The following is a 144,179-nucleotide window of genomic DNA, read 5'->3' on the forward strand; positions in this document are numbered from 1 at the left end:
TTCTATAAGTACAAAATTACAAACTAAAAATTTTACATGAATTTCGATTATTATAAGGCGCATATTAGTTTCATAATGGTGCAGCGCTTCCACTGTATTTATTTGCTGAATGTCTCAAGAACATATTGAACAAATTGTCTTAGACTTGAAATATTAAAAAATTGTCTATCCTTTAGACGGTTAAAATTATACTTTTCTTAAGAGATTTGAAGGTTTCAAAATAAATGTATATGTGGAACTACCCAGAGCTTTTACTTGTTAAAGTAACATGACTATTGTATTCTACATGATTGTATATATATATATATATATATATATATATATATATATATATATATATATATATTTCTTGAAAGAAATGTCGTATTGTTTTGACATTTTGCAATAACCTTCCACAAAGACTGTTACGCGGTGCATGGTGTAGCAAAATGTTATTTTTTATTTTAAGTTGTGTATAGGGCATTATTTAAATTCTTGTGTGAGTAAAATATTAATAGTGTTTAACTAAATCACAGGTATGAAGTTCTTCGGCCATATATTTTTTTTCGAAAAATACTGTTCATATAATTATGATTGCGAAAATTTAGACACTAATTTGTTTGGAGATGATTAAAAAAATATTGTTTTGAAATGATTATGGTGACAAAATTACACACAGATAATACACAAATTACACACAAAATGAAATACATCATTTACTGATGAACCAATTACAAATCAATCGCAATAACAAAACTCATTTCTATGGTCCAATAGTAATAGTTTAACCTTATAAGTAATAAAGTAAAAGATTTAACTTCAACTTAATAGATAGCTATTGTAAAATAACTAGCAATTTTAATAAAGAGACCATGGTAATATGTGTTTCTTGTGATGTATTATACAAAATAGAAAATGTTTTAAACGTATAGTTAAGAAAGATTAATGTATTAACAACTATTACATATATAAAATAACTACCGTTGCTGTTAAAACCGATTATTAATACGAATGAATTAATTATATCTCTTATCAAAAATTATCTGAAGTTTGATTTCTAATGAGTTAAATTAAATAATCAATTAGAAATCTGTTTTTTTTATTTTACAATTTAATTGCATGCCCTAATGCATAGGAATTTTGAAATATGCATGAAATATAATAAATAGAATTTATTACACGAATTAAACGCAGAGCCATCTGAAAATATAATTAAATACATTACAAACATTTAAGTTTTGTGTCCGATGATTATTGGTTCTGGCATCAATAATGTAGTATACAAATTCTTTCCAAATAAAAAAAATCCTAATAACTACTTGAATTGTATAAGAATATTTATAATTAAGAAAAAATACTATTACATATAACTTTTTTTAAATTTATTTGTCGTCATAATCTGTACCTGTTAACCCACAAAACATATTACACACCTATTTAATTGTTATGATAGTCAGCAAGAACATAAATGGTCTTAAGTTAGATTATTTTTAAAGATATGATGACAGCTTGAATGGTTTTAGTAGAAACCATTTTGAATCTGATTGAATATAAAGCACACTGATATCCCCTGAGCTTCTAAAATATAAAGCAAACCGTAGGAGAGCTCATACACTCTTCAAGGATTCAATAAAGCCCTAGCAATAACCGCATTGTAACTGTTAGATTTCCCTTCCATACTGCTTCGTTGTTATATTCATCTCACAGTTCAAGTATTACGAATATATAACGTTACTTAGATATTCAGTTCGATACAGCATTACTCTGTTTGAATTACCTTTAAAAATGTTTTACTGACCATAGCGGTGTTTTTATTTTACTCAGCGTACAAATCTTATTTTTATCTATATTTTCTTGTTCTGAGTGATGTGTGTGTTCCGGTGGTTATCTTCTGCTTTCAAAGGTCAGGTTTAATTGAGAGTCCTATATCTATCTGTCCGTTTTTAACCATCCTTTAGTGCTATTGTGAACCGACTTTGACACATGTTAAGACTGTGTTATTGTTTCACAAATTATGTTGCGTTCTTTTCTACAGACAACGTTAATATTTCTTGTTTCGAATCCACTTCTGATGTCCAGGTTATCAGCTAAACAAATTTTTAGGTGTCTAATATCAAAATAGACAAGCTCCTGCTTTCTTCAAATCCATTAGAATACTCTTAACTTTATAAACTATGAGCGTGGCTGCTGCTTCGATGGTTACCGTTGAGCGATTCCGTCGTTGGAAGCTGCCCACCTGCCTGGCCAATGATGGTGATTTAGAAGTAAACGTTAAGGTGTTATTCCTGAATTTAAGGGTTAGAGAGGGCATCTTAGTCTTAACTTTGCCTAGAGAGACATTAATTTAATTGGCTTTAAACCTCATTATTTTACATTAATCCTGTTTTCTTCTTAGTCCTCATTCGGTTTGATAGGTAATATGCTGTAACATAATGAGTTCTGTCTTACTATATTAATCCATTTTATTTTTGTAAATCCTGTTACCATAAATTACTTTTAAAATAAAAGTAAATTATAATTATTTACTCACAACCGTTTAATATCCACAAAAATAATTAAAATTTAGGACACTTAAATGTGACGTTATAAATTCTTCAATAAATATTTGTAAATATTGCAAAACAATGCAGAAGCAATATATTTCTTAAAAGGAAAAGACTTTCTTAGCTAATAAGTTTCTCAGCACCAGTCAAAAACAGGATATCCTAAAACTTTGAACTACTTTTTGTTGTTTTCTTCTCTGGAACTTCTTGCATAAAAAAATCAGTGCCTTTATATCACAAACACATTTTTAGATGTGAAATATTGTTGCCTAGATATTGTATCTTGTTCGTTTAAATAACACTGCCATGTATAATGTTATAAAAGACTACGTGTGACATTATATATATTATATATATATATATATATATATATATATATATATATATATATATTAAGTAGAAAAATTATGTCTCTATAAGTACGCTGTCGAAATAAATATCACACAAAGAATTACAATCAATTAATTGACTGCTGATAACGAAATCACCAAAACTTTTATTGCACTGACCGTCATTGTTCTCTAATAACATATAGTAAAATTTCTATCTATATATATATATATATATATATATATATATATATATATATATATATATATTGTCGTTAAACTTTATTATTAAGGTCTTCAGTTAGACAAAATCAAACTATATCATATAACCGAGGAGGTTACTCATTTTTTTCAACATTCGCTTATATGCTTTAATAAGAATTTAATCAGATCACGCACAATACTCTGCAAGTATTTACAGTTCAATCATTAATGAGAAAAACTTGAAAAATTTACTTTTACTTAATTTTAATACTATAGTTCTCTAGATGCAAGGAAACTACGTGTCAGATCCATTGACAGTCAGCTACATTAGACGTAAAAACTGACAGAATGACAGGCACTACGCAACCTGCGGTTGTCACTGATATTTTTTGACGTCACTTGCTGTGCCCATACTCCCTTAGCAATATGAAGACGTATCTGTGAAATTATTTATGGTTTAGATTGTTGTTGGAATAAATGATATAAAACAATACTAAGATCGCAAGAGTAAAACTTGTGTATTTTAATTACTTTCTAAAGAGATGAAAAATAGAATAATAATTCCTTCACTGCAATGTCATTTGGGAGATGACAAAGTTAAATGAAACGAAACTTCAGGTGGCTGATGACATAATAATTATATTACTTTTTAAGGAATTAACATATGCAGAACAAATTGTATTACTATTTTACAATGTTAATTATTTTGTCTAAGGAATCTCTCTCTTTTTTCACAAACATATTTCCTATTCTCCTTTCATATAGATCGTTATACCCTATGTATTATTGCACAAATTATAAGTACTCTTGTTTTATACAGTATTGACTATAGAGTTCTACTCCACATAAGTACACTAATAAGTACATTTTAGTGAATATATAATATAAATTATTTAGTGAATATCCTAAAAACACACGCCCAAACCATAAGGTCAAAGTGCTTCTATTTCTAAAAGCAGTAAATGGTTCAGTGATTTGAAGTAGAGTTTATTTCGACAGTGAATGACGTAGCTAATTCATAATATTTATGGAAATTAATCGTCAATCCGCAATTTCAATATTAAATTGTAAGATGACTTGAACTTTCAATGAATGTGAAGATTATTTCTGATCCACTAACTTTTACTCTACATTAACTTATCCTAAACTCCACCTGAACAACTTTGGCAGAGTACAATTTAGAGGAACAGCAGTGTCCAACTTTGGACATTCGTTTTGTTAACATACTTCAACAATCTTGGCTCCTCACTGAAAACGCAGTATTTCATACCAAAGGAATAAACTATAAAAAATATATGTATTGTTGTCTATATTTCTAAAACTATTTTAACAAACGTTTAATTTTATAATATATTAATTCTGATTCAAAATATAAATGTTAAAAATTTAAAAGAATATGGAAAATATTAAAGATGTGGACAGTTTTTAGAGTCACTATTTTTTACATTACGTTCTTTTTTACTACCAGATCCCCCATCGTAGAATATTGAACAAAATTTGGATACCGTATCCTCTGTAGTTCTGGTAATTATATTTTACACATAGTAAATACATATAACTACTGTAGACTCGTAATATTAAATCACTGTTGAAGTAAATAGGGAGTTACGTAAATACACCCAAATAAAACTAAACATTTCATTTCTCTGTATAGCTATAACGAAACGAACATTTATCCTTTACCATATTGAATCAGGGAAAGCATACTCAAATTCAGTTTTTATTAAAAAAAATTTATTGCGGCTTATACGTTTCATTAATAGTGTTCTAGCCTCAATTCATGTAATTGTTAACATTCTTTAGGTAAAGTATATCTGCCTATTGTCATCTGAATCAATTACTACCCATTTAATCTAGATTGGAAGTCGTTATTTGTTTAGTTTAGTTTGTATACAAACCGAGTGTGATTGACATTTTAATGAGTCACACAAACAATGCAACACAGTATTCGTATTTATTAATTTTGGACAAAGAACTGCGTGTTTGACATTCTGTACCTTCGAAGTTATTAAAGTCGCTTTATTGTGCATTAAAACAAAGGTAAGAATAATCTGTAATAGATACGTAAACTGACATTTTACAATTCAGGAAAAACTGTTTTTATCTACTTAAATTTTTACGTAACTTACTAAGATAATGGTTTCTTGTTATTGGCAGCGGAAGATATTTTGAAATTGAATATTAAACAGTTAATACGATGATGAATTATATATTAACTATACGATGAAGATAAATACAAAATTACTTATTACGTTATTATAAACTATTTGTTGTATTTTATATTTTTTTGTTTTATTTCATAAAGTTTTGCAATCTTGTGGTTTCTGTTATTTTAATGGAGGAAATTATAAATAATTTTTTTAATTTTGACAATATACTGAAAAATATTTATACAAATATCAAAAATATTATTGTAAAAAGTTTTCATTGACGTTTTTGTAACTCTATTGAAATAAAGTAGATAAAGTTGTCTTTTCTATGAGTGTACAATAAATGAATATAACCTAGTTTAGTTCGTTTCAATATTTTTGAGTACATGATAACAAACTGATTTGTATTGTCTATTTAAAAACAATTATAAAAAATAGAGAAATAATTGTAGCTAAAGTGTAAATAATTTATTAATTGTATGTTGTCTGATTTAAACAAAGATATTTTATATTTTTTTGATCTCTTTGTTTAAAATAATCTATTTAATTCATATTTTACATAGTTCTGTACATATTTTAACATATTTATTGAGTAATATGTACGTTTTGAAAGAATAAATATTACAACCACTGGTTGGAAATATAGCATGCCACTGGTTTATAGTAAACAGTAAATAATGATACAATTTACTATTTTTCGACTTTAAGTATGACACCCTTAATTCGAACTTGAAAATAAATACTTATATTGAGAAATCATTGATGAATATTCATTTTATTATTTGGTTTTATTTGGGAATAGATCATCCATAAGATAATCAAGATTTGAACTGTTACATTTAAATTGTAAAGAAACCTTATTAAAGGGTATATAAATTTAAAAAAGGCAGTTAATACTTACCAATCAATTTCGAATTAGTTTTATTGGAATATAAACATTTACCAAACTACTTTAAAGAGAAGCATTTTGAAATAAAATTGACATTATATTAATTTTGTAGAGGTTCATTTAAAGTGGTCTGAATTGGCAAAGACGGAGTTATAGAGCGCATATAATATGCTAAAGAGACAGTATTTTATAATTTTAAAACTAGCACATCGGCCAAAAAGAGTTACTCAAGTTTAGAAACATATTGCAATAGCGGACGTAGAGAGACAAGATTAATGAGCAAACTACTGATAAATGACAAAGGTAAGGAGCAAAGTAAGTGAACAACTTTAATAAGTTACTTTTCTGAAAAATTAAAACATACGGTATTATAAATTATGTCAATTAAACGTGATAACAAAATTCGGCTTAAAGAATAAATGGAAATTTTTCAAATTATAGAAGAAAACTCAAAAGAAATATTACTAAGAAAGGTCAAAATTAACAGTATAAGAAAAGGCCTTCATATGGATCGATGCCAACTCACCGATGTCGTTCTCGCCAAAGGCCGAGCATAAAGGGCGGTACGTCTAGCTCGGATATTCAGAGGTTGACCAATGTCCATAGGCAGTAGTCAACACTGCTTGCATTCCATAAAAGTCACTAGCATCAGGAATGGATCACTCTGTCTTGATGAGAGAGAAATTGAGACCACTCCCAGAATATATCCTATCGAGGATCACCAAAGACACACTACTATTGGGTTTTTTAAATTTGGAATATAGTCTAAGCCCGCTATATTCAGAGAAACCGCTCTCAGACCAGGTCATTTAGTAGTCCACTCCAACGGCAGGCTGCTATAACGTTTTACAAAGCGTCAAAGGGTCCCACACTTTGTTGGGCGAGTGACCGCTTACACTAGGTCGTGAAAAGAACAAGTCCTTCGGCACACTGCTGGAGTTTGCTTTCCCGATCTAGCGTCAGGGATCAAAGTACAAATTAGGCTAGGTTATTCACTATTTAACACCGTGCACACTATTGCAAAGTAAACTATTCTAAATAATAAATTAAACCTTACACTAATAAAACATGGTAGTTCATGTTTACATTGGTGTATACACTTAGACAATGCAGCCAAAATACTAATGGGTCTCGTAGAAAAGCTGTTGAGGTCATGATTGGAGGTCGGATTAAGGCAAACTTGTAGAGTTCTGGGAAAATACCAGTTATTACGGATTGATTGAAACTTAATGGTATTGATGGAATGAATAGAAAAAAGAACGTTTAGACCAGCCGGATATATTTATGTATAAACTGTTAGAAGATGTTGTATTAATGATGCAACTAAGAGCCTACAGAACATCAACTGCATGGCTGGTATGAATTAATCGCAAGATTTGCATGCTCCATTGAATACTGACTATGAAAATAAGTAATGTAATTTTTCTAAGCCATATAACTGTTTATTATGACGTTGAAGTAATACATTAATTTAAATCTCTCAAAGGAACTTGGACAAAGACTGGGGATGGCTGTTTTCCAATTCACATTTTTTACATAACGCAAAAGAGCCGCAGAAATGTCTGATTTCTCTAAGTGTATCGTCAATTTGTAAAATGGTCATTTTGCAGAAGTTACACATAGTAGTCAGTTGACTGTTATCATTGTTTGGTGTTTTCATAAGTAGGTCAGAATGCACGTGAACCAAGATTATTGAACTATTGAACATACCTTGTTTATTGATACGTGATATATTCGGCCCTCAGTAAGCTGATATATTTGATATTATATTATTATATTAATAACATAGCATAAACCATTGGACAATTACCGGATTGCAGAATAGTCGCCTAATCGTCTAATACCATTATTGTATTATCGGTCATACTAGTTCACATTACTAGCCTTTTAACTATCAATCTGGGATCAGTACTCTAAATGTATTACATTAGCATATACGTTTTCATATAATAACAATAATCGATCAATTTATTTTTAATTTAATACTGAAGCATTAACTTCAGATACAAGGAAAAGGACGTTTACTTATTCTCCCATATACTTAGAAGCATGGATATATGTGAAAGGAAGTATTTGTATTAACAAGGGTATAAGATTGGATAAATAAGTTAATGAAGTACATTAGAATTAACTGTTAGTTATAATTAATTATTTATAATAGTAAGACGTAAATAAATTACTTCTCTTTTATTATTATAAAATAGCTTACTGTTTTTATTTTTAGTTAATGCTCATTGTTTAGAGTAAGAGTTTTAGTTTAGACAACAAATCGTTTTTTATATAACTTTAAATAATTTTAGTTTAAATTTAGACTCAGTTCCTACCTCACATGTGAGTTCACCACATAACCCTTTCTGTCCAGAAAAATTCCTAAATAGTTGATTTAATTACGTAACATCTAATTGAAATAAAATAAATGGGTTTTCTTTACATTTTAATAGCTAAACATTGTTTATATACCAACCAGTCCTGTAATCAATGTAATGTCAAAGATAATTTTAGAATTTATAAAAGAGATATCTCTTTTAAAAGCATATGCTATGGTTATGTGTTATCACAAAAACTGGGTGATAATAAATGTAATTAGTTTTTGACTCAGCCATTTCATGTGTACCTATTTCTTCTTACTTTTGGTATTTTGTTGTGTTTTTATTGAGCCACCAAGATTAATTAATAATATACTTGACTCAAATAACCTTTATATTTATCCTTTATAAAAGTCTCAAAAGTTTTAAAATTTACTTTACATTTGACAATATTAAAAAGCGATTTATAACGACTTGAATTGTAGATAATAATGAGAAATCCAGCACGATATAAAATATTTTTGATTAGTAAGCTCCGAGTGAATATTCAGTACAATTTGTTACTAAATTGTTAACTATTAAACATTATCTGGTTTGTCTAAAATAAAAATCACAGTTCTAAATAAAAATAATGGATTTATTTAAAACTAGCAAATTAATAAGTTCAACGTTTCAGAACTTTCATCACTCTATTTTTCACAAAGAATTTACAAACCGTTTATTAAATTTAAAAGTTCCTTTGGCAATAAATAAAAATATGAATCAAATATATCAAACTAAAACATCAGAGCTCTCTTCTCAAATAAAATAATAAAGTTTTCAAATAAAAATCAAATACCGCTTGGAAATAACTTAAATAAAAACGTTCACTTCTAAGTTCACTCAAAATTCTAAATACAAATTTAAACTTCTCTTTCCAGTAGTAAACCTTAACTTTCAAGTCTCTGCAATTCAGATTACAACTCTCTCAAACAATTATTAAAGTTCAATTTATTACCAATTAACAATTCACAATAAAACAGTTCCAATTAAATATTAATAAATTACTAAATTTACAAATCTCAATTAAAGTTGTTAACAATCTATTTTAATTCAATTATCTTCCAAATATGAACCAAATGTAATTTTATGATTCTATTGTGCTCTATTGTTCATCGAGAATTAATTATTCAGATTGCACTGTAGTTTCTATAAATTTAATTTTTTCCTATAAAAAAGACCACAATATTAATTTAATATCAGATCTGGAAGACTATTACAATATTACATACAATAAATTTAGTGATTACCAGAAAATCCCTTGTGGAAAAAATTTTGAAACACGGCGCACTGTAATCAACTTAATTACGAAAAAATACCAAAAAAGGTTGAAAATTACGAGATGGCGCTTATATACTTCCCATTCCAATCAATTTCTGATAGACATCCGCGGTGTTCTCTCATTGGTCCAGCTATATCCAACAACGAGAACAATACAACAAGACAAGTTCTGATCAATTCAAGGCAGTGAACCACCTTCCTAACAATTTAAAACTACCAGTAGTAACTTGCCAAATGATGACATATTCGTTTTTACCCTTACTTCTCACAATCTAATTTCTAATTAATTCCCAATATTTCGTTCCCAAAATCTTCATTTCATTTAAGTTTTAATAAAAAAAAAACCAATGTAGCTTTAAAAACGCTACACGATTGTATAAGGATTTATTTATGCAATCGCTTGAAATGTGTGTAGGTTTTAGACACGGTCGATTCCCTTTGTATCCGTTTACTTTAGCTTTTATTATTTCTCAGTTGATTATTCTGCCACATTAATTATTTACAAATTTTACTCAGAACAATATCTGTAGTTTCTTATGCAGCTATCCCATTACATTATTACATAAATGAAGTCCTTTCTTTGATATTAATTAACTATAAATCGATAACCACTAGCGTAGATCTTGGAATCCCATTACATTGATGAAGATTAAACCGTGAAAAGTAACCATGCATATTACGTAAATCATTTAAGCATTTATTCACTACCGTTTATAAATTAAACTATAGTTATTTTGATATGACTTAGATATTAAGAAGACAGAGTAAAATCTTTTTGAAAAGTTCTAATTAGTTCAAGCGGCAACAGGTAAAGTTAGTGTCAGATCGGACATTGACTTCCGTTTTGTGATATGCTTTAAACTTATTGTGTCAAAAGTTGATTTGTACTTGAAAAGTCTACGGATATTTGTTATTAACACCAGCTAGTGGAAATATTATATTTCTGGTGTGTTTTATCTGAATTTTACAATTCTTCCAATAATACTGACTGAAAAATGTATCAAAATATTGGTGATTGTTTGGATATAATTATTCTGAAATGCTATACAAACAAAGTTAGAAGAAGAATAAATTTATAACAGCAATTTAACTAAACAGATGTTGCTTAACATTTTTTTGAACCATAACAAAATTTACTTTATAATTTGTAACTATTTCAACGATAGCGAACAGAATGAAATGTGTACTTAGATTTGCATAATCACAAACTATTAGATGGTCACAATAGGCGTTGGTTATAAAAAATGTCTGTAAATCTGATAATGTGGCATGTAAAAATTCATTACGTTGTGGAATGTGGTGAAATGTATTGCCTCACATTTTGTTATTCAATAGCTTTTGTTTTATGTATATATAAATTTCGAAAAATATACTAAGAACTTCTGTAGCTGATAGTATACATAATTTAAAACAAAAAACCATGGATTTAGAATCCTACAATGTATAAGCAAGCACTACCACTTTAAAGGTAGGATTGCACAAGCCGGGATAGGTAAAATTATAGCCTTTTAATAAGCATAATTTCTTATATATATATGTATATATATATATATATATATATATATATATATATATATATATATATATATATCTCAATCAGTATACATAAGTAGCAGTTCACGTTGTATTACGCAGCCTGCCGGATCGATGGTTAAACATTCCTGTATAAAAAACAATTTATAAATCAAAACTTCTTAAATAAACAGTTTAAATTGGACAGAGTTGTAAAGTTAAACCATTTTCGTATCCCCTTCAACACGCACACACGTTCACGCACACACGTATACACACATACACACACACACACACACACAATATATATAAATATATATATATATATATATAGAAGATTAAATATATTATGTATGTAAATAAATTTATCAAAATAATTTACACTAAATGTACAGTTCGAGGACTGCATACGTGGCCTAGAGTGTGTATTGATAGGCTTGAGATGTAGCGAAGTAGAGTTGTGCGCTGCGTCCCAAAATCATTTCCTATGACTTATCGACGACATCCTTCTTTCTTGGAATCCTAATGATGAAACGAACTCATCTCACTTAAGGTTATGTAGCTAAAAGGATGTAGGGTGTGTGATGCTAAGAATTATGCATCATATCTACGTCTCAAGCTAAAGCACTCTGAGAAGACAAGTACCAAGTATGGCCGCAGAGTGGTCAGTAAAGTGCGTGCACGTGGACAAAATCGAAAAGGACTTTGCAGCCGCACAACCAAAGATGAACAATATTTTAGATACATGCATTGTACCAGGTGGATACGGTTCGGATAAATACAGCAGTGACAGTGGCTCAGAAGAGAAGAAGCATTTGTGTGGGATTAAAAAACCCCAATGAAAAAAAAACCTTTATTGTACCAGTTGGATATGTTGCGGATAAAGACAGCAGTGACAGTGGCTCAGAAGAGAAGAAGCATTTGTTTAGTCTTCTGTAACGTGTTATTTAAAACAACTTATCTGTTGATACTAATCGGCAATTCGAGATCATGAGTTTAAAAGGATCTTAAACCTTCTTTTCAGCGTCTATCACGTAAATGCACGTACAAATATTTTTTTTATTAATGTCTTCTTTCTTGTCAGATATTTATGTTATCATAAATAGATCTGTCAAACTATATTAAAAGTCGGCCAAACTTTTAGAAATAGCAGATTTCCGTGTTTTTGTCAGTGACTTGGAGTAAGGCGTACTCTTTGCAGTGTCAATTACCTCGTGTCGTATGTGTCTGAACGCTAATAGTGTGTATGAAATAAAAAGAGAAAATTTCCATGTGGAATGTCAAAGATTCTACACATGTTACGGTACATTTACGTCCACAATAATAGTAAAACGTATCTTAACTGTTTTTATAATATTTAATTAATTATAAAGTAACAGATGGTTGTTTTTAAACTGTATGAATACTTACATAAAGTAAAATATTTACTGCGTTTATAATGTTACTGCGTTAATTATTTCTTTTTAAATAGGAAGACATTAAAACTGTACGCAATACAGCGGTATATATTTTTCAAATTTCAAATTTTATTAAATAATAATAATAAACTTTTTGATAGTTCGCTACTATGAATTTATCCTAGCTTAATTACTGTAAGAATAACTTTTTGTATCTGTGAAAATAAGATAATAATGAAGTCTTAATACTAGGAATTGGAATAATTAAAATGTTCGTAATTTATAACAGAATGATATTGTTTAGTTACAACCAATACACAGCATGCTTTGAGATAAGGACAATCCTGCTCAATTTTCTTTTAAGTAGGCACGAAGCACTACAGAAGAGGTTTGGTACAACCTCTTGCATAACAACGGCAGTAAATTTTAAAAGTTTTATATACATTTTCGATTTTTTTAGAGAAAGCCTTGTACTATGTTAGTACTATGAAAGTGTTGTGATACTGATAATTGTTAACCCAAAAGTAATTAACGTAAAATATTTTAAATAAAAGTTTTAATATCCTTTCATATACACAATGAAAATATTGTTACATAAATATAATACAGTAATATATAAATTATAAACTTTGATGATCAAAATGTTTATGGGTTAAGCTTGTCGTATATGTGTATTCTTCGTATGATATCAATTAAATTATAGATCGACCATAGACAAAAAAATGTATTTTATATATAATTTTTAATTCTTAATTTTGCAATACATTCTTTTTATACATCGTAATATCGCACAGTGACATTTTAAGTAAATTATACGCTCATATGTTAAGTTTAAACATCAATAACAAGAAACATTACGTATAGAAATACCATTGTACATGTAGTTCACCAAAACAAAAGTTTTTATATTGATCTTCCACATTTTTTGTTTCAACTCTATGATCAATACCCATATGTTATTAACTCAGATATATAGACTCAGTTTATTTAAAAGTTTACTTATTTTGATGTTTCATCGTTGACATAATGGGTATCCGTAATAATAATTTTAAAATATTCACCAACGATCAGCTAAACCCTAAGGAGTGACGTACAGTATCACGAAACGTAGTAGTGTAAGAATATATAAATAACCAATGAAAATTTCAAGTTTATTGTAGAATTTTCAAGATATTGTTCGGAGAGACAGAAATGTGATATTTACAAATCTCAAACATGTTGGCTAACTCAGCCTAGTAAATTAAATATTTTTCTACTGACAAATAGTATTTCAAGAATTAATTAATAAATTTACTTAATTATTAATTACTAAAAAGATTTCTTTTTCGTTAAATAAATCAACACAAAGTAAGTTATTGCTGGTTTATTCTGATGGATTTAAGTTAAGAATTATGGAAATGAAATGCAAAGAAACTTGGGCTTTAATTAATTAGTACGAAGCCAGACAAGACCAAACCAAACCCTGTAATCTTATTAACAAGCACACCTGCCCGGTAAGATAATTCACTTGATCAAGATGGGCTCGGTGCAAAGTAACGAATATTATTTCATTATTGCCTTAATTTTCTGTTTTGTATTTTGATTTTGTTATCATTATCGATCATTAAAGGCAGAGTTAAAAATAATTTCGAAAAGAAACATTTTATACGGTTTGAGTATTTGCTATACCTTATATATTTTTTTAAAGTTTATTTGTAAACATGAATCTAAAAATAAATTTTTATACATTTTATGAACAATGTAAGGTATTATTGAATTAAGTTTATTTATTCTGATTTAACTACGTGTTATAGTAGGTTACATATGTATAATTATAAAAATTTTGAAATCAAATGTAATGTATATTTTAAATTATATTATATTTTTGAAAACATACTTACAATATGACGGTTTTCATCCATATTTAAAGATGTTGCATTTATTAGTAAAGTACATGTTTTTGCTTTCAAATTCATGTTCGCTATATTATACTATTTCCACGGTCAGTTTAGGGATTATATTAGTAACTACGTATGTATGTAGTATCGTATACCTCATCAATGACAAAGCTTCTTTCCTAGAATTATAGTCACAGAGTAAACGACTTGTTGAATCACGCTAATGTACAATCCCTCCTTTCTAGTATGCCGTCCCACAATGTCTAAGGTCACCAAATTCAATACTCGGCATGTACACTTTCACATGATAAATAATTTAGTTCACTTTCTTGCCAAAACGTTGAAATAAGATGTGTTGAATATTACTTTTGTTATGTTTTCTCTCTAAATATATACAAACAGAAAGTAGTTTTTAAATTAACATATGGTCATGCTGTCATAATAAAATTTTTAACATAGTCAGTTATAAAAGACATCCTATTTTAATTAATATTTCACTTTAGAGACCAAGATTGAACCTAACGCTACTTCAAAGACAAATGGGGTATAGCACGGAGTGGTTATCGAAATAATAATAGGCATATATTCATCCCAGGGACAGTTAGAAACAAGTATCATTTTACTACAATCGGTTGCATAGTTTACTCGTGAAACAAAACAAACAAAGGCACTTTCATATTTATAATACTGTTAGGATATAAGTATCATTCTAGGAAAAATCAGTTATGAATCCACAGTAAATTACCTACAAATCAGATAGTTATATTTATAAATTTAAAGGTAATTTTAAATTTTGTACGGTAAAATTATATTAATACATTCATCCTTTGGTGTTACCTGCCTAGTACATGAAAATATTTGTCATTTTATAGCAATTATATGAAACAAAACTTATGGAACAAAATTGTGAAATTATGCTGTAGCGGGGTATCTCAATAAAGATTTAATTTGTACAATTTTAATACTTGATAACACTTCTACGAAGAAAAGAAATTTGTTTAATAGTGTATATTAAGGATACTATTCGGCTGAGTCTTATTGAAACCTATAATTTAAACTACTATAATTAATTTTTGTCTGCCAGGAGAGGGTGGAAAATGTATTTTCTGTATGATTGTATGAATGGTTAAAAATTGACATTTTTCTGCAGGACATTTCAAGAATTAAATAAATAACAGTTTTCAAAAAATTCTAGCAACCTCGGAGTAGCCTGTTACGATACGTAGTGTGATGTACCTTTATTTTACACAAAAAACATAAGTTCGATAATGTTGCATGGCCATGGGATTTAGTTAAGCATTAGAGAATTTTTTGATATTGATATTATGAGAAACCATGACGGAAATGATAACGTCATATAATAAATAGTTGTGTAAACAAATTGAATATATGAATATGGCATTTAACTTGATACCGATACCACATAATGATATAATTTCGTAAACTATAGTTTTAAAAAATGTGATATGAACAAATTATTTACCACAAAATTGTCATGATGCCACACTCTTCTACTTTGTATGTATAATTTGCTCCATAGTGCATTTTAAAACATCTTTGTTATTATTTCAATATGATCCAATTGATTATTTGATTTTTCTTATTAATTCACAACATTTATGTATAGCATATTTTATACTGCGATGATAAATATAATTATATACATGATATAAGAGATAGTTTATAAAGATAAATTTATATCTAGATTAAATCATTGTTATCAAGGATCAAAGCAGTGTCTCAACTTTTTCAAGTAGCGGAGAATTGAAAAGCTATGAGCACAACTTATAAGATGAAAGTGTCAGTATACTTGGTAATCGTGTCATAATAATTTTATTATTTTTACGAATTTTTAAATTGTCCTAGAAAATTGTTATATTTTTCTCTTAGTTTAAACAATACTTGGGCCTTATTAGACATATTAAATAAAGAAAGACGGAATAGTCCAGCCGTTCTTGAGATTAGCTCTTAGCAACATGTTTAGAGATTGCCATTTATTCATACGACTAGCTATTACCCGTGGCTTCGCCCTGAATTTCGAAGTAAATACACGTGTGAATTATCTTCTGGTACTAGTATTCTCACCAACAGTTGATTAAAATTAACAGGCCATTTAAATTAATAACATGTATTTGCTGTAATGCAACTTTAGAGAACAAAATGAGGGTTTTGCAAATTTAGATACCATTGGAGCGTAGGCTGAAGAGATGTTTTAAACAAGAATAGTCCTATATTTTTATCAGGTATCTTAAGAATTTCAATGTAAAATTCTAGTAAAATCGGTTGAATAGTAAAAATATTTCTAGTTCTGTAGTATAGTTTACCATGTTGTCTAAATAAATAAAACGTGTGTAAAAACGTAACCTGAATAGCTTTCTTCTGTTAAAAAGCGTCTATTTTAGACCATTAAAATCCACTTCTAGCATAACTTATTTACAGTTTAAGATATTGGTTTGCCTTTCGGCTTTTGTAATATTCTTTCAGTCTAAAATATTTTTAGCGCTGTATTGTAGTTTGCCTTATTGTCTCCATGAATAAAATATGCATACATATTTAGGACCAAGAAGTATAAAATGTAAAAAAAACATATATTCCTGATACCAGGTGGAAATCCTTACTAAGTTTATGCAACATTTCAAAATAATTATATATATATATATATATATATATATATATATAATTAATTAATAATTATATATAACATGATATATATATATATATATATATATATATATATATATATCATGTTATGCGAAATAGAAGGAGAGCTTTTTTAGAAAATAAATTTCTGCGAAAGAATGTCTCGCTGAGACGTGTTAGTGTACATTCCGCTGTTTCTTTTCAATCGACTGTAAAATATCATATCAAAATGTCCAGGAAGCCAACAAGATTTGATTAGCTTAAGTGCAAAGCTTTGTTTATTATGAGGAGTTTTATTATAATTTCCTGATAACATTGAATTAAATAATTTACATTGCCTTAGATGTTTTGATTCTTCATTAGCGCAATGTGGAATAGGAGTTATAAGGTAACTTTGTCTCCGTTATCTGCAGTTTACCAACAACCTTGTTATTTGTTAAAATTAATATTTTAACAAATGTGTGAGCCTCTGTCACAAGATTCATCTAAAACATGAAAGAAGGTGTAAAAGTTAAGCTGTTTAATAACGGTAAAAAGTAATTTTGAAACATAAATACTATCGTTGTTTTCTATATTAGATATAAAGTGTTCGGGAAATATTGTCCAGTCCTTATTAAATTCAAAACACCAAATACCGAAGAGCGAAGCCATCTCATTGAAAGCATTTATAATGGAGCAATATAATATTTTTCAAACACGAGTAAGACTATGAGTTACATATCATTTCACTATCCAATGTTATGAAAATCTAAAGTTAATACAATTTTGACTGGTTCAGTTTGAAGTTTTTGCAAGTAAATTATTTACATATAAGTCTCAAAAACCTAATGTAATAAAAAAATTTTAACTTCTGTATTCTGATATTCACTTTCTGTCTAAGATATTTAAAATTGAATAATAATAGTTTATACTTTTGTCCCAATGAAGAATATACATAATACTTCCTAATACAAAGTTACTGCACTCAAAAATAGTCAGTTTCGGCGTTAAAATTAACTTTTGGTCTTACAAACACACACACACACACACACACACACACACAATATATATATATATTATTCTTATATATATATATATAACTATATATATATATAACTTCCAGTCCACGTAGCTCCTGAACCATAAAGGATATTGAAAAACTCTCAAAAGCAAAAATGTCTTATTTTGTAGATTAAAATCTAAAAACAACATAAAATACAGGGTGTTCCGTAAAAGATTTTAAAGTTGGCCGCCATATTGGAATATGGCGGCCATTTTCAAAAAATTTGAAAGTGTATCCCTGAGCGAAACTTAAAATTGAGCAAGTTCCAAATTTAAAGTGTGGTGCTAAGTCCTGTAATTAAAAAGTTAGCTACTGGATCACTTTAAAAACTTACCCGGTATAATCCATGTATCATATTAATTATAATTGTATGAAATCTGTAGCTGGCTTATTTATTTTTTCATTGCTTAATAACCCAAAATTATTTAGATACATCATTAACTTAACATGTTTGAATTGATTCATCAAAAGTATTCTCTTTTGTGGGTTTGGTCAAACAATATCCTTCATCTTATTTTAATTTAATTGGACACTTATAATATCATTTTATTGTAAAGCAGGTACACAGTATTCTAAAGCATTGCTTTTAAATTTACATAATTCATTAGCTACTTCCCCATACGCGTTTGTATAAGCTAAGGAACTATGACAGCTTTTAGTAACTAAATAAATATAGAAGAGTTTAATTATACTAACAGAGCGTACGCGAATGGAACCTAATCAATAACAGAATAAAGCTGGAGGATTAGCCGACGCTATTAATAGAAGCGTTAATCTTGAATAATGACTGAGAGTAAGAGATTTCCTCTAAATACGCTGCTCTTACCGGTCGATGTGCAGGTAAAAGTATGAGTTTATGTTCTCAACGTGTTGTAAAATTAACTAATAATATCGTTGATTAAACACATGTATGAAATACTCAGAGAATGGAAAACTCATAACTCTCTGTCTGTCGTTTTGTCTATCTGCACGATATCTTTGAAACCTACTGACTAGTAGACGTGACGTCACATATTGTTAAGTAACATTGAATTTTATGGTATGCACCACTAACTCAATTGCATTGAAAAACCTAACTTACGAGAAAGATTTGAGCGTATCATGTGCTATAATATTACAGTAAATAAAATATGTCCGCAGCTTTTAATTTAGCTCAAAATTTAATGTCCGCATAGTAATTTCGTATTTACAGTTATATTAAAAGGCCGAAAATGGAAGTGATTTTGACGGTAATTTTTTTACATTTCTCCTGTTTCGTTGTTTGTCTCTATAGCCATCAATATAACAACTCGAGAATGAATTCAGCTGTAGATTTGAAATTTTGCAAGCAATCTCAGTGACTTATTACGCTACACATGGTCTGTCATACTCTTATCTCGTTTATTACAGTTCCAGAGACGAATCGTCTAGTTATAATATTACTATAATATAATAATAATGTTGTCTTTATGTTCATCAAGCGTTTCTCAGTTACATACAGAACAACTGCTTTTCAGAACAACTATCGTCACATACAACATACACATGAAAATAAAATAAAAATAAATAAAGAAAATCTATACATTAAGCAAATTCTGCCTCATCTTATTCTTAAATGTAGCTATTGAAGCTAAATAATAAATATGATAAATATCCTTTATTTATGTGAAACATTAGGAAATACTGGACTTAAGGACGACTGTACTAGAAGGCATTGGGATTGTATCATAAGAAGAATAACATTAAAACTTGTGCACTTTTATGACCTTACTTTCAGTATTACATTTATGGGAGACGTCTCGTTTTTAAGATATAATTCATACTTACTTAAATGATTTTCAGTTTTTAGACGATTTATAAGTTTTTTTAAAGATACATTAAACCCTTTACAGTTCGTTATTACTTAATATATATATATATAATATATATATATATATATAATATTTAAAAACACAAAATCGTTACAACTAAAACTGGTTTAAATGTGTCTTTAACAGGGGAATAAATATAGACGTCAAGAGTTACTAGTTTGTTTATATACAAATGTTATCATAACATGTTTGTTAACTGATTATTATTGAGTGCATTGAAACGTTTTACTACACAGGATCTACTACGCTTACTGAGCTGCTTTGGATTCTAATAAATCTACACATTGAGCTATTCATTCTTTAGAAAATAAAAAAAAACATTTTAACGCAGTAAAATTAAACACCGACTGCTTAGTAAGTACTTTAAAGGACAGTTTGATAAAAATGGTACCGTAACAATATTCCGTTTATCAAAGATTATTTGTTATAAAACTTACTTATTAAATAGTTCTGAATTAAGACAGAAGTTACAAAATACAACATAAAAATAACAGAAGGCATACATCGGTTTCTTTATAGACAGTTTTGAGTACAATATGCTAAATAAAACACATGAAAGATTAAATATAGTATTTTAAATTGGAATGGAAATTATGGTTAAGCCTTGCTTGGTCACAAATATCAGTTAAACACATAATCCATATTATTGATAATGCTCTTAAATCTCATTACCTTATAGGAAATATTTTTTTACTATCAATACTTATATGTACAGCCTTAAACTTAAATTGAACAGTAACAATCACTTTCGCCCTTTGAGCCTTATATTTAAAATTATTATTTTGTTTTTCGGCGTTAAACTTGCGAAAACGTAGTAATTTAAATAGTTATTGGATAGAATGTAAATGTGTACTGATAAACTCTAAATTAATATCAGAGGAATAAATGGGAATTCAAAACAACAAAATCGTAATTTAAATTTGTGTTTTTTGGGGAAATAATATGTGGAATAATAACTTAAAGTGAAAAATATGCTACTTGGAAAGGATATGCCCAGAAAATATATGGATTAAGTGTAGTGAAACTTGTATAAGATAGTCTTTTGAAGAAATACATTTGGGAGTCTTTGAGTTTAAGAGTAGTTAAAATTGACACTTATTGATTTTATATAACCACATCAGCTCAGCACCTGTTTATGTCAAATATTAGGGATAAATCTGGATATGGCTTGGTGATATATTTGTACATTTTCCACTGTCCCATACCGTTATGAACCCATAACGAGTTTTGTAGGCTCGAAAACCTATATTTCTTTAAAAGAAAACTGCAAACTTGCATGATAGTCTGTTTTGTTTTAATTCATTTGTAAATACAGTGTTTGATTTGACTTAAACATAACAAACACGGAACTACTATCATGTCATAAATTTACAATAAAAATATAATTTATTATTTTACTCAGTGAGGTCGTCTTAGTGTATATGGAAGGAAGAAAATGTCGTCCTCTAAGTAGGTGTTTGTTTTTATTATAGAAACTAATTAACTGGGTATAGTTGTATGATCACTAAAATCATGTTAAAGCTATTTCATTGCTAGAAACGTGTTATAAATTGTATAAAAATTATGGTTATTCTGCTACGCTTCTATAAAATACAGGAACAATAAAAAATATAATTGTATTTAAATTGACAAAATATATTTTTTTTATTTAATGACTGAAGCTTTTAAGTTTTTATTAGGGAAGTACCGTTGTTAAAGAATACTAACAGTATCATATTCCATAAATAGTTATAATGAATTCAATAATCTATAATTTCTAAATGAGCATTAAGTGTACTAATTGGAATTACACTGTACTGCACTTCAGCACATAATAATGGGAACGCACGTCCATGATACGTGTAACTATTTCAGTATCGCAATCATCACTGAAATTAATGGTGACAGGATATACGATTGTTTCAAGAAGCAGTAATCAACTAAATGCACTGTGGATTCGTCGGCACTTATACACATAGTAATGCCAGTCTGGCGACAGCGGAGCGCGTCAGTTTTTACATAAGTAAAAACGGCGTTGTCCTATTTACACTTAATACTAAAGCGACAGCAAATGTAGTGCGAATCTCTTAAAAAGTCTTGGGTTTTTTTAATTAAAATATATAATAAAAGAGGGTAGGTTTTTTTACTTTTAGTAATGTGTAGGGATCTGCTGAAATCATACTTTCAGCTCTTACTATACATGAAGCGATGCTTTTGAGGATTCTTTTATAACTTACAACTACAATTGCAATATGGATTTTTTATTGAACTTCCATTTAAACAAAAAAGCCTGTATACTGGGAAACATAAATGTCAGTTTTTTTAAGATGATTTGTTAAATATACAGTTTTAATTTAGTTTAAATAGTTTATATATTTAATACATTTTACTGTGAATGATAAATTATAGTTTTTAATATTCTGAATATAATTCAAGTAATATGACTCAAATGTATAATTATAGTTCTTATTGCATCATTGAGTAGAAGTATGTACAAATTTAAATATTTTAATACCCTATTACAAAAACAAATCACTAATACAAAAGGTAAACTGCATCTGTATACATAAATAAATAAGTCTTTACGAAATGAATTTGAGAGCGTTGAGCTCCAAAAAGTGTATATATATATATATATATATATATATATATATATATATATATATATATATATATATATATATATATATACATTTAATTTCGTATTACATATTCAGTAATATATTTCGCTCAAGATATTTAGTTGAATTATTTTGTTATCAATCAGGTTATACAATGCAACAGATCGAAAGAGTTCAAGATTCTAAAATATTTATAATATTATATCTATGTTAATTACTCAAAATACTTAATTTTTTAATAACTAGTGAGTGTTAAACCCAATTAAATTATAATAAATAACATTAAAAGGAACGGTAAGATAATATAAAATAATACGTACTACCAAAGAAAATGAAAAAGTGATATAAAGGAGTAAGACTAAAGAAGGTCTGGGTAATTGGTCTCTTGTTGTACGCCAATACAGGGACTGTCATCTCTGGCAGCTCCTTTGTTAGGATAATGTCCTTTGTCTTACATTAAGTCATCATTGCTTTACATTACCTCGTTATCTAGCGAGGAATTGAGTTTAATTGACTTATTATCTTATTAAATTTCTCTTATTATTAAGTAAGAAATTATACGATATTTATATATAGAAGTTTTATATGTTATACAAATAATTAGATAAAAATAATCATAGAAAATCTCTAAGAAAAATTAGATTTTTTTATTAATTTAGTTATGCTTGCATACTTATTTTTGTTTGCTTAATAGTAAAATACTGAACTTTTATTTTTTGAAATGTTCATTACGTCATATAATTTAGGTAAGTCGTAAATAAAAAGTTAGGCCTGCCTCTTGATCCATTGCTCTTATTCTAATTGTAGGCTATTTACAGTATGGTCATATTTTATAAAATAAAGAAAGAATTTGCGAAACACCTTCGTGTAATGGAAGTTGAAAACATATCTCATAACAACCTACGCTACAATAATATATAAAGAAATAACTTATGTCACATATAGCAGGTTGATACCAGAAATTAGTCCAACATTTAATATATTTAGATATTAGAAACCTTATTTCAAATAGAACAGATTGTTTACAATGTGTACTGTATCTACATCAGCAGTAACAACATGCGTTTGGTTGTGCATTATACATTCCCCAAAGAAGGTGTTTATGCCTTTATCCTGCTGATCAATACACACAACATTTTCGGGATTGTACTTTAACATGATATCAGCCAAAATCTAATGATTATAGCTTACATATTTGAAAAGAACCTTTCCTTAAGATTGAGTTCGAGATAATAATTTAGTTTATTTCCAACATGTACAGATAAAAATTATAAATTCATATAGGCAAGTCCTTTTGTTAACTAAACATTTTGACATATAGTAGACCTTTTGTTAACCAGTAATAAATAAAAATGTTTTGAGGTACCTAGTGTACCAAACACTATCGATGTGGTGTAGTACTTAAAATAAGTAACTCAACTACTAGAATCTTAAGTGGGAGAGACAGAAGATATACGAGTTAGATAATAACTAAGAATAATAAACTCAATATGTGATCATTACTGTTAAATACAATGCAAACACTTGTAACTATTTTACGATTGCAAACTTAACACGTGGTGTAGAGAAGCCAGGAATTATTAACGGTGTTATGACGAGAAGAAGCAGTAATCAACTAAAAGCACTGTGGCTGCGACTATAAATGTGCAAAGAGTAATGAAAGCCTGTGACAACAGCGGCGCGCCTCTCTGCCACTTACAGTCACAACTCCCATTGTCTCGCTTACTCTCTATGCTACCACGGCGGGAATTGCTGATATCTCATGAAGTCGGTGTTTGCTAACTGAAACAGTATTATGTCAGTAAAATATTTTAAATCTTATACGGATAGTTACAAATATTCTGAAAGCATCGCTGTGGTGCACTAACACAGTGAAGAAACCAACGGTACAAACAATAGTTATTTACAAATAACTGGATTTATAATATTGATTTATTTATTCCACATCGTGGGTTCCTTCTTTCAAACACTTACAATACCACTTAGTCATTGACAGTATAAATAAGACAAAATAGTTCTACACATATTAATTTAAAATTCTTATTGCTGTCATAATGAAGAAAATTTTAGTAATTTACCGTGTGAAAAAGCGTTAAAGATGTATTACATATGCGTAATAATTCTGGGTGAAACTATATGTTACATAAATTTAATAATTTAAATATTTAGTGTAAAGGGTGTAGAGGCCAATAATTTATTAATATAAATCCTAATCATAATTTTTTTAAATATCATAGGACCAAATACTAAGCATGTTATTTTCAAACTTGTCCAATAATATCCTAAGGTAATCATAGAAATAATAAAGTAAGATAATAACTAAGTAGGTACAGAACTACTTCAGTATCAGTATTATAAATTTTAGGTAATAATGGGTGGTGTAAAATGTTATTACTTCTTTATATCAGTACAAAAGTATAAACTCAACATTTTGCATGAATTTCAATTATTATATAAGCACATATTAGTTTCATAATGGTACAGCGCTTCCACTGTATTTATTTGCTGAATTTCTCACGAACATATTGAACAAATTGCTTTAGACTTTAAATCTTAAAAAATTGTCTATCCTGTAGACGGGTTATATTATACTTTTCTTAAGAAACGTGAAAGTTGCAAAATAAATCTATATGTAGAACTACCCACAGTTTTTGACTTATTAAAGTTACATGACTATTGTATTTTACATTATTGTACGTATATATATATATCTCTTAACAAAATTAGCGTATTTTTTGACATTTTGCAATAAAATTGTCACTAAAGACTGTCACGCGGCGCATGGTGTGGCGAATTGTTATTTTTTATTTTAAGTTGTGTATAGGGCATTATTTAAATTTTTGCGTAAATAAAATATAAATAGTTTTTAAATAAATTACAGGTATGAAGTTCTTCGGCGTTATATTTTTTTCGAAAAATACTGTTCATATAATTATGATGCTTGTTATTGCGAAAATTTAGACACTAATTTGTTTGGAGATGATAAAAAAAATATTGTTTTGAAATAATCATGGAGACAAATTACACACAGATTATACACAAATTACACACAAAATAAAATACACCATTTACTGATCAACCAATGACAAAACAATCACAATAACAAAACTCATTAATATGGTCCAATAGTAATAGTTTAACCTTATAAGTAATAAAGTAAAAGATATAACTTCAACTTAATAGATAGCAATTGTAAAATAACTAGCAATTTTAATAAAGAGAATTTTAATAATATGTGTTTCTTGTAATTTCTTACACAAAATAGAAAATGTTTTATACGTATATTTAAGAAAAATAATTTATTAACAACTATTACATACAAAAAATAACTACCGTCGCTGTTGAAACCGATTATTGATACGAATGAAGTAATTATATTATTATAAAAAATATCTGAAGTTTGATTTCTAATGAGTTGAATTAAATAACCAATTAAAAATCTGTTTTAATTTTTTTCAATTTAATTGCATGCCCTAATGCATAGGAATTTAGAAATATGCATGAAATAACATAAATAGCATTTATTACACGAATTAAACACAGAGCCATCTCAAAATATAATTAAATACATTACAAACAAGTTTTGTGTCCGATGATTATTGGTTCTGGCATCAATAATGTAGTATACAAAGTATTTCAAAATAAAAAAAAATCTAAATAACTACTGGAATTGTATAAGAATATTGATAATTAAAAAATATATCATATATATATATAACTTTTTTTTAAATTTATATGTCGCCATAATCCGTATATGTAAACCCACATAACACATTACACACTTATTTGATTGTACTCACAGTCAACAAGATCATATGGTCTTAATTTAGATTATTTTTTAAAGGTATGATGACAGCTTGAATGGTTTTAGTAGAAACTATTTTGAATCTGATTGAATATAAAGCACACTGATATCACCTGAGCTGTACAATATAAAGCAAACTGTAGGTCAGCTCATTCACTCTTCAAGGATTCAATAAAGCCCTAGCAATATTCGCATTGTAACTGTTAGATTTCCCTTCCATACTGCTTCGTTGTTATATTCATCTCACAGTTCAAGTATTACGAATATATAACGTTACTTAGATATTCAGTTCAATACAGCATTACTCTGTTTGAATTACCTTTAAAAATGTTTTTCTGACCATAGCGGTGTTTTTATTTTACTCAGCGTACAAATCTTATTTTGTCTCTGTTTTCTTGTTTTGAGTGATGTATGTGTTCCGGTGATTATGTTCTGTTTTCAAAGGTCAAGTTTAATTGAGAGTCCTAAATATATCTGTCAATTTCTACCTATCCTTTAGTGCTATTGTGAACAGGCTTTGACACATGTTAAGACAGTGTTATTGTTTGACGAATTGTGTTGCGTTATTTTCTACAGACAACGTTAATATTTCCTCTTTTGAATCCACTTCTGATGCCCAGGTTATCTGCTAAACTAATTTATAGGTGCCTAATATCAGAATAGACAAGCTCCTGCTGTCTGCAAATCCATTAGAATACCCTTAACTTTATAAACTATGAGCGTGGCTGCTGCTTGGATGGGTTACCGTTGAGCGATCCCGTCATTGGAGGCTGCTCTCCTGCCTGGCCAATGGTGGTGATTTAGAAGTAAACGTTAAGGTGTTAGTCCTGAATTTAAGGGTTAGAGAGGGCTTTTTAGTCCTAAATTTGCCTAGTAAGATAAGACATTACTTCAGTTTGATAGGTAACATGCTGTAACATAATGAGTACTGTCTTGCTATATTAATCCATTTTATTTTTGTAATTCCTGTTACCATAAATTACTTTTAAAATGAAAATAAATTTGAATTTTTTACTCATAACCCTTTAATATCCACAAAAATAGTTAAAATTTAGGACAAATAAATGTGGCGTTATAAATTCTTGTATAAATATTTAACAATGCAGTAACTCTACTTCAAACAGCAATATATTTATTAAAATGAAAAGACTTTCTTAGCTAATAGTTTTCTCAGCATCAGTCAAAAACAGGATATCCTAAAACTTTGAACCACTTTTTGTAGTTTTCTTCTCTGGAACTTCTCGCATAAAAAATCAGTGCCTTTATATCACAAACACATTTTTAGATGTGTAATATTGTTGCCTAGATATTGTATCTTGTTCGTTTAAATACCACTGCCATGTATAATGTTATAAAAGACTCCGTGTGACATTTTATATTTATTTAGTAGTAAAAATTATGTCACTATAAGTACGCTGTCGAAATAAACATCACGCAAATAATCACAATCAATTATTGACTGCTGATAACGAAATCACCAAAACTTTTATTGCACAGACCGTCATTGTTCACTAATAACATATAGTGAAATTTTATCTATATATATATATATATATATATATATATATATATATATATATATATATATATATATACATTATTGTCGTTAAACTTTATTACTAAGGTCGAGAGTTAGTCAAAATCAAACTATATTATATACCGGAGGAGGTTAGTAATTTGTTTTCAACATTTGCTTAAATTCTTGAGAATTCAATCAGATCACGAACAATACTATGCGAGTATTTACAGTTCAATCATTCATGAGAAAAGTTAGTAAACATAATAATGCATACTAACTTTTTTTTTTTATAGTTAAACACATATTAAATTAACATTTCGTTGAAATTTACTTTAACCTAATTTAAATACTACAGTTCTCTAGATGCAAGGAAAGAACGTGTCAGATCCATTGACAGTCAGCTACATTAGACGTAAAACTGACAGAATGACAGGCACTATGGAACCTGCGGTTGTCACTGTCATTTCTGACGTCACTTGCGGAGCCCATACTCCCTTAGCAATATGAAGTCGTATCTGTGAAATTATTTATGGTTTAGATTGTTGTTGGGATAAATGCTATAAAACGATACTAAGATCGCAAGAGTAAAACTTGTGTATTTTAAAATAGTTTTTAAAGAGAGGAAAATGGAATAATAATTCTTTCAATGCAATGCCATTTGGGAGATGACAAAGTTAAATGAAATCAAACTTCAGGTGGTTGATGACATAATAATTATATTACATTTAAGGAATTAACATATGCAGAACAAATTGTGTTACTATTTTACAATGTTAATTAATTTGTCTAAGGAATTTCTCTCTTTTTTCACAAACATATTTCCTACTTTCCCCTTTTATAGATCGTTATATCCTATGTATTATTGCACAAATTATAAGTACTCTTGTTTTATACAGTATTGACTATAGAGTTCTACTCCACATAAGTACAGTAAGAAGTACATATTAGTGAATATATAATATAAAAAATATAATATAATATATAAAATATAATATGTGACTGTATAGAAAAATTTAATTATATTTAATGTAATGCACTATGACATATATTATTGACCAGCGTATTATGACGAGTTACATGTTAATTGTAACCAATTTTGATATTTGTGTTATACACATTGCATTATAGAAATGACCTCATAGATGAGTGGCGAGTACTATTACAGATATGGAATGAAAATTTAATATCAATACCTATCAGACAACGAAGGAAAATTTTATTTACACTATAACCAATAAATACTTTCAGATAGTTTGTTGACTTTTGTAATAATAAGAACTCCATAACGAAATTATATGGCATAATTAATTGTATATGTAATTAAAAGTACCCCCATAAAAGATCGGTCTAGCTTGATAAGTACCTAATTAAATACTATCTTCTAAATCCTTGATTGCCTAGTCAAAATATGTAATACTTAATTATTACGTTATTTAAACTCCACTTTATTTGTAAAAGAACAGTTAACTGTTTTTATACATTATAGTTTTTGTTATATAATACGTAATATATATATATATAATTATATATATATTACGTAATTATATATATATATATATATAATTATATATAATATATATATAAATATATATAATTCTAATCAACCATATTGGTTATGCAATATTTTACATTATTATTTTGTTTTAATCCCAATGGTTTTATAGATTATTTAAGAATTTTTTTTTATAAAAATATAGAAGGGATAAGATACAGAACAAAAAAAAACTTAAGACAGCCATTCTGTTTTAGTTTTATAATCGTTATTAGGGATTTCATGTTATATTTGTCGCTAGAGCTTTCAAGTTCCGCAGAGATTAAGAGGAAAACAAAAAATATAATGTATAAAAACAGTTAACTGTTCTTTTACAAATAAAGTGGAGTTTAAATTACGTAATAATTAAGTAATACATATTTTGACTAGGCAATCAAGGATTTAGAAGATAGTATTTAATTAGGTAGTTATCAAGCTAGACCGATCTTTTATGGGGGTACTTTTAATTACATATACAATTAATTATGCCATATAATTTCGTTATGGAGTTCTTATTATTACAAAAGTCAACAAACTATCTGAAAGTATTTATTGGTTATAGTGTAAATATAATTTTCCTTCGTTGTCTGATAGGTATTGATATTAAATTTTCATTCCATATCTGTAATAGTACTCGCCACTCATCTATGAGGTCATTTCTATAATGCAATGTGTATAACACAAATATCAAAATTGGTTACAATTAACATGTACCTAACTCGTCACAATACGCTGGTCAATAATATATGTCATAGTGCGTTCTCAAAATGCGTTTGTCTGTGATTTGTGTGAAGGTGTTGACCCCTTATGTGAGAATTAGGAAATGAGAAACAGACAAGATAATGAGCTTTTTCATGGCTGAATTGGTAAGCAACTGCTATACAAGCCCTAACGGTTGTGAAGTGTTTGTTAGTATTTTCTCTGGGAAAAGGTTAGAAGTAGAAAAGTATGTCAAAAGTTTTTGTTATTTATACATTTATTTTAATGGCCTGTGACTGTGGTATAAATGATTTATTTTATAAAATTGAAGGAAATTGTGAACTTAAATATGTAGATTAACGAGGTATGTTAGAATTTTTATAATTTGTAAAGGTTCCGAAAGTGCATATAACCTCCTGTTAACTCAAAGCTGTTTTTGTACACACAAATTTCCGAGATTTAAAAATATTTTTGATCCTAAAAATAAGGTTATATGACTTAATTGATAGAGATATATTCTAATGACTATTCCTTAGCTAAACAACATTTACAATTACTCTTGCCTAGGTGATGATGCCGGATAATCTAGTATAACTTAGATAAAGTCATGTGCAATAATTAAAAACGGTAATTCAGATACAAGCAGGTTACTACTCAAGAAAGTAACCTTTAGTATGTGGTAAGTAAATACCGAAAATTACAATCTAGTAGGAATAAAAGTAAACTATTATAATAAAGTAGGAAGAATAAGTACCAACATATCGTCAGCGGAGTCATGTTTAGAATAAATTTTACTTAGCTTAAAATACTCCAAACTGGAAAAGGACATACATATTTCCAAATAGAGATTTAAGAACATCCTACTCATGGGTCCATAAGCGAGACTCTGAAAATACAACGGCTTAAAACATGCCTAACCAAGTCAGCGAACTTCAGTGCAGAAGTATAGTTAAGACAGGAACAAATATCGTTGTTATGACGAGAAGAAGCAGTAATCAGCTAAAAGCACTGTGGCTCCGACTGTAAATGTGCAGAGAGTAATGAAAGTCTGGTGACAGCAGCGGCGCGCCTCTCTGCCACTTGAAGTAACAACTCCCATTTTCCTACTTACACTAAACACTGACACGGCGAGAATTTTCTCTAAGTGCTGCTCTTTAGAGAAATCAGTATTTTTTATTTTAAAATACACTATGCAATCCAAGTATTTTAACATGTTCATTAATAGAGACGTTTAGGCTTATGGCATTTGCATTGATACTTTGATTTATGTAAACTACTGAATTTGATTTATACAAGCAGAAAAAACTTTGATATTATATTGTCTTTAAAAACTAAAGAAATCCACAAGACTATTTTATTGTGGATTGTCAAGAACGTTTCATTACACATTACTATGTTACTTTAAATTGGTACAGTTCCTAGTAAAAAAAAAATTAAAAAGGAGTTATAGATAGGTGTGGATGACTCAAAAAATGAGACCGTGGACCCGTTTACTACGCCTACTTTGATGGTGGTCCACCACAGTTTTTACACGCCGACTGCTTGGACTTTCATAAGGACAGACTAAACATTTGTGCGGTGGTCCAACTAATTCTATCCATCCGTCGTGTCGTCGAAAGCATGGTAGAGCCCATGGTGAGCTAGTTAATGGGAACATCCAGCCAAAATGCAATGTCCCCTTGAAACTCCCAAAAATATTTCTGTATATAACGTGGGCTGAGGAATAACGTTTATACTTTTTACTATGGGAACCACCTTTTCCTATGGAAAGGCAATTTATAGAAGCGCGTGTGGTTTATTCTTAGATGATGCATTTAATGTAAATGCAAAACATTCACCCGATTATCAAGTATAAAAATATTACTCCTATACTAAAAACTGCTAAATACACAGCTTACTAGACAAAATTGAGTTATTCATAATCAATCAATCTGGAAACTGGCAGACTGGAACAGGATTTAAAACATTTAAAAAATTTTGTTTACAAATTTTTGCTTCTAATATATGTTTATATATATATATATATATATATATATATATATATATATATATATATATATATATAAAGTAACACTAAAATTGGATTTTGCCCATAATATTTAAAGAATATTAAAAGTTAACCATAAAATACTTTAATTTTTTGTTTTCATTTTGTATATTAACTTTTCTATGTCATAGAAATAGAAATATAAAATCTGATAGAATATCTTTTATGACTTAGGTAATAAAACTAAACATTTTCATCAAAATAAACTATCGATATGGATTAAATTGGAGTTGAAACCTTTAGACGGAATACGTTTTGTTTCTAGCTTCTTAATGTTCTAGATAGTTAAAATTTTACATAAATATGCCTTATATTTTCAACAGATAAATACACTATTTATCATTATGAAAGTCGACCATCCATAACCGTTGTAATGGAATTTAAACCTGTAAAAGAACTATATGTATGTTTGTCGACTTTCTGGTGTTCAACTACTATGACACTTGAAATACACTTGCATTATGGGCGCTCCCCGTAATTAAGAGTAAGTAATATAATTAAGTTAGAGAATAATGATAATAATCTAAATTTGATATACTGATGTATTTCATTCATTGCAGTATTTCCCTGTTAAAAAATATAAAGATTTTACTTAAAAGAAAGTTTTTGTTGTAATGGTACTGATTATAGATAAGGGCCGTATACTGATTTGGCGGTTTTTAGGCGCCTCGTGGCAGAGTATAGATAAATTTTCGTTGAAGGGTTTTGTGAGTGTCACTTCCTTTGACACATGCAACGTGTTTGATGTGCACTGTTGCAAAACGTGTGTTTATTAGCTAACCTTAATGTCATTTACCACATTTGTACAAAGGACCTTAATGGTACCAGTGATAGTATTGAGGTAACGGAAGCTGTCGAGATTTTTTTAACTTGACTAACCTAGGAAGTTGAAACGTTAAATATATTGGTGATAACGAAAGTAACGGTTTTAAAAAGATTACTCATCATAAGCATTATGAGTATGATTGTAATGTTGAGAAATTCGATTGTGTCAATCACGTTACAAAGTCTGTGTAAACGGCTTGAAGATTTCAACTCCATAAAAACCTATGAGGTTGAAACAGCCTGACATACATTGAAGGTCATAAAATTACAAGAATATTATGGTTTGGCTATAAAAATAGGAAGTAATAATTAGAAACAGGCTAAAAGGGATGCGTGGTCTAATATTTCCATAAAATATCAAGTAATGAAAATCCAAACCACAATATACGCATCCCTGGATCTGCCATATGTTGTAGTTACAATATGGTTACATATAACCATAATTCCAACCGTAACTTTTCAACGAAATCCGTCCAGGCGTAAGCGAGAACAATCATTTTAAATTTACGATTGCACAAACCTGGAGCGCCCAAAATGTCACAGTTGAGAGGTATCAGTTGTTTCAGGCTCCTAGCTTAAGCAAGCGTATTTTTTAAGTGTGGCTGCTTATGCATAGACGGATTTCGTTGGAATAGCTACTTTTGGATTGCTAAAAAAATTAGAAAATAGCATTTTGTAAAATTTGTATAACCAGCATAAAACAGCCGATGACCATCAAAAGACAAATTGATTGCTGTTTTTGGCTTGTGCAAGCCTACCTTTAAAAGTCTTGTGCTCGTTTATGCATTCACGGATTTGGATGAAAAGTACTGTAGCAATTGTAATGGAATTATAACAATAGTTAATGTCTAGTTAATTTTACTATTATAATGTTTCTTTTATTTACGTTTCAAACAGGCTCCATTTATTAAACAAAAAAAACATGTTTTTCAAAATCTCGTCATTATTTAAAACTATATTCCAAATTTATTTATTTTTATTATACTAGTTTTAGATACAATACATTTTTATAGATTATACACAATGATGGCGATAGGCTACAAGGCATTTATCGACCTAAATTTTAAATGAAATATTTTGTTTGAAATTATGAATACTATCAGCCACAAATGTTTTAGACCCTTTGGTAAACATTCTGTATTCATTAAATTTGTATAAATTACAATAGCCTAATTTAATTTCAATAAATATTTAATCACAAAAGTATTAGCTCTATCGAGACTCGAACCCAAATCTGTCTTCCGCCGAGTGCGTACGCTACCATTTCACCGCATAAAATTACTTTAAACAATTTATTTATTTTGTTTTTGGCCTCATCTGCCACTTATTTGTTTAAATAACGAAAGTAACGTATGATCGGAAGACAGATAGCTGTATAACGACTTTTATTTACAATCATTAAAATTGTATAAATGGCATTAACAATTTAATTTTAACTATTATTTAATCACAAAAAGCAATAGCTCCGTCAGGACTAGAACCCGGATCTTCCACTTGGCAGGAGAGTGAGCTACCACTACATTATTTCATATGTAACAACAGGTATGAACATTTGAAAACCACTAAGCAAATAACAAGAATTTAAATGCTTTGTTAGGATTTAAAATGAAAAGTATTTAAATTTTCAAAAATATGCGATTTCAGTGATTTATTGAATTGTTTGTAGAATTTAATCTAACAAAGTTGGGCATATAAGCTTTTAATAATTGTGTTACAAAACGGTCGGGAATGGTTAAGTTAAAAGTAGAAATCGAGCTTTTATAAAATTAGCATAATGAAAGATTAACTTTTAAACATGGAAGACTGCAGTATGAGCAATAGAGAAAGAATAATTGAACTACTGTAGGAAATCTCTGTTGAAGGTGCTTGGTAATTACTCTAGTTTTATACGCTATTACATGGTCTACTATCTTTGTCAGTTCCTTTGTAAAGATAATGTCCTTTGTATTGTATTACATCATCTTTGCTGTTCTCATGATATTGTGATTGAGCGAATAAATATGTTTATTCAATATTGTCTTATTATTAAATCTGATCTTCAACAATACTTGAATATTAAAATTTTTGGTAGCGATTTATTTATCTGAGAAACTTTGAAAAGAAAATCTCAAAGAAAAGCAAATTATATATAAGAGCTCACAACAATACGTTTGAGAATCCTTGTATTGTAAGTTATAACAAGATTTACGTTATCATATTTTTAACGGTAATCTCAAGTTCGTATTGATAGTTATTGTTAATATATTTATGCAACAGATGTACTAGTATATCATAGTGGGGTGAGGTACATCAATCGTTTATGTAGAAGTGATATTACCTAATAACAATTTATCGGTGCTTGTCTCTTACGTTTATGGCAGTTAATTTTATTAGGTTTACTTTAGCAAGGACCATTCTTTAATAACAACCTCGTGACGACCAAATCTAATAATAATAATATTTTGAAATATGGCTCAAGACCACAAGAGTTACCTACTCCTGCAACTGATCCATGATGGAACATACGTGTCTGAAGAAGTTTGATCCGTTTATGACGAGCTCTATTTATATTGCCATAACAATGCATCTGCTTAAAGTCGAGGATTGGCCAGACTACAAGAAAGAGAAAGAGATTTTTTGTTAAAGTAAAAGAGGTAAAGGTAAAGTATAATGCACGCAATGAAGATTAAAGGAAGATCACATATTTATGGTGAACCAGATAATATTTACCGGTAGCCTTACGGGGATAACGGAAATGGAGTAGAACTATAAAAACAGGATTGTAGAAAATAGACCAAGTTAAAATATTTGCTGGAATTCCCCGACGTAGAAGAATGGGAATTAGGAAATAATTTTTGTAAAAAGATAGATTTCTCGAGTAAACTCAATAGAATCGTAAAAGAGAAACGGAGTATAAACATTTTGTTGGAGAGTTTAAAGAAAAATATTAGGCTATAACTATTTAAAAGCTGATTCTTATGGCATTATCTATCAATGAAAACACATTCATGCATGTCAAATGCTTAGGTGCTACTTTTTAAATGACACTTTCATTAAAGGCTACTAATTAAAAAATTCTCGTTGCATTTGTTTCTACCCAAAATCAACCTATTATGATTCCTCTGTTACTCCTAAGTAATTTTTAGAGACGCTACGTATTAACCACAGCTACATTTAATTTTAAACTTGTAAGGAAATACAGTCCTTGCAGCAGAAGTATAATTATATTGTATCCATACATAATTTAAATCTTCATATAACAAACAATTGTTTAATTCATGCAAGAAGGCTTACAATTAATATAGATGTATTAACTAAAAGTAGGTTTATTATCAGATACATGTGTATTAGTATGTCCTTGTAATTTTATGTTATAATGATATACCTAATTCTATTACCATTTAAACTTATTTATAGATAAACCTAATTGAAAAATAACCAATAAACTACCTCAGATAATTGTATTAATATATAAAAAATAACTTCTCTTGGACATCTCAACTCTTGAATCGGATGAGACGCTGGAATGTAGCGTTACACTGCATGTAAAAAAATGACAGCCAAAATGAAAAGTTTTACATACAGCTTCTAGTAAACCGTACGTGGAACACGTAAGACTTTTGAAAAATGTGTACAGTAGTATTTTCTCCAGGCGTAAAGATGAGACGTTTTATTTTAATACAACTCAATAGACAAACAGACACAATTGAGTCACTAGGAATAGCACTAAACATTTTTTGTAGCATAAGTCCACGACTCATCAGTTACCATGACTACTAACAAAGTGAGAATTTCTTTTATCAAAATGTTTGGGAGTTCAAGGGTTTGACACTAGTTACTCATACTTTTGTCTAAACCTCTGGAATTTTGTTTGAAATTGTGAGTTTCTCCTTAAGACCACAAATAATTTATACTATATAAATTATTGTTGTGCATTGTACACTATAATAATTATCCGAAATGTTTGTATGTATAGCCTCGTGTAATGTTTTTTTACATTTAAATACTTGGTTATTAACATATTTAACGTTTCAGGTAATAATTCTAATTTAAATGTCAGAGCCTATTTTTAGGACTTTCATGTTAGTTCTAAACATCCTAGGACATTTTTTCTTAATTTTTTAAATTCAACTCTCTTTCATTAACAAAATAACACAATTGCCTAAGTTATAATATACCATGTGGAAGTCCTTGCTGTTACACAAATTTTATGATAAACACTATCAATGATTTTTTGTTGTGTTAATTTACATATGAACATTGTTCTTCCATTTTTAATAATTAAAATAACTTCATTGTTTAGAGGATAATATATCCTGTGGTATTCCGGTTTTACACAAGATTCATGATACAAATTACCAATGTTTTTTTGTGTGTGTTAATGTACACATCACCATTCGTATGCCATTTTAAAATTATTCAAGTACAATATAGAAAATGCAGCAATTAACATCCTTGTTATGGGTACGTTATATAAAACACTTGAGACTCACTTGCTTATAAAACAATGAATCTGAAAATTATGAGGTATAAAATCCATCATCCGTCATTGTTTATTAGCAGAGACCTATCTAATTTTAGCCTAATTCTGCTCGTTATCAAGAGCAACAGGTTCTTCGATGGTCTTATGAAATAGAATAAGGATAAAAGCCAGTACTTTACAAAGTCAACTTAAAAAAATTTCGATCATAGAACAAATAGAATCTGCGCTATCGTTAACTAAATGGCGTAGACAGCCTTAGCCCCTTTAGCTAATTTATTCGATAATGAAATATAAAAAAAACGCCGATTAATCATGGATATAGTGCAAGATAAAAGTACTTATTTCATGAACCCGTTTTATCACACTGTAACAACCAAGAACCTGAGTGGCTTTAAGCAAATACGTCAATCTTTTAGGCTGCAGCAGATTTGTAATAACGTATATTAACCTAGTTACCCACAAGTATCTCTGTTGTTATTAATAGTAATAAATAGGGCTCCTATTCTCTAGCTGACACTACCTCAATGCAACAAGACCATAGATGCTTAGATCTTTCATTATAAATCGTAAATGAAAATATACGATATTATCAACTATCTCAATTGATATTACACAGATTGATATTTTTGTACCTTAAATTGACAACTGTTTTTTTGTGTTGCATGAAATTGCGTACAAAATGTTTATATTTTTAGTTGGGTAATAAATTGGAAAACTATCGAACTTCATTTTATTAGGTTTATAGGCTTCCGTTAATAAATTCACTAATATGTACTTCTTACTGTACATATATGGAGTGGAACTATATAGTCAATACTGTATAAAATAGGATTACTTATAATGTGTGCAATAATACATTGGATCTAACGAGCTGGAAGAAGGAAAAGTAGGAAATATGTTTGTGGAAAAAGAGAGAGATTCCTTAGACAAACTCAGTAAAATTGTAATATAGTAACACAATTTGTTCTGCATATGTTAATTCCTTAAAAATTAATATAACTATTATTATGTGAAACCCACCTGAAGTTTGGTTTCATTTAACTTTGTCATCTCTCAAATAACATTGCAGTGAAGGAATTATTATTCTATTTTCCTCTCTTTAAAAAACTATTAAAATACACAAGTTTTACTCTTGCGATCTTAGTATTGTTTTATAGCATTTATCCCAAAAACAATCTAAATCATAAATAATTTCACAGATACGACTTCATATTGCTAAGGGAGTATGTGCACAGCAAGTGACGTCAGAAATGTCAGTGACAAACACAGATTCCGTAGTGCCTGTCATTCTGTCAGTTTTACGTCTAATGTAACTGGCTGTCTATGGATCTTACACGTTCTTTCCTTACATCTAGAGAACTGTAGTATTTAAATTAGGTTAAAGTAAATTTAAACTAAATGTTAATTTAATATGTGTTTGAGTAATGTTTACAAATTTCTTTCATGAATGATTGAACTGTAAATACTCGCATAGTATTGTTCGTGATATGATTGAATTCGTATATCTCTTAAGCATATTAAAGTATTTAAGCGAATGTTCAAAAAAATATGACTAACCTTCTTGGTTGTATAATTTAGTTGGATTTTGACTAACTGTAGACCTTAATAATCAATAATTTTAACGACAAAATTTTAATATAATTTAATATAATTATGTATATACATAGAGAATGAGAGAGCCTATTGTTAACGTGTTATAATACAATTGTAATTAATTATTTCAGTGAAAGATTTCATACCATGATAATAATATGTGCTTTTCCCTAAACATTTTATTATATTTTGTGGATTTAAAATAAAAAAACTATTGATAAGTAAAATCACCAAAATGTTTTATTTATGTTGGAGCTGTGTTTAATTGCCATCTTATACAATCTATTTTAAATAGTATTGCTGATTTCCCTGATATGTATTGTTGTTATATTGATTATTGGTATTGACTTAGTTTATATTTATTTTAAATATATTTAATATATTTTTGTTGGTGTTATATTATCTTAGTTTATACTTATTTGTTATGTATAGAATTAATTTTAAATTCAATTTTTTAAGCTTTATTAATGCATCCTAATCTGTATACTATACCGAACGTATATATTAGCATGTACGTTTGTATGTAATGGCATTGCTGTTTAAATATAAATCAAAAATAATTATATAAAATAAACTATTATTTCTTTGCACAATAAAACATTATTGTCGTACCACCCACTTTTTATATATATATATATATATATATATATATATATATATATATATATATATATATATAAAATAAAATAGTAAATACTTACTTAAACCATAAATTTTATGTTTAGTAACATATTAAATATGTACCTACTAATATAAATAAAATATGTGTCATATATAACTGTCTTCAATAAATGTAAGTATTTTAAACCATAAGTTGAAAAGTGGTGAAACTACTATGTTATTTGAGGATTGCTCTTAAAGGGAATATACCAAACTATCTCTATAAAGTGTGTACACTATGTAAATATACAATGGGGAGGATTATATATTGAGTGAGTTATTAGTAACCATTTTTAATTTGATACGGCAATCTACTTAAACAACATACTTGCCCTGTTAACATCATGTAGCTCTTTTGTTAGATTCTTGGAAATTTAGTAACTAGTTCCATTCATTTTACGTATGGTAGATATAGAATTATTATGTAAGTATATCGGCACCTTTTCTATTGGTTAGTGCACGAGCCAATGCTTGGTTATATGTATTTAGCATGAATGCGTCTGATGAGGTTTAAGATCAAATAAGGGACGTTTTCAAAGTACTTCTAATTGTGGAATCTGACCGATTTAATTTATATAGTATTTTATCGTAAGGGAGTAAGTAGTTATTTCTCCTCTCAAAAATCTCTGACAGTATATATTGTTTACATATACGTAACTCACTTTAAATTCGTAATAATAATACCACAAAATATCAGAAATAGATAATATCCAAAAATATACTAATGCAACTAAATAATTATTGAAACATGTAGATATTGTATTTTTAGTATAAATCATGTACCATTTGAGCTACTATGCACTATAAACATATTATATCCTTTATAAATAACGATAAATTCCTAACAATAAATATCCTTTATGGTTTGTTAAAGCTTCTGGATCAATGTTAAAATAGCATAACATTTATATTTATTTGGTCACAGAGCTCCTTATCTTACAGCAGTTTCGTTACAACAATAGTAAAATCTTCACAGAAACATTTAAGTTTTCCTATGATTACGGAAACATGTTAGGATTCCTTGGTATCACCAAACATACGATGACTGTCTTGCAGGGCGGCTGACACAGATGAGGTTTTGGTACTGAATTTTGAGCGGAGACATTGACTTTAAATTTAACGTTATGAGAAACCCTAACTAATTGTTACCGAGCACGAAGCTTTGTATATTTCAAGAAAGCATTGTTAGATTTGTTTAGGCTTATAGTTGTGCATAAAACGAAATTGTAATTTTATCTCAATATATTAAGCTAAGGTTAATATTACAAGAAGAATACGTTAAAGTAAGAAAATCTGTACAATTATACCTTTATCCATCCAAAAAATTATATATTTAAAATAACTCTTCTATTATTAAGCGTAGAAATATAAAACTTAGAGATAATGTACAGTTTTCAATGTTATATGTTATATATGCATTATATTAATTTTTCACTTTAAAAGTTTAATAAATATAAAGGCATACGTTTTGTTAAATTTAATATATATGACTATTAATTTACAGGTTTTTGTGTTGAAATAGTTGATGACATACATAACAACTCCGAATCGTCCAAATGTAACCTGCTTTCCGGCTATTATTCTCTAACGTGTCAAGAGGAATCTAAAATCGAAGAATTACAAAAAAGACGAATTTTATTTAAATTATCCCAATAAGACGATCCCTTACAAAAATTTAACGTCATATAATGAGAGGTAATGAATAACGATAGAAGTTTTTGCTAGCCTTTACAAAGTATTTCAACACACTTTTTCTTCATATTACCTTTTCAATATTTTAACGCTATGACTGCGTTTACAGAATTCTTATTTCTACTTATTCAGCCAGAATTCCATAAAAAAATTTTTGTTTTTATTGGTGTTATAAAGCAAATTTTTAAAACGCCCAATTGTAAGTAATTTTTCTAAGAAATAAAATCGTATTTGGTCACTAATGATCTACAGAGTAAGGTCAACAAGGAAGTTACCCTTCACATTCAAGGCACGTTTTAGCAGTAACGGCAAAGTTGGCAGAGTAACGTTCTTATCTGTAGGGATTAACAGCTTGTAGGCTAAGTGCTCTCAAAATTATATAAAGACTGCAGTTCTCTGACCGCGTATCTTACACTTCCTTTATATTTGAGTAAAAATATACTGTACGATAAAAGTCAATAATATTATATATATAAATATTTAGTAATAAATATGTATGACATTATTTATATGGCTTTCCGGCCAATATCTTGAAAATGATCTGAGATAGATGGTTTATTACCTTCATTTCAATACAGATAACATTATGACTTCGAAAATGATTCATACCACTCCATAGCTCAAAATGATTGCAACTAGGAAATAAAAGAATAAATACCCTTTGTTATTATAGAACTATATGTCTTGTTAACCTGTGGAATAGTAAAATTGCTATAGACTTGAAATGTTACATGCTGTTTCAGCGAAGTCTGTTATAAAATACATAGTGTTGTGTAGACACCATTCTCATAAAAAATAACATATGTTCATAAAACGAATAAGAAGAGGCTCATACCTCAATCCATTGTTATTAGGTTTTGGTACGTCGATAACCCGATCTCAAGCGAATTAGGATATGTATAGTGAGAAGTAAACATTTTCAAGTTCTAATTAGTATTTCCTGTATGACATTGCTGTATGCTAATGATGATGCTTTTGTGTGATTGGTTAGTAGGACCGCGTGACTTGCTCCGCCAATGCAACGTTTATTAAATAACCGCATGATTTGTAATACCAACATGAACAAGAATATAAATGTTAATAAGAAAAATATTAATACATTTAACAATAAATTACAACTTCTACAATGCAATTGACTTCGTTGTTTTAGAAACCTAACTTAAGCATAAACATATAATATAACGTAAAACAAAGATATTTACACTACATTTTTATTGCCAATTTATTTACTATTACAATTACAACTACCTTTACTTATTTAAAATTCTAATTCTGGCGTTTAACTCATTGAATAAGATTTTAAAATAACAGCCATCAGGTAATTAAATATCTTAATAGCATGCAAGGATGTTCTAATCAATGAGATAGAAGCATAGCTATTTTGGTCAAACATCCACAATTAAATCAAGTTGCGTTTTTGGCTAAAGTAGTTTATATTTAAAAAAAATTTTCAATTTAAATTTATATGAAAATTAAAAAGGTGTTTTTAGTATTAAATTGTATTGTCAGATGGTAGGTAAATATATTGAAATTTACTCTTTTTGAAAGTTTGTACTTGTTATTTGAAGATAATAGTTCGATTCCGAATTGAGCCTTTATTGTACAGGTTTTATGTCCAACTATCACTAGGTTTTGGTTGGTTCAGAACACAAAAGCTGAATCATTCGTTTCAATTATCCAGGGAAAAAGATTGAGATCGGTTATGACATTATTAATTATGAACTGGGGAATAGAATATTTAAACTTGAGCTCCCGACTTCCTCCCGATTTTTCCTTTGAGTGGGCGAATCTTTGCCTGTCCATTTAGATTGTGTTAAAATTTCACCTAGTAATTTAGGGTAAGTACAAAATTTCTTTCCGAATAACGTTAAATAGTTTTTCTTGCCAGTACATAATTAAGGGATTTTCTTGTTATAGGGAATGTCACGCAGTTAAGCAAGACTAGGTCGCAGATTTATGAAATTAATGCAGTAAAAGTAAGCCGTTCTAAAATAGAACATTTTTCATGTAGTACACTTGTTTTTATTCAGTATAAAAAAGAAATAATTGCATATTTCAAATAGGTAGTAAAAATTGGAATTTATTGTGACTAATATATGTAATTATTGACATTAATATGATTTCACTTTGTAGCAAGTTTAATTTGAATTTAAAGGTTTACTGAAATGTAACGTAAATTGGAATAAAACTCAAAGTTGGAGTTTAGATCGAGGTGCACAACAGAACTTTTAGAATTAATTTGAATTGAATTCGAATAATTATTTGATATTAAGAAGAGTAGAGCTTTAATTTTATGAAATATAAATTTACTTTTGATTTCGGAAACAACGATAGTATTTTCAATTAAGAATAGAGTATTTTATTTTAGTATGATTTTAATATCAATACTGTTGCCAACGGAATTTTTGAATAAGAATTTTTTTCAAATTTCAATTGTAATGTTAATATTGAACAATTTATAGACAAGTGTTTAAATATTGAGTCTTTGAAGTGATATTACATTTTTGTAATTGCCTTCGAAATCCTAGATAAATTTTAAAACACATTACTAATAGTTAATAGGGGTAAATATAGTTAGTGTTTACCGGTTTACCAGTGAAGCATTACTTAAGCAATGTTAATAAAGAAATATGTTTATACTTACTTAGAGAGTAAATTACAACTGAATCCTTGAATTTGATTCAGGTTTTGTACCCGATAACCCAAATCGTTACAGATCAGTACCCAATACCCTTTCTTGTGAAAGTCATAACCACCGTAGTGTTTCAGTAATAAGTTACATAGCTAGACCATGTTTTCTGTTCTCTTGGGTAACGTTTATCCTGTTGCTGTATCTAACAAATATTACGATACTAACAACAAGGTAGTAATGAGACATGTTATTATTATTGTTGATTTTTGGTATGCTAGTAGAAATCCCGCCCCTTGGGCGTAAACATGGGCTCTTATGGGAGGGAGAAATTCCCTCATGTGCGGGAGAAAATTCCCTCCTCACACTCTTATCCTATCAAAATGTTCCAAATTACTGGGTGTTTTTCGGTAAAATCGGTGATTTGGTGGGTCCTCACACTCTTGTGTTCACTACGTGGGGGAGAAACGAGGGTCGGAGGGAATTCCAATATGGCGGCGGGGGCGGGAAAAAATTGGCGGGAACAGGGAACCTAACCTCACTTTTCTTGGTTTCACGCGTATTCAAGATGGCGGCGCCCATGAATTGGCGGGAACTGGGGACCATAACCTCAATTGTGAAAAGGGCGGGAACAGGGGAACCTAACCTCACTTTACGGTTTCCCGCGTAATCAAGATGGCGTTAACATTACATATAAAAAAATAATGACGAATCGTACCTTATTGTGTGATGTGGTGATGATTGAGTCGATATATAGAGCTGAGCATAGGGGTTCGATCAATTACGGGGGTCCGCGCGCACCTGTCCGTACGCTCGGCTGGAACGGTCAGTGTACTGTGTGTTAATGGCAGTAAAGCGGTAAGTCTCATTATATTGTTATACGATCCCAGGAGATACCAGAGTTGGGAGTTTTAAATAAAGCATTTTTTGGGAAAAAACTAATTTATTAAACTATAATCTAATATAGACTGTCATATAGGGTATGAACCTATTCGCACCGACACTCTTCACTTCCGCCACACAGATAGCAATATGTGACGTCATCAGTGGGAACCTGTAACATAAATAGACCTGAGTTAGACAGGTCTGAACAAGAAAATTTCGCGCTTCCCCACTGGCTGGAATAAGCGCGTCCTTGATTGGATGTAAATAGTATCTAAGCGCTCTGATTGGTGGAACCTGAGAGGCTGGCACTCCATCCTTCCTTTCTCTCCCGTCAGATTCGTGCGGGAGGTCAGGGAGATAGGACGAGTGGTGTCGCTCTGAGTTTTACAAAATTACTTAAACAATTACGATCTTTTTGATATTACTCAAGTAAAATAATTCAATCTAATACGTATAAAATATTTTTACTTTTACTAATATTTATTTTAATTACAGTTAATACTATTCTTGTAAAATTATTTTTCTTAATCTAAATAATAATTATCATTACTAGTAGCAGTTTTGGATATTGGCTTTTTAGTCATTACAGTTGCTTTTCTAACGTAATATCGTTTCTTCTATAATACCTTTATTGTAAATAATATATCCTTAGTTTTCAACATGTCGTACGAAAATATTGAAGTAGATTCTGAACCTGTATATATGGATATGGAGTTGGATCCTGTAAACACTCTAGGTAAAAACGAGACTTACATAAAAAAATATAGGTCTATGGTACTAAGACCACCTTTAAATTCAATCCCGTCCCTGAAAACATTGATGAAATCGATTGGCTAAGGACGGGGATTTCTAAAAATTTGTAAATAAAATGAAATCAAATTGCACTGATCGGACTACCTGGGCCTTCACCCTTCATAGTCTAAATTTAAAAAGTAAAGATCCGGCTACGTGGCATTTCGACCAGCTGATCAGGTCAAAGACGATGTGCTTTTCGAAATTTTTTGGGGGGAATAATCCAGAGTAACTCAGAATCAGTAAAATCTACCGATACGTTTAGAGTAGAGTGTACGCGTGTCAATCTCCCTGTTGGTAGTGGTGGTAGGGTAAGACCTGGTTTTTATAACAATTTCCAAGAAGAATGCAAGACCCGTAGAGGGTATCGTAGTCATTAAGAATAGCGATAATCTGTGTGTAGCGCGTGCTCATGGTAGTAGCCAAAGCCTATGCCAAAAAAGATCCTCAGTTCAAAGCTATACGTGAAGACAAGGGTAAGAGGCAATTTTTCACAGCCCAAAAACTGATGGGGGGGGGGACTAAAGCCGGGGTTCCAAATTTCTGAACAGGGAGCGGGGGTCCCCGAACTTTCAAAATTTCAAGATCACCTCAAAAAATATAATATTACAGTTTTCAATTATAACAGTAAGGGTAGGGACGTATATTTTTAGTGGCAACAACGAAGGTTGCTTTGTACAAAATTAATCTGTTGTACCATAGGGGGTCCCTACGATGCAATCACTAGTCTGACTGCCGCCTTTTCTTGCCATTTCTATTGTGAAGCTTGCCATGTCCCCTTAGGACCACAAAGCTGAAACAGATGTTCAATATGTCTGCCCTGTGTGCCAGACAGTCTCTCCACCCTGTAAAGAGGAGCATGGAGGAATAGTTTGCCCAAATTGTAACAATCACTCTAAAAAATCAAATATGTTTCGCGGCTCATCAGGGTGAACAGTGTAAATCTGTTAATAAATGCAAACAATGACAAAGACTCGTATTTCTGAAACAGCGTAAATCAAAGCACGTGTGCAGGGAAGTTTTCTGTAAAATCTGTAATGATTTCAAGGCCCAAACCACCAGTGCTACATGCGAGTCGGGACACAGGAAAACCCAAAACAGAAGATTTTCTATTCATATTTTTCGATCTAGGAAAACAAGACAGGACGAGTACATTAAATGATAAAAGGGTTCACAAGGTGAACCTCTGTGTCTTGCAACAATTCTGTTTCAAATGTATCGGTGGTGGAAATTGTGAACATTGTAATACCGCACTCGAGTCTTCAGACAAGATCCTGTAGTTAAATTCATGGATTAAGTGATGGATGTTAGAAAAAATTTCAAAAAACGTTTGTGTAATGGCTCATAACGGCCAGGGCTTTGGATTTTCTGTTCATCTTAAAATACGTACTGGAAACAGACAAAAATTCAGTCCAGAGCTAATTATGCGTGGCACTAAAGTCATTCTCATGGAGTTGGACCAACGTGAGATTTTTATCGACTCACTGAACTATTTCCCCATGGCCCTCTCAGCACTCAACAAAGCCTTTGATCTACCCCCAGAGAATAAGAAGGGTTACTTCCCTCACTTGTTTAACACTCTGGCAAACCAAAACTATGTAAGGCCCCATCCCACCCAAGGAATATTACTGCCCTGAATCGATGTTCGAAAAAAAGGTTATACAGATTTGAAAATTGGCATAATGACTAGGTCAACAAAAACGTAGTGTTCGATTACCAAAAAGAACTGATTGAGTATTGTATTTCAGATGTAGACATATTGGCGCAGGCAGGCGTGAATAAAATTCAAAGCAATGTTTCTCGGGGACCGAAGAATGTAACGTAGACCGTTCATGGAAGCCGTCACCTTAGCCAGCGCCTGTAACTTGGCGTTTGGACGTAAGTTCCTTTAAAACCCAATACTATTGGCCTAGTCCCTAAAAACGGAATACAGACTTGTTGACATGCAATCCCCCATCGCTTTGCAGTGGCTGACTTGGGAGGAGGATCAGCGCGGCGTCTGAATCCAGCAACTGCAGGGCGGGAAAGAGAAGTCAAAATTGCCGGTATGAAAGTAGACGGTTTTTTTTGACGGTGAACGTGTGTATGAATTTCAGGTTTGTTATTTCCACGGGGAGCCCTAAATGCTACAGTACGAGAGGGAGAGCCCTTATCCGATGATCCCTCAGACTCACTGCAATCTGAGGTACGAAAGGACCAAATCCAAAATAGCTATACTCCAAAATTCCGGATACGACATTATCGAGATGTGGGAGTGTGAATTTAAGAAAATGAAAAAAGATTCCTAGATTGGCATACCTAAAATTCATTACAAATTCTAAACACGCTCCCACTTAATCCAAGAGACGCCTTCTTTGGTGGTTAGAACAGTGCACGCAAGAAACATACCACAAGTGTGCAAAGGGGGAGTCTATACAGTATGTGGACGTGTGCTCTCTCTATCTGTTTATTAATAAATTTAAAATGTACGAAAATTTCATCCCTAAAATGTATGTGGGTCACATAGAATGTAGGGGCGAGGCATGCAGGCTGAAGGTCTTCTCAAATGTAAAGTCCATGCCCCCGCTAAGTTGTATCACCCAGGTTCTCCCCTACACGCACCATGAACGATAAATTAATGTTTGTTTTATGTAGGACGTGTGGGGAGGACATGTACTCGGATGACTGTGCCCACACCACGGGAGAGGAGAGCATTAACGGGGACATGGACAATGCAGGAAATACGCAAGTCTGTGGAAAAGGGATACAAAATTTTAGAAAATGTACGAATTATGGGAATACGAGGTAGTGACCTATGAGGATGGCGGACTCTTCACAGACTTTGTAAATAAAATTCCTAAAAATTAAACAGGAGGTATCGGGCTACCCTTCCTGGTGTCCTCACTGATCAGGACAAAGAAACGTACATTAAAAAATATTTTTGAACATGAAGGTATCAGGGGACTTGACCAAAACAAAAATGGAATAGAACGCGGGTATTCGCTCCCTCACGAAATTAATGATAAATTCGTTTTAGGGAAAAATTCGGACAGAGAGAGAACCAGACAAAGACATCGATAATACGATCAGCCGACACATTTTTCAAACTACTAACCTAACCCGTCCCGGGACACAAGTAAATACAGTTCAAGAAAATTAACGAAGAGGTTCTCCTCGTAAATTGGCACAAACATAGAAGAGGTTAGCGAGTCCCTCAGAACCGTCAACGTCGTCTTGGCCGCTTTTACCACATCTCACGCGAGGTTAAAACTGTATGAACACTTGGAACAGCTACAATCTCAAGTCCTTTTACTATGACACTGACAGTGGTACTGTATATATACATAAAAAATGGCATGTATATAGTTCCTACCGGTGACTACCTCGGGGAGATGAACGATGAGTTGGTCGACTACGGTCCCGGGTCATACATTGTAGAATCACAAGGTTGTGGTTAACAGTAAACAAGAGTTGGTTCTTCTGAGATCCGCCTCTGATAACAATGCTGTAATTTCAGCTGACGGCAGTACTGTTGATCTTGATATAACTGACTTGTACAGGAGGGTTCCTTACATTACAATATCAGACAGCCACAGATTAAAAGCTGTTGCGTATGGTCGAGAAAGATAAACATGATTCACCTTCCGTTTCAATCATGGGAAATTCACGAGTACCCCAGTTTACCGCTGACAACACGTCATAGTTGGACAAAAAAAAAGGAGTAACCCAAATTGAAAAACCTCGTTTACGTGATTTTAGGTTTCCAGACTGGAAGGAAGAAAAATTTGAAAAAAAGACGCTTCCAGCTTTGATGACTGCGATCTACTCAATATCAAAACTGTTTCTGAATTCACAGTACTTCCCGTACGATATATATTCCATGGTGACCTACGCATGTTTTCTACGACATGTTTACCAGATTCCAGAGCTCATACTACCAGATACAGGGTGGCCACTACAGTCGATTTCGACACGTCAATAGTTAAAAGTAAGTACCTCTCTGTGTTATTGGCTGCTCCAAGCAGGAATATTATGTAAAAAGCGCTCCAGTTCTGTCTCATTTCAAAATACGCAATCGATAATCCGAATCAAATGTTTCAAATATGAGGAATTATGTTATTTCCATAATTTATAATAGGAATTATAGATATAATTTTTAAAAAGGGTGTAATGATATTTTTTGTTATGTTTGTTCAAATTGTGGTTAAACCCGCCTGTAACAGTTAGTAAGCCTCCAAATGTTTGTATAATCCACTAAAAAATTACATCTGAGATAAAATTTTTAAGGTGGAATTTTAATTGTTATTTAAATTACGGTGTGCTACGGCTAAATGAAAAGGAAATTAACTATGTTTAGTATTTAGGAAATTAATCCACGTTTATACGGTTAGGTAAAAACTTAGGCCTGATTTATTGGATTTTAATTTTGTATGATCTTTTTATTCATTAAGTACCAAAACACATTGTGAGTTCAAAATTCATATCCACATATGTTTTGCAATTGAATTGTCTAATATTCTTGTATGTCGATTGTAATTTGTAATAAGTTGACGTCTTCCTATGACTGATGTAGAAGAAAATATAATATCACAATAATAGCATAGATATTGTTTGATGGAGATATACCCTCACTATTCTATAGACACATATTTAAAAAAAGCACTGCTGATTCATACAACATTAGATATTAACGCAACACCACGTGCTCAGCATTAAAAAATAAACTTGTAGTTATGTCGCATATTTCCCTATGATTAAATAGCAGTTTTGATGAATGTGGATGTCAGTCCATGGGATTTACCTGAGCTATAGTGAAAATATTTAAATTGTCTTATCGGTACCACCATAGAAACGAGAATATTATTTTAGGATAAATATATTTATAAAACTAACTAAGTAGGCCTACAATGATGTAACATTTTAACCCGTGGACATTTTATTAATAAATATTTCTATAGACTTAAAAGCTTTGAGTGCAGCCCTAATGCAGTTTTTACGCGATTCGTATGGTATCGTACACATGTATGGTTTATAATTAAACTATCAATGTGATTATTATATTACAACATTCCATATTTTTATATTTATGGCGTATATATTACGTTGGGAAAGAATACCATATTGCTAGACTGTCATGTGTTGATATAACATCCAAACGATAAAACTGAATGTTGTTTGAAATCAAACTCATTACAACGAACATTGTAACTCCATCATGGTCTCAAATATATAATAGTACACCAAAAAGGAAGAAGCATAAGTAGACATCCCGCCCCTTGGGCTCTTGTGGGAGGGAGAAATTCCCTCATTTGCTGGAGAAATCCCCTCATGTGCGGGAGAAATTCCCTCCTCACACTCTTATCCTATCAAAATGTTCCAAATTCTGGGTGTTTTTCGGTTAAAATCGGTAAAATCGGTGATTTGGTGGGTCCTCACACTCTTGTGCTCACTACGTGAGGGAGAAACGAGGGACGGAGGGAATTCCAATATGGCGGCGCCCATGAATTGGCGGGGAACAGGGGAACCTAACCTCACTTTCTTGGGTTTCCCGCGTATCCAAGATGGCTGCGCCCATGAATTGGCGGGAAAAATATTGGCGGGAACAGGGGACTATAACCTCAATTGTGAAAAGGGCGGGAACAGGGGAACCTAACCTCACTTTACGGTTTCCCGTGTAATCAAGATGGCGTTAACATTCGATATTACAAATAAAGACGAATAGTACCTTATTGTGTGATGTAGTGATGATTGAGTCGATGTGGGCCTGGATGTGGGTTCGGAACATCCGCACTACGTATAGTACCCAGGGTTAAACATTATCCAGTAAAAGGATCGGTCCAGAGAGCTGGTAGACATCCTACGACTGGATAATATCCCGTCCTTGGAAATTAAATTTGGAACATAAATTTTGAATGTGAAGCCAATTGAAGAAGTTTTGAAGAGGTAGAACTCGACAGAGAGAGAGAGAGAGATCTACCTTGGGGAGATATATGTGAATCTTCCCACAATCAGCTCACGGCACGTGGGGCATCTATCCCCCACTCTGTTGGAGCATGGGACGACAGAGTTTTATGCCCACACAATCGAAGAGCGATTGTTGGTAGTTTCGCAAAGCAAACGGGGCAGGACACTTCGCGGTGTTTGTGAGTGGCAGAGGTTGATCCTTTGGACGGCGCAGCGGTGTTTCTACGTCGGGAGTCCTCCTCCATGCGGGGTAGCCGTCTCGTATAGGAAAATCCGCGAGGATGCTGCTGATTTCCTCCCAAGCGGCTGGAGCGGCGGCACGGAAACTCCTCCTCGGGTCTCCGCACCATCCACCGTTCGCGGATTTCCTCCCCAAGCGGCTGGAGCGGGCGGCACGGAACTCTACCTCCTCGGGTCTCCGCACCATCCACCGTTCGCTGTCGTAGACGGCCCCCTCACCGATGCCCTGCACCTGAGCGACTTATACTCAGGGGACCTTGACACCGCCCCTCATTGCCTCCATTGGGGATCTCTGTCCTGTAACATAGGTAACGAAATTAAACAGATGAAACACTACGGAGTGGTATGGATATTGTAGGGAATGAAAACGTACTGCAGATGGTGAGAGCAGGGGTGGCGAGCCGACAGCCACTTCATGGATATGAGGGACTCCTGTGAGGCGGGGTCGGGGGAGAACCAGAGTGGAGGAGCCACTATTGATGGGGGAGAGACTGTTGGTGGAGTAGACTGATTGAACCTCCGATAGAACTGAGAGAGATCCTCATAGGACTGTCTCCGGGTTGAGGGGTTGCGTCGGAAGTCCTAAGAAGTACTCAGCTGTCAACAAAAAATATCCATGTTTTTGATTTATGTAAACAGAGCGAAACCTGCAATATAATATGAATGCATTGCCCTATATACTAACCGAAATCGCCTCATCTGACCTGGAATTAGATTCCTCCATTTACCACCCTTTGAGTCGCCTCGTCAGGAAAAAGTCGACGGCCTCAGCTATTAGCCCTATCGGCAGCAGCGATTAGACTCTCCTCAGAGATGTCAGAGGGGAGAGTGATGTTTGGGTTTAGCATCACCGGTCCACCCGAGAGTCGATGGTTAAGACTCGTCCAAGAAGCACAAGTGAATTTAATACATTGCCAGACTAGCGACGGCTAGTGGCTAAAATATACTACAACACTCACCGTGTCAGTGATCTACCGGGTCCTGCCACCGGTTGATGTCATTGAAGATAAATACACATTAGCTGACAGGTCTATAGTTATTACTGCACGAATGGAAAATAGGATAATGGTAATCACCTCTTCAATGCCGGCGCTTATAACATGCAGTCGGCCGCGTCGAGTGGTCACCCATTGCCCAGAACCTGAACATCCGTAGCAGATTCTGTACGGAAGCAGTTGGTGTGAATGTGTGTGTGTGGGATGATTGTTTTTTAGGTTGGCCTAAACTCCTTAAAAGTCCGGAAACAGTTACTGGTGTGAATGAAGGTCACTGGCGCGGTGTATAAAACCCGTAAAACCTGGTAAGCGCCTCCATCCTGCAAAATTTGCTCTGGATGTCAAAAAATAAATAAAATTTAAAAATTCTCCGGTAAGTTTTTGAGTCACATTGAAAAGGCTTCACCGAGTAAAGTGGCTATTGAAACTTACAGGAGGCAAAAATATGTTGAGGAGCGATACATTGTAATGGAGTGAATCGCTATCGTGTACAGCGGTGGTTGGGGCTGTACACAAATACTGGTCACATTGTAAGGCTTCACCGAGTAAAGTGATTAGTAAAGTGAAAGAGTGAGAATAGGCCTACTGGGAATACTCATTAATCAAAAACGCACTGGGACCCCTACGGCCTAGCCATTCTGGCTTACCGTGGTGTGGAAACGTGGGTCACAAATTGCAGTTAATGCAGTGCAAGTGCGGGTCTCGGTGGGGGAGGGGCGTCCACGCATAAAAGCACGGTGCATTGTCTGCAGATGCACTTTGCTGTGATAGCTTTGCTATGTCTGTGGCAACTAGTTTTACCGTTTTCGCCATGTTACTGTTGGTGTTGGCTGGCAACGATCTCGAGATAATTATTGTTTTGATTATTTATTGTTATCTCGAGTTGTCCCTCAACACTGTTTCTAACTTGTTAAGTGTTTTTTTTTATTTTAGGAAAAAACTTCCACTTCAAACGGTTTGCGTAGGAGTCAACCGATCCCTGTGCCCGGGGCTATCCGGGATCGATACTTTACTACGGATAGCGGGTTCTATAGTCCACCTGAATATGGTTAGCGGCTCACATTTTCAATGCTCTAATTTTTTACTCCTTAGGTAAAAAAAGTGTTAAGGATCTCAATCATGTTTGCCCAGCAAAGCTAACACATTCAACTGGCTCTTTTAGACCTACTCAAAACTTTTACATACCTAAGCCAAATAATTTATTATACGTAAAATTATCCAGTCACTAAGCAATAAAAAATTTTCCCAGGTAATTGACGGAATAAGAGTAAAGGACATTCAAATGGAACAGGAAAAGATTTGTGATGTAATATGCAGCCTTATAAAGATTGTCACTTAAATCAGGAATCTTCCCAGACAATCTTAAAGTTGCTATTATAAGACCAATCTTTAAGTCGGGATCCAGAAAGAAATTACCGGGCCTGTAGCTATTTTATCGGTCATGGATAAAATATTCGAGAAATATGTTGCACACTATCTAAATAAATATTTTGGAAAGAAAATAAAATAATTTGTGAAAACCAGCATGGTTTCAGAAAAAATAATAAAGGGACAGAGACTTTGTTGCTTGATTTTACAAATTTTATAAATTATCATTTTAAATTCCAGAAAGCAGGTTTTAGCCATTTTTGTCGATTAACTCAAAAGCATTCAATACACTTGACCATGCCATACTTCTGGATGAATTAAAACATATCGGAATTGAATCCTACATCTTAAAGTGGTTCGCAAGTTACCTGGAAAATAGACCTTTTTCTGTTAAAATTTCCAAATGAATATAGATCATACAGAGTAGCTAACCAAGGAGTCCCACAAGGTAGTGTCCTGGCCCCAATTCTGTTTAATATTATATGTTAATAGTCTTTCAAAACAAAATTTTCATGGACCATTTGTTTATGTACGCTGATGACACAGCACTCGTGGTGGCTCTCAAGGTACTTCTATCTGGCAGAATCCCTCATTTTCTTCTGATTATAATGTAATGCTTAGATGGGCTACACGACAGAAAACTAATTATAAATTCTAACAAAACTTTCGTAATAAACTTTCATTCCTCTCATAATATTCCTGATCGACCTCCAATAGTTAAAAGCCATGACTGTGTTTGCTTATATAACCATAATGAAAACAGTCTTGTTTGTGTCAAAGTTTAAAAGTGGCTACGGAAACAAATTATTTGGGCACAAATTGAAATGGGAATTGCATATAAACAAATTGATAAAAAGATTAAAAGCTGTATCTTAAGAAGTACCCTTTCCCGGTTCAGCAATCAAGCTAATTTATAAATCGATGTTTGAATCCTTGATGCGAGGTATGGGTAAAGGTATGGGGTACAGCCTTTAAGTCCATCATAAACCGGGTGGAAATTTTGCAAAGAAGAACACTATATCAAATGGTGGGCGTGCCACAATTGCAGCGCAATTTCCAAATTCCTGGTAGCCTTTTACTATACAGATACAATACCTTAAATGCAAACAACTTTTAAAATTAAAAAATCATTCAAAAATACTATTATCTGATTCGTTTAAAACAGAAAACACAAAAACGTGCATGCATTTAGAAAATTAGATAAATATAAAACTGCCGAGATTTTGTAATACATACGGGAAAAATTCGCTGAGTTACATTATTCCAAAAATATTTAATCAAATACCTATAGAACTAATAAAATTTAAAAATTTTTACGTTGCTAAACCTTACATACTTGATTGGCTACTTGAAATGGAAAGTGATGAGTAGACTAGTGAACGTTTAGGCTTAGGAAAATTAGATTATATTGTATAACCTTTCATATAATTGTACCTGTGAATGGTGTTCTATCTTATACATTGAAATTGGATTTATATTCTTACAGAATAAAGTGTGTGTGTGTGTGCGTGCGTGCGTGCGTGCGTGTGTATGTGCGTATGTGTGCGTGCGTGTGTGTGTTTTGTTGCAGGTGATACATTTATATTGAACTATTGTTGACATATGTAATACATTTCAATGGAATTAGTAGTAGATGGTCGTGAATATAGAATATGTCGATCATTGTATATAATACAATGGTTTAATCCAGGCACTATGTTTATGCTATTACTTTATCTGTAGTCTGGTTGTGCATTCCATTGGTAATGGCTGAAAGCAGCGACGCCAAAAGCGCGTTTCAATCGGTTTTCTTTTTGTGATTAGAACACATTTATTTTAGGATGTTGTTTATAGTAAAGATGGGAACCCAACGATAAATCATCTGTAAATTTGTTGGGAACCAAGATTGTAAAATGTTTATTATAAATAAGTTTTCTTGATTCTTGATTCTTGATTCTTGATTCTTGATTCTTTCTTGATTCTTGATTCTTGAGGAGATGTGGCAGCTTTTCTAACTTTATTGTTCTGGTTTCAGAATAAGGGTGATGATCGGGCTACACTCCCTGTCCTTCAGCGTGAGATGACCAGGTGTAAGTACATCATTGTTACCGTTGCATTGTACTAATTACGCATTGCTGCAGTCTCTATAATCGAACTCTATTTCAGAACTAGTACGAGGCTCATATCCAGAGGATGTTCAGGTCTGGGCAATGGGTGACCACTCGACGCGGCCGACTGCATGTCATAAGCGCCGGCATTGAAGAGGTGATTACCATTATCCTATTTTCCATTCGTGCAGTATTAACTATAGACCTGTCTTGCTAATGTGTATTTATCTTCAATGACATCAACCGGTGGCAGGACCGGCAGATCACTGACACGGTGAGTGTTTGTAGTATATTTAGCCACTAGCCGTTGCTAGTCTGGCAATGTATTAATTCACTTGTGCTTTAGGACGAGTCTCAACTACATCGACTCTCGGGTGGACCGGTGATTGCTAACCCAAAACATCATTCTCCCCTCTGACATCTCTGAGGATAGTCTAATCGCTGCTGCCGATAGGGCTATAAGCTGAGGCGTCGACTTTTCCCGACGAGGCGACTCAAAGGGTGGTAATGGAGGAATCTAATTCCAGGTCAGATGAGGGCGATTTCGGTTAGTATAGATATAGGGCAATGCATTCATATTATATTGCAGGTTTCGCTCTGTTTACAGAATCAAGACATGGGATATTTTTTTGTTGACAGCTGAGTACTTCTTAGGACTTCCGACGCAAACCCCTCAACCGGAGACAGTCCTCTGAGGATCTCTCTCAGTTCTATCGGAGGTTCAATCAGTCTACTCCACCAACAGTCTCGCCCATCAGTAAGTGGCTCCTCACTCTGGTTTCTCCCCCGACCCCCGCCTCACAGGAGTCCCTCATATATCCATGGAAGTGGCTGTCGGCTCGCCACCCCTGCTCTCACCATCTGCAGTACGTTTTATTCCCTACATTATCCATACCACTCCGTAGTGTTTCATCTGTTTAATTCGTTACCTATGTTACAGGACAGAGATCCCAAATGGGAGGCAATGAGGGCGGGTGTCAAGGTCTCTGAGTATATAGTCGCTCAGGTGCAGGGCATCGGTGAGGGGGCCGTCTACGACAGCGAACGGTGGATGGTGCGGAGACCCGAGGAGGTGGAGTTCCGTGCCGCCGCTCCCAGCCCGCTTGGGAGGGAAATCCGCAGCATCCTCGCGGATTTCCTATACGAGACGGCTACCCGCATGGAGGAGGACTCCCCGACGTAAAAAACACCGCTGCGCCGTCCAACGGAATCAACCCCTGCCACTCAACCCCGCGAAGTGTCCTGCCCCGTTTGCTTTGCGAATCTACCAACAATCGCTCTTCGTTTGTGTGGGGATACACTCTGTCGTCCATGCTCCAACAGAGTGGGGGATAGATGCCCCCACGTGCCGTGAGCTGATTGTGTGGAAGATTCCACAATATATCTCCCCAGGTAGATCTCTCTCTCTCTCTCTCTCTGTCTGAGTTTCTACCTCTTCAAAACTTCTTCAATTGGCTTCACATTCAAAGTTTATGTTCCAAATTTAATTTCCAAGGGACGGGATATTATCCAGTCGTTAGGATGTCTACCAGCTCTCTGGACCGATTCTTATACTGGATAATGTTTAACCTGGGTACTATACGTAGTGCGGATGTTTCCGAACCCACATCCAGGCCCACATCGACTCAATCATCACTACATCACACAATAAGGTACTATTCGTCTTTATTTTTATTATCGAATGTTAACGCTTCCATCTTGATTACACGGGAAACCGTAAAGTGAGGTTAGGTTCCCCTGTTCCCGCCCTTTTCACAATTGAGGTTATGGTCCCCTGTTCCCCGCCAATTTTTCCCGCCAATTCATGGCGCAAGGCCATCTTGGATACGCGGGAAACTAAGAAAGTGAGGTTAGGTTAGGTTCCCCTGTTCCCGCCAATTCAATGGGCGCCGCCATATTGGAATTCCCTCCGTCCCTCGTTTCTCCCTCACGTAGTGAGCACACAAGAGTGTGAGGACCCACCAAATCACCGAATTTTTTACCGAAAAACACCCAGAATTTGGAACATTTTGATAGGATAAGAGTGTGAGGAGGGAATTTCTCCCGCACATGAGGGGATTTCTCCAGCAAATGAGGGAATTTCTCCCTCCCACAAGAGCCCAAGGGGCGGGATGTCTACTTATGCTTCTTCCCTTTTTGGTGTACTATTATATATTTGAGACCAAGATGGAGTACAATGTTCGTTGTAATGAGTTTTAATTTCAAACAACTTTCAGTTTATCGTTGAATGTTATATCACAACAGTCAAGCAATATGTTATTCTCTCCTGACGTAATACGTATATACGCCATAAATGTGAAACAATGGAATGTTATAATATAATAATCATATTGATAGTTTAATTACAATCAATGCATGTGTACGATACCATAAGAGTGGCGTAAAAACTGCATTGGGGACTGAACTCAAAGCTTTTAAGTCTATAGAAATATTTTTTAATATGTCACGCGTTAAAATTTTACATGATTGTAACTTAGTTACTTTATAAATATATTTATCCTAAATTAATATTCTCGTTTCTTTGATGGTACCAATAAGACAATTTAAATATTTTCACTATAGCTCAGGTAAATCCCATGGACTGACATCCACATTCATCAAACTGGTATTTAATCATGGAGAAATATACGACTTCACTACAAGTTTATTTTTTAATGCTGAGCACGTGGTGTGTTGCGTTAATGTCTAATGTTTTATGAATCAGCAGTGCTTTTTAAATATGTGTCCATAGAATAGTGAGGGTATATCTCCATCAAACAATATCTATGCTATTATTGTGATATTATATGTTTTTCTACATCAGTCGTGGGAAGACGTCAACTTATTACAAATTACAATCGACATACAAGAATATTAGACAATTCATTACAAAAAATATGTGGATATCAATTTCGAACTCACAATGTGTTTTGGTATTTAATGAATAAAAAGATCATACAAAATTAAAATCCAATAAATCAGGCTAAGTTTTTACCTAGCCGTATAATCGTGGATTAATTTCCTAAATACTAAACATAGTAATTTCCTTTTAATTTAGCCATAGAACACCGTATTTAAACAATTAAAATTCCACCTTAAAATCTCAGATGTAATTTTAGTGGATTACACAAACATGAGGCTTACTAACTGTTACAGGCGGGTTTTTAACCACAATTTTCAACAACATAACAAAAATATCATTACACCCTTTTTAATAAATTATATCTATAATTCCTATTATAAATTATGGAAATAACATAATTCTCATATTTGAAACATTTGATTCGGATTATCGATTGTGTATTTTGAAATGAGACAGAAATCGCTTTTTACTTATACTGCTTGGAGCAGTCAATAACACAGAGAGGTACGTTACTTTTTAAACGTGTCGAAATCGACTGTAGGGGCACCCTGTATCTGGTAGTATGAGCTCTGGAATCTGGTAAACATGTCGTAGAAAATGCGTAGGTCACCATGGAATATATCGTACGGGAAGTACTGTGAATTCAGAAACAGTTTGATATTGAGTAGATCGCAGTCATCAAAGCTGGAAGCGTCTTTTTTTCAAATTTTTCTTCCTTCCAGTCTGAAAACCTAAAATCACGTAACGAGGTTTTTCAATTTGGGTACTCCTTTTTTTTTGTCCAACTATGACGTGTTGTCAGCGGTAAACTGGGGTACTCGTGAATTTCCCATGATTGAAACGGAAGGTGAATCAGTGTATCTTTCTCGACCATACGCAACAGCTTTAATCTGTGGCTGTCTGATATTGTAATGTAAGGAACCCTCCAGTACAAGTCAGTTATATCAAGATCAACAGTAGCAGCGTCAGCTGAAATTACAGCATTGTTATCAGAGGCGGATCTCAGAAGAACCAACTCTTGTTTACTGTTAACCACAACCTTGTGAATTCTACAATGTATGACCCGGGACCGTAGTCGACCAACTCATCGGTCATCTCCCCGAGGTAGTCACCGGTAGGAACTTTATACATGCCATTTTTATGTATATACAGTACACTGTCAGTGTCATAGTAAAGGACTTGAGATTGTAGCTGTTCCAAGTGTTCATACAGTTTTAACCTCGCGTGAGATGTGGTAAAAGCGGCCAAGACGACGTTGACGGTTCTGAGGGACTCGCTAACCTCTTCTATGTTGTGCCAATTTACGAGGAGAACCTCTTCGTTAATTTCTTGAACTGTATTTACTTGTGTCCCGGGACTGGTTAGTAGTTTGAAAAATGTGTCGGCTGATCGTATTATCGATGTCTTTGTCTGGTTCTCTCTCTGTCCGAATTTTCCCCAAAACGAATTTATAGTTAAAAAACATTGAAGATTCGTGCTGTGTAGGATTATCAAAACGTCCCATGTCTCTTACACGATTGCTTTCTTAGATATTATGCCTTACGTATTATAAAAATAGACGTAAACTATAGATTTTACTTTGTTCTACATAAAGTTGTTTCGATTAATTTAATCTAGCGTGAATACAACTAATTATAGTAAGTAGTTTAATAATTTTTTATTAACTTAGGTATCAGTAGTTTCTTACTTTACCGACCGCAGGTTAAAAAACTATATATAACAAACTTCTTTTCTTCAAATATGTAATAAAAATAATAAAAACTCTCGCAATACTTTATTTTGTATTTTATGACATTTTAATATTTTACTTGACAATTTTAAAATAAGTAATGGAGCTTTGTACACAAATGCAAAGCAGATTCTTATTAAACATTAAAAACAGTAACTATATGTTTCTGAAATTAATTCGCAACATATATTTGGGTACTCAACAGATTTTGAGACTTATAATTCGGAAATAGCAAATAAATCAATACAAATTACAAAACCTTTCAGCTTGAAAAATAATTAGATCGATATTTAATACGACTTGGTATCTTGTTTCTTGAGTTCAATGGATTTTAATGAAAAATTAATTTCATTTTAAAACCAATTGTAAAAAAATCTTTCAAAATATTGGATAAAAAACGAATTTGCTGTGTAATTTCCATGATGAAATATTAAAAATAAAAATATGAAATAATAATATTGGTAATATAAGATATTAAAGTGGGAAAAGAAGTTTTAAGACTCTATTTTATTGATTTGTACGTTTAAGTAGTTTGTAAAAAAATGAGAAAACCCTTCTTCAATAAAGATTTCAATGATGAGAATAACAAAATTGATTTTCAAATTCCATTTATCCCGGTATTATGTTTCTAAACCTAATAAGCAAATAGGTTTAGAAATATATTGAATCAAAACGAAGATTTTTAAGAAACACTAAGAAAGTAACTATTGCTTTATGAATGTCTCTACGAATATTTATTAAGGAACACCTGCTCCTGCTACTTGTACACCCTAATAGCAATGTTTTAGTTCCGCTATGTAAATTACTCTAAAATTATTTATGAAGGCTTATCAAAGTAAATTTAATTGCATGGTTGTAAAAAACATGGTCCAAAATACCTATCGATAATATAAGGTGCATGAAAATAGGGGCAATGTTTACAAGCGAGGATGAATTGGGTTCCGAAAGACGGATTAGCTACCTAAGATGATAATCGTAAAATAAGGGTGTACACAAATAAATAATATTAGTCTTCAGAGCTGTTTATAATAATATATTGGAGAAATCGTAAGTTGTACACTAGCACTATTGCTAAAGCGGATCGCTGACTAAGTTTTAAAATGAAAACACTCTTTTTTAAAAATTATTTCTATAATTCTGAACACTTCTAACTATATCAAAATAAATTTTCAAAGTAAATTTAGAACATAAATAAGAACATTCTACTATAGAAGGACTTCCACAAATCAGGGCGCTATGGCGTATTCATGATTACAATGATTGTTGGCGACAGCGAAATGAGGCTGCCAAGAGTGTAGACCACGAAGGTCAATGTATATATGCCACAAAGCGTGAAACGAGCTCGTGCAACTGAAACATGTCTGTTTAGTAGGACGGAAATGTTCACAATTATACTGGATGAGGTGCTTAACTTACACTCGTAAAAATCAAGCTTCCATTAGAATGTTTTATCATAATATCGAATATTATAATTATAAATCATATAATTATTACATATGATAACATATTTTTTATTAAATGCAAAAAATGCAACGTTACTTTTGTTATTTAAGTTTGAAAATTTGTTTTGTACTGTAAAAATTACGTATCAAAAGCAATGGTTATTAACGTATACAGAAAGAATGAAAATGTTAGTTTGAGGTTAGATCACTAGAAACTGACATCGTGCACCAGCTGATTCTTCAGAAATTTTTGTAAAATGAGAAAAAATGTATATACCAACGTATAAAAAAGATATGATTTGTAAGGTGTTCTAATTCCCTTATTTCGGTAGATTTTGCTTGCTTACGTCACCGTAAAACTTTCCGATAGCTTTTGGGATTAGTGTGATTTCCTAGTGTTAGAAAATAACTGTACCGTCAAGTTTTATCTTTTGAAGTAAAAAGTTTTTTATAAATCTTGGGCACTAATTATTCTTCCCGAAACTCTCAACTTTTCTAATAAACTTATTGCGTTCTGAAGTTACAACATTTTCGAAAATTCAGTAATATCACCCACTTAAAGCGCGATACATTCACACAACAATCTAGTATTATCAGTCAGAATTACACATTGACGTAATAGGCTCTCTAACTTTGGTAGAGAGACGTTAGTAAGTAGAGTAAGGCATGGGGGCGTTAGTGGATCCAGCATGAACCGTGCATCGGAATGGCCCCAGCATTGTATCAGCATGGCCCGTTTATCAGCATAGTTCGTGCACAACGTGGCCCGTGCATCAGCAAGGCAAGTGCATCAGGATTTTGCCTATATAATCATTACATTGTATTTTATTTTACTTCCAACGCCCTTTTTGTTGACAGTGAAAACCGTGTGCCAAGCTGCGTGATTTCATTTTAAGCGGCTTGATACATAGATTAAACGAGCATAGATAGAAGATAAATACACTTCATAGGTTTATGTATTTTAAGTGTGAGCAAGGGAAAAAAAGATGGAACTAAATGGATAAAATTTAATCGTTTATTTGAAATGGTAATTTGGTCGATTGAAAATAAATATCAAATGATTAGCTCTTTGGAAATTTGATGCTAATTTTATAATCAGAATAGTAAAAAGAATGAAATTATATTTGAATCTGCCCATCTCTTAATTTATTTGCCCCTACGACTCTCATTTTTAAGTTTTTTTTACCAATACATAGAGAAATGAAATAATTTTGGACCTTATATTATTTTTCTTATATGCACATTTCACTTCGATATACAGGTTTAGTTTACATCTCAAAAAGCCAGTAGCAAAGAGAAGATTAACAGCGTACTTAATGAGTTACGTGTAGCAGGCTTTAAATAGAAGATTTAATATAAAATACAATTAAAGAATCATACTTGGTAGTGTTATTTTAACTTCTATTATTAATACAGAACAACTCTCACATGGGTATGGCTTAGCCAGAAATATCTTATATTGCTTAGAAATAAAAAAAGGTTTCTTTTCTTTTCAAGTACTTAAGTAAACAATGTTGAGGTAAGCTAAACGCTGTAAGATTTATGAAATTTTATAAAACTTAAGTTTCCATGTGGAGATACTTACCAGTATTTTACATGCCTATTCATAACCAAATATAACTGTTGTGTTACTTTCGGTATAACTTATAAGCGAACCAGGAATATTTTGATCAAATTTATGTATGACATTGAAAACCAGAACCAAAACATAATACCGAAGGTATCTCGCTTTTACCCCTCTTCATCGACTATCTCCTTCCAGTTCTATTGTTTCACATGGTGAACCTAGATACCTCATATAGATACCACATGTACTTATCTCTTCGGTGTTTCACCATCTCTTTATGTAGTGCACTTGGTTCTTTTCAGTGATTTAGCTTGGGTTCATTCTGACAAGTAATTAATTTATCCTGTTTTATATTAATCATGTATATGTTTGATTTTTTGACGTACAAAATATAATGTTGTGAAATTTATTTAGTCTTTTATAAATTTTTTGCTTAACTTTTAGTTGGTTGTTTTCATTTAGGTTTAACTTTATACCTTATGGTTTTTGGAACCTGAGGAGGAGGATAGAATTATAAATTATACATTAGGTTCATTTGTTTTAACGTACAATACAATTAGTGCTATACTTTCCTTGAACCAAAATTAATGCAAACGTAAAGTTTTACAATATACTAAGGTATAGTTATCTAAATACCTTAATATGGTCGAATATGCTAAGAGGTATAATTAAAAGTTTGTTTAAGTACTCTTATTTTAACCTACCTCTATAGCTTTATATCAAGACTCTAAACGGCAGCCCTTTAATAAAAATGAATTTCTTTTTAATTCCTAATGCTGGAGCATAAGTACTTTCAATTCCGGTATAAAAGGGATTTCTCCAATAGCTCTATTAAGTTATTATAAAACTTACCTTATGTTTTACAATCATGTCTTTGATTGAAGTAAAGGAAGAAACGAATTGGGTAGCTGTTTATTTTGTTATTTTTATCTTAACTATGTAACTTTACAGAACTATGTTGTTATTCCAATTGAAACATAAATATTATGAAACAAGTTTAGCTTTATGACAATAAAAAAATTAATATAAAATTCATAATACTTATAGTTTACATTTTATTTTGTTTCTCTTAATTTACTATTGTAATGCTAACTGTTCATGATTGATTGCTGACAATTTCAATGTAGTTTGAATAGAATCCACTTAGCTCAGTTGCTGTACAGTTAAGTTTGGGCCAAGTTTAATTATTACAATCTCCATGGTGATCTCTGCAGACAGTTCTGATTGTAACCGAACAAATTATTAGTAATTAGTTTTCGGACACTAAAAACTTCTTTATAGCTCAATTATGTAGTATCACTGTTAATTTTGCAATTAACATTATTTTAATTGAGAAGACAGGTTTGAAACTGAGAGTCCAAGCTATCTGGACGATGTAAAAGATTCATGCATACGCATACTTAAATGAGAAAAATATTAATTTTATCTGTAAAGGAGATGGAAGATTTGTAATGAAGGAAGGCTAAAACATAAAAAAGTTGCATTTCATGTTCAGTGCAAAATTTTGCACTAGATTGTATCCAGTTTTTAAGGGTTTTTTGTTACACAGCATGTAATAATTAGAAAAATAATATAGCTGTCACTGTTTAAAACGAATTAATTAAAATAAAGCTAACATGGCCGATATTCCTGGAGCAGAATACAGTGAGGGGTAAACGATGTAGGTACCTCAAACTTCTGCTGTAGGGTTTGATAGAATACTAAAAAAGTGTATGTATCGTTTATCTGCTTTTAAACGCTCCTGAGTACTCTAGGAATAATGCAATTAAACTGTACTTTGATATTGGTTGTTGAAGAGATTTCTGGATAAGTTTTTCATAGTAATTTGTCCATTGATTACTTCAAAATTACTGGATATTCAACGATGACTTTCATTAGGTAGTTTTGAAAATATAGTCTAACAAGATTTTGCTTAATAAAATCTTTCCTGGCTAAAATATCCGCAATCTTGAACCGAAGCAATTTATGGAATAGTAATAAAATGACCCGTCGTTATAAAGTAGCAATGCCATTATTGACGGTAATGCTTTTTAATAAACTTGTTTGGGCAGAATCACGATTTATTGTTAACTACTTTTTTAATTTTGATTAATAAATTTAGGACATCATAATATCGTTCTTAGACAGTTTAATGCGCTATATGTATGGATAAAAATGATAAAAATACTTCTATGTTTAATCTTTTTATATCAAGAAGAAGGTGTAGAAAGAATTAAAAAAAAGTAATTTATTTGTGATGGTCTTGTGTAAACAAGCGTAACACATACACAGCGTGCATATAACTTAAAACTGCTGTATGGTTACAAAATATATATTTAACGTTTTATATGTTGAAAAATGTTTACACTGCTATAAAAGTCTAAAACATTCTATATTAGTTTAATAATAATTAAATTGTGCTGGTACTTAGCATATATCACTAAAACCAAACCATCATAAAAACTTTTTCTACGCTAAAAAATAAAAAAACCATTTGAATACAAGGGTTAATAAGTATAGTTAGAATTGTACATCGATATCTCAATCCGTTCGGAATATATTCAGGCGTATCAGAGCTTAATTCACACCTTGTATATATAATACTAACTTGGGTTCCTGGAACTTGAAATGATACCGCACTATGTACAGCTCTAATATGTGTGGACCAGGTGCAATATCGTAACCCACCTACTTCGACCTGACGTGTTCGGCAATGTTTATGCTTCAATACTATTAGTCATAGCTATTACGTTGGAGTACATTAAAATAGTTGTAATGTATGGCGATTAATTAATCTTATTTAACTTCAAATAGTAAAATACAATAAATCTTGAGATTCAGTGTAGTTTTATATTAGGGAAATCCCCTCAATTATATTAGAAATTCAGAATTAGGGCGTTAACTATGTGATTTTTTCAAGTTCACTTTATTTATTTGTATTGAAAATATGTTTTAAACTAATTTATCTATAAACAATTATTGAACATTTATTACTGATATTGGTATTATAAACATGTTCTATTATGTAGTGTTTCATAGTCTATATCCCTAGAAATTATATGGAAATCTTAACAATAGTTGCAAGAAAAGTTATTTGCAAGAGAAACACTTGAGGCTGCTGCAGACTTGTTATAGTTGTTCTTTGATTCTCACTTTTTCCCCTTCTGGTGTATGCAAGTTTCTGACGCAGGAGCTACAGCGCCTTGGCTACGATTCCAAACAACTGTTGTCTCTTTTAATTATTAAAATCTCATACTGATTTAAGGATAGAAATTTTAATATGTGATATGCACAATGTTTTTAGCCGCCCGATTTTGAATATATTATATTTACAGAAATAACAACCAAATATTTTGAGATCTGTGTAGCTTAAGACTTGTAAGTTTGATGACAGTTAAGTTATTGTTTTTATTTATAAAAATATAATAAGCAGTTAGGCTTAAAGCATTTATTATCATTGTTTGTTTGGCAGTCGGTAAACAAGAATCCCTATGGACCTATATATGGTAGGGATTATCTATATGGATGTTGAGGTAGAATTATCAAACGAATTACGACTCTGTAGGTAACCGTGTTTGTCTTTTATTGTGCATAAAACATATACATCGTGTTGCCTCATTATCAAGTAATAGAAGTATCTTTGCTCAATGATTAGCCATTAAAATGTCCTAAAAAACTGACTATAAATTTAAGTTTACACAGCTATAAAGTCACTCCTTTGAAATAAACATGCAACTTTTAACTACATACAACAAAGTTACTACCTAACGTGTGGTATTTTCTGAATTTTCGTCACAATTTATGGTATTTGCTTCCTGAGAGCCCTAAAATATATTACTAAAAATTTCACCACAATATGGTAGACTGAAAATCGGAACTATGAGTAAAATTACCCTTTGCTTGCAGTACTTTTATTGAACTAGAATGGTAAGTCTAATATGTGCAGAAATGTTTTGGATACAAGAACACTCAGAAGACGAGTCATGTGCGAGAACCCTAGAAACTATTGAAGCAAATTAAAGATTTGTAAATCAAATGGGCCGTGCTGGAGAAGCAATACCTTTAGCATACCCCAAATCCAGTTTCCTCTCCTTAACGACCAGGGTCAATGATTATAAATTTAAAAGGTTCCAAACTAGAGATATAAAGAAAAAATAATAATTTTTATTCTAGCATTTTTTAGTTTCCGCATTAATAGTGAAACTGAGAAATCCTCATTGTTCTCAGTTTTAAAATCCTATAGGTAATTAAAATTACTTAAATAATAAGATTTATATTGAGTAAAATTGAGATAGTTTAGGTAAAATATTACAATTATATTTAAAAACTAAAGAAGCATTTATGTATTGCAACATTAGACGTTAATATCACAAGCTGTTGAACCCACGGATACTTGAACCTCAAATATGACTAAGACTACGAAAAAATTTTCCTTAGTAACAATATAATCTGACAATAGCACTTACGTCAATAAAAAGTTTCTGCAGATTGGCTCAAATATTTTGACCTCTTCTAGCCTCACTTCCTGATAAAGAATAGCAAGTAATGTGGGACCTTCAAAACTTAAACTTAACCTTGATCTTTTACGATCCATTTTTAGTTGTATATCTCATTTACTGTAGTTAGCACCTATATCATAATGAATTATATTTTATTTCTTGAGATTATCAGCTACTTGACTTTGGTTTGTATTTACATTAATTTTTTTTGTACTATAAACGTGTTTTGCTTGTTAAAGTTAAAGTTTAATCTAATAAGTTTATCCTAAATATAGCCACCGAAATGTTTATATGACAATATTTACATAATTGTATTACAAATACTGGTACTATTTATATATGTGTACAATTTAAATTTAAAATTATAAATTAAAATTTAACAAGTAACGCTATTAATAGCGTGTTAAGTCTCTGTCCTCTACCACTTTTATAATTTATTGTTTAAGTTCTAAGTTAATAAAGGGTAAGCAGAAGGAAAATAGAGTCGCAGAACTAACTGGAAGTAGAGGAAGAGAAACTTAAATACTTTCCACTCGAAAAGATAAACAGTCCTACGAAACCCTACTCTTTTATTATCAGTTGTGTCGTTTACTCTTTCCAATTTCTTCTTAATTGACTTTCTGTATGTTCATAGCTTGACAGCAAACCTTAGATCTTGCAGGTTTTTATAGTATTTGATGTTCAAGGTGAAAGCATTTTTTCTCAATGCCATGAAAATGAAATAAGGCAAGGTTTTGCTTCATCCAAGGTTAGCATAACTTATAATATGGTACCGAATAGGCAAAACAGGTAAAGTTAGGTAGTAGTAATAAATATTGGAAATTGCAAAATTCACATATCAGTGTAGTAGCGGCAAACAAAATCTACTACCTCCACTTCTATAAGGAAAGTAAAATATGACTTTATCACCTTAAGACTGCCCGAATAAAGTGATATTGGATCAAAATGATTATCTGGGGGTGGGCCTATTGCTTCCAGTGTTCTTCCCTCTCTCTAATTTTGTTACAGTTGATAGTTTTTTATATGTTACTGATGAAGTACAACACGCTAGAAGCATTTCAATTAATTTAAATGAGTCATCGCATTAATGTGTATCGTAATAAAAATAAAATCGTTTAATATTTAAAAACTAAAATAGTCCTTATAAGGCTATAACTAATAAGGCTCATCGCTACAAAACGTGGCAGCCTTTTCATTCTAGAACAAAGGGACCTCGAAATAGAGTATAATTGTGTCATGTTCTACCACCGCTGCCTTGTACTACCCTTTATTTGCATGTAAATAACCGTTTTACGTCCGCCCCAGCCTTCTTTAGTCTTATATATCTGCTTTCCGACATATTTTTATGTTTTAATACTTATCGTAAAACGAGTGTGCTCCTACTTACAAGACAAAAGTCATATCTCATAAATAATTCTTTAAAATTAAAAATAGCCAATACATAACAGTTTGTTTTCTAAATTCTGAAGCATTGAAACCTACTTAATTAGGTTATATTTATTAGTAGTTTAATATCTTATTACATGCTAATTAGCAGCTATACTTGTAACTGTTAGCTGTTATTGCTACTCAAGCCTACTATTGAATCTAATGAACTCATTGGTATTATTTACATAAATCATCATACTGAACTTAGTATAAACGTAATTCTAGTAGCTCTTTATTGGCTATTAATTAGGAATGTATATTTTCTTTTTGATTTTCATTGTACTTTTTTTATTATTTTGTTATTTATAATACATTAATTATTTTTGTAGTTATTATCATTATGTGTTATGGGTATATCGACTCGCCTTGTATAGCTATCTATTGTCTTGTTTATTTAATTTTACTTTATTATGATCTATTGTATAGAAAGCTGGTCAATATGCCTCTTGAACTGAAACTGGAATTTTACCGAAAATCAACTGACTCTATCAAGTCACGACTTACCAAAATCAGCGAGCTTTAATAAAAGACTTACACCATCAACCCCACCTATTACACAGGTTTAACCTCATACTCTTCAAACTTATTGTACATATATCTTTATAAGGCGTTATAGGTATAACAGTCGTTATATGTATAAAATAACAATGATGAATTTTTCTACACTATTAGTGTAATACGAAAAAAAGTTTTATATAACAAATAAATATTAATTAAAAAGGAATTTTGTTTAAAAGTTAAAACCGTTTTGTATGGAATCGAATATTCAGAAAACTAATAAATTAAATCATAAATATTACCACTAACTTCTTCTTAAACACAATTGGTTATTGTAAACTATGAAACAAAATACAAATAACTCAACCTAATAATAAGAAGACATAATACAGAACAATAAATACACTTAGGTAAAGTCCTACATTTAAGGTATAAAGAATAAAATAAGTTATATAATTTTAGTGGGAGGTCAGACTTTCAAAATATTGAATGTTTACGTTTTTAGGTTTTATAAATATTCGAGTGCAATATTCAAAGATAATCCCTCAAAAATCAAATAATAGTTTTATATAGGCCTAAACTCTATGTCTACTATTGTATATTGACCACCTCGCTGGTTGTTACATTCTTTTAGCACGATGTAGATTTTTGGCAAATGAAATTTAAGACAAAACCATAGGTGCTGCGTATAACCTTGTCTCCAGTTTGAAACAAAGTGCAACCACTATGATAGCGGAATCCATCCCTAGGAGCTACGAGTTGGTTAGTCAGTGGCCTAGACATCGGTACCGAGTACGGACTGGACTTGGGGGCTCAATACACTTCAATGGTGTTAAAAAAACTCTTGATTCTTAGCAACCGAAATTCAAAGTTGCAAAATTACTAACAGAAGTGCTGAAGGGCCAAACTACATAAAAGTAATCTAATGAAATAACAAAGAATTTCTTCATTAAATCAGCTGAAATTTAAAATACATGTGTCAAAAATAAAGGTTATAGGATAGAAACTCTAAGTTTAGGAAAATAATATTTGATCAATTCTCAAAAAACTTAGTTACTAATTGTAAAAAACAGATATATTAGTTTTGATTAACAGAAACTTATGAGGAAAAGGACTATTATGTATTTATATGTTTAACGAGGACAAGATTTTACTTTTAAATAGTTGAATGGTTGACCAATAAGTAATTACCAATGAATTTAGAAGGGGAAAAGACGAGAATTATTTTTTTTTAAACATGGAGAACCTAAATAAAAATATATCCCGATAATATTATAAATGGGAAAAAGCATTTTTTTTATATTTCATGCGTAAACTACTCAACTAAATGTAAAGAAATTTTCATGGACATTCTTATGGACTCTGCGATGTATATAGGTCTATTCGTATTTTGAAAATCCCTCGGGCTACTGCCGCCTGGTCACTAAAGCACTTGAAAATCCTGTCTTGGTTTCTTAAATTTTGAAATATTAATGCTCAATTAGCCTGTAAAATTTGATTAAATGGTCTTTATAGATATTGTTTTGTGACAGTGTAACTGCGTAGTCTATTAATTGAACTAATATTTATTTTTTTACATTTATTGAGTTATTGAAACATCTTGGCAGCAAGGCATACCAATTAATTTAGATTTTTCATTATAAATTAAATTAAATTATATGCATGTTAGGTATTGGATTTAGTGTCCTATACATTGCAGGACAACATACTTTCAGTAAATAAAGCAAAAAAAACTAAAGGACTTATCATTAGCATTATTTAACATACGCATAACCCTGTGACTATAATTCACGGCGAAAGAAGTGAGTCTGTGATTATAGCAAGTGATATCACAAAGTGGTAACACGTGAATCTTTAAATGCAATTTTTCTAATAGATTATTGACGATGGAACATCACATATATTTATTAATTTTGATGTATACAATATTGCTTAGTTATATAAATACTGATTAATTCATAGAATGGACCGAGGGAATAGTATGATGTAGCAAACATGGACTGGGAAACAAGAACATGTACTTTACTGTGTTATCTTTACGTATCGATAACAACTGTCATATTGTAAATATTATTTCCGTTGATGTTTGTTTTTTATTATTAACAAGAACATATGTGTGTAACCATATGATTTATTAGTGATTAATATATATATATATATATATATATATATATATATATATATATATATATATATAACTCAGTTATCTAATAATATACAAATTCAACATCTATTATCATGTGCATTATATGTGCACTGTATAGTGTTCTATTGAATCAAGAAATTATTTATGAAGGTTACAATTTTTCCTTATTTACTAATGTTATTTTTATATTTAGAATCGTATATGGATAAATTAATGTGACATTTTGTTATGTTGCATGTTTATTTTCATCCTGAAGGTGAAATATTGATATACACAACAAGTTACGTCAAACACGTCATCATGTCATTAATAGATGTCGTGCTGTAGCTGACTATCAATACACTGTGGGTAAATACCTTTCTTGTCTTTGAGAACTCATACTCAAAACAATACGGATTGCAATAACTTGTTTTTCAGGTTGTACACCTGAAATAAACAATATATATATATATATATATATAAGTAGATATGAATATGAGGGTTCTAGCGCACTTTTTGGAGTAAACAGAAAACCCACGGAAAATACTGTCTAAAGGATAATAAACGAATCTGTAAAAATCAAACAATAACCGAATCTATTGCTTCTACTTTCTTAAGCTGTCACAATCTTCAAAATCTTTATTCTACAAAGTTAATTGTAACACAGTCTTTATCTTTAATAGTCTTCTTTCCAGTAACAATCAAGTGAATTCTCTTTTATTCAATTCTTTAATCTTTTTTTTTCATCCAAAACAGTCAAAAATCTGTTCGGCAAGTGTACTTTATAATCTACTAACTCGGCAATTATTGTAAACCCGAATTTATGCTTCATTTTCTCCAAATTCAAAATTTTGTATTTCTTATTTTCTTCCAATTCATTTAACTTCTTATACTCTTTAAACTTACATTCTCCAATATCATTTAACTCCTTCAAGAACTCCATTTAAATAGAAAAAATTCAAAGACGGAAAAAATGAAATTTGCTAACAATCACTCGAGAAGTCGAGGGAATTGCCAACATCTCTTCATTGTTTGACGAGGTTCTTCATTTACTTTCTCCAAATGTACTATAAAATCATCGAGGATTTCTGGCTTAAAATCGTAGACGAATTCAACATCCAGATAATGAAAAAATACAGGTAATATCTTTTCATAATAAACGTGTGTATCGATACCTACAAACCTAATGTATTCTTTGAAAAGGAAAATAATTTTGTCAATGGTTCCAAGATGATAAGTAAAAATTTTTTATTCTGTTTTTTCTAAATTCCTGTAACAAATTTTGTTTGCTTCTTGTCTCCATATTGCAATTTTGTAAGCAGATTATTCAAATGTGTTAGTTTTATATTTCGAAATTTCTTAGGTTTAGGTCTTTCGTACAAAATTAAATTACAATCTCTACAAACTAAATATTTTTATCAATAATTTCTCCTCTATTATAACACTTGTAACAGTTGGCATTATACTCTTCCCATTTAAACAAAAAAGATTTTTTTTATAAATGGAGATTATGGAACTAAGTCTGCCGAGATATAAATTTTTCAGCGCAAATGTTTGTGTTTACATTTCTACAACAGAGATAAATAGAAAATAATTTCATTCTATTGTATACTATTTAGGATATTATGTGTACGATTATAAAGATTATTACGGAAGAAATCGGGATTTTTCAGTGGCGAAAGAGTATATTTTTGAAATATTAGAAGGAATGAAAGAGAATAATATGAACATCATTAACTACTGAATTTTTCTCTAATATCGTCTTAATCACATCATAGGCTAAAAATTTCTCAGAAACCACAACCACATAACATATCGCGTTTGTAACAGCTTTTTGAAAATCCATGTTGATAATTATATCGTTCTTTGAACCAGAAATATTTGTCATACTCATTGTTGTATCAATGACATAAATAGGTCCTATTCGCTAAAAATTCTTTATGGATTGTAATACATTTCCATATTTTTTGTAGTAAACTTTCTTAAAATCTTGATACATCTGATACACATGATTCTGAAAAGACCTCCGGAAATGTTTAAAATTTGTAATTCATCTGGATAATAAGAACCGTTTCAATTTTACTCTGATATTTTTTACATCCAAACTATCAAACTTTGAAGGATTTTTTCTTGGTTATTCTGTCTATCTGTTTGAAAACCTATGATAACGAACTTGGGATTGAAGATATTTTCTATAAATATTTGTGTGTATCGAACGAATAAGTTGTTCCGGAAATACCTTTTTGTTCAATACATTGCCAATCTAGAAAATTAAACATAATGTTTTGACTTTTTGTAATTTCATCTATCAACCTTATTTTACTCGTGATTTTATAATCAATCATTGGAACTCTAATAAAAAAATCTGTAATTGTTATTTTTTCCATCAACAGGCATAACATTTCCCCAGTTTGCAGTCTTCAGAATCACATCATCGTCTTCTGCTCTTATAAAAACTTAGATAAAATCCTCCTTTATAGATCGGAATAGTAACATTTTCAAAAAATCCTAATCCAAAATGAGATAAATTTCCAGCTGCTTCAAAAACACCAAATTTAAAAATCTGATTCAAAGCCATTAGAAGTTTGAGAAATAACATCACTTTTTGAATACGAAATAGTTCCTTTAATTGTGCTTTAATTGGCCACAGTTTTCGACTTCTTCTATCAATTTATTGTGTTTTCTTACTTCAATCTTAGAAAATAAAAACGGTATAAAATTAATCGATTAATCAAACATTATCAGTTCCAAGATATGCCTTGACCATCTTGTTTTGTTAAAGTTACAGAAATATAAAACTGGAAGTTAGACGAGCAAAAGTTATCTCCAAAATCAATATTAAACTCAGTTCTTTTATTCGGTTTCATTCAAATGTTGTTTACTAATTGGATAGAAATTTTTAAAACTCCGCCCTTTCAATATCACTAGCATATTTTCTGTAGTCCGCCATTTAATAAGAGAAAAATTTAGAAAATTTTAAACATCATGTATCATTTTTTCTTCGAATTAATGTACGTTTTTATAAGAAAAGATATAAATTTTAGTAAAATAATTAAAAAGATTAGAGAGTCATTTTTAATGATCTACTTCGTCATATTCAGGATTCTTTTTCCTTAAATTTTGCAATTTCGGCCACATATTTCAATAAAATCTGCACAGGATAGTAAACCGCTATCTATAATATTGTTCCAATCAACTGTATCTTTATTTTCATCCAAAAACTTTATACTCAAGTGTTGATAGAGACAAAGAACAGACATATGATCTTTTAATTGATAATGTATATTTCTTGAAATGAACTCTGGGGACAGAGTTTGATATTTTGCAATGTTATAAACCAATTCAATTTGTTTACGTATAATCTCATCATATCTTCGGAATAATTCATATTTTTGAGAAATGTCATCCCAATGTTCTTTTTTCAAAATCTCTTTCGTGTTGCATTATAAAAAGATCGAAAGCACTGTAATGTCCCGCCATCTCTATTTTATTAGGGAAAAGTTTTTATAAATTGACTCTTTTTTTGAGTTACATTCAGCACATTTTCCCGAAATTCTTTTAACTCCATTAATGTTTGCATAGTATTTTATATCATTTGTGGCAGTTTTCTCTTTGCACCTCACACAGTATATGAGCGCCATTTATATAAGGAAAAATTAGTCATCATAGCCGCCTAATCCATTAAATCTGTTATCAATATTTTCAAAAGTTTTATTAACATCTTCTTTAAATTTATTAAAGTTTTCTTCTAGTTTTATTTACTTTATCGAGATATAAAGAGTATTGATCATCTATTCTTTTAAGTAATTCATTATTATGTGTTACTTTCTCATTGAAACGTGTACCAAAATTTTCAAAAAAGTTTACTTTCTCATTGAAATGTGTATCAAAATTTTCCAGAATTTTGTTAATTACTTCACCAACTAATTCATTAACATTTATTTTTATATGTATTAAAGTTTTCTTCTAGTTTATTTACTTTATCAAGTAATTCACCAACATCGTCTACTGATCTTTTACATCTTTCATCAAGTTTTTCATAGACTTCTGTTGTAAAATCTTTAACATGCTGTTTATGATTCTCATAATTTTGTTTTAGTTCATTAAACATTTTAATAGGATCTTCTAATTGAATCATTACAACAACATCAAATGGATTAATTCCTTTACTAACACTGCTAATTCTTTTTCCTTTAAAATCTAAGGCATTTTTAACATTCGGATCATGTAAATCAACAATATCGATGTTTTCTGATAATTTTAGAGGTTTTAAAATTTGTTCTTTAACAACAACATCATGTTTGTCAATACCAGGTCGAACACCGACAATTTCTTTTTTTATTAGCCAAACTAACATAATTCTTTTCAACTTTGATCGCTTCAATAATTTTATCAGCTTTTTCGATATGAGACATTAAATTTGTAAATAATTTTTTTACACCATCATCAACTTCTTTTTCCAATGTTTTTATTTTATCAGCAACTTCATTTGAACTCATGAAATTTGCAAGTTTGTTATCATATTCTGCTTTAAAATCTTCAATCTCGACAGCAAACATATCTGAATCTGGAAGGTTTTTGTAATAAACTTTCTAATTTGTTATCAAACTCATTCCTCAAACTATCAAAATTCAAACTATTATCTACATTTTGAATAATTTGTGTTCCAAATACGTCAAAAATATTTTGTGAATCCATATTTATTAATTAATAATTTGTTAACAACTTCTTTAAAAATCTTTACCAGTACTCAGTTCATTCAAAACAAAAACACATTAAATGGACCACAAATTGGGGGATCTTTATAGTCTTCTTGAATCTGAGAATCATTGTAGTAGACGCTTGATTTTTTTCCAAATATTTAATCAATTCTATAGGTGGTTTGTCCTCAATTCTTCCATACGAATCAAAATAACATGCATTCTTATCATTTTTTATAATAACAAACCCAATGCGTTTCCACTTCCCGTAATCGAGTTCTCAAATTCACAATTCCACATTCAAATTTCTTAACTTTTTCAGGTAATGTATCTCTCATGAAGATTCCTCTAAAATGTTTAATATTTTTTGCAGATTTCTTCCAATTCCCCGAATGTTAAAGGTTTAAATTTTTTTTTTCAATGTTTTGATTTCACGTAATTCAAAGTTTTCTCATCTTATCCAGATCCTGTAACATCTTCCAACTCTTTATCTAACCAATTTAAAATGTTTCGAACAATAGGAATCACATCCTTTTTAACGATTGGAGCAGCTTTACGAACATAAGGAACAACATTTTTAACAACTGGATATTTTTTCTCCAAAATCTAATAAATCTTTGAAAAGTCCACCATATTTTTAAGTTCTTTCAACTGATTATAGGAAAATTCTATGTTTTTCGTGTGAAATTTCAGGTGGAACATACTTGAAATTGGTCTCTAAAAACTCCTTTTCTGCATCCTTTATCTACGTCTTTGGGCTTCATTTTGATTGTGCTGTGAACCGTATCATTGTAATTTGTGACTATATTTTTGAAGAATATCGATCCATTTAAAGTTTTTATTAATCTCAAAAGAACCTTCATTCTTTCATTTTGAGTTCTGTTATATCTCTCTACGATACTTGATTTCTCTTCGTTTTCAGTATGATAAATCTTAATGTTGTATTTCCTCAAAAAACATCGTTAAATTCTTTATTTTTGAACTCAAAACCCTTATCTGTATGAAAGAAGATTCGGAGGTTTATGCCCGATCTTTATAGTATCTTTTTACTATATCTTCGATGGCTTGTTTAAACATCTTTACCGTTTTTTCTTTTGATAGCTCTTGACCAAGCATATTTTGAGAAAGTATCAATAACATTTAACATATACTTGAATCCATAATTTTGATCCGAATAGTTAGACATTATTACTAAATCTGCTGCCCATAAATCGTCAATTCCTAAAGTTATAATTTTTCTCTTTTTAAACTTTTTTCGTACTGGTGCATGAATTTCTCGAGCTTCAATCTCTATCTCATCTTTAGTCTTCTTCAATTCTTGCTTAACAGGTTTTGGATTTGGATTCTTTATAAACTTACTCTTGTTTGTCTTACATTTTGAACATTTTGCAGCAATTCTATACAATCCATTTTGAGTTTTGACGATTTTTGAATCTATACTTTTCGTTTTTTTCTTGCATTTGTGGCAGTGAATCAAATCATCTTCCATTTACATGTCAAAGTTTCCAAGTTTATTTAACTCATCTAATATATTAGATTCCGCTTCATAGTCATTCGGTACTGTATCAATCTTATTTTCTAGGACAATTCTCTTATCATCTTTCGCTTCATAGCCGTATGGTACTGTATCGATCTTATTTTCTAGGGACAATTCTCTTATCATCTTTAGCGCTCAGTGTCAACTTGTTTATAGTAACGGTATACCAACTCATGTTTGTAGCTTCTAATACAAGTCATCTCTCTAAATTCTTCTTTATCTTCGAAACAAACATCTCTTCAAGTTTTCGATATTTATTGTTTTATTTACAACGCTTCTCTTAATTCCTTTACACCTAACTGGATTTTTATCTAGATATTTGTTGTACGAGTACATCTTAGACCTTAAAACCACAAAATTCTTCTAAAACTTCGCTATTTTAACTCATCTTTGAATTTCCCTATTACCTTCTTATTTTTTAGTAGTGAAACATTCGTGATCTTTTGGATAATCACTTGTATCCAAAGTCATCTATATTTTCTTTTAATAATTTTAAAAGGATCTCGTTTCAATTCTAGGAAATAACTGTCTGTATCCATGTAAACACAGATTCAAATCTGGATCAAACTTCTTTAATTTGTTGTAATAAAACTCGTACATTAACAATTTTGAGAGGTCGAGAACTGAAAATCCTATGTAGATCGGTTTTGTTAAATTTAACCTTTTGTTTTGTACATGTGACTCCGCTATACAGTTGTCGTCAAAGATGTTTAAAAGCATTTGAAATTTGTTTTCTTAGCTTGTTTCATTGAAAATTCTTCATTTCCAAGCTTAATATCACATCTGTTTCTCACATTTTCCATAGATTTTCCAAAAACTGAGTTGTTCATCAGCTTATAAAAGTCCTTTTCAAAGTCGCTTGTAGCTTTGGTTCTCATGTTTGTGTTAAAATCAATGTATTCTTTCATAAAAGGCTTCTGATCGAATGCGATAACTCTAATTCACATGTTTTTAAACACCATTCCTTGTTCCAGATAGAATTTCAAATTTCTCGAATGAACAACGTATTCAGTTTTATCCAGTAGAGGTTGTGCAAAGTTTGTTTTTTTTTAAAATGTTTCTGGAGCCAAGAGGTAAATACTTGTGATGTTCGGGTAAATTCGTTGGATATCCAAGATCAACTTCCGAGGATATAGCCATAATCTTCGTCGCCAGTGAGTTCCAAAATTGTTTCTTTCCATTCTGCAGTTGTGTAAGTTTTTTGGATCCATCCACTTGATATCACTAAACGGCAGTTTGTTTTGCATTAGGCCATACCCATAAAGGTTATTAGCATCGAGATAGAGTAAATAGTTTTCGGGCTTTGTCTTATCAAAATCTTTTAAATATTTGTTATTTGCTTTCACATATCGTTTAATACATAGAGAAATGCCTCCCGCGAATACCTTTTTCGATCATTAAATACATATCGTAATCGTGTATCAGTTGAAGCTCGATTTTAGTTAATTTTAACATAGCATCCCATGCAAGACTGGGAGCTGTTAGATAGTGTGCTGGATCAAGCTTATAGCAATTCAAACAAATATTCCTAAAATTTTCAAAGATATCAGCGAGCAATAGAACATCTTGAATGTTATAGAGATCAGAGTAATTTTCCTAGATTTTTCTCTTTTAATTTTGTTCCAAACATTTAAGTAGTGTTGAAAATCTTTCTCAGATATGCTCTCGTCTGTCAAAAGTGAATAGAAATCTTGAATTCTCAATTCTTCTGTGTAATCAAGTTTTTCAATACTGTCGATAAATTCATAGGGAAATATGCCTTTTCCAGATAGAATTTTTAAAAAAACTCGTTGTCGTCATTTGGCTTGTCTTTTTAGAATTTCATTCAGCTCCATCCTGTATAAAATGATTTGTATGTTTGAAGTCTTCTTTCTTTAAATTTCTTCGCTAATTTTTCAATAGAGACGATGCCATGAATCTGAACGTAATCTACGAACGAAAACTTGATGAATTTTCTAGGCTTATCATTGTCAAACTCAATAGCCATATCCAATCCTGAATTTACTGAATAATTTATATATTTTTCATCGGTGTTTGCGATCAAATCAACATTTCCATATTGTTTAGCCAATTCTTTTATGTACAAATGAGTATCGTAATTTGACATATTGTGGCAGAAAACTGGAATATTTTGTGGAAATTTCAAATTCAGATTACAACATGAATGAGCTGCGCCTCGAAATTTACCTGTTAAATGACAATGATCTCTTACTTTATTATAACTCTTATCTCTCCAATTATCAGGAGTAAAACCATACTGAATTGACCCAACATCATAAGCAGACCATTCACAGTAATGACAAACGTTTGAATTTTTGATACGAAATTTCTTCTTCTTCAGTTAATTTCATGGGTTTTTGGTTCTTAGAATTATATTTTTTAGATATGTATTTCGATAATTTTATTGAGCCTCTTCAAACAATTGTTTTGGAACATTTCGGCAAATCTTCTTCATTTTTTGGCTCGATAACATATCGGTTTGTACATGCGCTTGGTCACGTTCGACACTAAAATAAAGAGTAAAACCATAAGGAATGTGCTTCTGAATCTTGGTTGTAGTCGATCTTTGAGGATTATTCTTACATGTCGGTATTTTCTTTTCTCTAATATACTCTCAAAATCCATATAGAATAACGTACGGATGGCTAAACTTCTTTTGATAATTAGTGAATTTAGTTGTTTGAGACCAGGAAACGGCATAACTGGTTTACAAACTTCATGTTGCTTACAAATTTCTAAATGATCAGCTAAAGCGCTAGATTTGTAGAAATGGCTTAAACATCTTCTACAAAGAAATTTTTTATTTTTACACTTAGATAACTGAGAAAAAATACAAGTTTGTTTAAATCTGTTATCAAAACATAATGAGAGTTTGTTCATCTTGTTTTACATACAATAAATTGATTTCTAATTTTGGCGTCATAAACTTCTTGAAATTTGCAACGGAACAATATTGAGTTTTTCATCAAAACTATAGACATTTACCGACATTTTCGGATAATTATACTTTGCTTTACTGCTTCGTTTTTCAAATAATTGTATATCTTTTAAGGACATTGGATACTCGAAACCTGAAAATATCTCGTCATTTACAAATTTCTCGTATTGCTTTGCTCTGTCAGCATTCTTTTCAGGTTTTTCAATAGCGCATCGGATAGAATAAACACAAACAGAAATCATCTTTATTTTTGATATTTACACAAGCTTTCTTATCTTTGATTTTCTTTGGCAAATCGATATATGATCCTGCGTTCATTTATTTCGTGTTTATTAAGGCTCAAAACTAGTTGTTTGCAGCTTTTAAATGTCCATCCAGAACCCTTATTTGGATGATTTGTCTGTTCTCGATGTGTTAATTTATTAAATTGCTTAGTAAATAAAGTCGTTTACATCAAAGATCTCGTCTGCTTTTATAGTAAAGTACATTGGACAAGTTTGTGTTTCACCGTTCACTAAAGTTCGTTCGTATTCGCATTCTAAAGAGAGATAGCCTTTACTATTTTTCCACAGTTTCTTGAAATTTTTTCGATTAAACTTTTAATTTCTGGGCGCAAAATAGAAAGATATTTGTAAATTGACATGAAATTGTCGTTCAAATTTGTTAAATGTATTGCTTAAATAGACCATGTATTGAGGATAAAACTTCTACATCAATGATGTTTTCAGGTTTCTCATTAAGAGTTTTGTCAATTTTCTTCGATCATTTCAGGACTTAGTTTTATCGTTTTGTTTCAATGGACAATTTCTCAGCGATTGATTGAATTTTTTCATCTTTAAATAGATTGAGATCTTTTTTTACTTTCCTTAAAATTTTTCTTTAGTTCACGCAATTTTTCTATATTGTACATCTTCTCGTGACCATCGATTTGATTCTCTTTAGCCCCTTGTCTTAAATAATTCAATTCTTTATTATAAATTTCCTTTGTTCTTCAAATGATTTTCTTTTCGACTTATAATGTCGGGTAAAATGACGTTCGAAAACATCTTTTTGCAGTACGGGCAAGGATATCTTTTCCTCTCCATTTTAAATAGGGAAAATTTGAATCTGCCCCTAAGTTTTACTTTTTAGTAAAATATCTTTTTATTAAGCTGAAAAATAGCAATAATTCAGTAGATTTCTAAGGATTTTTATCAAAATTTGATAAAAATCAGCACAATTTATGGTTGAACAGCCTTTTTGATTCTTCTATTTAAAGAAGAAAAAATTGTTTAACTAACACTTTGAAAAGTACAGATTTTTACACAAAAATTTGATACAAATCAGCACAATTTATGGTTAAACAGCCTTTGATTCTTATATTTATATAGAAAAATTTTTATTTAGAGATTTTTTAAATTTCAATTTTTGTAGTGATTTTTTCGAGAAATATCGTTCACATTATCAACTTTAAAGCTAAAAATTCGCAATAATTAGAGAAATTCAGTAGATTTTCAGGATTTTCCAAAAAAACTCTAGTATATATTGCACCTTAAGAGCTGTGGTTTTGACCCTAAAAACGTGTTTTTAGGGTCAAAACCCCCGGTTTTTTTGTGTATTTTTGGAAGTATAGTGTTGATTTTTCACCTTAAAAGTGTAGAAGTATTAATTTTTTTCTATGTAAATGGGCACTGTACAAGAGTTGAATAAGGTTGGTGATTTAACATTCAAAGAATACAAGAAATTAATAGAATTAGAAGAAAATAAGAAATACAAAATTGTGAATTTGGAGAAAATGAAAGATAAATTCGGGTTTACAATAATTTGCCGAGTTGGAAGATTGTAAAGTACACTTGCCAAACAGATTTTTGACTGTTTTGGATGAAAAAAAAAGATTAAAGAATTGAAACAAAAATGAAAATTACACTTGGTTGTTACTGGAAAGAAGACTATTAAAGATAAAGACTGGTGTTACAATTAACTTCGTGGAATAAAGATTTCGAAGATTTCTGGATTTTTTCATTAAAACAGCTTAAGAAATTAGAAGCCTACAATGAACAGTAAAACAGCTATAGATTCGGTTAATTTTTCATTCGTGAGTTACAGATTTAAGTTTATTGTCCTTTAAACAGTATTTTTACGTTGATTTTCTGACTGTCCCCAAAAGTGAGCTACAACCCTCACATTCATATCTACTTATATATATATATATATATATATATTATATATATACAGCCGCATGCGAAACTGACTGACTGACTAATATATGTATACAAATTCTAACCTACTTATAGAAGTGCTAGAAACTTGAAATTTTGCATTCAGGTACCTTTTGCCATATAACCAACAGTAAAAGTCTGAAAACCGGAGATTTTTTATTTTAAAACCCTAAAAAAATTCGCAAAATATCGCGCATTTTTTACCCTTGCAGGCCTTTTTTGTAAGCCTGATAGCAGGCGAACCGTTCGAGGTAGCTCGGATCTGACGAAAAGTCGTCAGTCAGGAATGAAGTGAACTACAAAAAAGGATCAATGACTTTTTTGTCCTATCTCCTATGGTTAGGCCACAAAACTCTCGAATAGTTTACATTCCCGAGATTTTTTCGCAAAAAATAATGTTTCGAGCCCGATAGCGGCCGAACAGTTGGTCGTAGCTCAAATCTGATTGAACTATCAAATTAGCAAGTTGCGCGATCTACAGAAAAGGTCCAGTGACTTTTTGCTCTACCTCCAGTGGTTTGCCCGAAAAACGTGATTATGTGCAATTTGTTTATAATTTGTGCGTGAAAATTTTGTTTTTGAGGTCGATAGCAGCAAAACCACTGGTCGGAAGACAACATAAAAGAGAGTTTATATGTAGCAAACAAAGTGATATACAAAAAAGTTCGAGTAACTTTTTACTCTATCTCCATTGGGTTGGCCGCAAAATGCTAATATTTTGTAATTTTGCCGAAACAACTTTTAAACGCAATTCCTATAGCAATACATAATTTACGCTTCCAAGCACCAAGGGTTTTCATAACATATCGAACATAAGTTATATTTTCCAGACCTATCCTTAAAATTTAAGATTTTGTTACTTAATAGGATTGGATTCGGTGAACATTATCAATGTCTTTAAAATCCTGAAATGTGTCATTTTACTTATGACTTTCAGTAATCGAAGCAGATTATTTGCAACATTTAGTAAAACAGAGAAGGAAAATACTGTTGTTTGTTCAGTTTTATAAGTACACTATGCAATTCAAAAAAATTTCGGGTTACCATGTATATGCAAATACAGAAACCTCTTCTTTCTTACTCTCCATTTTTTTAATGCAAAATAGTCAAACGTAAATTCAATTTTAATGAACTAGAGATGCATGATTTTCAAGATTCAAAAGTGTTAAAACAAACTGGTAAAATTGTGGCTATTTCAATATCCCTAAAGATCGTAATTAGAAAAATAAATTAAACTCTATTGAAGATGACCATTTTCTTTAGCAGGATAATACAGAAAATATCTTAAGACATTATATATATATATATATATATGTAGCTTAATGTTAAGGAAATACAAATTACACTACAGATTCAGGTACCATTTTGGCACTGATAAAATATGCGCAATTAGATTAACTACATTTACACTCCCAAAATAATTTATACAAGTTTAGGTACTGACTATGTGTTTATTAATTTGTCTTTTTGCTTTATTTATTTACTAACGCGTTCTTTGCCCTCGATTAACTATCTATTGATATAAACAAATAAACGTTTGATTTACAATTATTATTGAGTTTATTTGTCACATGTATGATACAGTGTTTCATGAATTATACTGCCATGAGCACATAAAAAGTTAGATTCAACATAGAAAAGGTTTTAGTGCATGTTAGGATTGAATTTTGTAAGATTTGTAATCATAAATTGGGTAGATCTTACTTGAGTTCAAGGCCAGTTTTACTTTGTGTGTTCCTTTGACATTTATTCATTTTCCAATCATCCTTATCGGTTTCGTGTAGACTTAATGCTGGTAGTAGTAATCCTTGCAGATCTGAGAGTTCTGGTTGCCATTCAAGTGTTCATCATCTAGTAAATGTCTTTTCTGTCCTTGGATTCAAAAATCGAGATTCACCAATTTATCACAAATAATAAAATGTATTATTGTATTTAATAACTCAAATGTTGATTAACTTTGAGTTTTTTAATCAATTTCTCAATGAAAAAAGGTTCTTCTCAGGCTCATATCGTCATGATTCAAAAGAATAAATTCCGTTATTGTTAAGTCGCCAGCTGATCTAAATTCACTTTATAACTCCAGGTGTTGTAAATTTACTTTGCATAACAATCTCCTTGATTTTGATATGAAGATTTAATGCATTCTGTGGTATTGGGATTAAAGAAATTCCTTTATTTTATCTGATGATTGAATTTTACAATAGTTTATGTATATTTTGTACCTTATATGTATGATCATTTGTTTTATGTTATTTTTAACTCTAAAATAGGTTGCTAGTTTATCTTAATTTTAAAATCTATTGACTTATTGATGTTTATTGTAATTTATAAACATTTTATGTATATATGTTCTTCTTATTTTATGGATTCCTGTGTGTGTGTACATATGTGGTATAAACTCCTTACTCTTTTATAAACAAACATAAAATAATATGAACTATTAACTAAAAAAAAAACTGTAATAGCTTCTTAAAGTTTTTCACTCGCTAAAATTGATATAATAAAAACATTAAATATATAATAAAATTTCCTTCTCGTCATGCAATAAATGTCTATGTAGGTTTTAGGTGTTTTACAAATCCATAACAGTGCGAGTGGTCTGAGCAAACTGACTGCTTAAATGCTTCGCTGGACAAACAGAAAAGCTAATCACAAACTTCATTGCAGCTCAGTAACTATACAATGTAATCCATTTCGTCACCGTGTATGTAATAAATTACCCTCAACTCACTTAACTGTATCAACAAAGTGTCTTAATTGTGTAATTTATTCTGTGTACTCAGTTTAATGTACTATTCCCTATATAATAAGTTATGATATACCGCGGCAATATCGAATGTTAAGAATAATTTACGTTTATGGTAACTGATAAATATATTTTTTCTGATATTTCTCATTCCCGTGAAACGAACTATCTTAGGTACCATTTATTTCTGTTGTAATCTTGGTCCAATCAAATCTATATATTAATTAACATTTAAGAAAGTATATTTTACTTAAAAAAATTCTGCTATTTGTGGGATTTCATTAGAGAATCACAATTGTATATCGAAAACCGCTAAGAGTTTCAAACTTTTAAAGTTAAAAGAGAGATTCACGTATAAAATGCTGACCTTGATAACGTCATATGTGATATTCAATTTACATATTTTTATCAATAGATTCATAGGTTGATACTTTATTGTTTAGTTTGTATATCGTGCGGAGACTGACACTGATAAGTAAAATCTTATGCTTCTACAAAATATATCTGATGAACTTGATTTAGGAACTTAAGCGAGAAATAATATTAATATTGTTACCTTCTTGGTATATATTAATTCTTCACAATTGATAACTATTGTTTACGCGATTATAAAAGCTATAAAGTTTCTTTTTTATAGTTTAACTACATCATCTATATGTTGTATGTACGTCCTAAAAAAATAATTTCAGAACCATAATAGGGCCACATTGAAACAGCGTTTCACGTATTCCCACAGCAAAATGACAAAAGAGAATAGGTAGTTAAGTTGCTAACGGTTTACCGGAAGTCTCAGACTGTTGTCACGTACGACCTCTATCTGTGGTTCGCGGTACATTACCCCAACACAGAATATTGTAAAACACTACTATTATTGTAGATATACAGGTAACCCCATTTCATTCATGATGATTATATAAATATAAATAAAATCCATTGTAATAAATACGGTAAATAAGTTAGTTTTTTATAATTAAAGGGAACAAATTAGTATTACAAACAAGACCATTTGAACTATTTTTGTTTGTATGAAGAGCATGTATACATCACCAGTTATCAACGTGTTTGAAAAGCATATACTTCTTACGAATTAAAAACTAGAAAAGAAAATATTCCTGTAATGATTATATAGAATTTTTATAAAAAACGTTAAATCTAAATACAGCGAAACTAATTTGAATTTCAACCAAGCTTCCGTAAACCATTAGACAACACTATATGGAATTATAAAAGCAATAGACTATATATGAAAAACATTCTTCTTACCTTACCCAATTTGTCACCACTAGCGTTGACACAAGAAAAATTTAGTATACTATATAATTATATCGAGATTTTTATTATTATTATTATTATTGTACTACTACAGCCTTCCATTTCAAAACAAGTATGCAACTTTGTACTAATCGCTATTATTAGATATAAATAAACTGACTGACTATTGGGACAGACGAAAATCATTGTAAAATACTGTTTAAAGAACCATAAATCGCTGCTCTATAAATTCTGTTTCTAATTGGTTTTATTGAAAAATCTCAGTAAATTATTGAAAAATGTATGAAAAATCCGTTGGAAATCACTTCATGAAGTAGTACTGAAAATTATTCTAGAAACAGTAATAAAGTGGTAAACTGACAAAAACTCTACACATTGATGATAAATACAACAATTGAATATTGTTAAATAATAGTGTACAAAAGTTAAAATACTTCTTACAAATCAATATAGTAATAAAAAGGAGATAAAAATACAAAAATTACAATTATTTAAAAATAGTATAGGAATGTTAAATTGCTTCCAGTAAACGAATACAGTGGTACAAAGGCATTTCCCTATCTCTATACTATGTTTTCAATGATTTTATAATCCTTAGTTTACGTTATTTCTATAATAAATAAATGAATTAACCGCCGCTTCATTATGGATGTTGCCCATTTATAAAAAATTTAGTGAAATGCTATTTTAATAATCTTTTTTACACTTTCGCTGTTAAAAAATACTCCTATAGTAAATATAGTGTAAAAAATTTAATTGTAAATATTGTAGAAAAAGTTTTTGAAGATCATCACAATTAATAACATCAATATTACAATTCAAAGATATATCCGAAAACATTGAAATTAACAACAATATGCTTAAATATTTACGGAAATTGCCTGAAAAAAGGCAAGTGAACGATCGCCAAAATATGTATGATATTAAATAATTAGGCGAATTAAAGAAAGGACCCTAAAGAAAATAGGACAAATCTGAAAATAGTTAATAATTTATTAAAACAGTACACTTGTGCAAGCAAAATGTTAGGTTTAATAAGCCAATGTACATAAGTTTTTCGTTCTGGACCTTATAAAATCTCCGATTTACGGGTTTTATTTCGATATAGTAAACAAATATTACCTATATTTGAGCCTCTCCACAAATTAATAACAACAGCCCATCAACAAAGGTCCAGTAAGTTATTTCGTGGAAATGACGAAAATCTTAACAAAATTACTAATGAAAGTTTTATAAAGTTATATACTAGAAAATATCCAAATATTACTAATGTTTTAGTACTACTATTTTTTATTTACCTCAATAATATTTCCAGAATAAATTTATTTAGGAAGCTTTATTTGTTTGCCGACGACAGTTTGATTTTCATTTTTTCATATCCGGTAAAAAATGGCGAAATGTTAAATTAAATGTAATGAGAGACTTTAAAAAATGGTTTGACCAAAATAATCTTTCATTGAATATTTCCAAAACAAAATTTATGCCTATTTCTCTTCATTCTAGTAAAGAATATAATTTTACAAACCTAATAGTTCATCAGTGCGGTAGTTACTCGAATTCGACATGTGGCTTGCAAGGAAGTAGAGCTCGAAAAGGCTACACATACCTGGAAGTTGTTTTTGACTCTCACTTAAAATGGTCTGAGCACGTTGATTATGTCCTTAACGAACTTAGAAAGTATATTTATGCATTTAAGAAACTAAGTGAAATTTTAAAAACGAGATATAATTAGCGTATTATGCTTACGTCCAGTCACTTCTTTCCTTCGATAACATTGCGTGGGGCGGTGCTTGTAAAACGCTTCTCGAACCTCTTTTCATTACGCAAAATAGTATACTAAAGGCAGGGTTGAGAAAAAAATGTGCGTTATCCAACTGAGTCTCTCTTTCAGGAATCCTCCCTCCTTTCACTACGGCAGTTATATATAAAAAATTTACAAATTCACATCTACAAAAATGCTAATACAATGTTACCAGAAATGTTGCACTCTTAACAAACAAGATATTCAGAACATGTTGGTATCCATGTAATTTGAATAGATAAATCCTTTTCAAAAACCAATTCCTACTATATTTCACATATTCTATTTAGAAACACATGTAACAAATTTCAGCATTTAAATTTATTTGAATCATGTAGTATTACAAAATATAAATATAATGTCATAGAACTGTTGTTGCGAATTGAAGTCCAAGGATCCGAGACTTTCATTCACTCAGACTGGTGACCAACCTGACCTTGACCCCTTCCCATCCACTGATGCTCGTCATATCACGGTCTTGCGTATGTGGTCTTACTTCTACCGATGGTTTTGTCTAATACGACAGTATTATCTCTTATCTGCTTCATCACACAGCTACATTTTTACATTTTATGCCTTAAAATACACCGACACGTAACAGTAACACTTTTTTCGACATCTAGATAATACAAAATTTTAGGACGACTCTAGCCTACGCACAGGCTGCTTGGCCATGTAGGCTAATTTCCATTGTAGGATAAATTTTAATCTGTAATATATAGTTTAATAACTCATTTTTAAATTATATAAATAATACTGTATCCAATAAATACATAAAAATAAATAAATAAATTATCCAAATACTGTACTTAAAATTAAATTGTATTATTTTATCGCCACTTAGTAAATATAGTAAAAGGGTAATTTAAATTTATCAACTGTAAATAAATCAAATATCTTGGTGTATATAATTTTGGAAATAAAAATGTTTCTATTATAAAAAACATGATATTTTAGGCGTTTAAAACAAAGTAGGATGTTCAAACAAAACTTCTCTTAAAATATATGAAAAATCTCTTAAAAGTACAGTATAATCGATAAAAAAATTTTCAATACTAGTAATGTATGAAGAATATTACGAAAAACTGCTACTTACACTACTAAAAGTATTAATGAAAAATCTATCGACAATCTCTTAACATTATTTACCATAAATGGAAGATGTAATTCAATGTCAAAACTGCAAGTAAAAACTAAAATATCAATTCTAAAATTGTTTAAACTCAAAATGAATTGTTTAGAAATGCTGCAAAATGCACAAAATGTGTGAAACTAAAGTTTTTAGTTGTGTCCTTAGAATCAAGATATCAAGAATGGACAGTTTGCTTTTAAAATAAATACGATCTTTGATAGATTCTTTAGTGTTTTTGTAATAAAAAATGTCTCAAACATCTTTACTTACATCATCATTATTTTCATCAACAATCCAAAAATCTGTTATTTATTGAATTTGAGTTGATTATTGAATTGATCTACAACTGAGACAATTTATTTAGAAAACTAGTCATTTTTATTTTGATAGATACAGCAATATATTGATGAAAAACATTATATTTTTAATAATATTTTCGCAGAGCTGTATAATAGTCCCTTGATTTTTATTGAAATTGTCATAATTTTCAAGCAGTTTTTTTTATTTGATCCCTAGAACACCTCATTCTAGAATAAAAGGGTTTCTTTTGTGTAGTTTTGTATTAGTGCATTTAAATGCATTTTAAAACATAATTGTGATATTTTTCAATATTTACTAAGATTTTTTCTTACATATTATACAAACTGTTATTTTCCTTTATTTATGTTATAGTTAATAAATTAAATGACAATTGATATATTACGTTTATAATAATAATATTATTATTTAAATATGCACTAATATGGTCTAAGCTCCTACTGAATGAATTTAAATAACGAAAAGAAATGTTAGCAAATCCTAGACCCCGTCTCCCTCAGGATTACTTAACTACGGCATATTTAAATTACGGCATACTTCGCGAAAAGACTAAATAAAATAATATAGTTAGTAGGTAAAATTGTACTTCCCCACACTACTGCTACTGCCCGGCCAGAGATCGTCGTCGCCTTCCAATGATGAACGTCCTCATGAGCACTACACAGTACACGCGACTGCGACCCGCCTCTTGTCTTGTCTCGACACTCGTACGACCTTAGTTTATATGACGTCTATTTGGGTTGTGGTACGGTGAAGTAACATCATTTGTAGCACAACAACCTCCCTCTCTGCGGGAACGAAACGCGTGAGTAGATTGACCTGTAAGGGGTTAGTGGTAAGGATGTGTCAATTTATCAATATACGAGTACTAACAAAATGAATTGCTTATTCAAGCAGACATTTATGGATGTTAGTGGCTCCTTTCTGAGCTAGAAGCATGTAACCCTTGGTTTGATTTACGACGAGGCGACACCATATTGACATATCAAACGACTCACCGTGACGTGGCTCCAGGGCCTCCTTGGGGAAACTCCCGGCGACCAACGCAATCGTAAGGTTATCAGTAGTTGGAAGGTATACGCACCTGTTAATAATGGAGGTACATCATACCAGATTCTGTGGTCAGAGCAGACTCAAGTTGTATATAAAATTTGAGCGCATTCTGATTACCAGCGTGGACTCCTACTTCTCCCTGGGGCGAATGGAAATCAGAAAACCTACCTGTATTGAGGAAGATACCTTATAAAGAAGAGAGTAGTGAACTGAGGCAGGGCTTTTAAGGTTTAGGTTTTATCAGAATGGTAGTCTTAGATAAGTAATACTATTAAACAACAAACCGTCGGCTTAGGATTCTTTAAAGATGGAAATCTTCCAATCTATAAAGTTAGATTTTACGTTAATTTCATTAGAGCTGAAACATTTATTGCGATATTAAAAACAAAAATTGGTAATGACTTGCCATTGATATAAAAATTTCAATTAATTATGGTTTCATTACATATCTAACGATTGATTAAATTACAAGTAAAATTATTTTGATTTTATTTAATCACAAAACTCTAAATATTATGCTTATTTTTCAAGATTGGCAATGTAATTAGCATAAAGTTATTTCTCGATCAACTTATTTGTCCGATATCACAATTTTTTCAGAATAATATTCCATCCTAAGTTCGTCATTATAGGTTACCAAGCCGATAGACAGAATAATAAAAAAAGTTTAAATATTTGATAGTTTAAATTTGAAAAATATTAGAGTGAAGTTGAATGTCTCTTATTATACTGACAAATTACAAAGTTTAACCCTTTCAGGGCCAGGACCAAATGTGAGGTGTTGCAAAATTTTTTCACATATCATATCCCCTTGTGACTAGTCAAAAGTGCCAGGCTAAAATTGGCGATTTTGCAGTCTCTTAGATTAAAATTTATAACTTTTCATAAAAATTAGAGAATGTCCTAAAACTTGCACCAAATTACTCGTATAGATATATACTATCAACAAAAAAATATATAGATGTAGTTTTAAGTAATTAAACATTTTGAAAAAATGATGTTTTAATGGATTACATTTTATTTTTTTATTTTTTTTGTAAATAACTAAAAAAAAAAATAATTTTACTGTGGGAAGCTATGTTATTATATTTTACATTTAGAAAGGAACAACCATACAACATTTTGTGTTATTTCTCTCATAAATAAATTTATTATGACACATTTTGTATAAATACGCATAATCGTACCTCGCAACATTTAATAAATGATAAAGCAACTGACTCTTACACTATAAGAAACTTAAAATAAATATTAACATTATGGATGTACCAGTAAATAGATGATTGTAGGATCCATAAACAGTTTCAATACAGTTAAAAACACTATTTACCAAGAAATATTTACACAATTTTATTTGAAATTTATTTACACTTTTTCTATTTACAAATAAGCTACTTACAATTTCACTCCCGTGAGATCGCAAATTGTCAGTCATTGTAACTACTACACACAATAGCTAAGCAGGTAACTACTAACACTACTAATATTTACAACCACAAAATAAAATAATGAAGAAGAATCTAGCATACAATAATACAATTACACTAAAGCATAAAGAATTAACAACAATAGATTGAGTCAGCTAATAATGTCACGTGACAATTACGAAATAAAAACGCATATACCTCCAAAATAAAAATGATATTCATATTAGTTATCTACAAATATACCACGGAATAAAAGAAACATAAAACTTTAATCATTTAACGTCGTATTTATTTAAGAAAACGACGAATATCAAGGCGGCAATATATTGCCGCCTGGTACTTTTCAGACGCGATTTATGGCGGCAATATATTGCCGCCTGGCCCGGAAAGGGTTAAACATATCCTAAGGTCTTTTCAGAATTTATCAGATGTATCATAATTTTAAGAAAAAATACTAAAAAATTTTTTATGTATTATAATTCCAGATATTTTATAGTAGGCTATATAGGCCAATTTATGTCATTGATTGAACGAAGAGTTTTACAAGAAAACGGGTTAAAGATCGATATAATTTTAAATTAATATAGATTTTTTTAAATGCTTTTACAAAAATGTAATTTTTTATTTTGTTGTTTCTGAGAAAATGATGTGATGTAATGAAGAATGATTTTAGTAAAATTCAGTAAATCATATGGACTATTATATTTTAATCCATTTATTAAATATTTTTGATAATTTGTACAAATATCAAAGACACTTTTAGAGGTACTCATATTTAATTTCAAGAATATTTCTAAAATGGTTATTATATAAAGAAAATATTTTAAATATACTTGAAGTGTAATTCACCCTATATACCAAATTGCATCGAAAACGCTGTGGTAGCTCATGAGATATAAAAGTTTTAAGATAATGGATTATTGGAGCGGATTTGGAAAACAATTTTCATGAAATTTGTTTAAGTAGAACTCTCTCGTTTTTGATGTTTGATATCACAAAATAACGGATTTTTTCACCCTCGTGGATATGCGAAGGCGTGTAAAAAGAGTGAAGTATTCACTATATATGTACCAAATTTCATTACAGTCCGTTAAGTAGGTTTTGAGCTACGAGTCTTTAAGGAGATATTGATTTTTACTATTTAATTATACCTTAATAAGTATACTACTTGATAAACATTCTCACTCATAATACTAGTAGCAAATTGAGACGTATAGTTTCGCCATGTTGGTTACACTGCATCTCAACTTCATCTAAAATGTTCCTTCTTGCTGGGCGTTGGCTCTTTTAGCAACTACACGTTTCATCTCCTCTATTTTAACGAAATTTAACAAAACATTTTATTATTTACCAGGTTTTAATGTATTTTTGAGTTGATGAAAGAATAATTGTACCTTATAAAGTAAGAAGATTGTTGTAAATTTCTGTGTTTATTATATCTGTGAAGTATTTTATATGGTTTTGCCTTTTCTTGTTAAAAATAAATATAAAATGTTTGTTTAATTAGTGACTCGAAGGAATCTTGAAATAAGATTGCGATAAAAGTGAAGAGAATTTGTTTTAACATGTACTTAAAATAGTGAAGTGAATTAATACATTTTTTACAGTGATTTCGTTGTTAAATTTCGTTGAATTATGAGTTATGTGATATATTATGTTAGATTTTACTAGATAAGGGCAGTCGGACATAAAAAAAAATTTAAATTTAAATAATTTTAGATTTTTATATAATTGTATTATGCATTTATTGAGGAGTAATTGAACTTTTAAATTAGCTCAATCAGATGAGTGGTTAGTTTTTCATAGCTGTTTATGTGTAGTGATGTCATGCAAGAAAACTGATGTCCAAGTAGGCTATTCACCACTCGGCACTAAACATAGTATACCTCTATTAGTCTTATGTTATGTTCCCTACAATTTTGTTTCCTTATGTTGGCAGTGACTTCCAATTTGTCTGCTTTATTGTTTATGTAGCTGTATCAGTCAGCTGTCAAATCTTGCTTGTTTATTCTTTTCTGTTAGCAAATTTTTACTTTGATATTGTTTGTACAGCATTTATCTGTTTTTAGTAAGTAGCAATGGGAAGATCAACTAAAGTTTTAAAAAAGCGGAAACACTATTGTAAGAAAAGTAGTTAAAAATTACTTCAGCCCTCGCAAAATGTAAATATAGGCTTAGATATCCAATCAACAAGTGACGTAACCTCAAAACCTGAAGCTGCTGTGGGCCTACCTTTGGTAAGTGCATCAATATCAAAGCTTTACAGGCCAACTGGAGTGTTATGAACAGTTTGATAATTCTGATATTATATTTGATATTGTGGAACTAAAATCCTTCACGAAGTCAGTGTTTGAAGTGGCTAGTTGTGAGAAGTGTGGCTCGGAAATGCAGTATGATGTGGTGAAGAGAATTGGTCTTGCGGCACATATCACAGTGAAATGTACCAAGTTATGAACTTGCCGAAGCCATTGGCCAAGTTTTCTACATATATGGCACACATTGTTCCTGCTGCAACTGAAGTTGCTAAGGAGTCTATGTCTGAAGGTATAGAGGAAACTGTGGCAAAAATTACGGTCAACGTGACATTTGTGTAGGGTTAGATGGCACCTGGCAAAAGCGAGGACATGTTTCCCTAAATGGTGTAGTATCGGCACCTAGTGGAGATACTGGCCATGTTGTTGACATTGCTGTTATGAGTAAGCACTGTGCTTGTCCTAAAAAAATCAGAACATACATGAACCTTCCTGCAAGGCAAACTATATTGGAACCAGTGGAGGTATGGAGGTTCATGGTGCCAGAACAATTTTTTGTAGGTCCGAACAACTACATAATGTCAGGTATGTGAAGTATTCAGGGGACGATGACTCTAAAGGTTTTGACACAGTAAGAAAGGACAAAGTTTATGGGGATGAAGTAACAATAACTAAATTAGTATGTATCGGTCACGGACAGAAAAGAATGTACAAAAGACTTTCAACACTAAAAACAAAACTTGCACATTCTACTCTGTCAGACGTTAAAGGTATTTCCGGGCGAGGTCGCTTCACGGAAGAGGCCATGAAAACTCTTCAGAAATTTTATGATCTTGCCATTAGAAGGCATAAAAATGGCAAGGATGCATACTAAATGAAATGAAGCAGGCAGTCTGGGCAAGCTATTTTCATGTTTACACTTCTAAAGAAAGTCCTAACCACGGGCTGTGTCCTAAAGACCCAGATTCATGGTGCAAGTTTCAAAAGGCTGTAGCTGATGGGGAAGAGTATAACCATGATAAGCATTTCCATTTACCGGAGGCCGTTATGCTTGCCATAAAAAAGGTCTATCAAGATTTAGCCTACCCTGAGTTGCTGAAGAAATGCCTGCATGGGAAAATCCAAAACTCTAACGAGTCATACTATAATGTATTATGGACTCGTGTACCAAAAAATGTGTTTGTATCTCTAGAAACACTTATTCTTGGTGCACATGATGCAGTTGCATCTTTCAACAAAGGTAATATTGCCAAGTGTTTGGTTCTGCAAAAGTTAGTTTTACTTGTAAAGAAAGACTCAGCTGCAGCTTTATAAAACATTGACACAGTGCGCATCCAAATCGGAGAAAGAACTGTTAGAACTTCAAAAGAAAGCCCGGCAATCAAGAACTATGGCAAAAAGACAGCTTGAAGAGTGGTATAGGGAGGAAGAAGGACCTGGAAAACCATCTTATGAAGCTGGATTATATTAAAAAAACCACAAGTAACATGTAAGTTAAGAATAAAAGTATTTTTTATCTTTACATGCGTCATTCCGAAAAGTAGTTCTTGTTACTGATATGTACTTTTTTCAAAAAATGTTAAAGATATCAAGGTGAAACTTTTACCACGCATATAACACAAACAGATGTACAAATAGACAACTTTTTGTGAAACTCCGTTGAATATTATATATAATAAAAATAAATTTCACATATATAAAAAAATTATTTATATATAATTTGGTAAACTATTAAAAAAACGTTTTTTGTATTTTCTTACTAAAAGTTGTCAATCACAAGACAATGATGTACAGAAACCACTGTAAAAATTTCATAGCTCTATTGTGAAGAGTTTTTGAGAAAAAGTGACATAATATATGCAAATTTAACATGGGTAAGATAGGCATGTCCGATTCCCCAAATGAGTACAAAATATGTTAAAACTCTCTTAGACTTGTTAAAAGTTACCTTCGTACATCTAATCTTCACAGCCTTCCTAGTACAGCGCCTTCGTGTTTGCTTCAATGTTTTTGATTGCTGATTTATCAGCTGAATTCTTTTTTTTAACTATGTGGTCAGTGAATTGGTGGGCGTGGTATAACAAAATGGCATGAGCAGTATCTAAATCCATAACTCAGAAAATACCAGTAGAAAAATTTTTTGATTTTAGAAGCAGGATTGTTGAGGCCTGTAAACAAATGAAACTTAGTGTCACCTTTCGCTTGCCTCACTACCAAACAGTACGATAAAAGTTATAACAATTGATTTGACTTGGCAACGCGGTTAATGATAAAAAAACTTTGTTTTGGTAGCTGCAGCTATTACTTTCGATAGGAAAGAAATTTCGATCTCTATTATTCACGATTCCTTAATGTTATTATTCTGTTCGAAATAAAAGGTCATTAGTGAGGGGCTACCTTAAGAATTTTTGAGTTGCCTCCAAAATTATTAATTTTAGAGACAAAAAAAGTTTCAAAATGATCATATGAAACTTTTTTTCTACTACTACTCAAAGAATATCTCCTGGTTTTTAAAAAAAATAGTAAAAATAGTGGTGGGGGTTCTAATTTTATATTCACCCAGCACAAATAAATAAGTACAATCATTAATTAAGTTTTTGTTACTATTATGCAAGATACACTGATATATACATTATACTATAAGTGATAATAGTTTGATTATAAAACCAGATAATAGTACGATTCTGTATAAAGTTCATCAGTCACAATAAATAAACAATGCCTATTCTGTAAAATTTTACAAGGCTTCGTCAACAGGTGAAACATTTCAACATGTCGTTACATATTATTGTAACAGAAATAACGACCTAGTAGTTACATTGACGTTTAATTTTGTTAAAATCATTATCTCGAACACGAATGATCGCTTCCTAAAATGTAATATTGCATTTTTGTAAACATATACAAATGTGCATGTATATTGTATACTTATTAGTTTTTAAAGAATCCATAAAAGAGGGTTAACAAGACATAATATACACACATTTTGTAGCAGAAACAGCACAAAGTTTACTGTGATAAGGAAAAATTCACTTTTCCGTGTATCAGCATGTAATATTGTCTAAATATACAGGGTGTCAATTAAGTCTGGAACCTCTTTTTTAATTTTTGAACCATAATAGAAAGAAATACCAAAGTTCACACGTGCTTACTGGTGATAGTAACGCACATATCTGCCCAATTACCGACCAGATAATCCCTTTGGGGGACGGCCTACAAGGAGTCGGACAAAATTCTTAAATAGCAGCATAGGTCAAGTTTGGTATCAAATTAAAGGGCTTACTTAGCAGAGTACAATGCCGCAAACCGGACTTCAAAAAATTGATTCATTCAGTAGTTATAGCTATTTAAATTTTAAAACAATTGAACAATGTAAATTATTAATATTACAAGTAAATACCAATTTTTAAGTACCTGTGATCAAAATAAGTGTTCAAAATGTTCCCCTCCCATCATCTGACAATGTAGTAATCGAAGCCAGGAATCAATAATTATTACCAATAACACAACTACTGTTAGAATGTGAAAGTGGCAGATTGAGTCATACACAGCATCCACAGAAACTTAACGTTTGGGCAGGTACTATAGGAAATCAAATTATGGGCCCATTATTTATCAATGGTATTTTAAATGGTGACTCGTATCTAGCAATGCTCCAAAATGAGATAATTCCTACACTACAAGCTGCTCTTGGTCGACAATTTCAAAGAATTTATTTCCAACAAGATGGCGCGCCACCACACTTTGCTCTCCTTCTTAGAGAATACTTGGATACTATATTCCTTTCCAGATGGATTGGAAGACGTGGTGCAGTAGAATGGCCTGCTCGTTCCCCTGATTTATCTCCGCTGGATTTTTTTCTTTGGGGATATCTCAAAGATAAAGTTTATCGTACTAAGCCTCGAGATTTGGCGCACCTAAGAAATCTCATAGTCCAAGAAGCTCAAGATACTACATTGTCAGATGATGGGAGGGGAACATTTTGAACACTTATTTTGATCACAGGTACTTAAAAATTGGTGTTTACTTGTAATATTAATAATTTACATTGTTCAATTGTTTTAAAATTTAAATAGCTATAACTACTGAATGAATGAATTTTTTTGAAGTCCGGTTTGCGGCATTGTACTCTGCTAAGTAAGCCCTTTAATTTGATACCAAACTTGACCTATGCTGCTATTTAAGAATTTTGTCCGACTCCTTGTGGGCCGTCCCCCAAAGGGATTATCTGGTCGATAATTGAGCAGATATGTGCGTTACTATCAGCAGTAAGCACGTGTGAACTTTGGTATATTTTTTTATATTGTGGTTTAAAAATTAAAAAAGAGGTTCCAGACTTAATTGACACCCTGTATATACAATAACACTGTCCTAATTATAAAAGTAGTTTAAGAAATAAGTTTTTATTGGCTTTTACATAAACGTCAAGTTTATATCACTAATTGAAACCATTGTACTGTTATAAAATAATCTTGTTATGTCAGTAACGGTGATATAAATTGGAAAACGTTACTATAATGAATCGATCATTCTGTTTTGTGTGGTGATATATTTTGGTTTGCATATTGGATAAAAGTGTATAGATATAAATATAGATATAAGTATAAGATAAAGGATGAATAATATTATTTAACTGAATTTAATCTGTTGCAAATAATAGAATGTAAAACTTTACGTATTTCAGTTTCCCTGCCAACGCAATCTTTGTGTGAGAAAAACTAATTGATTAGTGAATATTTTTATTTATTAAATCTGTAAATATACATAATAATAACTTGAATTAAATCAAAATATATGTCATTAAATATTATATATTATTACAATATATTCGAAAGTAATACTGCATGTGTTATTCATATGACATATTATAGGGCGTATGTTTATTAGAATCACGTGTAACGAGAAACTACATGTTCGTAATATTTAAAAACTTAAAAATGGATGATAATAGTTTGAATGTTGTGAGTGCAAGCTACTTACTCCCTGATGGTTATAAAGCAAACTGACATCCCGTGGGCTTGTACAACATAAAATACGCAGTAGAGCTGCTACTACGGTCTTCAGGGAATCAATAGGGCCACAGCAATATCCGCACTGTAACCACTCGATTTCCTTCCTATATTGCTCTGTTGCCATGTCAATCTAGCTGTTGAGTTACAGATTATATCAAACAATACTCATTCTCCATGTATGTATTGCAGTATCATTGCAATTTAATAGTTACATAGATGTTAAGTTCAATACAGCGTCGTGTCGATTAACCTCCTTTATAATGTGTTAATTTATTTTACCACGGAGTATCATTTTTATATATTCTCGTTGTTCGGTTTAGTATTTTTATTTAGTTCCCTTTTTTGCGTGGTTGCGTGTTTCTGCGATTATCACCTGTTTTCCTACATCAAATCCAATTGAATTTCCCCCACATAATTGCTTTAGAGTTTCTTAATTTGCTTCAATGACATTGCGAACTGATTGCGATGAACTTCAAGACTGTGTTGTTTCATGATGAACTGTATTGTGTTCTGTTTCTACAGGCTTCGTAAATATAATTGTCTTATTATACTTATACATACTAGAAGGCTATAAGGCCTATATTTACCCGATTACGGCGAGTCCTGCCTTGAAGAAACAAAGCCTCTTCCCACTGAAAACACTTGGAAATGGAATTGTAATAAGTGAGATTCTATTTCATTGTATGGCATAAACATTTCATCATCCTACATTAACTTTAAACCGTTCTAACCATGACAGAATAAGCTTTGCAAAAGTTGTACTAATGAATGGAAGGGTTGAATCAATACGCTCAAAATATTTTTAATGGGCGTGAATTTCCCTGTCTCAGGGTGGAAGAAATAATGCCTCGCGCGAAAGTCATGTTGATGAAATTTTTCAATGGGGCCAAAATGTGCTAAAAGGAGCATTTGTGCAGCCACATAGTTAATGTCACATGATTGCTTTTCCTGTGTCTCTGTATCACACGGGACACCTTGTTCCTTCCCATTGGAGACAGTGCCAAGGAAGAGACCGGTCACATCAATGACACTTGGTTTAAGCATTTGTAGGATGGATCGGATAACGTAACTGACGAAAAAAAGACGTAGAATTTTCCTACCACTGTTTATGGATCTATAATACATTCTTTATATATATATATTGATGTCTATATTATTTATTGTATGTTTGTTTCTATATTATTACCAACTTTCTGCCATGAGGAATTTTAATGACTATAAAAGTCAATGGTGTTGACCGTTAAATAAATAAATAAATGTCTATATACTTTCTGTTACAGGTTATCGTCCAGAGAGACAAAGATATTTACATACAAGGAGAAAACTGCCCTTTGAACTATTAACCTTAAAATCATTAAGTTTTTTTCCTTAGACCAAAATAAATCTATGTATCCAGTTTCAGGTTCCTAGAACGTTTCTGTAAAAAATTACAGCACTGTCAGAGAGGCAGACAAATGTAAAAGCTATGCTTTTTTTAAAGTTTTTACTTCAACACTAGTTCTTCATTGATCCAACCGAGGCTACTATACCCGTTTAGCACATATGAGATACCGGCTGACATACGAATTGCCCTTTGATGTTATGATATAAAAATCAATAGTTTTCTTTCTTGTAACAAGCGAAACATATGCACAAACGTTCAAATACACAGAAAATGTCTATCAAGTTATATTGTAAAACGGTAGTCGTACAAATAGACTGACGGAACAGTCAAGTAATGTATACAAAAACTGCTTTTTAAACGCACCTCTAAATTTTTGTAGGGAATTGCGATCTTTATAGGAAAAGTATATTGTATTATGCTGTTACAATTTAATTCATGATAGGAAAGGTTAATTTATAATCCAAGTTATAAAGTGAATATATATATATATATATATATATATATATATATATATGTATATAAGTAGATAGTAATATGGGGTTTCTAGACCACTTTCGGAGCCAACCGAAAAGCAATGTAAAATCTTGTTCAATGTACCATAAAGGAAACTGAGAAACAACACAGCAAAACCTCAATGAAAAATTAACCGAATCTACATCCGTTCGTCTCCAAAAGCAATCTAGAAACCCCATATTACTATCTACTGTGAACCATAAACGAATCTGTAAACCACGAATGAAAAATAACCGAATCTATAGCTGTTTGCTTCTACTTTCTTAAGCTGTTTTAATGTTAAATCTTCTTAGAATCAATGTTAAATATTGGAAATGTTGTCAAATCTGCTACGAATAAACGAAAAATCTTCGAAATCTTAATAAAATTTAATAAATTTAAAAGTGTTTTACTAAAAACATACTTTAATAAAAAACTTTTCTACTAAATGGCAAACTCGAACTCACCAAAGTCTCTAAAATTTCTAGCGTTTAAACAGTGCAAACAAAGATGAATTCAACGAATTACCAAAACATTTTATAGAACAGTTGATACCGTCTTCGACACTTTCCGATACAGAATTCATTGAACTTGTAAATTCTTTTGCAGAAAGAACGTATGATGGAGGTTTGTTTTTTCATCATAAAGCACGAAATTTAACTGGATTGTTTATTTAACTTAATTACGAAAGATATTGAAAAGAAATTAAAAAAAGAAACAAACAGAGAGTTTTCATCGATATTTTATGGTATTTTTTAAATATTGTACGTTTTTCGAATATAATCCAGACTTAATTGTTGAATTCCTTAGGATTTTTTGTGAGAATTAAGATTTATCAACAAAATTCTTTAAAGAGCACTATAAGATTTTTCTTATAAAATATCACTATATTTTGCGTGAAACAAAAGGTATTACTATAGAAAATATTCCATGTGATTCTTATGAAGAGAGACACAAACTATGGTTATCAAAAGAGTACTATGAAGTGGGGAACTAATGATAATCTTCTATTCTACAAAATTTATAGTAACACAGTCTTTATCTTTAATAGTCTTCTTTCCAGTAACAACCAAGTGTAATTTTTCATGTTTATTCAATTCTTTAATCTTTTTTTCATCCAAAACAGTCAAAAGTCTGTTCGGTAAGTGTATAATCTTCCAACTCGGCAATTATTGTAAACCCGAATTTATCTTTTATTTTCTACAAATTCAAAATTTTGTATTTCTTATTTTCTTCTAATTCATTCAACTTCTTATATTCTTTAAACTTGAATTCACCAACCGCGTTCAACTCTTTCAAGAACTCTCCATTTAGATAGAAAAAATTTAAAGACGGAAAAAATGATATTTGCTAACAATCACTCGAGAAGTCGAGGGAATTGCCAACATCTTCATTGTTTGACGAGGTTCATTATTTATCATTTCCAAGTGTACTATAAAATCATCGAGGATTTCTGGCTTAAAATCGTAGAAAAATTCAACATCCAGATAATGAAAAAATACAGGTAATATCTTTTCATAATAAACGTGTGTATCGATACCCACAAACCTAATGTATTCTTTGAAAAGGAAAATAATTTTTTCAATGGTTCTAAGAGATAAGTAAACAATTTTATTCTGTTTTCTAAATTGTGTAACAAATTTTGTTTGTTTTTTACCTCCATATTGCAATTTTGTAAGCATATTATTCAAATGTGTTAGTTTATTTCGAAATTTCTTAGGTTTAGGTATTTCGTACAAAATTAAATTACAATCTCTACAAACTAAATATCTTTTATCAATAATTTCTCATCTATTATAACACTGTAACAGTTGGCATTATACTCTTCCATTTAAACAAAAAGATTTTTTGTTATAAATGGAGATTATGGAACTAACTCTGCCGAGATATCAATTTTTCAGCGCAAATATTTGTGTTTACATTTCTACAACAGAGATAAAAAGAAATGATTTTATTTTATTATTCAACTATTTAGGATATTTTGTCTATGATTACAAAGATTATTCCGGAAGAAATCGAGATTTTTCATCAGCGAAAGAGTATATTTTTGAAGTATTAGAAGGAATGAAAGAGAATAATATGAACTTGATAAATTATTAAAATATTTCTCTATTGATTTACTAATGCGCAATTCAAACTTCTTCTGTTTTGTTTTCCTTGAACAAAGCTGAAAAGAAATTGGGAGTAGGAGAAGATGAAAGGAATCATGTGTTTTATTAAACCAACGCTAGATTTGTAACGTCGGCGTTCCACGATGACCTTGGTTTGCTCACGCTGTAAACAATGACCTTGCTTTGCTCACACACCACAATGACCTTGCTTTGCTCACACCACAATGACCTTGCTTTGCTCACGCCGTGTGCGATACATGGACTAATGATGAACGCGAACTTGGTTGCACATCGTATTTGCACTAAGTCTTGAACTTTCGAACCAAACTATCGGAACTTAGAAAACATTTCACTAATAAAATTTCATGAAATATACCACAACACTTATGATTCAACACAATTTTACAATGAAATCACTGTAAAAACACTTAATTCTGTATTACAAATGAACACTTTACATCACTATTTTCACACAATGTTTTTATCACAGTTTAGAATGTCTACACAAATTCACAATCTTCTTGCAATTTTTCCTTTCTTCGAGTCGCAAATATAAAAGTAACTTATAAAATATAATAACACTATGAATGGCAACGCCCAGTGGAACACTTCACTTCACTTTTAATAAGAAACACAGAACATCACACAATCTTTTTACTTCATATAAGGTCCATTTCTTCTTTCTTCAACTTGCAAATACATTAGAATCTTCTAATTGATGATATGTCTTGTTAAATTTCGTTAAAACAGAGGAGATTTAGCATGACTGGCTATACGTGGCCAACGCCCATGATGAAAATTTTTTCCGTGATATAAACGAATATGAATATCGAAGTTTTATCGATAATAAAAATCGATGGTTGCAATCGATATTAGAACTGTTATAGTTTCCAATGTATATTAAATAAGTGAATATCAATATTTATTTCAAACCTTGTTGTTCAAAAACTACTTACCCGATATTAATGAAATTTGGTACACATATAGTAAATACTTAACTCTTTCGACTTAACTTATCCATAAGGGTGAAATCATCCCCTATTTCTTAATATTCATAAAAAAATAAAAAAATATCAGAAAAATCTGAAACTTCAAAAACAAGCGAGTTCTACTTAAAATTTCATGAAAATAACAAAAATTTCAAAATCTACCCCAATCATCCTTTATCTTTAAACTCTTATATCTCGAGGAATATTGGAGCTTTTTTGATGAAATTTGGTATATAGGATCAGTAAATATTAAAGTATTTTTTTAAATCATCACTTCCGGTCCATGACCTTGAAATAGATTTTTCCTTATATCATCCCTATTTTTCAATATTTCTTTATATAATTTAAATTCAATGTTTTTATCAATGTCTTTAACAATTCTGTAAAGTTTTAAAATTATCCGATGAATAATAGCGAAAATAACGCGATTTTTACTGAATTTCTCTTATATCGTTCTTAATCACATCATAGGCTAACAATTTCTCAGAAACCACAACCACATAACAAATCGCGTTTGTAACAGCTTTTTGAAAATCCATATTGATAATTATATCGTTCTTTGAACCAGAAATATTTGTCAAACCCTTTGTTGTATCAATGACATAAATAGGTCTATTCGCTAAAAATTCTTTAGGATTGTAATACATTTCCTTATTATTACAGTAAACTTTCTTAAAATCTTGATACATCTGATACATGATTCTGAAAAGACCTCCTGAAATGTTTAAATTTTGTAATTCATCTGGATAATAAGAACCGTTTCAATTTTACTCTGATATTTTTTAAATTCAAACTATCGAACTTTGAAGGATTTTTTTCTTAATTATTCTGTCTATCTGTTTGAAAAACCTATAATAACGAACTTGGGATTGAAAATATTTCTATAAATATTTGTGATATCGAACGAATAAGTTGTTCCGGAAATACATTTTTGTTCAATACATTGCCAATCTAGAAAATTAAACATAATGTTTTGACTTTTTGTAATTTAATCAATCAACCTAATTTTACTCGTGGTTTTATAATCAATCATTGAAACTGTAATAAAAAAATCTGTAATTGTTATTTTCCCATCACAGGCATAACATTTCCAGTTGCAGTCTTCAGAATCACATCATCGTCTTCTGCTCTTATAAAACTTAGATAAAATCCTCCTTTATAGATCGCAATAAGTAATAGTATTTTACCATTCTTAGGCTTCAAAGTTAGATTAATAGTTAAAAATCCATAGTCTTCTTTCCTAATGTTATTACATTATTCAATAAAGTGGTTTAAAAACTCATATCAGATCCCACATAATTGTTGTAAATTTTTCTCGAATAGTGATCATCTTGCTTAAAAACACACAACATATTCAAATTATTTCTAATAACTTGTTTATCAACCCTTTGAAAAGCATTGAGAAAGATAAATGCAAGAGATATTTTTATGACGAGACATTACGAAATATTCCTTAATAACATCCTGATTTTCCAAAATACAATCATCAAAAAACGATTAACGAATTGGGTTTACATTCGCTTAACGGAACTATGTCCTCAGAAGCATTATAAAAATGTGATATTTCTTTGCTTAAGTTCTTCTCAATATTTTTGAATCTTTGTTGTAATTTTTTGTATGCGTCTTGTTCTAAAGTTTTACTAAAGATATACAAATTGGAATAAGGAATCAACCTATTCTAGATAAAATTCAATAATAAAGTTGTTTTTGTGGATCCACTTGAACCAACAATTAACAATCTTATTGGTTGATCTTTCTTATTTTCTTCAAACGTTTAAAGTTTTATCTGATCTTTGTGCTTTAAAAATTTTTCCATTTAAATAGCGAAAATGAAGCTGTTTAAGGTTGACTTCAGAAAGCTCTAAATTAGTTTTAAACTTGGAACATCCTATTCATTTAGAGGAAGAAATCAAATTATTTTTATCGGTTTAAGCGATTTTTATTCTGACAATGTTGTAATAAATATTAGTGAACGTTCTCATTATTGTATAGGATTTAGTGAGAAGAACATAACAAAATATTATGGTTTAAACAAAGGATATTATAACCTTAGATCAATAAAAAATTCCCTTAAAAATTATCTGAAAACATTCAAAACAATCAGATAAATCTTTAAACTTTGACGAAAACAAGTTTGAAATGCAAAAAGATTATCTCTCTAATAAAATTCAAATAAAATCACCAGTAAGAATAATGTTTTCAGCAATTATTGTAGATTTGTTAGGGTTTGTTCAAGAAACTATCGAGCCAAATCAGGTATATTTAGGAAATAAAACGCCAAAATTTAGACCGTTCGATGTAATTGAAGTGCACTGCAATCTCGTTGAACCTAGTTTTGAAAATCATACTGAACATTTACACAAAGTATCTGAAAATTTTGTACACATTTTTCCCAAATGCTGCTTATGGATCAAAAATCAGTGAAAACCCGAATGAAATCGATTATATTCCAATTAGAAAAAATATTTAAAGAATTCAAAAAATCGTTCTAACTATACAAGACTCTGAGGGAAATTTATTAAATAATGAGAGTAAAACAACAATATATTTAAGATCGAAAAAGGAATAAAAATGAGTTGATGATGATGACAAAATTCAATATTTTTACTTAAAAAAAGGGGCTATTTCGAATGGCCCCTTAACTATCTTCATCCTGACACTGTTTTTTATTAATGATTCTGGCGTTTATTCTCGAAATAAAATATACCAGTTAAATTTCTTTTCTATCTAAATGGAGTCAGTTGTAGACCTACTCAATAATCAAACTTAGATTTAAAAACAAACATATCTTTACAATTGTGGATGATAATTACGAATTTTGGTTTAAAGCAAAAGATATTGCAGAAATATTGGAATTTAAAAATACGATGAAAGCGATTAGAGATCACGTTAAAAAATATAAAAAAATCTTCGATAACATAGATTCAAAAGGGGGGAACGAATCGTTCTTACCTTCAAACTTAAAAAAAACACTATTTTCATTAATGAACCGGGCATATATTCTTTAATACTGAAATCAAAAACGAAGATAGCAGAAATGTTTCAAGATTGGGTTTTAGAAGAGGTTTTACCGAACAGTCGTAAATTTGGTGAGTACAAAATTGAAAACAAGATTAAATATTTAGAGGACGAAGTTAAACACCTGCAAATTAAAGATGAAATAAAAAAATGGAAATAATCGCAAAACAAAGTGTAAAAATTGACTTAATGAAAACCAGACCTTGTTTGTAAAGATTTTGATAAGAAAAAACACCATGTTTTTGTATTAATTAAGAAGAATCACATGTGGGAATATCCTTATTACGTTATCAGAGCTCAAAAGAGAGAAATACCGAAAAGATTGAAAGAACTTGAAATTGATTACCCAGAAATGGAAATTTTATTATGACATGGAGATCCAAATAGTATAAATCTCTACAACCAAATGAAAGAATCTTTGAATATTTTATACAACGGAAATCATTTTACTACAAATATGGCAGAATCTCGACTGATTTATAAAATATCTAAATTACACGATGAAAATGTTTCTAAATTTTACTAAAAACTCTCGATTTATTATATTTTGTTTGTAAATGTTTAGCATAACTAGGTAACCATTGTAAATTTTTTTTCATATTTCACAAGGCGTTTCGTTTTTATATCTGTTGCTGAAAATGTTTTTTAGCACAAATCTTTGCAAAAAGCATCTTTTCTATCTTTACTATACTGCCAGTTATTAAATTCAGAAACATTTTTAATTTCTTTCCAAAGTAACACTTTTTCTCTTCTAAAGTTAATTTGTCCATTTTATCATATATTTTATCGTGATCCTTACAATAACAGTACAATCCGTCTTTTCTATTCTTTTTCTTATAAAATTCTTGACACTTTGTACATTTCTTTTGAGACTCCATTTATATAGAAAAAATTATTACACGATGAAAATGTTACTAAATTTTATTAAAAACTCTTGACTTATGATATTTTGTTTGTAAATGTTTAGCATAACTAGGTAACCATTGAAGAACTCTTCCACATTCGCAATAAGTTCGGTTTATTTTGACTTTCTCGGAAAATTGTTCTAGCACAATCCTTACAAAAAGCTTGTTTTTTATCTTTACTAAAATGCCAGTTGTGAAATTCTGAAATATTCTTAATTTCTTTACAAATACAACATTCTTTCTCTTCTAAAGTTAATTTTTCTATTTTATCGTATAATTCTCTCTCATATTTACTACGACAATCTTTACACATAGACCCTAATCCTTCTTTTTTATTCTTGTTTTTTATAAAAAGCTTCAAAATCTTTAAATTCTTGACACCCTTGTACATTTCTTTTGAGACTCCATTTATATAAAAAAAATTATAGCTTTGACTTTCTCAATTCATATTCATAAAACTTTCCGGTTATTTCTTCATTATTTAAATCTTTTATACTATAAGTTACAGGATCTGTCTTATTAATTTGATAAATCACAAAGATTTCTCTTGACCAATTGTTCTTATATTTGTTTGAAAATGTTTGTTTTTTACTAACAATTCTTACATGATCATTGACTTTAAATTTTAGTCTTCGTGTGAATTTCTGGTGGAATATACTTGAAAACGGTCTCTAATAACTCCTTTTCTGCATCCTTATCTATGTCTTTGGGCTTCATTTTGATTGTGCTGTGAACTGTATCGTTATAATTGTTTACGATTTTTTTGAAGAATATCGATCCATTTAAAAGTTTTTATTAATCTCCAAAAATTACTTTTCATTCTCTCGTTTTGAGTTCTGTTATATCTCTTTACAATACTCGATTTCTCTTCGTTTTCAGTATGATAGATCTTAATGTTGTATTTTCTCAAAACATCATTAAATTCTTTATTTTTAAACTCTAAACCCTTATCTGTATGAAGTAGGTTTGAAGGTTTGTGATTGATCCTTATGGCATTTTTACTATATCTTCGAAAGCTTTTGAAACATCCTTGCCGTTTTTTTTCTTTTGATAGCTCTTGACCAAGCATATTTTGAGAAATTATCAATAACATTTAACATATCCTTTTTTTTCTCTTTTTAAACCTTTTTCGTACTGGTGCATGAATTTCTCTAGCTTCAATCTCTATTTCTTCTTTATTCTTAGATTCTTTCTTTACTTGTTTTTCATAAGGATTCTTTATAAATTTACTCTTATTTGTCTTACATTTTAAACATTTTGCTGCAATTCTATACAATCCGTTTTGAGTTTTAACAATTTTAGAATCTATATTTTTAGTTTTTTTTCTTACATTTTGTGGCAGTGAATCAACTCATCTTCCATTTATATATCAAAGTTTCCAAGTTTATTTTAATTCGTCTAATATATCAGATTTCGCTTCATAGCTATACGGTACTGTATCGATCTTATTTTCTAGGATAATTCTCTTATCATCTTTAGTGCTTAGTGCTAACTTGTTTATAGTAACGGTATACAACTCATGTTTATAACTTTTGATGACTGTCATCTCCCTAAATTCTTCTTTATCTTCGAACAAACATCTCTTCAAGTTTTCGATATTTATTGTTTTATTTACAACGCTTCTCTTAATTCCTTTACATCTTACTGGATTTTTGTCTAGATATTTGTACGAGTATATTTCCGATCTCAATCCACAAAATTCTTCTAAAACTTCGCTATTTAACTCATCTTTGAATTTCCCTATTACCTTCTTATTTTTTTTAGTAGTGAAACATTCGTGATCTTTTGGATAATCACTTGTATCAAAGTCATCTATATTTTCTTTAATAATTTTAAAAGGATCTCGTTTCAAATTCTCGGAAATAACTGTCTGTATCCATGTAACACAGATTCCAAATCTGGGTCAAACTTCTTTAATTATCGTAATAAAACTCGTACATTAACAATTTTGATAGGTCAAGAACTAAAAATCGGTATATCGGTTTGTTAAATTTCACCTTTTGTTTATACATGTGACTCGCTATACAGTTGTCGTCAAAGATATTGAAACATTTAAAGCTCGTTTTCTTGGCCTGTTTCATTGAAAATTCTTCATTTCCTAGTTTGATATCACATCTATTTCGCACATTTTCCATACTTTTTTCCAAAAACAGAGTTGTTCTTGAGCTTATAAAAAATCTTTCTCAAAGTCACTTGTAGCTTTGGTTCTCATGTTTGTGTTTTAAAATCAATGTACTTTTTCATAAAAGGCTTCTGATCGAATGCTATAACTCTATTCACATGTTTCAACACCATCCCTTGTTCGAGGTAAAATTTCACATTTCTTGAATGAACAACGTATTCAGTTTTATCCAGTAAAGTTGTGCAAAGTTTGTTTTTATAATGTTCGGGAGCAAGAGGTAAATCCTTGTGATGTTCATGTAAATTTGTTGGATATCCTAGATCAACTTCGAGAATATAGCCATAATCTCGTCGCCAGTGAGTTCCAAAATTGTTTCTCGCCACTCTTCTTTTGTATATGTTTTAGGATTCATTCCACGTGATATCACTAAACGGCAGTTTTTGCATAAGACCATAACCATAAAGGTTGTTTGAATCGACATAAAGTAAATAGTTTTCGGGCTTTGTCTTATCGAAATCTTTCAAATATTTGTTATTTGCTTTAACATATCGTTTAAATACATTGAGAAATACATTCACGAATACCTTTTTCAATCATCAAATACATATTATAATCACTAATCAATTGCAATTTCTATTTTTGTTAATTTTAACATAGCATCCCATGCGAGGCTTGGAGCTGTTAGATAATGTGCTCGATCAAGTTTGTAACAATTTAGACAAATGTTTCTGAAATTTTCAAATATATCAGTGAGCAATAGTACATCTTGGATATTGTACAAATCAGAGTGATTTCCAAGATTTGTATATTTTAATTTGTTCCATACATTTAAGTAGTGTTGATAGTCTTTCTCAGATATGTTTCTCATCTGTCAAGAGCGTATAGAAATCTTCAATTTTCATCTCTTCTGTGTAATCAAGTTTTTCAATACTATCGATAAATTCGTAAGGAAATATGACTTTTCCAGATAGAATTTTAAAGATATTTCTTCTTCGTCATTTGGCTGTCTTCTTAGTATTACATTCAGACCATCTTGTATAAAATGATTTGTATATGTTTGAAGTCTTCTTTCTTGAGGTTTTTAGCTAACTTTTCAATAGACGATGCCATGAATCTAAATGTGTCTACGAAAGAAAACGTAAAAAATTTGCTAGACTTATCATTGTCAAACTCATAGCCCATATCCAGAATTTACAGAATAATTTATGTATCGTTTATCGGTGTTTTGCGATCAAATCAACATTTTCATATTGTTTAGCCAATTCTTTTATGTACAAAATGAGTATCGTAATTTGAAATATTATGACAGAAAACTGGAATATTTTGTGGAAATTTCAAATTCAGATTACAACATGAATGAGCTGCGCCTCGAAATTTACTGTTAAATGACAATGATCTCTTACTTTTAATCTTTTTTTCACCATCAAAACCTTCTGTTTCACAGATATGACAAACTTTTGAGTTTTGATAGGAAATTTCTTCTTCTTCAGTTAATTTCATAGGCTTCATGTTCCTTGAATTATATTTTTTAGCTAAGTATTTCGATAATTTATTGAGCTCTTCAAACAATTTTGTAGGAACATTTGGAAAATCTTCTTCATTTTTGGCTCGATAACATATCGGTTTATACATGCGATTGGTCACATTCGACACTAAATATAGAGTAAAACCATAAGGAATGTGCTTCTGAATCTTGGTTGTAGTCGATCTTTGTGGATTGTTCTTGCATGTTGGAATTTTTTCTAAAATACTCTCAAAATCCATATAAATAACGTACGGATGGCTAAACTTCTTTTGATAATTAGTAAATTTAGTTGTTTGACCTGGAAACGGCATAATTGGCTTACAAACTTCATGATTTTTACAAATTTCTAAATGATCTGTTAAATCTCCATATTTGTAGAAATGGCTTAAACATCTTCGACACACAAAAATTTCCTTTCTTTATGTTTAGAGAACTGTGAACTCACTAATCTATTTAGATCGGTTATCAAAACATAATGATATTTATCTTCTTGTTTTACATACAATAAATCAACTTCTAACTTGGCGTCATAAATTTCTGAAATTTGCAACGGAACAATGTTAAATTTCTCATCATAACTGTAGATATTTATTGACATTTTCGGATACTTAGACTTGGAATTGTAACTTCGTTTTTCAAATGATTGTATATCTTTTAAGGACATTGGATACTCGAAACCTGAAAATATCTCGTCATTTACAAATTTTTCGTATTGTTTTGCTCTGTCAACATGAGTCTCGGGTTTTTTAATAGCACATCGGATAGAATAAATAAAGCAATAGTCATCTTTATTTTTGATATTCACACAAGCTTTCTTTACCTTTATCTCTTGTGGTAAATCGATATATGATCCGGCATTCATAATTTCGTGTTTGTTACGGCTCAAAATCAGTTGTTTGCAGCGTTTAAATGTCCTATCCTGAACCCCTATTTGGATGATTTGTCTGTTCTAGATGTGATAATTTATTAAATTGTTTAGAAATAAAGTCGTTTACGTCAAAGATCTCGTCTGCTTTCATAGTAAAATACATTGGGCAAGTTTGTGGTTCACCGTTCACTAAAGTTCGTTCGTATTCGCATTCAAAAGAGAGATATCCTGTACTATTTTTCACAGTGTCTTGACATTTTTCTATTAAACTTTTAATTTCTGGGCGCATAATTGAAAGATATTTGTAAATTGACATAAAATTATCGCTTAAATTCGTTAAAATATATTGCTTGAAAAGACTTTGCATAGAGGATAAAACTTCAACATATATGATATTTTCAGGTTTTTCTTTAAGAGTTTATCAATGTTTTCAATGATTTCAGACTTGGTTTTATCGTTAGTACCGATAGCCAACCTTTCAGCTATTGAATGAATTTTTTCATCATTAAATAGGTCGAGATTTTTCTTTTCAACTTTGAAATTTCTCTTTAATTCTCGTAATTTCTCAATATTATTCATGTTTTCGTGATCGGCAATTTGATTTTCTCTAGCTCATTGTCTTAAATAATTTAGTTCATTATTGTAAATTTGCTTGTTTTTTTCATGACTTTTAGAATTATAATGGCGATCAAATTTTTTTCTTAAGATTTCTTTTTTGCAGAAAGGACATGATATTTTTTAACGCTCCATTTATATAGAAAAATTTATTTATCTAAATGGTGATTGTAAACCAACGATTGTGCCTCTCACTACGGATATGACGTGGGGCAAAGCGATTATCGTAATGGTCGGTCTTAGTAAAAAAAATTTAAATTGATTAAATTTTATTAAGATTTCGAAGATTTTTCGTTTATTCGTAGCAGATTTGACAAAATTTCCAATATTTAACATTGATTCTAAGAAGATTTTACATTAAAACAGCTTAAGAAAGTAGAAGGAAACAGCTATAGATTCCGTTATTTTTTATTCGTGGTTTACAGATTCGTTTATGGTTCACAGTAGATACTAATATGGGGTTTCTAGATTGCTTTCGGAGACGAACGGATGTAGATTTGGTTAATTTTTCATTGAGGTTTGCTGTGTTGTTTCTCAGCTTCCTTTATGGTACATTGAACAAGATTTTACATTGCTTTTCGGTTGGCTCCGAAAGTGGTCTAGAAACCCCATATTACTATCTACTTATATATATATATATCTTCTGATATAAGTATAGTACTAACTATATTGACAAAGTGAACTTTTTAAATCAAAAATAATAAAACAATTCGTAGGAAATAAACGAAAACCTACTCTTGAAACATATAAAACGCTGGAATGTGGCGTTCCATCTTCGCTTAACAAAATGACAGGTCAAACCTTTGAGAAATGTTCAGTACGATTTTCTTCAAGGAATCTGACTGCCAAGACAAGGCAGTTACTTTGACAAACAAGATTCCGTTTGTCAATGTGTTTCTGAGTTCAAAATGTTATGAATATCAGTGACAGTGTTTGGAACTTAGGACATCTATATGACATTTAGTTTTTCTGTTTCAGATAGTTTTTACAATATATCAAATATTATATATTATACAAACTATAGTTTTGAATTATACTTTCTATTATGTGTCGAAGTAGTTCATGTATTTAAACCGAGTTTTTATATTTAAATGAGTGGGATATATCAATGTTAGGAACATTTTTGAAACAACTTTGCCTTTTTGTTATGATGGAAATGTATCTTGGTGTTACTTTCGGACATTTAAAATTTCACGCGCTGTCTAATTTATTCTAGAGTTGTGTTTATTTTGTTGCACTAATCAAGAACATAAACACATATACGGGTTTTGAGATCCATACTTACATGAAAGCGTCTACTTTCAATGTAAGATAAGTCTGGTGCTATATATATATATATATATATATATTATATATATATTATATTATATATATTACATTATATATATATATATATTATATATATATTACTCATTTTTACCTTTGTATCCCGAGCCAAGAAAATATATTCATACGTAAGAATAACATGGAATCCAGTTCCGTCACTTTTATTCTATTGGATTTTAGTTGAAACAGTATCCTAATGTTAATAATATTTACCTTATAATGCTTAAAATCCAACGAATTTATAAAACATTTTCATTCACTAACAAATTTGATGATGGAAGAAACGAAGCTGAAAAGAGGGATTAATCAGTAAAGCTTGCTTATGAAAAGTTGTCTGTGATTTGCAGAATAAACAGATTATTCTTCCTAATAAACAAATTTTGTTCAAAAATCATCACAAATGGAATGAAAAACAAGTTACAACTACACAAATAGAGAAAATGTTTGAGAATATTTGTTTATAAGTTTAATCATAAGTTACATTATAAATACATTGCTATAAGGTAGAATGAGCTCCTGAAGTAAATTTTTGTCTGCTATGCTAATTTTCCAACGTTAAATTTTTTCAATTAAAATCCAATCATATTTTACTTCTCTTAATAAAATTTTACATTTCCAAAGCATTACTTTTATACCTTTAGTATGGTTTATAGTATTTAATCTAACATCAATCTAACAGACACAATTTTACAAACGGCTCCATATTGCTAAGGGAGTACAGACATGCAAGTGACGTCAGAAATGTCAGTGACAACCACCGAAGTCCCTAACATTTTCTAATTTTTATTTTTAATGTAGCTATTTTGTTATGTATATGACCCATACTGTTCTTGACTCTAGAGGACTATGGTATTATATAGGTAAAAGTTAATTAAATATTTATTCATTTTTTTCACTAATAACTCAACAGTAAATTCTTACATTCTGTGATTTTATTAAGTTGTAATATCTCGTATACATATTATTGCCATGTTTTTATATTTTATGCTAAAACATAACCTCGGGGTTCTAGATTATAATTTAATTTTATCGCAAATTTCATCTAAACATGCAATAATTTCATTTTGAATAATCTCCGGAATTTCGAAAGAGAGCTAACTAACATATTTTTAAGTTAGCTGAATTACATTTACAATATTAGTTCAATGATGGCAATAGATGATTTGAAGAAGTTATACCGTCTTAAAATCATAGTAATATATAGAATACAACGCTCTTAGGTTTGGTAACTAACCTCCTTTCAGAATTTGTATAAAGTCAAAGGAGAATCTATTGCTCACCTTAGTGTAAGAATAAAGCAACGGCTCCCCTTTTAAAGTTCATCGTTTAAATTGTTATATTGATTTAATTTTTATTTAATTATAGGGTTTTTCCATTACATTTTCAATTAAACTCCCTATACCGTAGAAATCTTTCCTTAAAACTTTGACCTAATAATAGTTCGATAATTTTTTATCTATATTGCAACAAAGTCATCACTCCATCAGTCATCAGTTTTTTTTTTTATTTTAATGTATTTAAATAGCTACTTCCTGTAATTCAGCGGCCTATTTAAAAATTACCGTGTAATTACGTTATATCCAAATAGAATTGGTTCCAAAAAAGTAAATAGCATTATATTTATCATAAACACTTTATATAGTTTGAATCTACAGGGCGTATTATTTTGCTTATTCAACAAATTATTACTATAATAATAATGTATATTACTAATTCAATATAATATTTTTCTATGTTTTAGCCTTTATATGAAGAAAGCAATAGTGCTTAGTTTGTCAAAAAACAATATAGTGATTTTAGTTTACAAACACTTTTGTGTTTAATGAGTTTTATAAAATTTTACGAATATATTGTTATAATAAATCAATAAAAAGTCGAGCATGTTGGGTCTCATATCTAGTCAGCTATTATTCATTTATCCAGCTAAAATTACATATGTCAGTTAGCGAGGATAATTTTTCCCAAAGAGTGGGAGAGTTTACAAAACTTTGCAGACGATGACAACTTATGAAGAGGGAAACACAGACACTTTGATGGAACAAAGTAGAAAAGTACTAAACCACGGTCGAAATATTTATCAGTGTTTTTATAATATAATGCATTTTTGTATAAAAACAGTAGAATATTTTAATTATAGAGTAAAATCTGGTATAAACCTGTTATTATATTATGAAATTAAAACAACAAATTCGATATTTTTCTTTTCATTCAAAACCAATGCTAACACAACTGCGTTTTTTTTTTAATTTCGTAAGACTGTGTGTAATTTTGAATTACAATTTCTGTAATGATTTTACGAGACAAATTGTAGCGGCTTTGGGCCTACGCCAAATATATAATATTATAAATGCATAAGTGCCTTTGCCCGTTTGTTAGGATTTACATTGGTGATGTTTGGCTCTAAATAGGCGTTCATATCATTGATACTAGGCTTCCTTGTCATTGTGATGTGGCATTTATACACTATCATGGTTCAACGAGCCATTCTTTTCCAAACTAAATTCCGAAAAATAAGGGTACTAAACCTTGATACATATAATAAATGATTACCGAAATGTTGCACAAGTGTGTTAAAAATTTCCGTCTTATGCCGGGGATAGATGTTTTTTCAACGTAGTAAAATTCTCAGTTCCAAGTATGTACATATACTGTCTTCTTCGTGTTAACAATAGAAGGTCAACTATGAAACTGGACATGTCTTGACCGAAATAAGATTGCAATAGACGTAAGTAGACTGTTTTTTTTTCAACAATAGGTTTCTGATCCCTATGTCTGTACATATACTCTATTTATTATTACAACATGACTAATTCACTGTGGCGCTGTAAACACATTAGACACGAGTTTAATACATAGGCTTAACGTAATTAATGTTTGACCGACAAAGGCTTCTCAGTCCTCATCAATACGTAATTAAATAACGATAATCGGGAAAATAAAGATAACTCAAACTGTGGCACAGAAAATATATTAGGCTAGAAGCAGATTACAAAACCTAAAGATAAATGGGTTTTTTAAACCAAAGGTTTATGAGAACAATGAATATATTTTCTTGATCATCAGTGGATTCGGAAATGTAATTCATTTGAAACTGGAATGCTCCTATACGCGTAAAACTAGCAAGAGTATATCTCAACCTATGATCGTCTAACCGTGAACATTGAAATAATAAGAACCTGATCGTGTGCCTACTTTCGATTGAAAACGTTTATATGAGACCTTAGTATTACATCAGAAGTTCTTTAACTAAGTAGACTACGGACTTCGATTTTAAAAACGGTGCGCTATGCCGAGAATAACAAATATTTATTTAGATAAAAATTAATAGAGAAATTGCATAGTATTGGGTAAGATAAATTTTATATTGACAGATATTTATGACGGATTTTTTAAAGTTTATGCAAAATAATTTTCATCATTTACTATTTTTATTTGAAGCTGAGATTTAGTAGAAGATATGGATAAGCAGCCTTATAGAAAAGAGCTTGATAGTTAAAGAATACCCTCCTTTTTTCGAATTCTACATTCTAACAACCTTATAAAATCGAATTGCATATCAACAAAGCTAGGCACATAACTATACGAGTAGTCACATTTAAATTATATGACTTTTAGTATGATGAGTGTAAAATGTTTTAGTATTTAAACGATAGTGTACAATAAGTAATAATGCATCGTGTAATTTAAAATGACCCTTCTAGCACTAATCTACGACTAAAAATATCAGTTTGAAAACTAGCATTGTTTTTGAGAGGAAAATAATTATAGCTCTTAATGCCTCCATAAGAGACAGCCTTTTCATCATAGAACAAAGGCACCACATTATAGAATATAATTGTGTCATGTTCTACTACCACAGCCTTGTACCGGCCTCTATTTGCATGTAAATAGCAATTTAACGTCTTCCTTAGTCTTCTTGAGGCTTATACACCTGCTCTTGACGATTCTTTTATTTTTGATGGGTATCGTTAAACAAGCGTAGTTAGAAAAACTCATAATTACTCATTAATATATTATTTACAAGCATAATTTAAACATTAACTAAATGCTAAAAACTATTACCTGGCATTAAATTATATATATATATATATATATATATATAAAATTGTATAATGGCAATATATATATATATATATATATATATATATATATATATATATATATATATGCGTCTTTCACAAAACGATTTTACTAAAAGACACGCCTCAATATATTTAATAGTTTATTTCATAAAGTAGTATTTATCTTATAATATATCACGTTTAACACTACAATATGAACTCTGTAACATCAAAGAGTGTGCTGCTTTTTACATTTTTGTGTAAAATATTACGATTTTTAATGATTGTTATCAATGTTATACTTTGCAGATACGTACCATTACGTTAAGTAAATCAGTTAATGGTCAAAACCTTTATACAGCGCTTTGTAATTTGCTTTGATTCTGTTGGACGTATATGACTAAAGCGACCAGCATAGCAGTACCTGCTATGATATTGTCACGATTAAATAAAATGACGTACTGAAAGTACTTTTATACTAAATAAAGGCACAGAATGATTTTAATACTAATTGTGATAGCTCATTATCAGGCATGAACATGTTAAAGGTTCTAAGTAGTATTCTTGTTGAAAGCCATATGGAGTCATTCCTTAAGCACATAGCATGAGTTGCAAAAATGGAATTAATGCAACAATATATATTTGTTCTAGGAAGCAATTATACGTTTCACTGCTTCAGATGATATTACACGGTGTATACGTCATAAAAAATAAAACTATGTTTGCCAAGTACAATATTGTGTACTGTATAAAAATGGCTTTCTTATTATGTAAATTTTTGGTGCATAAACTTTTCTTGCAGTAACTATTAATGCCCACTTACTGACCCTAACGTTAAATTATGGTAATTGAGGGTCACAGTAATTATCGGTTTTATAGTTAATAAAAGTGGCAACGAGAAAGTTACGAAATAAATATTTTTTTAACTAAGGACAGTTATAAGAGATTTTGACCTGTGGAATAACAACACATGTATCTTAGCTTACCGCAAAAAACTCTCAAGAGACATTTAGCTCACACAATTTCACTTTCGTATCATCAAGAGATTTTTTATTCTCTTAAAATTACAATACAATATAATACGAGTTTATTTTTTCGAAAATTAAAAAAAATATCTAACCGATAATTTCCAGCGGAACGTTTTATGGAAATTCCAGTCGTCTTTATAGAGAGGTGGTGAGACTACATACGCGGAATGTCTGTTTCAATTTGTAGTGTATGTCTACATAGATCCTATGTATTAGATTGTGTAGCCAAGTATTAATAACTTCCTTTATGCCTAATAACGTTAAATTAGAAGGTATATAATCCCTATAACGGACTAACTAGGTAAATATTACATTCTGTCTCTGTCTTTATATCGCGATAAAATATAACGCTGTCATAGATGGGTTATGGACGGTGTCATATTTCAAACACTACACGATGTAGAAGATAAAATAAAGCCGAAATAAACATTTGAATTAAATGATCCCTTACCACAAAACCTACGTTTTTCTTAGAAAACTTGGTTGCTCAGATATAATTTGTTTTTGTACTTCTCGTCACCGAATTGTTAGTTTTCTCTTGACTAAATAAGTTCTACATTCCAGAAAATACGATTTCTCACTTTGTTCTAAGCGGAAAATGGAAGCTGAACTCCACATTCTTCTAATTATTAGACTGGATTTTATAAAATGTGTATTATATCTAAAATATAAACAGTATAGTCTATGATTAGATCGTTTGATATCAATAGCAAATTGTAAAAATATATTTAAATTGGATTAAATGGAACAGTTAGGTGAAAACAAATAAATGCCTTATTTTTATATTTGCGTTTCTTGTAGATGGGTTACGTCTGAAAACGTTTATATAAATAGTGTTTTTCATTTTGGGATAGATGTTGGCAGCCTGTGGCGGCCATGTTGTTTTGGTGTCAGCTGTTTCATTAGTGTATTGTTGTTCAGTAAGTTCTCCCATTTCATTACTATTTATTTCATCATGACAAGTTACACGATTGAGCCGCACGTAAAGATTGATAAACTTTATTATAAAAATAAATGTTCACTACTTAAAACATTAAGTGCGTTGCGACCATTTCACGGCAGACGCGGAGGCCCTTCAATGTCAACTCTTCAACGTTTGGTAGCTAAATTCGAGAAGACCGATTCGGTAAACAACCAGCTCACGTCCAGACGTCGAAGGAACAGCAGATCTATCGAGCACGTCGCCACTGTCTGTGAAAGTGTGCAGAGGAACCCGAGGCAGTCAATTCCTCACCGTGCACAAGAACTCGGCCTTTCACAAACTTCAACTAGGCGAATTTTGCATCTGGATTTAGGCCTGCATCCGTAAAAAATTCCAACTGACCAGGAGCTCAAAATTTATGACCACAAACAACGCCGTTTGTTTGCCGCGTGGGCTTTGGAGCGTTTGGAGTAGGACCCTAATTTCGGCCGAAAAATTATCTTCAGCGACGAAGCACATTTATGGATGAATGGCTATGTTAACAAGCATAATTGCCGTATATGGGACAACGCAAACCCACATGAGGTTCACCAGGTAGCGGTGCATCCACGAAAAGTTTCTGTTTGGTGCCGATTTTTAGCTGGCGGTGTGATTTTTCCGTATTTTTCTTTTTTAAACAACTTTGGTGAGGCCATCACTTTCAACTGCGAACGGTATGATAACGGGTGTTTTTTTGCCCAAATTGAACAATATGGATGTAAACGACATGTGGTTACAGCAGAATGGCTTTACGTGCTACACAACGAACGGAACCATGAAAGTTTTGCATGAATGATTTGAGGGTATGGTTATCTCTCGCAGACGTGACGTGAATTGGCCACCGAGATCGTGCGATTTGACGCCCCTAGACGTTTTTATGGGGTTTCTGAAGTTGCAGGTCTATGCCAATAGGGCTCAATCAACCGATGAACTTTAGACCAACATAACCTAGGCTATCGGTCAAATTCAACCGGATTTTATGCGGCAGAGTAATTGAAAATCGGACCACTCAGTTTCGTACTATTGTGAGAAACCGCGGTGGACATTTAAACGATGTCATATTCCACATATGATGGCATACATGGGGCTTTTAAATGAAACATAGCTGTATCATACATAGCTTGTTTTATTTCATCTCAACATCCACCAGCCCAAAATGAAAATCCCTTTAGAACATGACCGTTTAAGCCCTAAATCATGAAGAAATAAATATTCTTTAAAGAATACTGAACTGAAATTAAAGAAATCGGTGATCCTGTTTTGAGGGAGGCCACTTTAGTGTAAGCAGATTTCTTAATACTTTATGTGTTATTATGTATTGTCTATTATGGCTAATGCATAACAAGAATTTAAAACAAAACATTTCTTCTTCTGCTTTATGTTACAGTTTTATGTATTCTTTAATATAATTTTTTATATTCTAAATCAGTGAGTTAGTTTTATGTATAATTTTAGTTGGGTTTTATAAATAAAAAATGCGATGCCAATAAAGTCAACAGGTTTTCTTGAAAAGCGTAGAAGTATATGTAAGCCTTTACCAATAAAATCAAATCGGTGATAAATCTTTTTACTGTAACCCTAGGCATAGTCCTAGTGCTAAGTATTTATTATATTATAGTGTAGGTGTGTATGTAACATATATTATATACTCAAATGAGATATAACTGTATGATTTGTATGTGGACATTGATAATAATAAACACAACAAGATTGGCTCCACTTACAAAACACACACTAAAACGTATATTATTGCTAGTGAAAATGAGTTCCTCATACTACTTTCTAAGTTAAGTATGCACCTACAGAGTGGAATTTAACATGCGTAGCATAGGATATAATCGATCTCCATTAAAGTTTAAATTTTAAAAATGAAATCATATTTACAAATCAAGCTATTTATATTATAGGAAAAATTATATGCCTACGTCTGAGATCTAACTGTATGATTTTTTATCATGCAGAGGTAAATAATATTAAACACAACCAGATTGACTACACTTACAAAACACATTCCAGTGGACTTGATAGTGTTAAAAGTGTTATCTATTTGATAAAGGACAAAAATTATTATTTTTATCTTCATGAAGTGTCTAAAGTCCTTTGTATGAGCTTCATTTAGTTAACATATATTTACGTCATCTTGATAAAGCACTTTGTATACTCAGCAAAAGAAATACTACAAAAAACTATAATTATATAGCGTTTTACATATTCTAAGGGCAGACTGAAAAGAGGGAAAAAGTCGTTGGCAAACAGAAAATTTGGTAACTTGAACACGTGCGACCTCAATCTGCAATTCACGGTTGATTTCACGCCACATCAAATTATGTAAAACAATGTTGCATATACGTATTAAAGGTGCTCAATTTTATGCATGATTATTATATGTATTAATAATGATGAAGTATGGTTAAATATCCTTGTAATGAGTACGTTGAATAACATAAAGGAAAATATTTATTATGGCAACAAAATTACAAATTATTTTTTTCCCGATAAAGATTAGTTGTAAAAAAATTACTACTTTTATCACTTTTGTTACAGTCTTACAAATCATGCACGTATCGTAACAACAATCGTCGAAGAACGAAAAATACCATCATAATATGTAATGACTAATAGGCTTCGCAAGCAGTTTCCAACAATTTCTAGCTCAAAATCAGGGACAACGTGGGCAAGTGTAATTTAAATGATGCTCTTGAAATAATTCGTCGTCACTGAGAAATATTCCAATCTTCTATGCAGTTTTATGTATAAGATAAAATCAGTTTTGAGACCCTGATGTCACAGAATGTTTATGAGTATTTGTGAAATAAACCTAATTCCTCTCCGAAACTCTATGACTTTACTAAGGACCTTAGCTTTTTATTAATATACGATCGAGATTTATTAAGTTTAGTCTGTTGCTTTCCATTAATAGTTATATAAAGTAATTTATTGCTAATTAGTATCTTGTATCTCTTTGATGCAAAATGCAACCACTCGCTCTTTGATAGTTTTCTGCTATATAAATGGCATTTTGCGTGTGGTACATAGGTTTTTATTCATTTAGAGGCAAATATTATGGGATTGTTGTGCTCGTTTCTTTCCTAAAATTTTAGTTAGAGGGGAAGTGGTTTGTTTATTCATAATAGTGTTCGGTCCCTCCATATCTATTCCTTCAGATTCTGTAAATATCTTGTCACACAACAAATAGGGATTTTAATTTTGAATGTATAAAATAAAGTTAGTGGTTTGAAGTCGTCAATATTGCGAATTATTATAAAATTTAAATAATAATACTGTAATAACATGGCAATGGACGGTATTTCAGAAAAATGGTATTATGTGGAGTAACCATTCCATGATATGTAGTATAATATGTGTATGTATTATTCTGATGTCCAAGAAATATGCATGTTAAATATTGTCTAAATCTGTTAAATAAATTTAGTGTGATTGAGAATCGAACATCCAAACAACTAAACATATAAATATACAAACACTGTCATCACTATTTATCATTCTCCTAAGTGTTGTGTTTTTAATTTTTAAGCATAATTTCGGATTGTCGTTAGGAAAAACTACGTATGCTGATATAATTGCAGCAGTAATATTATTTTCATACAGGCTTCTATCACCACCAACTTAATATACTATTGAAAGAATGTATTTCCAACGAAGGAATGTAATATTAAATATTATAAAGTTTTTTTCCATATTTTTACATACCTTCCCCTTAAAAGGGTTACTTGTATGTTCAAAGTATCTGTGAAAGATACATGGCAAGAAAACAAAGACGACAGGAACACGCCAGATGTACATAACATATTCTCATAACGGAAGGACAGGACGAAGTGGCTTTGACAAACGGCTTCCTGGAGGTCCGGAACGTGGAGCACGTTCGATATCTACCTGCAATTGACTGCGCAATTCCCTTACAAATAACTTGTAACATCCCTCGTACGAGTATTACAGTTTAATGCTTGCAAAGCCATCAATATTATTTCATGTTTTATGTAGGAATAATGAAACCTCATGTTATATATAATGGAACAAATTTTTCCGCGTATAATAAGTGATTTTCAAGACATTTCATAATAATTCAATTAGTTCATTGTTTTTTTTTTTTTATTTTATTTCAAAATGGCCATGTCCAAATGACCACACTGATATCAAACAAAATAACGTTTAAGTTACTTTGTTGAAGTAACTTACATTTTAGAATGTGCTTGTTATTTGTGTAGACAGAGAGAACAATACAATTTCATCTCATTCACTGGCTAATATAGTCCTCTGCATCACGATATAAATGTATACGAATTAATAGATTAATACTCAAATATAACAGGATTAATTATAAAAACGGCTGGAGAAAATAAAAAGAAGAGTATACGAATAAGTAAGATTAAATACTCTAATTACAAGCAAGGTAGAATACGCCCAAACTCTTCTGGCGTAAAAAGGTTTCGCTAAGATTGTAATGGAAGTTTTAAGTCTATAGCTACATATGTCACATTTTGAACTGGCTTTTGATTATAAACACTTAGTTAATTCTAGGCTCAACTTCTTGTCTTTTTTATTTTAAACTGTACAATCAGCTAAAAGAATAATTCTAATCAATTTATTAAATATATATTTGCAATAAGCCTGTAAACCTTTTTCATTATTTAATTTGGGAAACTTTCACCTACTGTATGTAGGCTATAGATCAAGTGTTAATGATTTATTTTAATAGCTAGTAACTGTTTTGAAAATGGTTTTCACGAAATTGTAGAAACTTGAAATTACAAAGATAAGATTGCAGGTTTTAAAAATTGTGAAGATAATGTCCCTGAGGGGTTCAGAAACTTAAAATGTCAAACTGGATTAAATAAAAAAATAACAGTATACGAATAAGTAAGATTAATTGATCTAAAGACAAACAAGGAGGTGTGCGCCTAAACACTTGTCGCGTGATAAGGATTATCTAAGATTGTATTGGAAGTTTGAAATCTATAACTACTTATATCACATTTTGATGTGGCTTATGATAATAAACACTTAATTAATTCTAGGCACAACTTCTTGTCTTTTTTTTAACTTTTAACTGTAAAATCAGCTCAAAGAATAATTTAAAACACTACAAATCAATTTGATAAATATATATTTGAAATAATCCTTTAAACTTTTTTCATAATTTTATTTGGAAAACTTTTACCTATGTAGGCTATAGAGCAAGTAATGATTATTTATTTTAATAGCCAATAACTGTCTTGAAACGGTTTTAAAAAAATTTTTGGAAACTTGAATTTACAAAACGAGATTGCAGATTTTAAAAATTGTTTGGGGGTTTAGAAATTTTAATAAAAACCTGTTATGACAAAAGTTTTCTTTTACTCCCAAAATAGTGGTTATTTAGTAGTTTTGTACTCGTGCTATAAAGCTATCTTTGTGGATAGATGGACAAATTTTGTATTGACTGGTGCCTAGCAGAAGGATATTTAGGCAGATCTATTGGCCACGTAAGTGTGCCTAATAACTATATAGCATAATTTTAAAATACAGTTGTGAAATAATTATAAAGGTATAAATTTAAGCAGGTTTCATAACATGAAAATATTTTTGAATACTTGGTAGGTCTTTAAATGTCTGATTATAAATAAAATCAACAACGGATATTGAAATAACAAAATAATTAGCTTAAAAATCCTCTATACAGAAAACACATTTATATTGAAGTAAGCTTATACAACATAAGAAGCATGAGACTATAAGAAAAATCATCAAAATACAAGTTTTCAAAACTATGTTAGCATTTTATCACTGCACTCTGTGACTCAAACTGTAAGTAGTAATGAAAGTCGTATGACAACAGCGGCGTGCCTGTCTGCAATTTAAAGTAACAACTACCATTGTCTTACATCATGACTAACATGACGAGAAGTTATATAAGTCGTAGCCGATATTTAGTCATTTAAACAGCATTTGGAAAATATAATATTTTGTGTATTAAAGTGATGGACACTATTTAACGCATAAATGGTGCATTGGTAGTATAAAAATCATTTTTGGATGATAAGTATATACTAATAGTGATTTAGACAACTGTATGTATTGAAATATAATTACCGTAAAAGAATTTGTCAGGATGTTTCCATTAAAAATATTTTTCTAAATCATATAGGAGATCAAAATAAACTGAAACACTGTTTGTGTAAACATAAATGTATATTTAACACTTTAAAAATAAATAAGTCCAATAACAATATATATTTGTATAATTATTTGCGATATAGTTATATAAGCACTATAAGTGATACAACCCAGGAAAAGTAATTAAATTTTGTACACAATTCATTATTCACAAGAAATAAATGTCCTCTACTACCTAAAGCTTGGACACCTTCGTGAATAGATAATGTCTTAACGTTATATGTTCTTGTAAAAAAAAAGAATTGACGAAAAGTTTACTTTGATTTTGTTTCTTAAAATCGTAAAAAGAAACACCTATAACTATAACTTTTTAAAATTATTAACTGCATTTTCGTTAAAGTATAAACATGTGGCACTTACATTTTATAACTATTCATTATGACGAATTCGTAAAATTAAGTTACCAGGATGTAAGACAAAAACTTTGTAACTGAAACCCAACAATAACAATAAAACTACTTCACAATACTACTACTTACTTACAACAAGTGGTAGTTACTTTGACAATTAAAACAAACAGAATTAGGTTTTTCAAAGAGTTTCTGAATTTAAAGAACTCCATGTATTGTTACTAGGTGTCCACTTGACGTCTATTTACATTTATTATATTTTATCTCCTCTAGACTTTACCACTACAATAAATAATTTCCTACTTCAAAAACTGTATTTTGTAAGAAACAGCATTTCTAATAGTTATATAGACAACTGTAACCATACAACTCAAAGTACTTGTACTCATAATGCATGTTTGTGTAATATGCATTTATATTAACCTTTACAATGACTAGTATTGTAATTAACTGAAGTGTATCTTTAATCCATAAAAGTTGTACTATCGTGTATGTACATGAAATAGATATAAGAGAGTACTGATTAGTTGCTTGACTGTAAAACCATATACAATTTTTTAACCAGATATTAATGTATATAATTTAAAATTAAAGTTTGAATTGATTGTATATATCATTAAATGAAGGGTTTCTATTGTTAATATATACAGTTTTTATGTTAGTATTCGTAAATTAAATAAATATATTATTATGTTTATCTTTTTTATTACTTTTTATATAAAAACTCAATTTTCAAAAAAAACATATCATAATTTATAGTTTATGATGGTTTACATTCGAAAACACTAATATATATATATATATATATATATATATATATATATATTATATATTCTATTATATATATAATACAAAATAAACGGACATTATTTAATTAAATTCAATTATATAAAAACATAAAATATAATAATTTACATAATTTGTAGTTTCTCTGCAGAGCACTATATTTTCTGAGATTATCTATATATTGCAATAATTGTATAAACATATTTATACTTTAAATAAGTAAATACAATTAATTAATACATTAAATTAATCCAAATATTTCTTATAATAAACAACATATTATAATGTATTTTATTGTAATACTGCATGAGTTATCTATATGACGAAAAATTGGGGACATTTTTATAATAATCACTGTGAAGGAGAATATACATGCTCATTACTTTTTAATATTTAAATATGCATGATGATAGGGAAAATGTTTTGAATCCGAAATATTTGAAAAGTAATATATATATATAAAGCACACTGACATACCGTGGGCTTGTACAATACAAAACACACAGTAGAGCTGCTACTACAGTCTTCAGGGAATCAATATAACCACAGTAATATCCGCACTGTAACCGTTCGATTTCCTTCCCACACTGCTCTGTTGTCATATCAATCTTGCTGACAGTATTTAAACCCATACTTATTATTTATCTCTATTGTGTACATTTTACGTAACAACATTGTAAAATATAAATAATTATGTATTTAACCGTACACCTTACTTAGTCTAATACTCTCTTTTGAGCTACGGTATTATTTTCATATGTATAAACTAAAATTTTCAAAAATTTTGATTTATCAAAACTATATGGTTTTAGGTTTGTGCGAATAATACATTATCAATTTTAATACATTTCTATCACTATATAAAAAAATCTCTCTGCCGCTTGAATAAATTACTCCATGAAGGTTTAGTAAAATCTTTTTAGTTTTGATTTAAGTTAAAAATCAGTCTGAATTACAATGTACAAAATAAAATTATGGTACGAAACACAAAATTGTACTTATTTACTATTCACAACATTAAATTTATTTTTGATAATAATTCCACTTTCTATTACACCGCACACATAGAGTCAATCAAAAGTCAGCACACTATTTTGTTCTAAATTTATATAGGAAGATATCCTTTGCGTAGTAGTGCAATTTAGAAAGGAAGTTTCATTTGCTGATTTTGAAAACCTTTTGTGGTCCCCAAAAGTGGGGGACTTCATAAACAACTCTAAAATTTTATATTTATATACCTCTTTGAACTGTCCATCATTTTTAAAAATATAAAAATCTGCGAAAAAGTGATATTGCTATCTCTTTTCTATACGAAGCAATAGGTCTCCAAAATTTTGTATAAATCTTTACACTCATATTTTGTTTTGTAAAGTTATCGTATACCAGGAAACCGGTACGATATTGGTCGTTTGTGTTCTGAATTAATTAGGACTTGAATGGATAAAAGATTTATTGAAGATTATAAAATACACGGATAAGGATTTTACTTTCATAGAGTGACCAGGCTTTCCCAGTTCGAACTACGGTTTAGTACAAACAAGTCTCTTATTTCTTTCAATCTCATCAGAAATGATCATAATTTTAGAATGGATATTATTTAATAAATTAACCAGTGGTATCATTGTTGTGTGACTACTGTTTCGTAAAGTTTTCTGAGACATTTCTATGTGTTTTCGGTTTTGACAATGTTTTGACCCAGAGCATTGTCTACAATTTTGTGAGGAAATTTAAGCACTATTTTTTTGCTCTTCAAATTTTTATTCGAAATGTTGTTTTCAGTCATTGCAGTTTTTGTATCAATGGGGAGTCTATGTAAACAAACACAAGTGCATGGACTGGGACACAGAAAATCACCATATTTCCATTAAATCCTAGACCCACCACCCAGAAAATATAAATTTGTGGCCCGGGATTTTGGAAATTACATTTAAGGACCATCTTAATTTTTTACTGTATTTGCAAATGTTACAAGAATAAATTTCCCCCACAATAACTATAATTATAAGGGGAAATAAACATGGAGTTTAGGAAGATATCGTTCATTTCCAACAGAATGGTAACACAACACATTTTCACAGAATGCCTAGCTTATATAATGCACTAATTTTTTGTTGTCTTGTGAAGAATATCTTAGAAGTGACCAGCCACATAACATCTAGGAAACCTTGGAACTGAACTGCGCATCTTACAGTGTTTCAAACCATCACTTCCAAGCACAAAACACTTTACCCTTTCTTTATCATTATAATCCTAGCCCAACATTATATTTGTATCGTAATTTACCCCAGCATAGTAAATTATGTCTGAGTGTCTTAATTTATATTATTTATTTATGATCGCTTTACCCTACATGTCTTTCCAATTGAAACGAAAATTAGAATACTCACTTAAAATTCTGATACCCGTAAGTATCTAGAGTGTTGCGATATAAAATCTTGTGAAAGAAGGTAAAATCAAAGTAGTGACTTTAATAAACTAAAAAATAATTTCGATTCAAAAACTTGTCTTGGATTACGTTAATGGCATCTACATTTAATATTTCTGGTAACTTTAAAAAAACATATGTATATAAAATGAAAAAACATATGCATATAAAATTAAATATTTTAAATCTATCTTTTGAACATATTTATTTACTTATTAGACGTTTGATTAAAAATATATAATATTATATTTGATGCGTTCATTATATAATAAGAACTAATTATTAAATATTTGCGCAGTTGTAGTTAGTTTAATCATTACAATAAATTCATTTATTATTATTATTGATAGTTATTAAATAGTGAAATAATGAAATAATGAAAATAATGAAATAATGATGAAATAATGATTTATTCTTCCATAAAATTTCAAAATACAAAAATATACATAAGTTTCTTAAAGAATAAGCTAACCACGCTGCCAGTAATGCGGTTAGCTGCATGTAAAATTAAATTCAAAGTAAATAATACAACTTGTTGTGAGTTCAGTTCACAATAAACAATTTAATAAAAAACAGCCAGAATGCCACTCTCTGGGCGCCTAATATAAATACCTATAATACTATACAATACAAGATGCAGAATATCATACACAATATCACTGACAGAATAAAAACGTAATAGTATCACAACAACATAAAATAAAAAAAGGTAAAATGAGTAGGATCAAGTAGCCGACATACACAACATAAGAACAAAAGTAGTAAATAAAACTAACCAAAGAAACAAAAAAGATTAAATTTTTTAACTTTCAAAAAATAGATAAGAGGATTCGTACAACACAACAGGAGCATTTACTTTAGTACAAAATTAAACAAAATTGTATTGTTGTTTTCAAAAAGCCATTGTTTTAACTTACGAAGAAATAATTTTAAATTGTTTTATGTCTTTTATTTCTGTAGGTAAAAATGTTAAAAAATTTTGGTCCAGAATAGAGGAAACACTGTCTAAAAAATTCTTTGTTGACTTTAGGAATTCTAAAGATTTTACGACTTACATTTCTTGTGTCCATACCTCAAAGAATGTGTTCCGTCATTTCCACTTCTCAGGTAGAATAATTTTAGAACCTTAAACACATAAAGGTGTTGTATAGGTAAGATTTGTAGTTGGCAATATAATGGAAAAGAACTGTCCCGTGGTTTTTTTTATTTAAAATTATACGTATTATATGATTTTGAAAAACTCTTAACCTATCCCATTAATGTTTTTATACGAACCTCCCCAACAAATTAACCCGTATTGCAACCTAGATTGAATTAAAGAAAAGTAGAGTGTTCGTAATAAATTTGGATCACATAGGCGTCTCAAAAAGTAGAAAGTTCTTAGCGTATGCGAAATTTTTCGATGAAGATTAAGAGTATGTTCGCTCCAGTTTAATTTGTCATCCAAAATAAATCCTAAGTAATTAAAAATTATCTACCCTCTCAATATTCAAACAGTCACAGTTAACCTTAGTGCAATTAAGAGTGTGGTATGTAATCGGATATTGAAAAGCAAAATCTCTATAGCCAAAATTTATGTACTTCGTTCGTTTTTTTTTACGTTAATTATCATAAAATTAGAGTTACACCAGTTTCTGTAATAAATCTAAATCGTGATTTATTTTACGGTACAGGGATTGTGAGTCTTCGTCTGAATAGAAAAGTGCGATATCGTCTGCAAACGCATTAACCGCACCAGCAAAGGGCTGTTCAAGAAGGTCGTTTATAAAAACTAAGAATAACGTTGCAGACATTACAGAGCCTTGAGGGACACCTGTCTTAATAAGCAAAGGTGGACTTAAATTATTTGTAACTCTCACCTGTTGGTATCTATTCGTAAAGGAAACTCTTAAACCAGTTCAGGGGAACGCCTCTAAATGCCAATTGATTCCAGTTTATTTATTACACGTTGTGATTAACAGAATCGAACGCTTTTCGAAAATCAATGAACAAACCAGTCACTTTTTTTGTTTTCATTTAGGCTACTGTAAATTCTGTTTGTTACGTTAATAAAGCGTCTTCAGTGGATTATACCCTTTATGAATCCATATTGATGGTATTTAAAACAATATTTCTATTTAGGTAATTTAACAGTCTAACATTAACTATTTTTTTTCAATGATCTTCGAAAATACAGAAAGAAGACTGATAGGCCTGAGGTTATCCAATTTAATAGATTTTTTCTTTTTTGAATAAGGGAACGACAATAACTTGTTTTCAATTTTGTAGGAAATATACCAGTGTACAAACTTAAATTAATTAGGTTTGTTAAAACGGGGACAATATATTCAGCAATATTCTTGATAAGTTCAACAGAAAATGAGTCATGTCCAGTTGAACGTTTGTTTTTCAAGTGTTTTATAACAGACATAACCTCGTCCCCTCAGTTGCAGGTGTCATAAAGAATGAATACCGATAGGCTCGAGATGTAGGTGGACTGTCGCTAGGCACAGCTGTTGTCTGACCTTGACCGCGATAATCAGCTGATGCGAAAAAGTGTTTATTTATAAATCTCGGCTACAGCTCTCACATCAGTCACAACAGTGCCATTATAAATAGTACCATTGACTACGTAATCTCTGAAATATAACAATGAATTTTAGATCCATAAAGTACACTAATATTGTATTTATGTTACTAAGTTGTTTAAATATGTTATTATTTTTATTTCAATTAAATCATCAATTGATCTTTTATCAATTTCTCGGATATTTGGTTTAAATAATTTATTTAGAAAACATCAACACTTTCCCCTCTGGAAGTAAAAGTGACTGAAGTACATTACTTGCTCATTAATTTCTTTAACGAAAATTGTCCTTGAAAGACTTTAGATTTAAAATTATTACAAAAATGTTTATTAGACAGGTGAATCAGCCAATATGCCAATTATGTTGGAATTTTTAAGTAATATTTAATATCTCATTTACGTCTTAAAATATTTGTATGAAAATTAAGAGTAACACATATAACTAAAAGGCATGGCCTTAAAATAGCAGATTTTTTATCCTTGAGAATAGAAAATATGGATTTATTTTTACAATTTGTTTATTAATATTTTTAAATTCTTGTATAATAACTGGAAAACAGGGATTAACATGTTCTATGAAGCCTAAAATATTATCGAATTGTAGGAGATCCGGCTTGGCGGACCGCAATTATGTTCGAAGGACCAATAAAATGTCTAATATTAAACTCATACTTCGATAGCTGAGCAGATGGAGCCCATACGTTGATTTTCTAAGAATAACTATTAGTCGAATGGGAAAAATAAAAATACGAAATGAGCTCACAAAACATAGTATTAGAAAAAAGGCACACAATTAAATCAAGAATACAGGTGTTAAAATGATTTTCGTTTTCTATTAAAAATGTCCAAAAATGTCCGAATTAGTTGAGGATTTTTAAATCTTGGTTGAGAAGAAAATTGTCTTTAGTTGCGAAGGACCATGATAAGAATGATGAAACACTGTTACCTTGCACCGTCCATTGTCTGATACCTCGACACAAATGAAGTTGGGTTGATTGCAGTTCGACCTGGGCTGCTTCCAAGGAACGTTGCACTGGTGGAGTCCTTGTTGATGGATGAAGATTCCACATTCACTTGACACTGTTTTCGGTTCACTCACGAACGCTGATGTTCCACAGAGACAAAGTTACTTTTGGCTCGTTAACAAAATAATGTCCGGCAAGGGGACTGCTAATTGCCATATAACGGCTTACGATTCACAAAAGACAAGACAAGGGGGCACGGCCCGAACTTAGTTAAAGCTGGTGTTGACCTACAACCTAGCGAGACGGAGTCTTTAGAAGAACTGGAGAGATGCCTCTGGGGGCTTTTTTTGTCTGTGTCCTGGACGCCTGATTGGTCGACAGAAGTCACCTCATACCACGTGACAATCGGACCACTATAGATTTGGGATGCAGCTGTGTGTGTGTGTGTGTGTGTGTGTGTGTGTGTGTGTGTGTGTGTGTGTGTGTGTGTGTGTGTGTGTGTGTGTGTGTGTGTGTGTGTGTGTGTGTGTGTGTGTGTGTGTGTGTGTGTGTGTGTGTGTGTGTACAAAGCTAAGTCAAGAATCAAGAATCTTTATTTCCAAAGTACATTACAATAATTTGTTCACACAAAAATTACATCAAAAAGTATATAAAAGTACAATGGATCGGCACCTCTGAGCTAATAGCTGAGTTGTGGTTGCCATCACTAATTAATTTAAGGCAGATGGGCCTGGCAGCTCCTCTTTCAGAGTAAGATATACATAATTAGAGTAATGAATAAACCATACCAATATTTAAAACAAAGCACAAAATTAAGTTGTATTTCATAATGAAATTCAATACATTACATTACCACAACATATAAAAAATAAAATTACTACATAAATTCACATACACATACATACATATACATAAATCCACACACATACAGATACATATACATTTATACATATTCACACATACATACAAATACACACACATAAACTAAATTTACAAACACATACATTACTGAAACATATAACACGCATACAAACACACTACAAAGATACTTAGACACAATAGATAAAGATATAACCATTACACAATCATACAATAAAACAAGTCTTCAACGAAATATCTAATTTATGAGTCGCTCTATATCAACAAATGTAAAAAGCCAGCATTTAAAACTTCGTATGAATGTACCCAATGTTTTCGACGAGGACACATCGAAAGGTAATTTTTTATAGAGCTTCGGAGCTATGAATGTACAAAAACGCTTGTAAACTTCTAATTTAGGAAAAGGAATAGTTACTCGGTTTAAAATTTGTAACCTAATCGAGTGAACATTTACATTTCCCAGTGTGTGGCCGCCTCTTTAGAAAAATATCCTTAGTACCCTATAAATGCACAAATATCTAAGCGGAAGTATTCCAAGCTGAATATAAAGAGGAAAAGAAGAATCACGCCGATTAGCCCTGACAATAACCCTAATGATCTTGTTTTGATTTATAATAATAGGTCGAATAATAGAACAATAGGCTCCTCCCCAACATGAAATACCATATTGAAATTTACAGTTAATTATAGAATAGTACATAGTTTTCAAGACAGATATTGGGCATAAATACTGAAGAAAATAAAACTTCCTGAATGAATTGTTTAAATAGTTTTTTACATTCAAAATGTGTTCCCTCCAACTACATCTTTCATCCAGAATAACCCCCAGATACTTTATTTGTTCCACCCTCTCAATTTTAACGCAACCCTGACATGGATTTCTCCCGAAAATTAAGCATTGCTTGCATTTAAAAAATATATCTTGTTGTATGTCTTTTCTATTTCTTAGAGAAAAATTCATAAACTTCGTCTTTACGCTCAAGACCTTCCTGTTTCTAGCAAACCACGTTTTCAATTTCTCAAGGTCTTCTTGCATTACGCTATACACTATTTGAATATTTATAGTGGAATAGCAAAGTGCAGTGTCATCTGCAAAACAAGTTAGGGAACCCGATAGATTTCCATTACACAAGCTATTAATATAGACTAAAAATAGTATTGGACCCAAAACAGACCCTTGTGGTACTCCAAATTTAATCGGGAGAGTTGAACTGACGGAGTTCAGAAATCGTACACATTGAGATCGGTTTGTTAGATAGCTCTTAAACCATTCATAAGGGATACCTCTAACTCCAGCTAAACAAAGATAGTCTGGTAAAATTTTGTGATCCACGGCATCAAATGCCTTAGTTATATCAATAAATATTCCACTGACAAATTTACCACTGTTAATTCCTTCATAAACGTCTGAACAGAACTTTAAGAGAGCATCTTCAGTAGATTTTTTGTCCATAAACCCAAATTGATTTGCACAAAAAAACTTATTAGAATCTAAAAACTGAACCAACCTGACTTTCATAATCTTTTCCATTATTTTAGAGACAACAGATAAAATAGAAATCGGTCGATAGTTATTGAGATCTGTATTGGAATCTTTCTTGTGAAGTGGGACAACTAGTGCAGTTTTTAAAGAGATAGGAAAGATACCAGTTTCGAAACTAAGGTTAATTAGAAATGCCAACACAGGAGACAAGATATGACCCATTTTTTTCATTACATGCGCTGAAATACCATCAATACCAGGATACTTGTTAGACTTTAAACTGTTGATAACAGCTAGAACTTCTTCAGAACTAGTAGGATAGCAAAAAAATGAATTATCCGAATACTTAGCAGGAAAACATTGGGTGTACATATGATAATCAAAGCCATCAAAACTGTCAGATTCATTCATTAGGTTTTCAACTGCATTAACGAAAAAAAGATTGAACTCATTAGCGACAGCTTGACAGTCTGAGATAAGTTCTTCAGGCCTGGATAGAGAATAAACACCTGGAATGTGATGATTCCTCTTTTGCGAACCAAGCATGTTATTAATTGTTTCCCATTGCTTCCTGATATCATATTTATTTTCTTCAAAAATATTCTGGTAATAATTTATTTTTTGTTCATCAATATCTTTTTTCAACTTTTTCCTATAATTTTGAAAAATCTTTGAAATTTTGGATCGTTCAATCTTTTTTTGATTTTTTATACAGTAAGTTACTAAACCGCTGACGCTTGCAAAGATCAATAGTCATCCAAGACTTTGACAACTTATATTTAGAGGTGATTTTGACTTTATACATTGAATAGTCCACAGCCTGTCTCAATACATCAGCAAACAATGAAAACGATACATTGGCATCGTTTTCTTCATAAATAACTGGCCAGTTGTACGTGCTAAAAAAACTTCCCATTTTGACAAAATCTGTTTTATTTTTAAATTCAGGAGACAAAGTATCCTTCTCTTTTGAAAAATTTGGAAATGAAATATTACAAACTACTGCATCATGGTCTTGCCTAAAAGAAGTTAAAACATCAGATTCAAAGCTACATTTATCTCTAGTTCTAAAAAATATATGATCTAAACACCTATTTCCTCAAGTAGGTGAGTCAATCAGTTGATCAAGGCCATTACTTGACATGATCGCTAAATACTCGTCGACGAGCAGTAACCACTTAAGCAAGCATAAGTTCATATCCCCGGTAACAACTAAATTCCGATCTTTGGATTGAGACAATAAGATATTTAATTTATCCAAGAAAGATGCAGTAGAATGTGAATGCAGCCTATAAACCGCCACGATCGCAACAGAAAGCCCAACAGACTCAATGTCAACAGTGACCTTGAGAGCGTCAGCTGATTGCATAGTAGCACCTGATCGTCTGGCTTCATATCGATCACTCACATAAACAATCACTCCACCTGATCTGTAGCTGTCATTACAGTTTGAATACTGGTTATACCCACTAATTAAATACAAACTTATTTCACATTCGTGTATCCAAACTTCTGTTAGGACAATTACATCTGGCAAAGAAGGCAAAGTATTAAGATAAATTAAAAAAGAATCAAAGTTTTCTCTTAGACTAGATATATTCAGATGAAATAAAAAAAATCTAGTTTTGTCTCAAACAAAATTGATTGTTAGTGTTTACGACTTTTTACCAAATAAAAACTTACTTACAGTTTTTCAATTTGCTCCATTGAACTAACGATAATAAAGGGATCACCCTGAGCCTTCCTCAGAAATATTTTGCCATTTCTTACCCATAAATATGCATAATTCTTTTCCTGTTTCACCGATCGTGCAGCAGCCAGTAGTTTCCTCTTGGTAGGACTGAGACTCTCGTTAACGTAGACAGGATTAGCAGTGGACAAAGTGTAACCAACGTCATGTGAGTTTAGGTTCCTTTTGACTCTCCCTTTTTCTAGGAATCTTAGCTTGTCTTCTCGTCTGACGAACTTAGCTATAATTCCAGCAGGACGGTCAGCATCATTTCTTTTTTTAGACGGTGGCAGACATCGATAGCTTCTCTGGAGATGTTTATATCGAGAGCAACGCCAACCTTCTTCACAACTTCGTACACGTCTTCGTTTTTGCTTTCAGGAATCCCCTGAATCTCAAGTGTGTTGCTGCGCATATATTGCTCATTGTCCTCAACCCTGAGCTCCAAATCAGTAACCTTCCTTTGAAGCTGAATACTTTTAATCCTTAAATCTTCAATAAGATGAAGGTACTCAGTTAACTTAGCACTTTGACTTTTGATTACGTTGTTTTGTTCATTAATTTGTTCATTAACAAACTCAAACGATTTGTTAATTTCAGACTCAATTCGCCTACGGTCATCGGAAGCTTCATTGAGCTTTTTTAGCACATCAGAAAAAGCTGTTCTGATATCAGACTCCGGGCCACAAGGTGACTCACAAGACATACTCTTCCTTCTACTCACAGCCCAAGATGGACAGCGCCAAATTTGCTTCTCATTAATTATATATTCCATATCTTCTTTGTATAAACTAACACATGACGTATGGCATAGCCTCTTGCAGTCTGAGCAACAAATTTTATGCCTAGGTTGACCGGTAGCTTTTTTGCAAACAGAGCAATCAGACATAATTTTATAAATACTCATGGTCACTATATTAAATAACAGGCTATTGCAGATAATATACGGTTAACAGTAATGCAGATAGTGAAGTGCTAAAGCATTTAAACACGTAGAATATAGGCTATGATTCACTGCACAAAGGAGAGCGGGAGCGCCAGGCAAACCGGTCTGCACTGCTCAGCGTCTGACTCATAACTGAAGTGAAAATAGATTGCTTATAATTAAAATGGTATCGAACAATGGTGGGCAAAGAGCAGTTCTAAATAACATACAATTCTGGTTATTAGTAAAAAACTATATTGATGCGTAAAATTTGATTAATTATTATAACTAAATATGAAAACCTAACATTTCCCGCCTCCTTTAAACATTATAAGGTTTCAAGAGAAAATAAAAATAAAATTTTGACTATAGAATAAGATGCATATGGTAATAACACACTTAGTCTAAAGTTGATAAAACCAAATACATAAAACATAGTTAACACAAAGTTACAAACAACATTCTTGAAAACAAAAATGTTTATTTACAGTTGTCATTCCATAGGAAGTGGAAAGACCTTGACAACTGGTCTAGTGAGAACACCATTAATTGTTTTTAAGGTGATCACTCTTACTATTCCATCTGCACCAGGATGCGTTTTGATGACAAGTCCCATTGGCCAGGTTAAAGGTGGTGACGGAGCTTGGATGAGCACTAGGTCGCCCACTTGTGTGTTAGGCTGCGGTGATGTCCACTTGGAGCGTTGCTGCAGCGAATGAAGATATTCTAGATGCCATCGCTTCCAAATCCTCTGATGGAAGGCTTGTACCAAGTGCCAATGGCGTAGTCTGTTGGTCGGAGTGTTGTGGTGGTCATCTTCCGGTAGAGCGGCGAGCGGAGCCCCAATCAAAAAATGACCTGGAGTCAAGGCTGATAGGTCTGATGGATCAGCGCTGAGTGGAGTTAACGGCCTTGAGTCAAGCATGGCTTCAACCTGAACCGTTAAAGTCATGAATTCAGGAAGAGTTAAGATTGTTTCTCCCATTACTCTCCGGAGATGGTGTTTAGCACTTTTTACGGCACTTTCCCAGTGTCCGCCTTGATGAGGGGCAGCTGGAGGATTAAAACGAAAGTCTATGCCTTTTAAACTCGCAAAATGTGAGATTTTGTCCATAGCCGTTGAGGCTTTAACGGATTCACTTAATATTTTTTTCAAAGATGATTCTGCACCAATGAAGTTAGTTCCGCAGTCTGAATAGATTGTTGAGCACAGACCGCGTCGTAATACAAAACGGGTTAATGCTGCTAAAAAACCCTCGGTGGTTAAATCTGTCACTAACTCAATGTGCACAGCCTCGGTTACCATGCATATAAAAATACACAAATAGACTTTTATTTGTCTAAGAGCTTTAAGATGATGTACTCGCGCACAAAAGGGTCCGGCGTAGTCTACTCCTGTAGACTGAAATGGCCTTGAGGGTGTAACCCGAGAGGCAGGTAGGTCACCAATCAGTGGTGTTCTATTTCTAGGCTTGTGACGAAAGCACGTAGTACATTTGAAAATACGTGAACGTATGGCACTGCGAGCAGAGATGATACATATCTCTTGTGAGAGAAGAGCCTGAGTCAGCTGTGGTCCGGAATGCAGGTGTATCCGGTGTTAGTAATAGAATCGATAATCAAGTTTACTAGTGGGTGTTGTTTTGGTAGTAGCACGGGGTGTCGTGACTCATAGTTTAGATGACTATGTTTTAGCCGGCCACCTACGCGAATAACATCCGTCTCATCGATGAAAGGCTGCAACTTCCGGATTGCGTTGTTACACTGCTCCTTCTTTTTTAACAATAAATATTCTGACGGAAACGCTGTTTGTTGTACAAGCTTAAAGATTTTTTGTTTAGCTGTTTTCAATTCAATAACAGACAATAGTTTTCATTTGTCATTTGAAGATCCATTTTTCACAATTGTTGATGAATCTTAAAATATAGGCCATAATTCGGATCAATTTATTCCAAGAGGAAAATTTGGTGAATATTTCCCAATGTTCAAAAATAGAGCTTTGTAATACGCTCAGAGGAGTCTCTTTAGTTTCTCTCTCGATTTCCCTTTTATCTTCAAAGAAGGTGAAATTAGGCCAATTTTGTCGGTCCAGTTTTAGCCACTGGGGACCTTCGAACCATAGTGTATAGTTTTCAATTGTGATGCTAATAGGCCACGTGATTCGACGTCACTCGGATTATCGCTTGATGTGACATACTTCCAAAACTGTGACGGAAATGTGTTCTGAATTTCTGCCACTCTATTTGCTACATATGTTTTCAACTGATACGGTGGTGTTTTTATCCAGTATAGAGCTACGGTTGAGTCACTCCATAACATGACATGATTGAAAGTAATATTGCTGAATTGTTGAATGCAGTAAGTAGCTAATTTTGACAGCAGGTGCGCTGCGCAGAGTTCAAGGCGTAGTATTGTGATCTTCTTTAATGGAGATACTCTAGTTTTCGACATAACTTGTCTTATCACTGAGGCTTCATCGATTTGGTTGCACTTGATAAAAATGACGGCTGCGACGCCTTTTTCAGACGCGTCACAAAAACCATGAAGTTCTACGCTGCTGGCGGCGTGGAGGAGAAATACGCGATCGATTTTGATGTCACCCAGATGATCCCGTATGTCGTTCACAAACAATAACCATTTTTCTGCTAGTTCAGGTGGCAATTGTTCGTCCCATTGGAGCCCTCGTGTCCAAAGGAGCTGCATAAAACCTTTCGCTACCATTATCAGTGGTGATAAGAAACCGCACGGGTCATACAATCTGGCTATCAAACTTAACACATGTCTCTTGGTTAAGCTACCTCTCTGATGTTTGAAATTGTAGCGAAAGCAATCTTCAACTGGATCCCAATGGAGTCCTAAAATAGAGAACTGCGTAGATTGTGAGTCCTGCAGAAAGCGAGGCGTCTTACGATGAGTAGCTGTTATGTCACATGAAAACACTATAGCGTGAGAGCGGAAGTTTATTGAAATACTGGAAATGTTTGGTTGTAGTTTCCTTCCAGTTAGTAGCACGTCGTTCAAGGACAAACCGGATGTAGTCTTGTTGCTTGCGTCAAAAACAGTTCTTAGCTTGGTAGTAGAGCTGTTTTCTTTTATTACTCCGTGGTGGGGTAAATAGTAGTGCGGTTCGTCGGCGAGATGTTTCTCCAAAAGTGTCATATGACCTGTTGCTTTGTAGTCTTTCATAAAATTCCTGTACAGTTCAGCGAATTGTGGTTGGGTTTGAAACTTCCTTTCTAAGGATACAAAACGTCTTTCTGCGGCTGCTCGATATGAGCCTAAACAGCTGGGTTCTGTTTTGAACGGTAATCGAACAACATACCGTCCGTCTTCATTTCGCGAATGAGTACTATCAAAAAGTTCATCACACTTTGTTTCTTCAATGCTTTTGTGATTGATGATAGGCGGTTCCTCTTGAACCCAAAATTTTTGTAATGCTGTGTGAAGCGAGTTGTCGTCAGTAGAGAAAAGTGCAATCGAATAGTTACTAACTGGCTCTGTCGAGGTGACACAAGGAGCTGTTCCCATAAGTATGAAGCCGAACTGAGTGCCGATCAGGTGTGGCGGTCCCGGTCCTAAACTATGAT

This window comes from Homalodisca vitripennis, chromosome 8 (assembly GCF_021130785.1).
Source record: "Homalodisca vitripennis isolate AUS2020 chromosome 8, UT_GWSS_2.1, whole genome shotgun sequence".
NCBI classification, from domain to species: Eukaryota; Metazoa; Arthropoda; class Insecta; order Hemiptera; family Cicadellidae; genus Homalodisca; species Homalodisca vitripennis.